Consider the following 144,179-nt stretch of genomic DNA (forward strand, 5'->3'; position numbering starts at 1 on the left):
CATACGCAATGCAGCCAAACACTTTCAAGTGTGAGACATCATGCTTCTTACCTGTAAAACATTCTTCGAGGGTCATACCATGAACTGCAGCTGTGGGAGTTTTGTTCATTATATAAACAGCAGTATGAACAGCCTCAGACCAAAAATGCTTAGGCATATTCTTTTCAGCCATCAAGGCACGTGCAACTTCTGCAATATGCATGTTTTTCCTTTCTGCAACCCCATTTTGCTGTGGGATATACCTGCATGTGAACTGTTTCTTTATCCCATGAGACCTCAAAAAATCACTGAACTCATTCGAGAGATACTCTCCCCCTCCATCTGACCTCAAGTACTTTACTTTCAAGCATGTTTCTCTTTCAACTGCAGCCTTGAAAGTTCTAAAGTGCTCAAACGCTTCACTCTTTTCCTTCATAAGATATACCCACAGCTTTCTAGAGCAATCATCAATGAATGTGACAAAGTATGAACTGCCTCCAAGAGATACATTTTGTGTAGGCCCCCAAATGTCTGTATGCACAACATCAAGGATATTTCTGCTTACATCTCTGTCATGTGAAAAGGGTTGTCTTTCCTGATTACCAAACTGACATGCTTCTCATACCTTATGAAATTCTGCAACTCTAAATGTAGGCAAACCTGTAAACAACCCTTTGGACTGCATTAATTTCAGCCTTTGTACATTTGCATGTCCAATGCGTTTGTGCCAAATTTCAATGTCTGCAACAACACCTTTTCCTTTGGCATACATAGCAGTATTCATAGTAGGAATTCCAGCATCTAGAGTAAACATACGTCCAACTCTACTTCCCTTTGCAACCAACCTGCACTTGTTATTGAAGTCTTCTACAAAGCAGCCATTTGCATTAAATCTGACTTGCAGCCCTTGCTCTACCATTTGACCGACTGACACCAAGTTCTTTGTAATAGATGGCACATATAATACATCTGAAAGACTCTTTGTCTTACCATCATGCAAGGACAAGGAAACTTTTCCAACATGTGAAATTGGGTGGCATGAGTCATCGCCCGTCTGCACATAACTTGCATTTTGCAAATCCTGCATCTCTCCAAACCATTATGCATGGCTGGTCATATGATTGGATGCACCTAAATCAGCATACCAAACATCGTCATGTGTTCCCTTTCCTGTAATAGCATTCAGCATATGCTGCATAACAAACAAACGTTCATTTTTGTCTTCATTCTATCGTGAAGACGATGCATAGTTTCCTTGCTGCAACTTACCACTGCGAATATCATCTTTCTTAGCATAACATTGGGCTGCGATATGACCTGTTTTGCCACAATAGTGACACACAATACCAGAGTTGTTAGAGCCTCTGTTCTGCCATCCACCTCTTCCTCTAAAGCTTCCCCTTCGTCTAAAGTTACCACGACCTCCTGAAACCTACATATCACCAAATTGTTGATTCAATTTGTTTTACTGGTTGTCACTACCACGTCCTGTACCACGGCCTCTTGAAGAGGACCTGCCACGTCCCCTTCTTGAACTGGAGTAGAAAGCTTGGACCTGTTCACCACTTCTTTCAGATGTCTCACTCTGCATGTTGATCTCTTCAGTGATCATAAGGGAGACCAACTCATCGAAATCTGGAAATGGATTTCTAACATATACTGAAGTTACAAAAGATTTCCAAGCCTTTTCATTGTTAAGTCCACACAAGGTAGACGACACCAAATCATCATCATCGGGCATTGCATCAATTGCTGCCAATGCATCTGCAATGCTCCTTACCTTCAGTGCATACTCATTGATAAACATCTTCCCTTTCTGCATTGTATTCAACTCTTGCTTGAGTTGAATCTTTCGTGCCTTTGTATTTACGGAAAACATACTTTCAAGTATGGTCCAAGCTACATATGAATTCTCTGCATTTCTAATATGTCCCACCATATTATTGTCAATTACTGCAGACAGCCAATACATGACCTTCTTGTCCTTTGCATTCCATTCCTTTCGTGCCTTTGTCTCTTCTGCAGTTGGAGGATCACTCACCTCCGGCTCCTTTTCTTCACCTGAAACAAACTCGTAGAGACCTTTTCCAATAAGGAAGTTCGTGACACGGAACTTCCATGATGGGTAGTTGTTCTTATCAAGCTTCTCAATGATAGGGCTTCCACTGTTCTCTGCCATTATCACAAAATTAATACCAAACAGCAAGCAAATCTTCTGCAACCCTCAACCTGTAGTGCACAGCAATACACCAGACAATCTTTTTCACTGTCTGCTCAATAATACATGCAATCTGCAACGAGTTTGCAGATAAACCTTGTGTTTACTCACTTACAGATTTGAAATCTGTAACCTGCGCACCCACTTTCGGTTAATACAGTCGAAGTCACAGTGTACCCTAAAACTGCTGTCTGCAACCTTGCGGCTCTAAAATGGGGCCTGAAACGGCCTCAGATGCCCAAAATAACTATGGATAAGCCCTAAAGGGCTTGTCTATAGAATACACACTAATCTTCGCACACACCAAATCTCATTGCAATCTAAGATTTTTGCTAGACCCTGCTTTCGGTGCCTCCACAGGCACTATCCAAGAGAGAGAGTGGAAGAATGGGAGAGCTTCTTACCCATGGCTTGCTTGCTTGAACCTTGCTTCTTCTCCTTCGCTTTAGCCTTCGAAATCGGCCTCTCTTAGTGGGGTGGCTCTGATACCATGTCAAGAATCGCGTGGTGGGGGGACTTGCTCAAGATGCTGCGCCGAACACACACATAATACACAAGGAGAAGCTCACTTAAGAGACAAGAAGATAGATGGAGGCCAAAAAGTTTTCTTGCTGATTTCTTCTTCTTCTTTCACACACTTTACAATGTACACAAAGTATAGATAAGATACAACATAAAGGAAAGTGGCCTACTAAGTCAAACAATGAATAAACGACTACACTAGTCGACTGGGCTATAACTATGCCAACTGTAAATAGGTGTAACAACCTGAATATAATAAGTAATGAGTCAGTGGCCATGTGAGAGTCATAATGACCACCAACGTGCTAAGTGTAGACATGTGGACCCATCTAACCAGGCGGTCCATCATCAATGTCCGCATGTGTTGAGCTTGTCATCTCAACACTCCCTGCTAGATTCCACGCGGAGCTGGTGATTTGGGAACGGCAAGAAAATGAAAAGGGCCCTTTCACCTTCAGCTTCCTCATGCCTAACAGCCTGCGGAGGGTCCTACCAATTAAGGTAATGGAGGAGGTGATCGCGATTGGCGGCCGACTCTGTGGGGCATAGAGAAAGTAGAGTTTTGGCAAGGCAAGGTATTTAAAATACCACATACTGTTCAGGGCTACAACTGCCAACCCCTTTGGAGGAGGCGAGTGTGCGATATTAGCATACTCGCCTGGATGGCATTTTGCAACACCCTACCCTATGAGAGGAACGAACCCACATTCATGGCATATCCTCATAGGGTAGGTGTGGATTTTTTTACCACCCTCCATGGGCGGCATGATTTTCCCATCATCTACAACTTCAACGCCGTCTCCTTCAAGTATGCCTCCTTTTTTACTTAGGAAGCCTAAATGATTCCATGACATGCTTTCTCGCGAACTTCTCTTCCTGCCCCGATCTAGCCTTTATAACTACCTGTAATTATCTTAGGCTACTTAAGCTATTACTCAAGCAGGACCCAACCCCACAAGAGTGTGGCTTGCCTCCCCTCTTTTTTGACCCCAATGCCATTGACAGCTGCGCCATGGCGTGCCTAATGATGAGAGCTAGCCTCCTTCCCTCCCTTTGCCTAGCTCTCCTAAAGGATATGAATGACAGCCAGTTTACTAGGTGCAACCATCCCTTCCTCTCCACCACCTCTCTCCATGTCCGCATGAACCTCAAAGGGTAGATGCAAAGCCATCAATTTTTGAGCAAGTCCATCCGACCCCCTTCTCCACCTCAATCAGACAAGGAAGATTAGGTATGGGCTATCGTTCTACTAGTGTAATACAAAAAAAAGGAGAAAAAAGAAGCAAAGCACGAGTGGGTCATTACACATGGAATAACCAAAACAACTCACTTACACAAGCACTCAGCACCACATAAAGCACAATCACCGCACCTAGGGGTCCTCAAGTTAGGCGTGCCCGGTGGCTTTGGTCGGCCGGCTCCACTCCTAACCCCCTAGCCCTTTTTGCTTCCCCATTTCATGCTTAGGGCCCATCAAGGGAAGGACATACCTAGGGAGGACACTCGCTTATGGTTAGACCTATCACCCTAAGCTACTCGCACTGCACCTCTGGCACGAATGGGACCCCCAAGTGTGGGATATCACCCAGGCTACCCTGTGGTTAGACCCAACTCCCCATTCCACTAGCAGAGCACAATGCACTACACAATACGATACACACTCCCTCCTTAGGTGGAGCACCACACCCTGTCCTTCCAAGCATCGCCAACACGTCCAACCACTGACTTTGGAGGCCCCCGTCAACCACTTGCTATCCGTTTGACTTCTCCAACCAACCTTATTACCACGCTTCCACGAGCACCCGAGTCTACATGTTGCCCTGCCCTCACATGACTGCACTGCCTCTTAAACACCAACAGTCGACAAGAGTGCCATGGGACTAGCACCCATCTCGGAGGGGGGTAATGTTAACCCCAAGCCCAGAAGGTGGAAGGATGAATGAAAAAGAAGAAAGAAGATGGAAAAGAAGCAAGGACATGCAGGTGGTTTCTAAAGCTAAGCTGAGGCCAAAAGCATAGTTTTAAATAAAAGGCGCCTCAAAAACTCTAAAAACTCTTGTAAAAGAGCGCCAGGCTCCCTCCTGTGCCACCTGTAAAAGAATAGTCGAATATAGACCTAGGGCATGAAGCAAAAATAGGAAATTAGAAAAAGAGACCTTGCCACAATGACCGGTCATGTAAAAAAGGATGGGTGTCCATGGGGTTTTAGGGTTTGTATATATGAAGTTCAAAAAGTGAATGGAAGCTCATTCTTTGGTGTGTGCCCAACAAGAGCTCTTCTCTTCTTCTATTCTTCTCCTCTCCTTACTTGTGTGTGCTCTTGAGAGAGGGAGTGATTGTGAGTGTGAGGGAGTGAGTGAGTGGGAGTGAGGGATCAAGAGGGTGAAGCTCTTCACCATCTCCTCTTCTCTTCTCCTCTTTCCTTCTCTTGCGCGCGCAGCTATGGCGGTTGGAGCTTGGAGAAGGAGGAGGCTTGAGCATACTTGAGCTAGTATCTAGGATCGTGGAGCTACCGGAGTGTGCAAGAGACAAGGCAACTCATATCGGCATCAAGGTAAGCTCACTACACTTGTAGGATCGACGGCATGTCGGCTATGTGAGAGGTAGCCATTAGAGCTCACTTAGAATGCTTGAAACAATAAGCGGTCCGTGGGTCTTGGCGGTTGAGCATGAGCTCCCACAAGTTCCTAGAGACTTGGCTGATAGGAAAAAAACCCTGACTTCAGGTCGATCCTAAGTGGGAATGGCCGGATACTTCTGCTTCGGGGCAGACTTGGAAAGACCTAGATTGCAAACCCTGTGATATTCCTTATGAGTGCCAGGTGGCACTTTCTAGACTCTCTTCCCGATGGGCTACTAAGACCTATCCCACAAGTGGACAAGCAGACACGTTACAAGCTTGAATCCATTTGTCCCGAAAATGGAACCAAAATGTAGAGGCAAGCTCAAACTCTCAACTTCCAAGACCCATGGACCGCTTATTGTTTAAGCGTTTCAAGCAAGCACTAATGGCTACCTCTCACATAGCCAACGTACTATCCCTCTCTACGAGTGTAGTGAGCTTACCTTGATGCCCAATTGAGTTGCTTCCTCCCTCAAGCACTCCGATACCTCTACTATTCATGATGCAAGCTCGAGCATCCTCAAGCCTCTTCCTCCAATCTCCATCCTCCATAGCCACATGCAAGATGAAGAAGAGAAAAGAAGAAGAAGGGAGAAGATGGTAGAGAGCTTCACCTCCAAGATCCCTCACTCTCTCACATGCTCACTCCCTCACTCACTCACACTATCTCCCTCAAGCACTCACAAGAAAGCAAGAGAAGAGAAGAAGAGAAGAAGAAGAAGAGTCCACTTTGCCACACACCAAAGAATGAGCTCTCATTAACTTTTTGAACTTTATATACAAAACTCTAAATCCCTTGTGGGCGGTCATCCCCTTATCCCCTTTTTTACATCGTCGACAGTGGCCTAGGCCCTTTTTCCCATTGTCCCCCTATTTTCCTAGCTTCCTTTATATCGCCCATCTACTTTTACAATTTGTATGGGTGAGAGACCGACACTCTTAAAAAAGATCATGGTGCGCCTTGCGCTCTTTTACCAAAGTATTGACATGTGCTTTTTCCTATGCACCTCTCTCCTTGATTTAGGACTTTTTCACACTTCTTGTGTTTCCCAATTTTTCTTGGCGTGCCTTCTTCTTCCATTCCACTTTTGCTTTGGCCTTGTCTTTTGCTTTAGATTTTCTAGATTTTCCACCTTGTTTGTCTAAGGGTTAACACTATTCAAGTAGAATTATGGAATTGAAGCAATATTACCAATTGATTTCTTCATTCCAAGCTTTAGAATAGTGATCCAAGAGAGATGGGATGGCAGGAAGCATAGATAAATTACCTAGTGGAACTAGAGCACCTATCTGAAACCCAACTTATTGCAACCCATGCTCTAATCTATAAGAAGGCACGGTGACACAAGAGTTGGTTTGACAAGCATGCCAAAAAATGTGACTTTGAGCAAGGTGACTTAGTATTGTTGTACTTTGTAAAGGGTCACAAACAAAATATGAAGTTTAGGGGGTTGGGACCTTTCAAAATCTGTAACATTAGTAAAATAGGCAATGTGGAGCTTGAAACCCTAGAAGGAGAGAAGAGTATAGGCTTTTTTAATGGCACTTGTATCAAGAAGTACTACCCTCCATCACACCCACTACACAAACTTCCAATGTTAACACCACCCATGAATGTGGCGGTACCCAAATACAATGTCCAATACAAGTATTTAAATTATGCGCCTATGCGCATACAAAAATAATAAATAAATATCAAGCGCTTTAATAAATAAGCGCAACAAAATATAGGCGCCATGCCTAAGATACGCGCCCATCAAAACTTGATGATAATTTGAATACACGCTATCCTCCAATGCTTCCCAATGCCACCACTGCTCGCTCCACACATCAACTGAAGCATTCATAATTGTTAGCAAAATAATACAATTAAACCGACAAAAGTGAATACCTAGTAGTCTTCAACTACATAAATAAATTGGTTAGAAATCAATCCTAACCTTAATTTATTACGAGTGTGCACTCTAAACTCATAAAAATTTATTAATTTAAATATATATTTTGTGGAATCACCCACTTACACATTAACAAAACACCCGAAAAGGATAGGTGTCCCCATCGACTTTTCGCACAAGGAATCCACCTTGTGTATGAGCCCCGGTAATAAAATATTACGGAATCCACCGCAAAACCTCACGGAACCCATCGTGGAATATGCCTCCTAGCATCACAAACACACCCCATTCTGTTGCAAATACCATTTTATGCCTATCATCTGGGTACACTTGCACTTTATTATAGCTTGAGAAGCCATCCAAGAAACTATAGGCTTCCTTCCCTGCGCCCACTCTCTCAACAAGTATGTGCTCGATGTACAATAATGGATCATTTTCTCTCTTTGTCACTTTACATTGACCTTTTTGTAATTCATGCACACTCGAATCTTCCCATTCTTCTTTAGGAGAATTACTATGGGTGATACCCAATACATGTGTTCAATCTCATAAATGAATCTAGCATTCAACAGCTCGTCTATTTTTCTCCTTCATAGCATGGGCATGCTTTGGATTCATTATGTATGACCTTTGTTTGACTGGTGTTGCATCAAGGATCATAGGAATATTATGAGTCACAATACTCAAATTGATTTACATATGATCTTCTAAGGACCAAGCAAATATATGTCTACATACTCTAGTAAGAGATTAATGAGATTGGCCTCCTCTTATTCAGCTAAGTCGTTGACCATGTACATGGGCCAAGGCTTATCCCCTTCCCTTGCCAAGTTGACCTCCTTAACTTTAGCAAGTCCTTTAATGGGTTTACTCGCCTATCCTACTCGTTTGGTGCCTAGCAACACCACTATGCACAGTTTCCCTTCTTATACTTAATGAATCGTTTAGGGTAAGTCATTAGGTTTCTTTTATTGTTCAACTTTTGAGGACTTGGATTGTTTCCTTCTTTCTTCCTTAAGCCTCTTGTGCCTTAGATGGAACAAAAGGTCTTCTTTGGTGCATTTGGTCTTAGGTGGTTGTGGGATTTCTAGATCAAACTCAAAGCTTACTTTTGACTTTGAGTTGAACTCATAGCCTTCACTAGAAGGAGTTTCCCCTCGTGGTCATAGCTCTGAGGCTGATTCCACTCTAGGCAGTGGTGTAGTACCTAATTGAACTAATCTAGCTTGCTCATAGTCCACTATGTCCAAGTGCTCTAACCAGGTTGTATGATCATAATTTACCTTGATGACTCCTATTTCCATCCTAAAAGCACATGCCTCTTGGCGTTTAGAGTCTGCTCTTATCTACTCAATCCATCATTTGTCTATGTCGTATTCTATGGTTTTGGCTTCTTTCTCACTTTCCTCACCATTGGAACAATAGTCTTCATACTCATAATATGAATCCTCATACTCAGACTACTCATTGTTCCCATGATTTCCGTTCATAGAATTTTTCTCATCTGCAATGAGGGCCCAATTGTACACAATAAATTTAGGACATGCACCTTAGTCCATTTCCACTCCAGATTCTCCATGAGGTCCTTAAGAGGTTTAAAGTTTGCAGCTAGTTACCACCTAGCTCTCTCATTAGGTACCTAAGAATTCTATAGAGTTCAAGTTTATTAGTTGGTACATTGTAGGTGATAGGTGTTGGTTGACTAATGGAACTTTTGGCCATCATGTATAGAGGCACTGATGATGTGGTTCCATTCTTGGATAACTCATATGTTAACCTTGGTGCAAAGAAAGCAAAAAGAGAGCAAAGAAAATTAAAAAGACACAAGACAAAGTGGAAAAGGTGGCCCAGTGGAAAAACATGAGAAAAAGGGCCAAAAGTGCAAGAAGCAAACTCAAAAGTCCAAGGTAAGTGCAAAAGGGAAAAGGGGCATTTTAAATATAAAAGCACACCCTAAATCCTTGTAGAAGAGCACTAGGCTCCCTCATGGAATTTGTAATGTAGATGAGCATAGGTGAAGGAACAATGTAACTAGGAAGGGAATAGGAAAAGAGGACCTAGACTAAAATGGTTGGTCATGTAAAAAAGGAATGGGCACCCAAGAGGAGTAGGGCATGTATAAAAAGGCAAAAAGTGAATAAAGAAGCTCATTCTTGTGTGCCCAAAACTAGCTTTCTTCTTCTTTTTCTTCTTGCTCTTGCTTGTGCTTGTGCTTGAGAGAGGGAGTGTAAGGGGGTGAGGGACTGAGTGTGTGAGGGTGAGGGACCATGGTGGAGAAGCTCTCCATCTTTTCCTCTCTCCTTCTTCTCCTCTTTTCTCTTTTCTTGTCTCGCACACAGCAGTGGAGCTTGGAGCTTGGAGCTTGAGGATCGAGCTTGCTTGATCTTGCACCTTAGATCATGGAGCTACTAGAGAGCTTGAAGGAGGAGGTAACTCGATCAGGCATGAAGGTAAGCTCACTACACTCATAGGTGTGAGAATGTGCACCATATGTGAGAGGTAGCCATTGCACTTGGCTTGAAATGCTCAAAATAATAAGTGTTTTGTGGGTCTTAGCGATTGAGGGAGAGCTCCCACACATTTTGGTTCCGTTGCTTGAACCAAGAGATTCAAGTTTCAATGTTTGCGCACTTTAAATAGAGCATTGGAGTAGGCCTTGCCCAAACTGATGCTTGAGATAGGTAGGATGCAAGTCAAGGGGCATTTGATCCCTTTCACAAATAATTTTTTTGGTTTTAAGGGTTTAGGTGAGTAGGTTGGATTAGCTTGAGTGTTTATTTTTTATTTGGGTGCATATAGAGAAACAAATAGTAGGATTGTTGCTGCAAAACAGGGTAAAACAAGGAGGAAAAGGGGATTCAATGCATTGAGAGAGGAAAGAGAGAAGAAGGGGAATGGAAGACTAAAGAACAAGGGGTGTAAGAGATAGAGAGAGCAAAGGGGAGCAAGAAGGCAAGGAGAGCTTTGATTCCTGCGACCGGATGCATTCTAGGCTACAGGTGAGTTGTTTTGATCTCACTGACACCTGCTCTTTGATCCTACGGCTTGCCACGGACTAGGAGGAGGCATCATGAGCATTACATTGGATTTTTTCCAAGTCTATGCCCATTTTTGCCATCACAATCAAACCGTTTGACTACCCTAAAGTAATCCGATTTTCATAATCAGACTCATCAGATCATCCAATCTGACAAACCTTGATTAGTCCAAAAATCAAACAATTTGACCATCTGATTCAAACCAATTAGACTTGGATAGTCCAAAATTGGATAACCCAAAATCGAATATTCGACCCAAAATCGAATATTCGATTTTGGGAATCGGACCAAAAACCTACAAATCAAACATGAAAGCAGAACATTAGTTTATAGCAAATTCTCACCTTCCTAGACCTTGTAGGGGCCAAGCCCTAGTTGTAGGACGCCCCAGTAGATTCCCATGTGAGTGAATAGGAAAATAGAGCTGATTAACTTGAGAGCTGAGACATGACAATCTAGGAGCAATTGGGTTACTGACCATACCACAAAAGAGGCCTAGACTGACAACTTGAACCTACTATCTTCTAGACCACGCATCAATCGTGCAACAGGGACCTAGGGTGGATTGCTATGAGGGGCCACCACTTGTATGGGAGAGCTAACATTAGCTAAAATTAATTGAAGGGAGTGTGATTTGCATTGATTATGATTAAACTCACACACTTCATCATATAACCACTTGAAGTGCACAAGGGAAGAAAGCTTGATTTTGCACAAGTCCACTCCAACACACATGCATCCAATTTATGTAACGTTGCAAATAGATTTGTATAACAAGGAACACACTAACGAGGCCTAAGTAAGCAACAAACCTACTAATAGGATTAAACCCCAAGAAGCTGGCTATAATCTGAGGACCAAAACCTGAGGCGAACAACTACAAACTATCAAGTGATGGAGAAGGGAGAGAGAACCAACACAATTAGGGATGTAGCTTTACCCATCCTGATCAATCTGATCGTCAATACACTACTTTCTCAGGAAACCGCCAACATGTCGGGAGCCAGAACCACCCCTATAGATAAGGAGCTTGACTTGGGGAATCCCCAATTGACATTTAGAGAATGGTAAACCAGTATGACCTGCAAACCAAAATGGTGCACCATGGTAGACCAACCAAGGAGATCATAGCCAATCTTGAGGAAGAGAGAAGGTTAGCAAGAAAAGCATTGCAAAGTATACATGCCTACAACCAAGAGCGGCAAACTTAGAAATTGACACAAGACAGAAATAAACAAGGTCCAACATGTCTTAACTGGTGCACAGATCGGACGTCGTATGTGTGCGTAGTGAGCGTCAGAAGGTCCCCAAGAATAAAAGAACTCTACTTTTTGCACAAAAAACAATGAAGAAGCTTGCACGACATGAACAAGAGACCAATGGGTGCAATCTCCCCCCATGCCTTGTGTGAGCGCTCCATAAAGCATGTATTTTTTTATATTATTCATCTTCAAGCTCAAGAAATAGCCCAATTTACAATTAGCATGCTTTTGCTTTTGTGTTTGCTTTTGTGCCACTAAAGAATTAAAGCTATTGGGCACCCAAGAAGTCAGGCAGTACCCAAATACAATGTCCAATACAAGTATTTAAATCGTGCACCCATGCACATACAAAAATAATAAATAAATATCAAGCGCTTTAATAAATAAGCGTGACAAAATATAGGCGCCATGCCTAAAATACACGCCCATCAAAAATTGATGATAATTTGATACACGCTATCCTCCAATGCTTCCCACTACCACCGCTACTTGCTCTACACATCAACTAAAGCATTCACAATTGTTAGAAAAATAATACAATTAAACTGACAAAAGTGAATACCTAGCAGTCTTCAGCTACAAAATAAATTGGTTAGAAATCAATCCTAACCTTAATTTATTATGAGTGTGCACTCTATACTCATAAACGTTTATTAATTTAAATATGTATTTTGCGAAATCACCCACTTACACATTAAATTAATAAAACGCCCGAAAAGGATAGGTGTCCCCATCGACTTTTCGCACAAAGAATCCACCTTGTGTATGAGCCCCGGAAATAAAATTTTACGGAATCCACCACAAAACCTCATGGAATCCACCATGGAATATGCCTCCTGGTATCATACCCCAGGGGTGCGAAAAGTCGATGGGGACGCCTATCCTTTTCGGGCGTTTTGTTAATTTAATGTGTAAGTGGGTGATTCCATAGCAGGTGATTCCGCAAAATATATATTTAAATTAATAAACGTTGATGAGTATAGAGTGCACACTCGTAATAAATTAAAGTTAGGATTGATTTCTAACCAATTTATTTTTGTAGGTGAAGACTGCTAGGTATTCACTTTTGTCAGTTTAATTGTATTATTTTTCTAACAATTGTGAATGCTTTAGTTGATGTGTAGAGCAAGCAGCGGTGGCAGTGGGAAACATTGGAGGATAGCGTGTATTCAAATTATCATCAATTTTTTATGGGCGCGTATCTTAGGCATGGCGCCTATATTTTGTCGCGCTTATTTATTAAAGCACTTGATATTTATTTATTATTTTTGTATGCGCATGGGCGTACGATTTAAAGACTTGTATTGGACATTGTATTTGGGTACCGCCTGACTTCTTGGGTGCCCAATAGCTTTAATTCTTTAGTGGCACAAAAGCAAACACAAAAGCAAAAGCGTGCTAATTGTAAATTGTGCTATTTCTTGAGCTTGAAGATGAATAATATAAAAAAATACATGCTTTGTGGAGCGCTCACACAAGGCATGGGGGGAGATTGCACCCAATTGGTCTCTTGTTCATGTCGTGCAAGCTTCTTTATTGTTTTTTGTGCAAAAAGTAGAGTTCTTTTGTTCTTGGGGACCTTCTGACGCTCACAACGCGCGCATGCGGCGTCCGAACTGTGCACCCAAATATGCCTCCTGGCATCATTAACTCTCGCCTATAGAACTAGAGTAGGACCAAATGTTGAGAGAGAGAGAGCATTAAAGGCTGACCTTACACTGAGCGAGTTTCTCACAAAGCGACTCTTAAACAATACAACTGCATAATGGAGCAGAGTAGCCCTAGTGACTATGTTGCTAGCAAGGACTAGGAATCACATCAAACTCTAAGAGCCAGACCAAAATACATGCAGTTACTAAGAAACTCGACAAGTATTAGCCTAATACTGACCCATATAGCTTCGTGGAGTTCAAGCAAGTATATGAGGTGAATGGCCTCACAAACTTGCTCAATGAGCACAAGCTTTTGGACTTTGCCTAGGAAACAAAGGGTGGACGTGGTTTACTAGCCTAGACGAACAAAATAATTTTAATAATCTCAAGAGTCTCTTCATCAAGAGGTTCTCTGAAGGGGGATACTCCGATAACATCATTGTCAGGATGATGAATGTCAACCAAAAGGACAAGGAGGATATCTGAGATTACATCACCCATATGAGGGGTCTCTTTAAGAGAATCCCAATGGTAGAATGACCTAATAAACGAGCAGTCTCCATTATATTTATAAACAAAATCCAAAGTGAGGATCTCTACAAGCCCTTGGTGGGCAACTCAAACTTGCAAAGGGACGTGCTATCAAGGATCTTTGAAGAATCCATACGCATGGATGACTTGCTCAAGGAGAGAAGCTCCAAAACCATGACCTGAGATGACACTGCCACTAGATCCTCTCGCAGAGCTATGAGCATTAGCAAGAGATCCAATGCTTGAACACACAAGACAAGGGAAAGGGTGTTGACTAGATCCAAGAGTTGATGGATGTAAAACTAGAGTTGGCTAAGCTTCAAGAGATGATGAGAAGGCCCACATGACCTCACATGCAATGCATGCATTGTGGAGGTATCACCTCCCAGCCAAGTGCTTGGATCCTAGGTCAAGACCATGCACTAATTGTGGTAGGTATGGACACAACACAATGCATTGCAAATTGCCAATATGATTTTTATACCCACAATCATACAATCAGTCATACTACCTAGGGATAGGCCACCAAACTTCGGGAAGGGAGCTTCATTAGCTCTCCTAGCACCCAATAACTTAAAGCTAGTTGTCTTTAGAATGGACATCAACCCTACACGGATACCTAGACCACTTGGACCCATCATGACCCATCCACCCACGAGAGTGACACTCTGCGATACATTATGCAGAGGAGCTGAATGAGGACCAAGCATATGTGAACCCTTACATCTCATATGATGAAAAGGGTAACTCCATCTTGATGGATTTCAGACTAGTGCTGATGATGGTGTTAGGAAGGGGAAGAGATAGAGGTCTGGGAGGACAACACCAAGAACCTATCGCATGGTGGACTTTTAATAACCTAGGGCATATCTTATCTCGCTAGCCTAAAAGGAAGTAAGCCAATCGAGACAAAGTGCACCTGAGATGTCTAGAGTGTAGGATCACACACTTATATACCAACTGCCCTAGGTGGAAATCTTCATTAGTTTAGCAATCATGACATATGTACCCTTATGTTTGGATTCAAGACACTTGATGTTGAGGCCACATCGATCCCATTAAATGTCATGACCCAAGCACAAATGAATTAGGCTTGTATCTCATTACCCAAACCTAGCAACCTTGACACAGCTTCAATAGGAAAGAAGAGCCATAGGAGAAGGAGAAAGAGGGATGAGACAAAGGTAATGCTTAAGACAAATAGTGCCACCACACTACCCAAGGGGAAGCAAGTCACAGATACAAAAGTAAAAACATCTGCCTCTAAGATGACAAAAAAGGGGAGTACCTCGACCCAAGACACCAATTGGAAGTAGTGGACAAGGTCAAGGAGTGGGTGAGAGAACCTCAAGAGCACCTCAAAGCTGAACCGATCATGGAAGACGAGATCGATGAGCTATCTAGCATGAGCACACCAGTCTTACCTATGTGATTAAGATCAAGGGATGTATTTGCACCCCATGTAGCATCTCATGGACAAATCCTAGGCACCATATACTGGTAGGCCATCGATCGAGATCACTGGTAAAAGAGTGTAGAGTAGCCTAATGGAAAGCAAGTCGTTGGCAACTTGCTCACGACATTGGTATCAGCCCCCATGACTCTACATTTTGGGAGAACTGCTTAGGAAGAACCCAACACTATGACAAGGGTTGAAGTAGTGGGTAGAAGGACCTGATGAGCTTGGAGCAACTAACTTCCTTGACCACAATGCAGTAATGCATATATTGAGCTTAATCCTAAACTCAGTGTCTAAGTCTTTAAAAGTAAATACTCTTTGGGAAGGCACAAAGATGCACATAATCTTACCTGTCGATGCATTAGGAGATGCTACAAGGAAGAGGATTGTAGATACAGGAGTGGGACTCAGTGTGCTCAGCCATATAGTCCTATAAGTTTGGGATAACCCACTTATGGAGACCGCAAAGTTTAACATCACACTAGCTAATGGAATGAAGGTTAGACCATTTGGAGTACTAAAAGACTGGCCCTTGAGAATAGCAAGAGTCCAGTTCTCAATGAACCTCATAGTCATGAAGGAAGTGGACTACAACATCCTACTAGGCCGACCGTGGATGTGAAATGCATGAGTGATAGAAGATTGGGCAATGGTCTAATATTCTTAGGTAATAGATTGAAAGTTGTAAGAGTCAAGATGGATACCTAGAAAACTACACCAATTGACCTAGGTGCCATCTTTGCTATATTGAAAGAAGACTCACAAGTCAGCAATTCCTACACGCCACTAACAAAGTATATCCCTTGCCTCAAGGTGAGCGGGATTGGATACATGTGCTAGCCACCATCAATCTACCATTCTCTGATGACAAGGAGGATTATAAGTGAGCTGCAAGGGCAGTTGGTGAGTCCCACAAAGTTCCACCATCTCAATTGCCAAGGATTGGGACCCCACCATTAGTACCACTCTGAATGATGGCCACGAGCTTTGGCATTCAACCAACACTTGTCCCCTTCCGCATCCCATCTAACAGACTCAAACTTTAGGGTATTCTTGAATACTTGATGAGAGAGCGAGTCGGTAACCCAACTCCCAATGTTAAACCTCTCATAGGACCTCATGGACGAGCTGAAGTAGCAATGGACCAAAGTGCATGACTTGAACCTATTGTACAATTGGACGCTAATAACAGATGAGAAGAAGGTTGAGATCAGAAGCCTAAGAGATGAGAAGCAGTCAAAATACGATCATTCAAAAAATGAGTACGAAGATTTCTATTCTATAAATGAGGAAAGTGAGGAAGAGGCTAATAGAATAGAATACAATACAGATGCCCAAGTGATCAAACAGATACGAGTCGACTCCAAGCCATGGAAAGCTAACGTCTCTAGGATTGAAAGAGGAATCATCATGACAAAATGTGACCACTTAGGCATAAGAATGGACTGTGAGCCAACTAGATTAGTTCAACCAAGCACTGCAGCACTACTTAGAACTGAACCAGCCTCAAAGTTGTGACAAAGATGACCATCAGGGGAAATTCCTTCTTCTAGTGAGGGTTGTGAGTTTAACTCCGAATCAGAAGAATGAGCTCCCAGAGCGATCCAAAGATGCCCCAATCATGGAGACCCAAGAGAGACACCAAGGAAAGGGGGATTCCACTGCAAGAAAATCTATCTTGTAACATCAAAAAGCTTTTATTTCATTCTTTTGATGACCAAAACAAAGAAAATAGCAATTCTTCATGTAGCATCATAGTAGATATCTCCCACGGATTTGATAGAATCAACCATAATCTTCAACGTCCTCACAAAATCCATCAATAGAACAAGGAACATAAAAGAATACACCATTTTTGAATGGAAATCAATCACATAGTACAATAATACATCATCTCCTTATTACAATACTCAATAATGGCACTCAATAATCCCTCTTAGATTGTAGATGCACCTCTCAAGAGGTATGGGAGATATGAAAGGGCACCAGAGCCACTACAGTGTCTCTTCATAGCTCACTACTGTCACTATCACTTCAGTCTTCTCTTCAGTCTTCAGCAACTACTTCTTCCATTTGTTTTAGCTCTTTTGAACTTAGATTCATGCTTTCCAAAAGTTAGAAAACTTTTTCCAAAGTCACACATACATTCTAAAGAACACTTGCAGAAGATCTACAAAACAGAACAGAACATGAACAAAGCAAAGACAAAGGCTCTACAGAAGGTTTACAGAGGGTTACAAAAGGTCATCAGAGAAGAGCAGATCATCCTAACTCATACTAAAACCATTCCAAACTATCAAAAACTATTCAATAAGCTTTCAAAATATTTCAACCTTCATCAATCATCAATCCATGCTTCATACAGAAGAAAATCAGAACAAAACAAAAGCTATATAGAAGGTATTAGAACCAATCAGAACCTCAACAGAACCTATCAAAACATCACAGAGCCTCATATTTCTACTAAGAATCATCACGAACTTCCAAAATATAATCAATATCATCCAAAAAACTCCCATTAACAACCATACATCACTCAAAATCCATCAAAAATCAACCATTCAGACCTCAAAAATAACAAAAATCAGTCAAAAATTCAGTCTTTTTCCACTCTCAACATATCCCCACACTTAGAAAGGAAACGTCCTCGCGACCTAAGGAAAAGAATAATGTAAGTTCAGTAAAGATCTCAATTTGATCTTCTGTAGTATCTTCAACAATCACTCCACCAAGACCTCAACTTATCACTTGTATCTAGAAAAAAAAATACTACTAAAGGAAAACTTCGTTATTCATTAATACATTTGATAAACAATAGAAAGTCATAACAAATTTGTAAAGGATATAAGAGGTTCTTCGTCTTTGCATCGTAGGCTTGCCATCCACCATCAGTATCAATAGTTGAAAAGAGAGCTCTCGAACAAATTATTCAACCAGCATGAACTCATCACATACAAATTATTATAGCACAAACACAAACACAACCATCTGAATGGCACCTCCAAAAGACGTCTCATTAAGAAGCATAGAAGATACATTCAGGGGTATCAATGAAGATGATCCCTCTTAAAAGCTTGGTGATTACAAAAGCGTTCTAGGGATAAAGACTCATCTACAAAAGATTTTGGAGGATTCTGAAAGAATTGAAGGCAGCACATCCGTTCTAGCAAAACAAGGTATCTGCTAGGTAGACAAAGGGCATAAAAATATAGAACATCCAATTGTTGGGAATCAATGTTCACATTGACATTCATACAAATATTTCGAATGGCCTTTTGATCCTTAAGGGAATGCCTATGCATATATGCTAGGTACCAAGCAAAATGGGCTGTCAATCTCACTGAAGGATCTAGAGATTGTGAATATTATTGGGAAAAATGGAGGTAATTTTAGTATGCTTGACTAGCAGTTGTCCATTCCCCTAGAATTAATGGTCAATTAATCTGTGGTCCCGTGAGAGAATCAGTTGAGCTCCATCCTCTTCTTCTCAAAATCTGCTTATCAAATCCTTCGTACCCACTAACCAACTGAGGGGGTTGAGAAATAAAAGTGGCAGAAGATGGAAGAGGAATGAGTAAAAGAGGATGAAGAGATGGGTAGGCAAAATCGTAAAATGAGGAATAAGCTAAAGAAGGAGTGGCTGAAAATTTAAGCTAATCAGTTAGAAAAGGTATCAATTGATAAGCAAGAAAAGTAGAAGGTATATGGATAGATGGGGAAGGACATGGCGGAGAAGCGGAAAAGACTCGATCTTCAATGAAAGAACAATAGGTAAAGATTGGAATTTGAGGAAAACCCTGAGGTTGGAAAAGGAGAGGTAAGATAGCTACTGAGTTGGATTGATAAAGGAAAAAATAAGCATCATAGCGATGGGCAGTACAATAAGCTAGGAACAGAGGGACCTAAAACAGATCGTCGATGGTAGGCATCAAAGAAGGATGAATCAAATGGATGGTTCTTGGAAAGATAAGCTAGGAGATCCACCCTCAGTTGGTTAGTACTCTGCACATAAGTAGAAGCTATATTCTGACGTTGGTTCAGGACTACAGAATCAATCATTGAAAGCCATAAAGTGTTAGGGCAAGTAGCCACTTTAGAAGAATAGCACTGGAACATGTCATCTATCCTCAACTCCAAATGGTTGACATACAAGGCAACTTGTAAGACCACATCCCCCACATACCAAGCCAAATCTACATCATCGAAAATTAACAGATCACCTCGTAGATACATATAAGACAGCAACATGGTATCTGTTGTCACAGAATCTTCAAAGACCGTACGGACAACTTCTGTTAGCAAATCAGAAGACCAAGCCCCACTCCAACCATTCTCTGGAAGAGGGAGATCCATCGTTGAGAGCTTAATATAGAATGCCAACTTCTGCAGCAGCTGATAATGGACAAAAAAAGAATGGTCGGGAGAAACATACTCCTGAAATTGCTCAAATGTAGACCATAATAAATCCATCCTGGACTGCAATCTTTCCACTTTATCTTGAAACAATGGACATAATGTGGCGTGTCTCTGGAGAACTGCCAAGTCCTGTTGAGATATAGAAGGAATCGTGGGGACACTGGGACTTGGAGGAATGGACCGTGACTGCGCCAGTTGGTCCTTCAATTGTTTAATCTGGGAAACTTGGGATTCCACTGTGTTGTGAGCAATCTGCAAAGCTGATAGTTTCGTATCCAAAAGAGTCTTAAACTCTTAAGCTTCTTTGGAAATTTTCTCTTTCTCTCTAGTGACCTCTGATTGAGCCTTTGCTAACTGAGTTTTTCAAAGAAGATATTTCTTCTCTCTGGGTCTCAAACATTTATGTCTGCTGCTCCATCTGCTTAAATAGATTGGCAAGAGTGTCTTTAGTAGAGGCTAACTATGTGGTTGCCTTATGCAGCTGGTCTTTGAATTGCATCAATTCTTCATAGAAAGAAGCATATAATTGTTGAGCACAAGCTATCACTGAGAGTTCAATAGAACTCTGGATGTCATTACAAAGGAAAGGAATGGCATCCCCTGACACTAAACTGTTCAGCAAAGGAACTGATATTTCCAAAGAACCCTCTCAATGTGCCCGAATAAGTTGTTACATGTGAGGTAGGCAGGGAGGTCACTTCCAAAGGTGGAAGGAATTGACACTGAAGGAATGCATGTGGAATTTTCTCTGCTACACGCTTCAAGCACGTCCACTGAATAACCAATGGAGGAGGGGAATCAATATCCTCTATGTCAATGGGTTTTGAATCTTCTGAAGGTGGAGGGGGAGGGACTGGATCATATGGAAGAGGAGGTAGCACACCCTTCTTAAGGCCTGAATATATCAAGAAAGCATATAAATATGAACCATTGGTTACATTGGTAACATTCTCTCAAGTCACTTTGACAAAATGCTGGTCCATCTTCGTAAGAAGGTAAGTACTCCAGTTAATGGCAACCCCTTTTAAAACCATCCTGGAAGCTGTGAAGAGCTCCTTGGACAAATAGTGAGATGGTGTCTTGGCAAGCATGTCTTGGAGAAATTGACAGACTAGCTTCCAAAGAGGATCAATGATCATTGAGAAAGACACTCCTGAAGTGTTAATCACCTTCTTGACATTGAGGACCTCTTTAGTCTGCTTCTGTAACAGCTTGAGAATCTCGTCATTTGAGAATAAATGTATGGCTATAACAAAGGGTTCTCCTTTGTAGGGAAGAGACAAAACCTTCCCTAACCCTCTAGGTGTCGGGACCATGGAAATACCATGCACTTAGCTTGATTCCTTACTGTATGATGCAAGAAACTCATCACAAAGGGCTGGATCGTCTAGAATCAAAGGGAGTGAAGCAGCCACAATAGATGCAAGGCCAGCTTTCGCAATAGGCTCAAAAATCAGTAGGGAAGAATAATCCCTACTGATCAATGGGACATATTGAACAAGAGGAGGAGCTTGAGGCGCCATTCAGATGGAATATACACACACACCATAAACACAAACAATCACAGTGAATGCCTGGTAGGGGTGTGTATGCAAGAGACTGAGTGCGCACTGAGTAGTCCCAAATGCAAGGAATCCAACAAAAAAGTAAAAACCACTAATCGGCTTCGTATGAATAGCTGCGTGTGCTCGAGGACTGCACGCACCACCACATGGATAAGACCAAACGTGTGTCCTCCTCGGAACACCCGCTGGCAACTCACGTACGCATAGGCACACCTCGAGGCCCGCGCGAACATAGGCACACACAGGACCACCGGGCAGCAAGGGGGCCTGTGTGTGGGGGGGTTGTTATAGATTTATTTTTCTTTCGTAAGAAATGGGAGAGCTATGTGTTTGCTGCGAGTGGGGGGGGATGAGGAAGGGGGCTGTGAGGGGGGTAATTAGGTAGGGGTGGAAAAGGGGGCTAGGGTAGGGGTAACTGGGGTTAGGGGGTTAGGTTTGGAGGCAGGGTTGGTGGGGGAGGAATGGGAGGAGGAGGAGCGGAAGGAGGCGTGGAAGGAGGAGGAGGAGGCGGAGGAGATGGCCGACAAGGAGGGAGGGGGCGGAAGAGGAGGCAGCGCAAGAGGCGAAGACGAGGAGGGAGGGTGGAGGCGGAAGAGGAGGCGGCACAGGGAGAGGGAGGAGGCGTAGAGGAGGTGGAGCGGGAGGCGCTCGCAGGCAGGAGGATGAAGGCAGAAGAGAAGGCGGCGCAGGAGGCGAAGACGAGGAGGGAGGGTGGATGCGGTGTGGGGAGAGGGAGGAGGCGTAGAGGAGGGAGGCGCTGCGCGGGAGGAAGGAGGTGGAGCGGGAGGTGCTCGCGGGCAAGAGGATGAGACGACAAGGCACAGGAAGGGGAGGAGGGAGTGGAGCAAAGGAAGGGGAGGAGGGCCGCGCGATGCGACAGGTAGGTAAGGCAGTTTTTTTTTTCATTTGTTTGTTTTTTAGTTTTCCTTTTTTGTTTGATTTGTATTGGTTCTTTTTTTGTTTTTTCGTTTTGTTTGTTTTTTTCTTTTTTTTCTTGTTTTTCTTTTTTGGTTTTTTCCCTTTATTTGTTTTTTTCCTTTTTTTATTTTTTATTTTTGTTATTTTTTTCCTTTTTTTGTTTTTGGTTTGTTTCTTGTGTGTTTTTTTTCTTTTGTTTTTTTTTTTGTCTTTTGGAAGTTTTGGTTTTTGGTTGTTTTTGTCTTTTTGGTTTTTTTCTTTTTCTTTTGGTTTGTTCTCTTTTTTAGTATTATCATTGTATTTTTGTATGTGTGTGTGTGTGTGTTTTTTTTGTTGTTGTGGTTTTTTTTTGTGTAAAAAATGTTTGTGGGTGTGGTTTCTTTTTTTCTTATATTTTATTTTGTTGTTTTATTTTTAATGTATGGTGTGTTTGGTTTTTGTTGGTTTTTTTGGGTTTGTTGTGTGTTGTTTTGGTGGTAGGGGTGAATTGTTGGGGGGTTTTTTTGGGTTTTTTTTTGTGGAAATCCATTAAAAGATGAATGCACCCGCGAGTAAAAAATGTTGCATTGGCGAGATCAGACGAGGCGGGGATGGCAACAACACATGAGGCGCAGAGGCCATGGGGGCTTCCCGAGGTGCTTAAAACCAAAAACATAGGCATTCACGCACGACACAAGAGACGCATCCACACATCAAGAGGAAGAAGAATTAATAAAACCCAAATCATGCACCTAATCGAAAGACTGTAAAAAGGAAAAATGTGTCCGGAGATGAAAAAAACACGAAAACGGCTCCAAAATACGAAAAAAACACGAAAACGGCTCCAAAAAATACATATGAGGATTAATATGGAAAAATCCACTCACCAGAACGCAAGGCGAAAAGAAGGAAAAATATGCCAAATAATGTTCCCGACAATCCGATCATGTCAACACACGGTTTTAACTGAGAGAGGATGCATTCACATGGAAAAAACCCAAAAAATGGACCCAAAAATGGGCTCAAAAATGAATGCAGAAATAACCGAGCAGCGAAATGAAGGGCAGTAAAAAGGAAAAATGTGGGCAGAAAGGGGATGCACAGGGATGTCACATCAAAACTCACTTCCGATGGAGTGAGAAGGGTTCACATGCGAAAAACACAAAAACTAGAATCGAAAATATAGGAAAATTTTAATAACAAAAAATACAGCTGTCGAAATAGGGTGGAGAAAAAAGGAAAAATGTAGGGAAAGGCTGGCGAGGCATATCAGTCAAATGAAATTGGACTGGTGAAAATAGGGCATGTTCACATGGAAAAATGTTAAAAATATGTACGAAAATTGTCTGAAAACGCGCAAAAAATAATATCGAATGAATCATGCATCGGAAGGATACGGAGAAAAAAGGAAAAATGTCAAGAGGAAGATGGAGGATAGGGCTGTCATGTCAGATTGTTGTTTGGAAGCAATAAAGGTGTGTTCATATGGAAAATCAGCTAATTTACGAGAAATGCTTCAAAATTAATAACTCAAGAACCGATGGTCAGAACAAGGGTTGGTAAAAAGGAAAAGTGTACCATGAAAAGGGACAAACAGGGATGTAAGGTTGGATGGGGGTCACAGTGAATGTAGGATACGTTCTCATAAAAAATCGTCACAATAAGGGATAAAGGGAAAAAGAGAAGAAATGGCCCCAAGGGTGGGTTGAACATGGACGAGTGGGTGGGAAAGGGACCTCATCAGGGTAAAATCAGGTTAGGGCATACATACATGATTAAAGTGAGGCATATGCAAGGGGGTATGCATCATAGATGCGCAAGGGCTCGTCTCCACACTTAAAACCTTAATGGACAGGGGTAGATGCAGCAACATGGCCTAGGACTCATCAACCGACTGGACTCTGGCATCCCCACACTTAAAACATAATGTACACTTACAATCATAAGGAAAACGTTAGAATGACTTGGCCCGTTTCGCGTATGGTCGAAGGAACCGTCATTGCTACAGAAGGATTGGAGTCAGCTGCAGGAGGTACCACGGCTCGCTCCAGCGTTCAGCCAGCATGGCAAGGACCATGCAGTAGCACCCAGGGAGGTAGCTGATTAATGAAGCCCGTCGGGGTAGGTGTCATTCATGAAGGATAGTCACTCAACTCAGGGCACTCAAATGGAATGAGAGAATAGTCACTCACCCCATAACGCACATCGCTCAATGAATAAGCATGAAATCCCATTACTCACGGCCGGTGTAGAATTGAACAAGAGAAAACTAATTTGGAGGGAGTATGCCAGTGTGCGCAATTGATGGTGTATTCATGTGTTCCACCCATCTAGCATAGGTGCAATGAGGAAGGTCAGGGAGCCTTATAGTGTAGTGCATAGAACAGAGTGGTGTGTCTTGTGACAATAGCAAAGACCCATCCCGTGGGTGCATAATAGGGAAACAGAAACATACTTGACGCCAATTGTCGTAATGTCCCTCAAGTCTCACCGCTCAATAATTGATTGAAGAAACACTAGTCACACTCAGCCCACCCTTTGTCTCACTCTCTGTTGAAAGATCTAGGACGGCAACCCATTCGTGAAACCCATTGATGTAATATTCACTATCACTTGTGCAGAGGTTGTATGCCTTATACACATTTGACGGTGCAACTATGCATCCCGCCCTATGTCGGCATACAGTGCAAGAAGGAAGGCCAGGGAACCTTATGGTGCAATGCACAGGAACAGATCGTGCATTGTGCATTGAGAGGCCCATCCCGTGCATGCAACACTCAAGTCACACATCTCACCTCTCATTTGATTTGAAGGGAAAGACTAGTCACTCATCCCACCCTCTGTCTCACGCTCACTGAAAGATACAGAGGGCAGCCCATACTCACGTCCCCATCCTGTTAGGATGAAAGCTCACATCACTCAGGGGGTTGATGATGAAGATCGTGTCGGCTATTGTTGTCATAAGGATATTGAAGATGAGGCGTACCAAGGGAGATAGCCAACAAGTCTGGTACTTCAATGATTTGTAAGAAAAGTCATATGTTAAAAAGGGCAAATGGACTGATATTGCAGAGACAATGCACCAAGGGAGGTGGCTTCAAATTACTAACTGGAAAGGTTCTGTTGGTCAGTCAGCTATCCTGAATTGCATGGTCTTACCACCTTTTCCAGAGTCAGCTTCCCGCCTAAGGGTGTTTCCACCCTTTCTTGGAACGAGGCCTTTTATGACAGGGAATTTCTTCCTTTTCTCCCATAACAGTTTGGTCTGTCTTGTTTTTTTCTCTTTTCTCTTTTTTTTTCTTTTTCTTTTTCGTTAATATATTTCATGTGTCAAGACCAACCTCGCCACCATTGTTGGATCAGACGAGAAGAGAACAAGGTAGGGTTGAGAGGTATCTATGAGGGGTTAGTAGAACGAGAATGCCTCATGAGGAAAACCATAAGGACTATCAGAAGCATGAAGAGAATGACAGTGCGATGCCCAAAAGGGAGAGGGTAGGTCGACTGTGAATATCAAGATCCCCAAGGAGGGAAGTACTGCTTCAGACGATAGCCATTGATAAAAAATGGATCATCAGAGGCATCAACGGTCTGCACATGAATGGAGCCATTAGGATTGACAGCAAGTACCTTGTACAGGCCCATCCACCATTGTTGAAGCTTGCTAGGAAACTTGCCAAATCTCGAATCATAGTCCAGGACAAGATCACCTTCTTTGAACTCCTTGTGCTTGATGAAACTATCATGATAGGCCTTGCATCGCACTTGAGTGGTTTCCATACACTGTAGGGCCATCCGTCGTATCTCATCCAAATATTCCAAGTGTAGAAGGTGGTGTTGCAATGACTCATCATCTTCCAAGCATTCTTTAACTGCCACTCACAAAGAGGGAAATTCCAACTCAACAGAGAAGATGGCTTCTATACCATACACCAGTTAGAAAGGGGTCTGTCCTGTAGCTGCCTTATAGGTGGTTCTGTATGCCCAGAGGGCCTTTGTAAGTCAATCATCCCAGTCACGACAATGTGTGGCAATCATCCTTGTCAGAATCGAGCAAAGGATGCGATTGATCACTTCAACTTGGCCGTTGGCTCTGGGGTAGTAAGGAGTGGACTTGCAATGGGGGATCTTATACAACTCCGTCAGCTCCTCCATGATTTTGTTAAGGAAATGAGTATCTCTGTCACTTACCAACTCGAGGGGACTGCCAAAACAAGTGATAATATTTTTGTACATGAACAAAGCTACGTTATTACCATCATCCCGCTTCACAGCTTTAGCTTCACACCACTTTGTGACATAATCCATACATACTAAGATGTATGTGTTCTGCTTCCGTCTGGTGGGTGGATCAATGGGTCCCACAAAATCAATCCCCCACTTCTTGAATTGCTTTAGGGGAAGAATGGGTTGCAGTGGCATGGCACTTATTTTGGTGGGTTTCACCATTCGCTAGCAAGCATCACATCTCTTGCAGTAGTCATGTGCATCCTTGTGGAGGGTCGACCACCAGTGTCTCGCCAACAAAGCCTTCATGGCTGTCGCTTCTCTTGCAAAGTGTCCACCACATGGTTTTTCATGGCATGCTTTCAATACTATGCCGATTTCATCCCCTGCAACACATCATCTCAGCACTTCATCTTTGCCTCTCTTGTACAGTGCACCGCCTAGCAAAGTGTAGGGGGTTGATTCTAACATAAGCTTCTTCTTCTCACAGCTTGAGATGCCAGGAGGATAATGTTGATTTTCCAGGAGGTTGGCTATGTCTGCATACCAAGGAGTAACTGTTTCAACTAGAAACAAGGATGCATCAGGAAGGTCTGGATCATCCTGTTCCTCTTCTGTAATTTGAGGGATCTATGATAGATGATCGGCTAGGACATGGGAACGGCCAAGCTTAGTGACCACTTCAAAATCGAACTCTTGGAATAGGAGCAACCATCTCATCAGTCATCCTTTGACATTTGCTTTGTTTATTAGGAAGGATAGGGCTTCATGATCCATGTAGAACTTGAAATGAGTTGACAATAGATAGTGTCGAAACTTCTCCAATGCAAACACCATTACTAAGCACTCAAGCTCTGTCACTATGTAGTTCCGTTCCTCCCTATCAGTGACCTTTCGGCTTGCATAATATATTGGTTGATCTAATTTAGAGGGGCCCTTTTGACGTAGGACAGCACCTATCCCTTCAACTGAAGCATCTGTGTGCACATGAAACTCCTTCATCCAGTCAGGAGGCTACAAGTTAGATGCTTGGATAAGGCACTGTTTTAGGGTATTAAAGGCTTCTTTGCAGTCATCAGTCCAAAGGAAATCTGCATCTTTCCTTAGGAGCTTGTGCAGAGGGGGTGCCTTGGTTGCAAAATGTGCAATAAATCTTCTGTAGTAGCCCACATGGCCAAGAAATCCTCTCAGTTGCTTGAGGTTTGTTGGTGCGGTCAAGGTGGCAATCTTCTCAATCTTCGTCGAGTCTGTTTTGCTGTCAAGGAGAGAGACTAGGAGAGAGAAAGAAGAGAGAGAAGACTACAGAGAAGAAGAAGAAGAAGAGTAGAAGAGAGAGAAAGACAGGTACGAGGAGAGAGAAATACTAGAAATGGAGAGAGAAAGACAGGAAGAGAGAGAGAGAGAGAAGACATGGAAGCTTGGAGAGCAAGGTGAAGGAGAAAGAAGACTTGTATTAATTATCTGATAATGAAAAATTAAGTCTCTCTTACCTTATATACCAGCCAGTGTAGCTAGTATTTCCCCATTATTAAGTCCCCCTATCTTACACTCCATCCCCACCCAAAGGTTTTTGCCCTCAAAAATAATTTGGGCACGTGTGATAACTGGGAGGGGCCAATCAGAGTACTACTCTATTGCATTATTACAAGGGTATACGGATGAATGAAGAGGTATTATTGTGTATGATAGGTCATGGGATATGTACGATATATGGACCTTATTGGGGAGTTATAAACATGAGTTTTGACCCAAATATCTGGAGTAAATGTGGGCTGCAGACAGTAGACAACAAGATGTTTACTACAGGACCCTGTTGTAGTGAATCTGTCATAACTTTCTGTGGGAGGCTTTAAACGGGGTGTGCTATACATCAAAACAAAGCTCTCAAGAAGTACTTTCAGTCCATGTATGGTGTGCATTGTTTTCCATAGTACAGAATAAAATCTTCTTTAAAACAAAGTGTTGTCTACAATCAGTCTGGGAGAAAACAGGGCCATAGTTAGCTAGATTTCAGCCAAATCTGCTTCTAAAAAGTATGGGAACTCTTCCAAAACTGAAGCTGGCCTCCAAGAAGCTTCCTTGAGTAGTAAACCTTGCCACTTAATCAAGTATTCCATGATCGAGCGAGAGCGAAGCCTCTTTTCCCTTTGTCCTATGACTTTTTTGGGTATGTATTGAATGATGCCTTCTTCATCTATCAGTGGGGGAGTTCCTCAACATAGTCCACTACTGAGCCAATGAAGGGCTTCAACTAACTCACATGGAATACATTATGGATCTTTGTAGATGGGGGTAATGCCAATCGATATGCCAAGTATTCCACTCTCTTGATAATCCGGTATGGTCCATAGAACTTGTGTGCCAACCCCATCTTTAAGGGAGGCATATCTAGACTTAAGCACTTTCAAGAGCACCAAATCCCCTTCTTGGAACTCCACATCCCATCTTTTGTTATCAGCATAAAGCTTCATTTGATCTTGAGCTCTCTTAAAGTTAGCTTTACACTGGTGAAGTAAGGCCTGCATTCTATCCAATTCTTCCTTGCTTTGTGGATTTATTTTATCATTGAAGATAACCACAAGAAGGGGCACCTTGTAGCCATACAGGGCCTCAAAAGGTGAAACTCCAATGCTAACATGTGTGGAGTTATTATAGGCAAACTCAGCCAAATGCAACCATGAGTCCCAAGCATGTGTGGAGTTATTATAGGAAAACTCAGCCAAATGCAACCATGAGTCCCAAGCATGCTGCACATCATGACAGAAATGCCTCAAGTAAGTTTCCAGCCATTTGTTAACCCTTTCTGTCTAACCATCTATCTGTGTAAGCAGTGGAAGGGGCTAAGTGAGTGCTCATAGAGCTGAAAACTGCCCACCAAAAGTTACTCATAAACTTATCATCTTGGTCATGCACAATGACCTGTGGTAAGCCATGTAATTTGAAAACATATTCCATGAATTGACTGGCTACTTGAGAAGCATTATACTGAGTCTTTGTGGGATTGAAATGGATTGCCTTTGTGAGTCTGTCCACAACTACATAGATGCTATCCCAACCTTTCTTGGTCACCGGTAGGCCGGTAATGAAGTCCATAGTGGTGTGTCTCCATTGCCTTCAGGCATAGGCAATGGCTGAAGTAAACTAGCTAGTTTTAAGGTGATGTCCTTGTTTTGCTGACAAGGCATGCAACCCAAGACAAAGTCTTTCACATCTCTCCAAAGGCCCTTCCAGTAAAAGCTTTTAGCAATTTTGTCATAGGCCTTAAAGACTCCCAAATGACCAGCTATAGGGGCTGAATGCATCTCCTGCATGATTTTATGCTTGAATGGGGAAGGATGAGGGATGGCAATTTGGCCATTATACCATAAAAGCCCATTTTTCAACTGATACAAAGAGTTTTCCACACATTGTCCTTGCTGTAATTTTTGAAATACATTGTTGAAATCAGCGTCTAACAGGTAAGCCTCCTAAAGCTCATGTATCCAATCACTGTGTAACTCCATGATAGCAAAGACTTTACATGTCCACATCCTAGACAAGGAATCAGCCACTACATTGTCCTTCCCATGAGTGTAGGTGATGTCAAAGTCATAGTTCTGTAAGGTGGCTACCCATCTCCTCTGCTTCGGAGTCAGATTTGACTGAAACAAGAAGTACTTGAGTACTCTATGGTTGTTTTTCACTCTAAACCGACTGCCATACAAATAATGATGCCATTTCTTGATGGCATGAAGGATGGCCAGCATTTCCTAATCATAGACATTCATAACCCTCTCATTTTCAGCCAGCTTTCGGCTCTCAAAAGCTATGACCCCATGTTCTTGCAGTAAGACTGCACCAATTCCTCTCCCACTGGCATCACAATGAATGGTGAATTCCCTAGAAAAATCAGGGCATACCAAGATAGGGGCTGAAGCAAGCAAATCTTTCATTTGATTAAAGCTTCTATCTGCCAATGCATCCCAGAAAAATGCTTCTTTCTTCAGCCTATCAATGAGAGGGGCTGCAATAGTGGCATAGTGCCGAATGAATCTATGGTAAAATGAGGAGAGACCCAAGAATCCTCTCAAAGAGGTAGTATTTGAAGGTATTGGCCAATCTCTGACACACTGCACTTTCTTTGGGTCGGCTCTAATGTCTGCCTCAATGACAATGTGTCCCAAGTACTCAACCTCAGTCTACATGAACGAACACTTTGTCTCCTTAGCAAAGAGTCTATGCTATCTAAGTATATCAAATATCTGCCTCATGTGCATAAGGTGAGCTTCCTTTGAGCGACTATAAATGAGGATGTCATCAAAAAATACCAATACAAATTTGAATAAGTAAGGCTAGAGTATTTTGTTCATGAGGCTCTGAAACATGGCTGGTGCATTAGTCAAGCCAAAGGGTATGACCAAGAAGTGATAGAGCCCACAATCAGCCCTGAATGCAGTCTTTATCTCATCCCCTTCATGCATGCATATCTGATGGTAGCCGGATCTCAAATCAATCTTTGTGAAATACTTAGCTCCCTTCAACTCATCTAACAGGTCGTCCACCCTAGGAATAGGGTATCTATTCTTGATATTGATCTTATTCAGATCTCTCTAATCTATGCACATCCTGAAAATGCCATCTTTCTTTTTGACCAGCAAGATTGGTGATGCAAAAGGGGATGAGCTAGGCTCAATGAATCCCATATCTACTAAATCCTTGACCTGCTTGGCCACTTCTTCTCTTTCACATTTGGAGAACCTGTAAGGGGATTTATTGACCAGCTTGGAGTGGGGCTCCAAATCAATGGGATGATCAACTGCTCTCTTGGGAGGTAATGCTATAGGTAACTGAAACAAGTCACCATACTCCGCAAGTAGAGCCTTAAGGGTTGAATTATCATGTATTTTTCGGGACTGATTTGCATTTTCCTTGTTTAATTACAACACAAAAATCTGGGGATATTTCTTGAACTCTTTCTTGAGCCGTTTAGCTATAATAAGCTAAAATTCACTGATGTTTTTAATTCCCTGTAGGTGAACAAGCTGTCTAGCCCTGAAAAACTACATGTACAGCAATGAAAAATCCATGGAAATGGTGCCCAAAGTTTTCAACCAGTCGCAGCCCAACACAATGTCTATCGGCCCCATATTGAGTGCAATCAAATCCACTTTCTACTCATAATTTTCAGCAAGCTTAATAGGTACAGCTGGGCATACATGAGTACTAATTTCCTCACTCCCATTGGCCACTTGCACCCTCGTTGGTTGCTGTGAATTAGAGACAAAACATTTCAACCTGTCCATGACTGTTCTATTTATGAAACTGTTTGTGCTACCACTATCTACCAAGACAAATACATCTTTCCCGTGAATCTTGCCTTGAAGAGGAAGAGTGTTGGGGCTCTTAGATCCTATCCAAGCATCCAGGGAGATAGTACAAACAGTGGCAGCAGCATGTGAACCATTCTTATCACCCATATTTACATCTACATGACCGCCGGGGTCAAATGGAAAGGTGTCAGCCGGGTCAAAGAATTCTTCTTGCCCACATTCCTCTTCAACCTCATCATTTTTGGCAGTGATTGCAAAGGCACTTGCATCCTCATGATCCTCATCAAATTCATCAAAGACTAACATGCTATGTACCCTTGTTTTTGCATTCCTATAAGCACATTTAGATGCATGCTCGGCTGTATACTTTTCCTCACATTTAAAGCAAAGTCCTTTTTCTTTCCTCTCTTTGTAGAGGTCCATCAGGATAGAGCGCTAACCACCAAAAGCTGAAGCATTTTTACCCATGATGTCCCCTTGTCTATTTTCAGCTCTTCCTTGATTTCCAGTCCTAAAATTACTGTTTTGCCTAGAGGCATTAAAGGTGGGGTATGTGGGGATCTTTGGGGTGCTGAATGGCATATTTCCACCACCATAACCTGCCCCAAACTGCCCGGGCCTTACAACACTTCTTTGCTACCCAAAATGTGACTGCATAGGTCCTTTTTCTGCCCAAACAGTGGCTGAGATGCCCCTCTTTGCTATCCATGTTGAAATGAAGCATCTCGACAGTACTTACGAGAGTACCTCTCAGGTAACTCAATAGCTTTGAACAGATCTGATGGACTTTGGGCTGAAACATCAGCCGAGTTGGGGATCCAAACCATAAATGTACTTGTGAAGCTTTGCATCATCACTAATGGACTCAAGATACATTGTGAGATTGAGGAATTGGTTTGTGTAGTCATGCACCATCATTCCACGTTGCTCTAAGCCATACCATTGCCTTGCAAGCTTCTCCTTCTCAACCGGAGATACAAAGACTTGAATCATAAGAGCTTTGAATGCATCCCAAGTTTCAACAAGCTATTGATTTTCCCTCTTTATGTACCACCACCACGTGTGGGCAAAGCTCTCTAAGTGTATCGTGGCAAAGTGTATCTTTTGATCGTCATTTCTTGGCATTATGTCAAAGTAGTCTTCAAGCTTCGAGAGCCATTCTTCTAATTCAATTGGCGGAGGACGACTGGCCGTTGAACTTTGAGAAAATGATTTTTTCTCTCAACTCCCTTTCATGGTTGGGGGGCTATCCCATACACCCAAAGTGGGGCTAATCCATTGGGCTGCCAAGAAATGACCTATTGTTTGAGTGATTCCTTCCAAAAGATGATTGAGCACGCATAGGTGGCATGGGCATGGGGGATGGCTGAGAGTTACTCCTCATCCCATTGTTTATGGTCTCCTCATGCCTTTGTGAGGGCTCTCCTTGCTCAAAGCTGATGTTGGGAATGCCCATTCTTCCCAAAATACCTTGGGTACTTACATAGGCTGCATTCACGGATGGGATGGTCACTCTTTCAGCTTGCATGCTTGGTCTATCCTCTTTTTCCTTGCCTTTCATTTGGGAATCAATCCACATTGAGAACTTGGCTGCAAGTACTTCCATGGTAGAGGTTATTTGGCGCATCTCCATCACCATTTGCGCTTGACCTTCCATTACTTCCCTATGCCTCTCTGCATGTCTAGTCTCGTGTGAACTGAGGGTATGATTGAGTGCACTAAAACTTCCCATGGAGTAAGAGAGGTCTTCCTCTTTAACCTCAAAGTTGGTGTCATCCCTTAGGCTGTGCGCATCCCTTATCTGTTGTTGAACATCTTCATTTGCTTTGTTTTTTCCCCTGTTACCCGCCATGTCTAGGTGCAGTCCCGTGAGACCACCTGTCACTATTTTGGCTATAACTAGAGTTAGACAACTCTAATTGGCCTACTTTTTAGATCAAAACGGCGATGGAAATGCCCTCTTTGAGATGAGCATAGGCACGCATTCCAAGGTTTTATACAGAAATTTTTGTAATTAGAAATGTGGGATTGTTCTGTGCAGTCCAACACCCTATCTACACCTAAGAAAGGCATGTTTTGGGCTATAGGTATTTGGTATGCTCCAAGTGGGTATCCAAAATTGAGTGGGATTCTTGGCAAGGCCTAAGGGTACTCTCCAAGGTCAACACCTCAATTCTTGGGAGTGGCAACACCTCTAGAAATGCAAGCAATTCCTCTACAGCACCCTGAAATAGTCACAAGAGGGCTAAAATTGGGTTCCCCTTCTATTGCACTATGGGATTCATTGTTTGCTTGGCATCATACATCACTTTAGCATCCCTTAGCATGTTTGGCATCACTTTAGCATTACTAAGCATAAGAGTAAGCATTCCCATGACCATATCCAACAAGATAGGCTCTCATACATGCATAACCACTACCCTTACTGCATATATGACTGCATAGGTGTATCCCATGATACATATATCCATCTTCAATCCAAGTGAAGCAATACATTCCCATAAATCACTGCATACATAGCTGCATGTGTATCTAAATATACATTTGCTGATACATTTTTTGAAGTACAATCATACATCCCATGCACACAAGAGTGTGTCATGCCATAGTCATCAAAATTCCCATCATGCCAAGTCAATTTCTCAATTTCCCAAGAAATACTTGCACCTGCAAACGAGTTTTGGGCTCCGGATCACTAGCAGGTGGGCAAAGTCCCCCCCGAGCCAGGTTGTGCACCCCTTCAAGGTCTTTGATGGCAAGGGGGGCCTCTTTTGTCTTGCCACCTCGCCTGGCATCGGGCTTTTCCTCACCTAGAATATACATGGTAGACATTTATTAATTAAACACCGAGCATGAGATGCATTTTAGGAATGGAAATTTTGGCTTTTCATGAAGTGCATAGAATTGGAATTGGGAATAGGGATAGAGAGCTTATCGGCAGCAGTGACTCACTGCCAACTCACCCTTATACAATGGATTTATTAATCAATTTTTGGCTCAACCAATTCACAAGAAGCCAAACTAGTTATGGGTAAGCAAAAGTATAATCTCAATGAAGCTTCAGTATGAATAAAATCCATTCCAATGCCATAGGATCAAATGAGAATGATTGAGATTAATATTCAGCATGCATACAATGTTTGGGACTCCTATTACCTACTTGGACTCATGCATCCTCTCAAACAAGTGAATAGGATTCAACAAGAGGCTTAATGGGAGAGAATGAGAGCCAAGAATTGGTTACCTTGTGTTTTTTGATGAAGATTGCAGCCACTAATTCTACTTCAGTCCTTCATGAGAGCTCCAATTTGATCACGCATGCTCCATAGCTCCAAAATGGTTGTGCTCCGTCAAGAAGAGATGAATTCAAGCTTGGGGAAGAATGATTCTTCAATGGGGGAAGGGCATTGCTTGCATAGACTGGTCAAGAGAAGGATTCCTTCCAAATGAGCACTCTATAATGCCTTCTTGCTTCCAAGAAGCCTTCAAATCTTGAGAATGAGCTCCAATGTGGATGTAGCTTGGAGATAGGATGGCTCACGACCTTCCCATGAAGAGCTCTTGCTAAAATTGAAGCTCTACTTCCATAGCCATGGGTGCCCACAAATGCATGTCTTCAAATCTTGCTTCTAATCTTCTTCCCGTGATTCTTGATGGCCAAATCTTGAGCTAGGATTGAAGAGTGAACCCCCGGGACCAAGAAGAGACCAAACTCTTCAAGATTCTTGAGCTCGGTGCCAAGCTTTCATGGCTGCCATGGACTGCATATGATTAGGGTTTCTGAGACGGAAGAGAAGTCCAAGAAGATGAGAAAGGAGGCTTCAATCTTGCCCCAATGACCTGCAAGAAGCTGGGAATGAGATCCAAGAAGGAGAGGAGGCTTGTGGTGTTGTCATTCTGGCCTAGAATCAGCCCGCATTTTGCACCGTGAATTGCGGGGGCTGCCTAGAGGGGAGAGGAGGTCTCACTCAACACTTCCACCACTTGTCCTGTAGCTCAAAGGCTTAAGGAGCCCCTAGGAAGGAGGGCAAACTCCATGGAAGAGGAAGAGCAAGGTTTGGGGCTAATTACCTCCATGGGAGCTTGCAAGAAGCTTGAGAAAGGGGGAGAGAGAAGAGTCTCCCTGAAAAGGAACCCCAACTAGACTTTCTTATAACTCCTATGACCACGGTTACTAAGACTTTACCTTCAAAATGGGCCAAAAATGACCAACGAGCTGCCAAAGTCGGTCTTTCTTCCTCCAAACTTGGTCCAAGCCGCCATTAATGCTCTTGCCTACAATCCTTGTGGTCCAAAAATCTTTGGGAACTCCCCTACTACACCCTGTACCTATGTACCTGTGACTCAAAAGTCCATGTGACTAGAAAGTTTTAACTTGGTAAAATGAAGGACTAACTGGGACCAAGAATCTATGCTCTGATACCAATTGTCAAGGAGAGGGACTAGGAGAGAGAAAGAAGAGAGAGAAGACTGCAGAGAAGAAGAAGAAGAAGATTAGAAGAGAGAGAAAGACAGGTACGAGGAGAGAGAAATACTAGAATTGGAGAGAGAAAGACAAGAAGAGAGAGAGAGAAGACATGGAAGCTTGGAGAGCAAGGTGAAGGAGAAAGAATGTTGAGATGACAAGCTCAACACATGTGGACATTGATGATGGACCGCCTGGTTAGATGGGTCCACACATCTACACTTAGCACGTCGGTGGTCATTATGACTCTCACATGGCCACTGACTCATTACTTATTATATTCAGATTGTTACACCTATTTACAGCTGGCATAGTTATAGCGCCAGTCGACTAGTGTAGTCGATTATGCATTGTTTGACTTAGTAGGCCACTTTCCTTTTATCTTGTATCTTATCTATACTTTGTGTACATTGTAAAGAGTGTGGAAGAAGAAGAAGAAATTAGCAAGAAAACGTTTTGGCCTCCATCTCTCTTCTTGTCTCTTGAGTGAGCTTCTCCTTGTGCATTCTGTGTGTGTTCGGCGCAGCATCTTGAGCAATCCCCTCCACCACGCGATTCTTGACATGGTATCAGAGCTGCACCACTGAGAGAGGCTGATTTCGAAGGTTGAAGCAAAGGGGAAGAAGCAAGGTTCGAGCAAGCAAGCCACGGGTAAGAAGCTCTCCCATCCTTCCACTCTTTCTCTTGGATAGTGCCTGTGGAGGCACCGGAAGCAGGGCAGAGCAAAAATCTCAGATTGTAGTGAGATTTGGTGTGCGCGAAGAGCACTGTATATTCTACAGATAGGACCTTTAGGGCTTTCCTGCAGTTATTTTGGGCATTTGAGGCCGTTTCAGGGCCCGTTTTAGAGCCGCAAGTTGCGGACAGCAATTTCAGGGTACGCTGTGACTTCAACTGTATCGACCGACAGTGGGTGCGCAAGTTACAGATTTCAGATCTATAAGATTAAAGGTGTTTACCAGTGAGTAAACACGAGGTTTATCTGCAAACAGGTTGCAGATTGCACGTATTGTTGAGCAGACAGTGAAAAAGGTTGTCTAGTGTATTGCTGTGCACTACAGGTAGAGGATGCAGAAGATTTGCTTGCTGTTTGGTATTATTCTTGTGATAATGGCAGAGAACAGTGGAAGCCCCATCATTGAGAAGCTTGACAAGAACAACTACCCTTCATGGAAGTTCCGTGTCACGAACTTTCTTATTGGAAAAGGCCTCTACGAGTTCGTTTCAGGTGAAGAAAAGGAGCCGAAGGTGAGTGATCCTCCAACTGGAGAAGAGATAAAGGCACGAAAGGACTGGAATACAAAAGACAAGAAGGTCATGTATTGGTTGTCTGCAGTAATTGACAATAATATGTTGGGACACATTAGAAATTCAGAGAATGCATATGCAGCTTGGACCATACTTGAAAGTATGTTTTCTGTAAATACAAAGGCACGAAAGATTCAACTCAAGCAAGAGTTGAATGCATTGAAGAAAGGGAAGATGTCTATCAATGAGTATGCATTGAAGGTAAGGAGCATTGCAGATGCATTGGCAGCGATTGATGCAATGCCCGATGTGATGATTTGGTGTCGTCTACCTTGGGTGGACTTAACAATGAAAAGGCTTGGAAGTCTTTTGTAACTTCCGTATATGTCAGAAAGCCATTTCCAAATTTTGATGAGTTGGTCTCTCTAATGATCACTGAAGAAATCAACATGCAGAGTGAGACATCTGAAAGAAGTGGTGAACAGGTCCAGGCTTTCTACTCCAGTTCAGGAAGGGGACGTGGTAGGTTCTCTTCAAGAGGCCGTGGTACAGGACGTGGTAGTGATAACCAGCAAAATAGATTGAATCAGCAATTTGGCGATATGCAGGTTTCAGGAGGTCGTGGTAACTTTAGAGGCAGGGGGAGCTTTAGAGGAAGAGGTGGATGGCAGAACAGAGGTTCTAACAACTCAGGTATCGTGTGCCACTACTGTGGCAAAACAGGTCATATTGCAGCCCAATGTTATGCCAAGAAAGATGATATTCGGAGTGGTAAGTTGCAGCAAGGAAACTATGCATCGTCTTCACGACAGAATGAAGACAAAAATGAACGTTTGTTTGTTATGCAGCATATGCTGAATGCTGTTATAGGAAAGGGAACACATGAAGATGTTTGGTATGTCGATTCACGTGCATCCAATCATATGACCAGCCATGCAGAATGGTTTGGAGAGATGCAGGATTTGCAGAATGCAGGTTATGTGCAGACGGGTGATGACTCATGCCACCCAATTTCACACATTGGAAAAGTTCCCTTGTCCTTGCATGATGGTAAGACAAAGAGTCTTTCAGATGTATTACATGTGCCATCTATTACAAAGAATTTGGTGTCAGTCGGTCAAATGGTAGAGCAAGGGCTGCAAGTCAGATTTAATGCAAAGGGCTGCTTTGTAGAAGACTTCAATGACAAGTGCAGGTTGGTAGCAAAGGGAAGTAGAGTTGGACGTATGTTCACTCTAGATGCCGGAATCCCTACTATGAATGCTGCTATGTATGCCAAAGGAAAAGGTGTTGTTGCAGACATTGAAATTTGGCACAAACGCATTGGACATGCAAATGTACAAAGGCTGAAACTAATACAGTCCAAAGGGTTGGTTACAGGTTTGCCTACATTTAGAGTTGTAGAATTTCAGAAGGTATGTGAAGCATGTCAGTTTGGTAAGCAGGCAAGGCAACCTTTTTCACATGATAGAGATGTAAGCAGAAATATTCTTGATGTTGTACATACAGACATTTGGGGGCCTACACAAAATGTATCTCTTGGAGGCAGTTCATACTTTGTCACATTCATTGATGATTGTTCTAGAAAGCTGTGGGTATATTTTATGAAGGAAAAGAGTGAAGCGTTTGAGCACTTTAGAACTTTCAAGGCTGCAGTTGAAAGAGAAACAGGCTTGAAAGTAAAGTGTCTGAGGTCAGATGGAGGGGGAGAGTACCTCTCAAATGAGTTCGGTGATTTTCTGAAGTCTCATGGGATAAAGAGACAGTTCACATGCAGGTATACCCCACAGCAAAATGGGGTTGCAGAAAGGAAAAACAGGCATATTGCAGAAGTTACACACGCCTTGATGGCTGAAAAGAATATGCCTAAGCATTTTTGGTCTGAGGCTGTTCATACTGCTGTTTATATTATAAACAGAACTCCCACAGCTGCAGTTCATGGTATGACCCCCGAAGAATGTTTTATAGGTAAGAAGCCTGATGTTTCACACTTGAAAGTATTTGGCTGCATTGCGTATGTTCATGTGCCAGATGAGTTGCGGAAGAAACTGGATCCAAAGGCTGAAAAGTGTGTCTTTATTGGATACTCTTTAGAGCAGAAAGGGTATCGCTGTTACAACCCTGTCACATGTAAGTTCAGAGTGAGCAGGGATGTCATCTTTGATGAAATGAGCAGCTGGTATGCATCTAGTGGTGATGCATTGGATGTTGATGATGATCATGACACTCATGTGCAGGCTAAAAAGCAAGAATCACGGACTCTTAGTGGACCAGAGACATCATCTAGTAGTCCTTGGTCTGGGAGACTAAGGAGTACCTCTACATCTTCAGGTGCATCTAGTAGCACTACAGGTAAAGACAAAGGAAAGAATAAAGTGTCAGAAGGTATTGATGCAGTACTTGATGGAGACTCCAGTGGCTCAGGGAGCTTAGATGATGAGCTTGTCATTCCTTCAGTGAGAACTCCAGGTGTGCAGAGAGCACGGGCTGATGCAAAGACTCCATTGAGTGATCCAGTGGTACGTAGGTCTAGCAGGGTGAGATACCCTGTTAAAAGATTTGGTTTTGAAGGTTATGCAGCTCACCATTATGCTTATATGGTGAAACTAGTTGAGGATGTTGAGCCTACATGTTTTGAGGAGGCTATTGGTCATGCTCATTGGGATGCAGCAATGGATGAGGAGATGGCTGCATTAGAGGCTAATAAGACTTGGGATCTAGTATCATTGCCGAAGGGAAAGAAAGCTATTGGATGTAAGTGGGTTTATAAGATTAAGCACAATGCAGATGGTTCTATTAGCAGGTACAAAGCTAGGCTGGTTGCAAAAGGCTATGCCCAGACATATGGCATAGATTATGATGAAACCTTCAGTCCAGTTGCTAGGATGGCAACTGTCAGATGTGTGATTGCTTTGGCAGCAGCCAAAGGTTGGAGGTTGCAACAAATGGATGTAAAGAATGCCTTCTTGCATGGTGATTTGCAGGAAGAAGTGTATATGGATCAGCCAGCAGATTATGAAGATTTAGAGCATCCCACGTATGTGTGCAGATTGAAGAAGGCACTCTATGGGCTCAAGCAAGCACCTAGAGCATGGTCTGACAAGATTAGAGAGTATCTTGTCAATATTGGTTTTTATGTTTCTGATGCTGATCACTCACTTTATGTGAGAAAAGGAGATGCAAGTTTGGTCATCATAGCCATCTATGTGGATGACTTGATTATTACAGGTGATAGTGATAGTGGGATTGCTGAAGTCAAGGGTTGTTTGAAGATGAAGTTTGAGATGAAGGATCTAGATGAGCTAAGGTACTTCCTTGGCATTGAGGTGGTCCGATGTGATGATGGTATATGGCTGTCCCAAAGACAGTATGGCTTGGATATGTTGTCCAAGTATGGTATGACAGCATGCAAACCACTTTCAGTCCCGTTGGAGCAGAATGTAAAGCTGAGTGCTGATGTTGGGGATGAGATAGAAGACCCTACTATGTTCAGGAGGATAGTGGGGAGTTTGATTTACATGACTATCACAAGGCCAGACTTGAGCTACGCTGTTGGTCTTGTGAGTCAATTTATGCAAGTACCTAAAAAACCACACTTGGATGCAGTGAGACGCATATTGAGATATGTCAAGTCCACATTACATTATGGACTTTTCTATGAGGCAGGTACAGACGTACATGTGTTTGGATACACAGATGCAGATTGGGCTGGTAGTATGTCGGATAGAAGATCTACCAGCGGATACATGTTCTCTCTTGGTAGTGCAGCAGTTGCTTGGAGCAGCAAAAAGCAATCTACAGTTGCTTTGTCGAGTACAGAGGCTGAGTATAGAGGTGCTGCTGTTGCAGCATGTGAGGTAGTATGGCTGCAAAAGTTATTGGCTGATTTGGATGTGCAGGTGGAAGGTCCAGTTGTCATTTATTGTGACAACATGAGCAGTATACAGTTGGCTAGGAACCCTGTGTTCCATGCCAGGACAAAACATATTGAGGTACACTGCCACTTTGTGAGAGAGAAGGTACTAGCAGGTGAGATTGACTTGGTGTATGTCAGCACACAGGATCAGATAGCTGACATCTTCACGAAGGCATTGGGTACAGAGAAGCTTCAAAAGTTTCGAAGCTTACTTGGAGTTGCAGAGATGCAGTTGAGCTTGAGGGGGAGTGTTGAGATGACAAGCTCAACACATGTGGACATTGATGATGGACCGCCTGGTTAGATGGGTCCACACGTCTACACTTAGCACGTCGGTGGTCATTATGACTCTCACATGGCCACTAACTCATTACTTATTATATTTAGATTGTTACACCTATTTACAGCTGGCATAGTTATAGCACCAGTCGACTAGTGTAGTCGGTTATGCATTGTTTGACTTAGTAGGCCACTTTCCTTTTATCTTGTATCTTATCTATACTTTGTGTACATTGTAAAGAGTGTGGAAGAAGAAGAAGAAATCAGCAAGAAAACGTTTTGGCCTCCATCTCTCTTCTTGTCTCTTGAGTGAGCTTCTCCTTGTGCATTCTGTGTGTGTTCGGCGCAGCATCTTGAGCAATCCCCTCCACCACGCGATTCTTGACAAAGAAGACTTGTATTAATTATCTGATAATGAAAAATTAAGTCTCTCTCACCTTATATACCAGGAGCCAGTGTAGCTAGTATTTCCCCGTTATTAAGTCCCCCTCTCTTACAGTTGCAATCCCTTGTGCAAAGACAATATGGCCCAAAAGAACTCCTGATGAAACGCCAAAGAAACATTTGTCGGGGTTGAGAGAAATCCCATACTCTCAACATCTATCAAAACACTGCTCTAGGTGTCCCCAGTGCTCAGGACTAAGTTATAGACGCAGAAGTCATCAAGATACACCTCAATGAAATCATGCAAATGATTCTAGAAGGCAACCATCATTACTCATTGGAAGGTAGCAGGAGCATTATAAAGCCCAAATGGTATCACTCTATAGGCATAGGTCCCCCATTCTATGGTGAAGGTTATTTTGGATTGGTCCTCCTCTGTAATTTGGACTTGGGTATATCCGTTGAACCCATCCAAGAGGGAATACAGCTCATGGCCTGCCACTATGTCCAACAGTTGGTCTATAAAAGGGATGGGAAAATGATTCTTCTTCGTCTTCAAGTTCAGCTTTTGAAAGTATACACCTATTCGAAGTTTCCCGTTCTTCTTGGATACAACCACAATGGGCAAAACCCATTCACTATTAGCCACGAGATAAATGAAATCGGCTTTAAGAAGTTTCAATAATTCGGCCTTCACTAGAGCATAATAATTAGGATTCATATGCCTTTGTCTTTGCCTTAACAGGTTTGGCATCAGGTTCTAGGTCAACATGATGTTGGCATACTATGGGATCAATCCCCTTTAGGTCTTTGTACGACCAAGCAAACACATCTAAGTTCTCCTTTACTAGATCTCGCATGACCACTAGTTTTTCTTCTAAAAGATTGAGACCCACTTTCAGGTGACGTTAAGTATCGTCAGTATCCAAGAACGTCACTTGACTTTCACCTTCCACTTCGTGAATAAATGTCCCATGAATTGCTTTTAAATAGAGGTCTGACTCTTTCAAGGGAGTAGTGGCATCATCTGATGTTCCACTAGAACTAGTGTTCTCCTTCCGAACAGATGACTCATTTGTCTGTTGAGATTCATGGAAGGGTATCAGAGCTTTATTTGCTTTTGTGTGAGTAATGATTTCTTCTAGACTTAGGGATTCTTCTCCAAAGGATGCATCTAGGAATGTCACATAGCATGGACCTTCTAGAAGCCATGGCTCTAATAGCTCCGACTTCTGTTGACAAGGGGCATCATCATCATCTTTTCTCTAGAATGAATGGTCAAGTGAGAGCGGAATTTTGGTGCCGAAAAGTGCTTAAAAATAGCTAAAATTTATAAATATCAAGGGAAAAATATTCAATGTCAAAGGCGGCGGCTCGACCTAGGACGATTTTAAGCGTCAAAGTGCTCTAAGGACGCCCGGGCAACACTTGCGGATTTTTAGTAATTTTTCCATGCGCCTGTGCCTGTCAGTGGAGCTGGCAATCAGTGCGGGATGCCAAGACGAGCTCACAGAAATTTTCAGATCGATCGGACGCGTATGCGAGAGGAGCCGGGAAAAATGCCAAAAGGCCGGTCAAGAATTGGGAGGTGCCCAAAAAGGAGAAATGAGGGGCTGCCTTTGTGAAGGGGCACCCCCCCCATGGAAAAAAACGTGATTTAGGAGGGGGGCGGCGGCTGATCAGCGCCGCGAAAAAAACGCCCCCCCCCAAAAAATCGATGTGTTGGCTGTAGAGTAAGCCATGAAACCAATCACAGAAGGCAACCACACTCAGTCTCCGCTCCGCGCGAGGAATGACAGCCTGTAGAGGGAGAGAGAAAATGGTGGAGGCTTGTCCGGCATGGATCGGATTGCTCCACGGGCTGGAAATGGTGACTTGTGATCGTGCTGAGCATGAAGTGCTACTGATTTTCAGATTTGCAGCCATGGACATGAAACTCGAAACACACAAATAAGCGGTAATTCAATTTTTTCAAAGGAAATTTGAGATTTCATGGCTTTTGATTGATAAAATGTTGTTCATGTGGGCTAAATATTGTTTATGTTACTGTTTTCCATGAGTACTTGTTGATCATAATCAGAAAATCAGAAAAATATGCATCTTGTGGCTCAAAATAATACACTAAAACACGTAAAATATGGAAAATCAAGGGAAAATGATATTTTTGGGCATAAAAATGGAGGAATAAATAGGAACACCAACTAAATTTTCATTTTTTCTGCAAGAAGGAACTAAGGGCCACAGCCCATAACCTATTTTGAATTTTCATTAATTAAATAGTGCAGAAAATAAGGGAAAATACAAGGAAAATAGAGAAAAATCACTAAAATAGGGGAAAAATGCATTTTGGGTGCGGAAAATTAATGAAAATTAAGAACAATATTTGTGAATGTTTGTGGGGACTGAAGCATGAGGATTTGCCTCAATTCATCCCCACCTTCTTGTTCTAGTGTGTTTTTTCCGCTTTTTACACATAAAATGATGGCAAAATGCCCTATAAATCCATACAACAATGCAACATTTGATCGATGGGAGGGTAGAGTGGTTAAAATGTGTCTAAATGCGGAGTAAAATGATGAAAATATTTCTTTTTTTTTTGCATGCCATATAGGTCGGTGAATAATTATAAAATAAGACCCTAGTAGCACGAGGGTTTCCTCGGTGCTAGGTTCGTGCAACGCTGCATAAGAACGGTAGTTGAAAATCATTGAAGGGATGTTTTCCACATGTGCACAATATTGATTTTATAATTGTTTGAGCACTTAGCATCCACAACATGCATAAATCATGGAAATGTTTAAAGGTATCAGAAATCCTGGATGCACAGCAATTGCTTTCATTAGGATCTTGACCCACGTTGAGTGAGAGACAGGACACCCTAAGCCATAAGCTAGTCGTGGGGTCTAGTGAAAAGAGAAGTAAGGACAATGGTACATTCTTGTATACGATTAAATGGTACCTTGAGTGGATTTTGTGCGACATGTTTATATGTTGAGCGACGCATCGAGGGGCCAATCCCCAAGGTGTAGGAGAGTCGTAGAGGGGTGGCGGCATTCAGCCATTGGAGGACCCCCTATGTCTGTGCTTCGTGCCATTAGGCAATGTGTAAGGGACTCCCTCTAAGGAGTAGTGGGTGAGAGAAGAGTGGACTACAAACGACGTAATACAAACGCAAGATGTCTAGGAAGGCAATGTATGTGTCATCAACGTTCCTGGCCGCGAGGCCGTGGGGTTGTTGAGCGCGTGTGATAGAGGTCCGGCTAGTACACGAGCCAATGCCAGCCCGTTCTAGGTTCCATCAGTGGTGCGTCTGCCGGGAGCCGCTTAAAAGTGGCGGTCCTCGAATCCTCGTTGTCTAGGGACCAACCAGCAGTTTATGCCAAAAGACACTGTGATTGATCCGTTATTTAGCGATAAGCATCATCTAGTAGAAATCCAAAAGCAAGAGAGAGACGAAAGAGCTAGGCGACGTGCTAAAATTTTTAGGAGATATTCTCCTAAGCGGAGCGGTGCTGAACCCTTACAGGGGAGTGGATCTAGTGGTCTTTATGCCACAAGCAGTAAGTTAGGATAAGGTGGAAGCTCTAGTGCTCCCCTTTCTTCCATAAGCCAATCTACATCAAGTGCGGGAGGTGTAACCCCACCGTCCCCTATTCCTAGTGCAAATCCAATCCTCATCATGGCGCAGCCTATTGCAATTCCAGCAGGAACGACGGATTTGCTGGCTCTAGGTTACCCGCTACCCATTTTTAATGGGCTAGTTGAGGAAGATGCGGAACTCGACATTAGGGAGTTTCAAAAGCTGATGTTTAACTGTCACATCTAAGAACAAGGACATTTAATGATGTTCTTCAATATGACTCTCAAAGGAAGAGCTGCCATATGGTATCATGGTTTAGAAGCCGGAACCATATTGAATATTGATGCATTTTATGGAGCTTTTCGAAGGGAGTTTTCCCCTGAAAGGGGTGGGCAATATTGGTTGCGTGTACTCAACGTGACCCGCCAAGAACCACATGAGGATATTCGGGCTTATGCGAAGAAGATAAAAGAGGTTTTCCATAAGTTGGACACCTCTATTCCTATCCCCGCAACTGCCCAATTGCAATATTTCCTACATGGTTTGGACTTTAACATCCAATTGCAGTTGAGTAGTGTCCCCTTGGGGGATATAGATACTACCATTACACGAGCACAAGAGGTGGACTCCCGACTACAAGCAACCTATGCTTCTCAAGGTAATTCGAATATGGGTTTAGTATTGGGAAACAATGTGGCGATGGCCAATGGTAGTAGTGGCCAAGGGATAGCGATGGCTAACCCTAATGGGAGAGGGAACATGATGCAGAATGTCCCTTTATTACCAGCTCCCCCTAGCATATCGATGCCTACGGGTAGTCAAATGGCTCCAAATGGTGGAGGCCAGGCGGTCAATTCTGATACCATGCATATGGCTCAACAACCAGTGCCTAATCGAATTGTTAGGCCGATGGAACGACACGGTAATGACCAAGGCTATGAGTCGAGTGCTTCCAATGTTCTTGGCGAGGTTAAGGACATGATGAAGCATTATACCGACATGATTACGGAGCAGTATCGGCAAATAGCCTTTAATGTCAACTTCCTTAAAAAACAACAAAATTTGATAGGAAGTAGATACCCAGATGAGGGCGCACCTTCGAGGTTTAGTTGCAAATGGTGTGGTGGGCAGCACTATCCAAGAAATTGCCCAAATGTTAAGTGCGACATTTGTGGAAAATTCGGCCATTAAGCAGCTACTTGCTGGAGCAATATCAGTTCCCTCCAGCGAGGTAGTCGGCAACAACCACGGCCTGTTAATCATCGTGCGCAAGGAAATGATTCCCAGCGAGAAGATGGGCCTAAACAAATACTTCAACGACCAAAGACTACAGTGGAGGAGCTACCAAGTGGTAGTGGGGTTAGTTTGATTGAGGCTGTACGCATTAACGATGCTAAAACCTCTAATCTGCGAGCTGTTCTTACAAGAGGTCAAAAGGGTAGAGAAGCCGACAAGGATAAGCCTGTCGACGAAAACCCTAAACAAGGCGACAAAGGAATGCAAGTTTTGGATCCTGCCATGGAAGGGGGACCTTTGAAGCCCGTGGAGAGTAAAGCCGATAAAGAACCACCAAAGAAGAAGGTGAAAGTTAAAAAAGAGGCAATAAAGCCGGTTCAGCGACCTAAAGAGCGGATGGTTTGGCGTGAAAAGCGAACTCTATCGAACTATCATGAATTCGATTTGGCAAGCTCTCTTTGCGAAGTCAAGCCGGATGTGAATCTTTTACAGCTTATTAAGCTTTCCCCAGGAGTACGCAAGGAATTTAGAAAGATCCTACGTACCGGGTATATAGTAGAACCTTTGGGTATTGCGCGAGTTGGTGATGATTGGTTCGAGCATGCTGAGAAGCATTGCCCAAGGGTTGCAGCCTATGTCGATGGGATATTAGTAGATTATGTCATTGTCGACACGGGATCATCTGTTAACATTATGAGTTCTGAACTGATGGAAAGGTTGGGTCTTGCGATCCAAAAAGATACCTCCTCAATTCTCAAATGGCAGATGATAGTTTGAGACAGCCGGAAGGTTGCATTACTAAGGTCCATGTCACTGTTGCAAATGTAGAATGCATGTTGGACTTTAGGGTGATTCGTTTTGCAGGCCGTCCAAGTTACCAAGTATTACTCGGATGACCTTGGATCTTGCAAGCGGACTGCCAAGTGGATATACCCGTCGGTCGACTAATATTCAGTAGAGATGCCCAGCGTGTGGTGGTTGATGCTTATCCTGAGTCCCCGCAGAGTGAGAGAGCTCCTCTATCTTCTACAGAATTGGAGACATTAGAAGATTTATCTGCCAGTGAGACATCATCGAGTGATGAGTCCAAAGAGGGATCCACCACAGAAGACATCTATCAGATTACTTTGAACGAGCCGATAGAGGGCCAAGATCATATAAGAGATGCAAATGTTATCGAGCTAGACCTTGGTACGCCTGATGATTCACGGCCAATCAAATTAGGTTCTATGCTCAGCACAGCAGAAAGGGAGGACTATGTGGCCTTGATTCAGGAATTCCGTGATATCTTTGCCTAGAGTTATGATGAGCTGAGAGGCATTCCTCCTAGTCTTGCTGTTCATACAATTCCGTTGAAAGAGGGCAGTCGTCCTGTACGGCAGAAAGTAAGGCGTATGCCTTTCGAACTAAGGGACGGGCTGTTTGAAGAGTTACAGAAGCTTCAAAAAGCGGGTTTGATTTTTCCTGTGCAACACACGGAATGGTGTTCGCCAGTTGTGATCAGAAAGAAGAAGAATAATCAAATCCGATTATGTGTAGACTTTAGGGAGCTGAATAAGCAGACAGTTAAGGACTACTACCCGTTGCCATTTATTGACCAGATTTTGGATCAATTAGCGGGTAGGGAAATATATTCGTTTATGGATTACTTTGCAAGATACAATCAGATGGCAATTACAGAAGAGGACAAGTTGAAAACAACTTTTATTACTGTATTTGGTACTTTTGCGTACCATGTGATGGCCTTTGGTTTATGCAATGCGCCTGGTTCGTGGCAACGAAGAGCAGATAAGACATTTGGTGACATATCCCCTGAAGAGTTGAAGGTGTTTATTGATGACTTAGGGCCGCCACCGTGAGAGAAAGGCAGTTGATCATTTTAAGAAAATGTTTTGAGCGCTGTAGACAATATTGCATCGCCCTAAACCCACGGAAGTGTGTTTTTGGAGTACCTTATGGGCTATTACTGGGTCATGTGGTCAGTTCGGTAGGAATTGCGACAGACCTCGAGAAGGTCAAAGTTATAGTTGCCATGGGTCCACCACGCACTCTGAAGGAAGTTCATAGCTTTCTGTCTTCGGTTGGTTATTACCGTAGATTCATAAACGCCTTGGCAGAAAGAACGTTGCCGCTTACAAATTTATTGTCCTTTCGCTATTTGTTTGTATGGGGTGACCCTTGTAAGGTAGCATTCGAGGATGTGAAACAAGAGCTAGCAAGAGCTCCCGTTTTAAAAGCACCTAAAAGAGGTGAGGTGTTCTATATATTCTCAGCAGCCACCATGTATAGTATCAGCTGCTGCTGTTTAGCCCAAATTTGGGAAGAGAAGTGGTACCACCCGATTGCTTTTGCTAGCCGGAAGTTGGGGGTATCCGAAATCAATTATACCTACATGGAGAAATTGTGTCTAGCGATGGTCTTTGGGACCAAGAAATTCAGGCATTCTATTCTCTATGAGAAAGTCGTGCTTTATACGAAGGCGGAGGGACTTCGATTATTGATGAATAAGCTATAGCCGCCTGATCATCTAGCAAAGTGGTTGATCACTTTGCAGGAATTTGATTATGAACTCAGGAGTAAGCCACCAAGGTTGCAAGGCATTGTGGAATGTCTAGTGGACTTTGGGGAGCCGAAGGAATCTGTGGCTGAAGGTAGTGATATGGAGTTGTTATTTAAAATAGATACGGCATCTATTCCCTCCTGGTATGCTGCAATAACGCATTATTTATCGACGGGAGAGGCAGGATCCGAATTATCTAAAGCTGAGAAACGAAAAATTAAGCAGCAAGCATTAAAGTTTTCCTTGATCGCAGGTACATTATATCGGAAAGGGGTTGATGACATCTATCGCCGATGTGTGATACCTGATGAGGTGCCATTCATTTTGGAAGAGTGCCATGATTCTGCTTGCAGAGGCCATTTTGCAGGACGGCTTACAACACAAAAGGCTTTAAGAGCAGGTTATTGGTGGCCTACCATCTTCCAGGATGTGTTTGCGTATGTTAAGAGATGTGATATTTGTCAACGACATGATAGTCGAGAGAATAGGAAACGACCACTTACCCCTATTATGGCGATACTTCCATTTGAGAAGTGGGGAATAGACTTTGTGGGTCCTATTACTCTGTTGTCGACTACGCAAAAGAGGTACATCATTGTAGCAACTGACTACTTCACAAAGTGGTCAGAAGCACGTGCAACAAGGAAAGGTGATGCTAAAGAAACTGCTAGTTTCCTTTTAGAGCAGATAATATGCCGTTTTGGTCCATCAAAAGAATTAGTGTCGGACCGCGGAACCCATTTCCTAAATAAGGTGATCAAAAGCTTGACAAAGACTTGGCAAATCAAGCACAACAAGACAACCCCATATAACCCGCAAGCCAATGGGCAAGTTGAAAGCACCAACAAGCAGCTTGTAGGCATCCTGTCCAAAATTGTGTCGGAAAAGAAACGGGATTGGGATAAAAAGTTATACGTGGCAGTGTGGGCCTATAATACGACCTTCAAACGAGCCACTGGCCATACCCCGTTCAAGTTAGTATATGGGGAGGAGTGTGTCTTGCCTTTAGAGATTGAGCTGCCGACTATTCGGTTTGCCATCAATCATTCTTTGAGTGATGAAGACGCACTTTTTGAGCGCTTGACGACACTGGCACATTTAGATGAGCTTAAGCTGCAGAGCTTATTGCACCAAGAAGTGGCAAAGCACCGAATGAAGCAACTACATGACCTCAAAGCCAAGAAATACACCTTCAAGAAAGGACAGCTTGTTCTGTATTATGGCACATGACGTGAATTATTTCCAGGCAAGCTAGAGCCCAAATGGGATGGGCCCTATAGGATCGTTAGAATAGGAAAGAATAAATCCACAGTCTTGTTAGCTGACCTTGAGGGGATAGAATTTAAAAATAAGGTTAATCTTAATAAGATTAAACCTTATTATTTCTGATTGCACTAATACTATGACTGCCTTGCAGGTCTAGGAGAGATCGATCAAACATCTGCAAGGAAATCGTGATAGAGGTTGATGGGTCGTCTGATCCCTTATTTAGAACACCCATATTTAGAATAGAGGTATCATCAGGGAAAGCTCATTTGGTGGAGCAAAGGATACAAGGTGATTGAGCAAGAAGGCGGGACATTTATTTGGGAGATCAAGGTCTTCTGCCATCACTATCTATAAATTTTGGTGAGCATCCATGTTGAATTCAATGATGATGGAGGGATGGAGCCTACAGTCCACCCGTTGAATATGCTGAATTTCGATTACCATAATTACGAGTAGAGTTCCGGATGGCGGGATATGTAAACCCTTTATGGACGTACACCTTGTACTTTGATGGGGCGTCCAGGGGTGCATGCAAAAAAGGAAGTGTAGGAGTTGTCATCCGGGACCCCCGATGACGCATTGTCATGAAGTTAGCTGCTTATCTCGGGGTGAATTTTACCAATAACATGGCCGAATACAAAGCCCTGATTATGGGTTTGAATATTGCAAAGAAGGGTGGTATCCGCCAGTTATTGGTGAAAGGGGACTCTCAGTTGGTTTCAAATCAACTCAATGGGACGTATATGGTACGAAACCCCATCCTTTGCATGTACCATCATACTACCATAGCCCTACTAGACGAATTTGATAGAGTGTCTTTTCAGCTGATTCCACGAAACTGGAATCAGTTTGCCGATTCATTGGCTAATTTTGCGTATGAAGAAGACCTCTTCTTTAATTGTGGCCCTTATCCTGATCTATCTATTGATGGTGAGACAGGACCTGGTCGTTTGTGGGGTATGCTTTCTAAACATGCCCTCTCTGGCAGACGATGGTTGATCTGGGTGATGCAGAGGGTAGGCGAGACTCATCTGCCTTTATTATCTTGGACCCACAGACTGATTAGACAACATGTGATGCGAACACCTCTTGCGATATACGCAGGAGGGATGGGTCATAATTTAATGCACCTAGTTTAGGGCTACGAGCCTCTGTTCCCCTGGGAATGGTATGCTTTGATGTCTATCATAGTGGTTTCCAGGAGGATGTTATGCATAGTCATGTTTTATTTCATTAGGCCAAGAGGGCCGATTCAGTTTTGTAGCAAAGTCATGTTTGATTTCATTAGGCCAAGAGGGCTATTTCCCTGTCTAGTGCGGGTGCGTTTAATCGGGTTTTTGTTTTAAGTGTTGTGCTGGACAAGTTTCGTGTTCGTGAATGTTGGTGGAGCCTGGAGGAGCCTTTGCTACGATGGAAGCTTCTTGTGGCCAATCTAGGTGATACCTCTCCTTTACGAGTACCTTTCTTTCCTGTTATATGTGTATTTGTACTTGTCGAGGGGATATATTTTTGTTGGGGACCGGGAGCCAAGGCATGAAGTCCCAGGTTTAGGCTAAGTATGTTTGAGGGAGGTCGGAGTAGTCACTTCCTCCTGTAAAGACATTGTCAGGCATCGGAAGACCTATTTTAGAAGGAAGTCCGAGTGGCCCTGTTCTGCTAGCCTGCTAGGCAGCCGTTCTAGGAGTTCTTGTTAGTAGTGAGGCAGTTAGAGAAGCCTGCCAGAAGATAATAATGATGATGCCAAGAAACCCTGAACATCCTACAAGATGAATATAAATACGAAGGTGTGTAAAAAGGGGTTCTAACCCCTATCAAAGAAAAGAAAAAAAAATGAAAATATATAAGCAGTTGATCATTGCCTTGCGAAGGCCTGGTAGGTTCCTGGGGACGAGTCAGACCCGGGGCCGATACCTTGTCTTCCTAGGGGTGGCTTCTTGCTGGAAGAAGAAATAACAAAACAAGGAAGGTTGGAGCGAAAATAAAAGTGAGCGTTAGAAAAGGATTAAGTGTCGCCTTGCGAGGGCTTGGTAGGTTCTTGGGTGCCGAGCCAGGTCCTGAGGCCGATGCCCTGTTTTCCTTGGGTCACTACACTCAGCTCCCTCCTTTTTACATGCCCAAGTATGTTCATAAAATAAAAACCCTAAAAGAAGAAATGTAATAAAAGGAAATACTCCTTGATCAGGCTATAGGAGTCCTCGCCTTGTAGGAGCTCCTAGTTGTGTTGTTTTTAGTTGGTAAGTAGTTTAGACTACCACTAGGGCAACCTCTTTGATAGGTTTTTTAGTTTGGCTGTGTTGGAGCAGTTGGTTAGTGACTCGCTTCAGACCTTCTATTAGATTATGCTAGGCCTACTCCTTGTGGATGTCATGCCTTGGTTCTGTCCAGGGGTAGGGGGAGCATTGTGCTGAGTTTTATTATATATTTATTTCGTATCAGCTTGATGCTTCTTTGGTTGTTTATGTGCAGATATGTTCGTGGATTCGACGGGCTGAGTCGCCCTATCCCGTGGTCGCCAATGAGAGCGGAATTTTGGTGCCGAGAAGTGCTTAAAAATAGCTAAAAATTATGAATATCAAGGGAAAAATATTCAATGTCAAAGGCGGCAACTCGACCTAGGACGATTTTAAGCGTCAAAGTGCTCTAAGGACGCCCGGGTAACACTTGCGGATTTTTAGTAATTTTTCCATGCTCCTGTGCCGGTCAGTGGAGCTGGCAATCAGTGCGGGATGCCAAGACGAGCTCAGAGAAATTTTCAGATCGAGATTCGGACGCCGTATGCGAGAGGAGCCGGGAAAAAGTTCAAAAGGCCGGTCAAGAATTGGGAGGTGCCCAAAAAGGAGAAATGAGGGGGTGCCTTTGTGAAGGGGCACCCCCCCATGGAAAAAAACGTGATTTAGGAGGGGGGGCGGCTTATCAGCGCCGCGAAAGAAACGCCCCCCCCCCCCCCCCCACCCCCAAAAATCGATGTGTTGGCTGTAGAGTAAGCCATGAAACCAGTCACAGAAGGCAACCACACTCAGTCTCCGCTCCGTATCGCTCTGCTCCACGCGAGGAATGACAGCCTGTAGAGGGAGAGAGAAAATCAGTCTTTCTCTCTCCTCCCTCTCTCTCTTCTAAAGGCAAGTTCATGTGGGAAGAGGAAGGAAGAAGAAAGAATGGTGGAGGCTTGTCCGGCATGGATCGGATTGCTCCACGGGCTGGAAATGGTGACTTGTGATCGTGCTGAGCATGAAGTGCTCCTGATTTTCAGATTTGCAGCCATGGACATGAAACCCGAAACACGCAAATAAGCGGTAATTCAATTTTTTCAAAGGAAATTTGAGATTTCATGGCTTTTGATTGATAAAATGTTGTTCATGTGGGCTAAAAATTGTTTATGTTGCTGTTTTCCATGAGTAGTTGTTGATCATAATCAGAAAATCAGAAAAATATGCATCTTGTGGCTCAAAATAATACACTAAAACACGTAAAATATGGAAAATCAAGGGAAAATGATGTTTTTGGGCATAAAAATGGAGGAATAAATAGGAACACCAACTAAATTTTCATTTTTGCTGCAAGAAGGAACTAAGGGCCACAGCCCATAACCTATTTTGAATTTTTATTAATTAAATAATGCAATAAATAAGGGAAAATACAAGGAAAATAGAGAAAAATCACTAAAAATAGGGGAAAAATGCATTTTGGGTGCGGAAAATTAATGAACATTAAGAACAATATTTGTGAATGTTTGTGGGGACTGAAGCATGAGGATTTGCCTCAGTTAATCCCCACCTTCTTGTTCTAGTGTGTTTTTCCCGCTTTTTACACATAAAATGATGGCAAAATGCCCTATAAATCCATACAACAATGCAACACTTGATCGATGGGAGGGTAGAGTGGTTAAAATGTGTCTAAATGCGGAGTAAAATGATGAAAAGATTGCTGTTTTTTTTTTCATGCCATATAGGTCGGTGAATAATTATAAAATAAGAGCCTAGTAGCACGAGGGTTTCCTCGGTGCTAGGTTCGTGCAACGCCGCATAAGAACGGTAGTTGAAAATCATTGAAGGGATGTTTTTCACATGTGCAAATTATTGATTTTATAATTGTTTAAGCACTTAGCATCCACAACATGCATAAATTATGGAAATGTTTAAAGGTATCAGAAATCCTGGATGCACAGCAATTGCTTTCATTAGGATCTTGACCCACGTTGAGTGAGAGACAGGACACCCTAAGCCATAAGCTAGTCGTGGGGTCTAGGGAAAAGAGAAGTAAGGAAAATGGTACATTCTTGTATACGATTAAATGGTACCTTGAGTGGATTTTGTGCAACATGTTTATATGTTGAGCGACGCATCGAGGGGCCAATCCCCAAGGTGTAGGAGAGTCACAGAGGGGTGGCAGCATTCAGCCATTGGAGGACCTCCTATGTCTATGCTTCGTGCCATTAGGCAATGTGTAAGGGACTCCCTCTGAGGAGTATTGGGTGAGAGAAGAGTGGACTACAAACAACGTAATACAAACGCAAGATGTCTAGGAAGGCAATGTATGTGTCATCAACGCTCCTGGCCGCGAGGCTGTGGGGTTGTTGAGCGCGTGTGATAGAGGTCCGGCTAGTGCACGAGCCAGTGCCGGCCCGTTCTAGGTTCCATCATCAAGGCAACAAGAGCCACTGATGAACTTAATCTCAACTTAATTTTTATGCCTTTGATCCATTGCTTATGCAGATTCTGCATACTTTGTGGTCCATTGGTCAACCCAAATGGAACCATGGTCATTCCATCTAACACCCCGAGATCTTCGGCCTCTGAGGTCTCTGTAGGGACATCAACAAGATCATCCGCTATTAGAGGATCTTCTTCGACTGCACTTTCATAACTTGCTTCATTTTCTTCCTCATCATGTTCATCCTCTTCCTCTGGAGGCTCTATCTCTACTTCTGTAGAGGCTCTATAGGAGAATAACGGGTCCTCCATCTATGTGTCTGTTTCTAATTCTGCTTCTATCTCTGGCTCTGTCTCTGTTAACATCTCTACGACTGACATGTAACAGGGAGAACAATACATCCATGCTTCTATCTCGCTGTCAGAGATAATTTCAAAAGTTAATTCTAGTTGAGGTAGGAGGTATTCTCCCATGGACAAAGACTTTGCTTCCTTTGGTAGTTGGCTTACAGCACCCACTGTTAGAGATTGTGCCTCTATTTTCTTGGGAAAGATTTGTTTAACAACCTCTTCATCTCCTGATGTACCATCTGTTATTTCGTTGGAGGAGTCAGTTATGACTTCGATGGATGTGGATCCATTGCCTTTTTGCGATCCATACAATTTCAACACCACTTTCCAAGGTCTTTCCAATAGCATAGGATATGAGGTCCCATGATAGGTCAGGCAGTAATCTTTTCCTGCAAGGGTTGTTTTTACGTATGGGAGGATTCCCAACGGTTTAATTCTGCTTTGATCTGCCAATCTGATAAGCCACTGTGTAGGTTGAATTCCTTGCAACCCTAAGTCCTTCATTGTCACATCCATCATTATGTTTACTAATGAGTCTCCATCAATCAATGCATCTAAAATAAAGCATCCTTCTATCCATACACTAATCTCTGGGGTTCTAGGATCTAGGAAGGCATTAGCCACATCTACTTCCTTTACAGGCTCCGGGGCCTTATTGGTCTTTGTCACTGTTGAAGGAGCAATCCTTAGTCCACGTCTTCTTGTCAAGATGCTTTTGAATTTCTTTCCACAGCTGGGAGACAACATCAACAAACTGTCGGAATGTTAAGTTTGGTTTAAAAGTGTCTATATCTTTTACCCAGTCATATTCTTTGATAGGATCCACAGGCTTTTCCAACATGTTGGGGAATGGGACTACACGCATTTTCATCTTTCCCTTTGCTTCTAGCAATGGCAGCATCGACACTTCCTCTGTTTTTGGAGGTGCTTCTGTATCGTCTATCTCCTAGACCTCTGGTCCTATTTTTGGGACTGTCTCTGTGACTCTCTGTGGCACTAGAGTGCTCTGCACTGCACTGTTATGTCCTGTACTGCTCTGTCCCTCTATTGTTTGGTAGGTTGAACTTCACAGTCTTGGCAGGGGAGTTGTTCTCTTCCTGGACAACTGGTTCCTTCTTCTTGGTGCGCGTGATAGCGGCAACTTCCAACTCCACCAAATTGGAGGCAAGCTCTTGTTCCTTCTGTTGGCTATCAGTGGCATTGGCCTTGATAGGGACTAGACTTGGATAGCTGTCCTTTGCAGTGTGGCCTTCTCCTTTACATCGACTGCATAAGGGCTTGTAATCCACAGATCTTCTGGGGTTTGGACAATTTGGTGAGACATGACCCTTTTCTCCACATCTGTAACATTCCACCTCGGATCTCGTCGTCCTCTGTAACTTTGAGAGAAAAACCTCCTTGGACCAAAATTAGGACCAAACTCCCTAGGCTTTGGTCCAATATCCTGTGTCATCATTTTGTATTCTAGCAAGTTGAATCTTGCCTTTTCATCTTTTTGTCTTCGTTCATGCATCTCTTTCAAAGAGCAAATATCCTTTGTATGGTTCTTCTGCAAACAATAGGAACAAAAGGCTCCATGAATGGTTGGGTTTTCGGATACATTTAGTGGCTAAATATCTCGCTTGATGACACTTTCCGCACCATGTATTAGAACGCATCACATCTCTCCCAGCTTCCCGTAGGAGTAGTTATATTGGCGGTATTTACCTTCAGCATCAGTAGATGCTCTATAATCACATCCATAAGCTCTTTCTTGATACTTGCACAACTGAGTTGGATAAGTAGTCCTTCAAATTTTCACCTCCTGAAGTACTTGTAGTAGGGTTTTGGGAAGCTTTAGTAATTACTGCATACACTGGTTGGGTTGATCCAGAGGGTCCTCTATTCTGGTTCTGATTCAAAACTCCTATTTTGGGGTGGTTGATTCCAGTTGGTAGGGTTCCACTATTGTTGAGTCGCCATTGGAGGAACTGTTTGAGGCCATTGTTGTTGTGGTTGAACCATCATTTGAGGCACTGTCATCTGTGGCGACCATAGTGGATTAGGTGGTGCATTATACTACGGCACTGTTTGCATCTAGGGATAGGGATAGGGAACTATCCTTGGGACTGCATTTGGTGGGTATACCATTCCTGGCATGGGAGGAGGTAAGACTCCTCTTCCTGGAGTCATTGACAACCTTACTTCAACTTCATCATACAATCTTGCACCTTCCACTGCAGCTTGCAGGTTGACCGGCTAGTCTTCTTAATTCCACGAATTTGCAAAGTTCTGGTTGTAGGCCTCTTAGGAATACTCCTTTCTGGATACCTTCGTCCAAATGATGGTTAGTCCATCTCTTCAGGATGGATTCCATTTGCGAGACATAAGCTTCTACTCTTTCTCCAGAGGACTGACATGAACTCCTCTCGCATCCACTCTTCAGAACCTTTACACCTGAATTGAGTAAGGAAGGCCAACTTCAAGTCGTCCCATGTGCCAAAAGTTCCTACTGCTTGTCTCTCATACCACTGAAATGCCGCGCCTTTGAAAGTGGCGGGGAATATAGCTAGCCAATGCTCAGGGATTCTAGCATTGTTAGCCACACATGCTACCATAAACTCTGCTACATGAAGATCAAGGTCTTCATTATACTCTCCCTTAAAAATTGGCAATCAGACTACATTTGATGGCTTGTCATCAATATTTCCAGGACAAATTTGACTAGGAAGGGGACCTTGAGTTGCCATGGGGAATTCTGTAAAGAGTACTTTTAGGGCTTCAAAAGAGGCTTCTGTTGCGAGCTCATTCTCAGCCTTGATTCTTGCCTTCTCTCTTCTCACTTACCTCTGGACTCGTTCTAACGCTTGCCTCTTGATTGCGTCACATTCATTAGGGGCTTAGCTCCAACCAGTTGTTCAGTACTCAACAGAATAGAATTAGACAGGGCTTCAGTCTCTGGGGGATTCTCTGGCCAACATCTCTTCTACTTCCTTCTTTTCAACATCTCTGAATTTGGCTTTTGAACCACTATAGGGGGGGAGATATTCTATTCTGAAAGTATCAAAACTCATTCTTCTTAGGATCGTTGTTGTACTATCATTATAATGATGCCAACTTCTGAGGGTTTCAATAGTGTATGTAGTGAAAAACACTTTGTCTACCAACTTCCAGTGGGTTGCTAATTGGACAAACAAAAGATTGTTAGTGCACCAAGCATCCCACATATCTTGCTATTGAGTATCCACGAACAAATTCCAACTCTTTTCCTTCTTGTTTTCGTGAACCTCCACAGACCACGACTCCTGAAGCTTCTTCACAATCTCCCACTTGATGATGTCTGGAAACTTGTCAATAAATGTCAAATATTCCATGGATAGTCATTCTCTCTGCTTCTACTCTTCAGTTTGTTTCCAAACAATTTGCCACCAAGATGCACATCTATGTTGCCTCAATAGGAAGAGGAAATAGTCCACCGCATAGAGCTTGCATCATGATTTTAATATGTTTCTGCTATTGTGGGATGAACTTCTTGTGGAAAGTGGCTTTGATAATGAGAATCTCTAACTCTTCAGTGGAAGAATGAACTTTGCAAACATCCATTGAATTCTTTTCTTCTTGGCAATGCCATTTCTTTCATTTTCAGCCTCTTCTGATGCTTGCTGATGGCAAGTTTCCCTGGGTGGCTGCGCACCAAAAACATGGAGCCCCAAGAGAGACACCAAGGAAAGGGGGATTCTACTACAAGAAAATCTATCTTGTAACATCAACAAGCTTTTATTTCATTCTTTTGATGACTAAAACAAAGAAAACAACAATTCTTCACGCAGCATCATAGTAGATATATCTCCCACGGATTTGATAGAATCAACCATAATCTTCAATATCCTCACAAAATCCATCAATATAACAAGGAACATAAAATAATACACCATTTTTTAATGGAAATCAATCACATAGTATTCCTCTTCAATGTCTTCATAGTTTTCTCTCTCAATCTCTCATGTACAGATACACTGTTTTGATAGAATTGGCTCTCTCTCTCTCTCTCTCTCTCTCTCTCTCTCTCTCTCTCTCTCTCTCTCTCTCTCTCTCTCTCTCTCTCTCTCTCTCTCTCTCTCTCTCTCTCACAATAATACATCATCTCCTTACTACAGTACTCAATAATGGCACTTAATAATCCCTCTTAGGTCGTGGATGCACCTCCCAAGAGGTATGGGAGGTATGAAAGAGCACCAGAGCCACTACAGTGTCTCTTCATAGCTCACTATTGTCACTATCACTTCAGTCTTCAGCAACTACTTCTTCCATTTGTTTAAGCTCTTTTCAACTTTGATTCATCCTTTCCAAAAGCTAGAAAACTTTTTCCAAAGTCATACATACATTCTAAAGAACACTTGCAGAAGATCTACAGAGAACAGAACAGAATAGGAACAGAGCTAAGACAGAGGCTCTACAAAAGGTTTACAGAGGGTTACAAAAGGTCATCAGAGAGCAGCAGATCCTTCTAACTCATACTAAAACCATTCCAAACTATCAAAAAACTATTCAATAAGCTTGCAAAATATTTCAACCTTCATCAATCATCAATCCATGCTTCATACAGAAGAAAATTAGAACAAAACAAAAGCTATACAAAAGGTATTAGAACAAATCAGAACCTCAATAGAACCTATCAGAACATCACATAGCCTCATATTTCTATTGAGAATCATCATGAACTTCAAAAAAATAATCAATATCATCCAAAACACTCCCATTAACAACCATACATCACTCAAAATCCATCAAAAATCAACCATTTAGACCTCAAAAACAACAAAAATCAGTCAAAATTTTAATCTTTTTCCACTCTCAATAAATCACCTAAGACCAAATGCACCAAAGGGGACCTACTAGTCCACCTAAGGCACATGCAATTGAGGGAAGAAAAGAAGTAGTCAAAGGAGTCAGAAGCTGAAGAGCAAAGGAAGCCCCAAGATCTACTGAAGTGCTTCACAAAGTTCAAAAAGGGCAATAGAGTGGGGATCTTGTTAGGAGCTAAGAGGCAAGGACATGCAAGCAAACCAATAGAGGGCCCCGCCAAGGTCATAGAAGCCAACTTAGCAAGGAAATGTGAAAAGCCTTGACCCATATTCATAGCCAAGGACCTAGCTGAAAAAGAGGAGGCTAATCTTGTCGCTCTCTTACAAGAGTACATAGATGTGTTTGCTTGGTCCTTAGACAAACTAAAAGGAGTATATCCGAGGGTTATGACTCATAACATCCCCTAAATTGATGAGAATATGAATATCTGAATGACCCTTGGCATAAGACGTAATGAGACATTGCTTGCATGCTTGTTTGCATGAAATCTTAGTGTCTATGAGTTTCTCAACTACCTAGGGAGCCTTGATGATACAAATTCTGATTCTTTCCATGAGCAAGGCATTGTGCATACCTCTGTTACTAAAGGCTCATCTAAGAGACCTAGTTCTAATTGGTCATAGCTTTTAGCAACTGTGGTAAAGATGGCATCCAAATGCCGAAGGCAACCAACTAAGTCATCCCTTGTATTTTTAGCTAAGTCTGCGGCAAAGGTAAGAATTGAATGTCATTCATAAGAAGGTTTAAGGCCTGCTAGGGGGCTGGGGACTCGAAAGCTCAGCGGCAGCTGATGTCTGTGATTGCGGTTGTTCCAAAGTGTGTGGTTTGGCCTCTCATGTGCTAGGCTTGGTTTGGGATTTTGTGCCAAATGTCTATGAGGTTTAGTAGCACTTTTTCCTTCTAGGCCTTGAGTATGAGTTCCTAGACTTACGAGGTCATGATTACGAGTCATAAAAGACTGGGGTAACAGTTTGATCTTCCTAGCCAATCAAACAAAAGTAATAAGAGTGGATATGGATACTTGGAAGACTATACCAGTCGCCATCTTAGCTATGCTCAAGGGCGATTCTTAGATCAGGAAATCTTACTAGCCACTGACTAAGTATATCCCTTGCCCTGAGGATAAGCAAGACTAGATGCATGTGCTAGCCACAATCGATCTGCCATTCTCAAATAATGAGGAATATGAGCAAACTACTAAGGCATTTAGTAAGCCCAGAGACACGCACTCAATAACAATCTGCATGATGGCTAGGAGCTTGCATGTATGACCCACCTCTATCACATTTTATGTCCCAAACAACAAACGAGACCTCCACGAGATCTTAGAGCACTTGACGACAGACAAATTATTTGGTAACCCAACCGTGGATCTTAAACCACTCAAGGATGTCTTGGATGAACCCAAGTAGCAATGGACCAAGGTGCACGACATAAACTTGATGTACAATTGGGCCTTAGCCACCGATGATAAGGAACCACACTTAGGAGATGACAAGCAGTCAGATGAGGATAGTTCAAATGATGAGTACGAAGGACTACTATTCCATGAACAAAGATTGTACATAGGAGGATTGTAAAGAGGAGACCAACAATATGGAGTTCGAGACCCTCGACAATGGAGAGGGCATAGGCTTCTTCAATGGGAGCTGCATAAAGAAGTACTACCCTCCCATGCATCCATTGCATGAGCCTCTCATGCTGCTAGAGTCCCTTGTGAAAGTCTGAGTCGCCACAATAATAGAAATTGAGGAAGATGAGGAGGTAGTGGCACCCGCTTACCTGCGCATAACGGTCACTGCCCAACAGACACATACCTTTGATGCATTGATCGATGAGGGAGCTAATTTCAATATCTTAACTCATGATCATTGGACTCAAATTGGCCGCCCACAACTACAACCTACCAATGCCAAACTCAATCCATTTGGGGGTCAATCATATGCTCTTCTAGGAAGGTGCAAAGTAGCAGCCTCTATCGAGTCTGAAAGCATATCCATAATCCTTTATGTGTTGCCAAATGCGAAGGATGCTAGTCAAGAATCATTGTTAGGACGCTCATTTAAAAAGCAAGCACATTGTAATGTCAACTATGACTCATAGTGTATTCACCTTACTATCGGCGATGTACGAATAGTCACGGCTTCAAAAAGGGCAGCACGACTCCATCAAAGCTTGCGAGGCCACTGGTAGAGAAACCCACCACCAAGTCTAAGGAGGGGGGTCGAGACTTGTCACAACCCACTATGCCACACCATCAACACACCACTGATATCAAAGCTAAGGCCCCTAAACCATAGTTTAAGTGGGTGCCTAAACATCAAGGGCTGCCGCCTAGGAGATGCGGTGTTACACATCTAGGATCGGCCTAACAAGATATCATAGTCCACGTCTTTCATGACTTTAAAGTCCACAAACAACCAGACTCCTATGATCTTCAATGGCCGATTTCTTAGCACTCTAGATGACTTCACTTTCATTTTGTTAGCCAATGTGACATTGAACCTCTCATCCTTAACAAGTGGGTTACCCCAAGTCTAGAGTACTGCATGGCTAAGTAGACTAACTCTCCTACCCCCATCTCTACAATCCCTTTCCTTGTGGTATCACCTAGAATTAGGACTGGCAATACCATGTGCATTTCAGTGCCTTGACTGGCAATACCATGTGCATTTCAGTGCCTTCCCAGAAAGCATTAACATGCAAAGACTTGGGTATTGAGTGCAGTGTCAGGCTCGGTATTTGTGTTACTACATCATGGTCTTGCAAGTCAGTGTGAGCAGCTTGCTCCATCGATCCTTCCACCCATTGCTTTAGCTCCTACCATAGAATCGGATGCTACCTAAGCAGATCTCCTAGGCTTAGAGTTACAAGGGTGGTCACTAGCATTGTGAGAAGATTGCTAGCTGCTTACTTGTCTCCTAATTCTATGCTTCTTGGCCAATGGCCTCGATTAGTTTGCTGGCCCATGGCATTCAAGCTCTGTCTCGATAGCACGATTTGAGGTGTGGATGTGTCTCTCAGTCATGTGAGAGAGACTACTGTGCTCATGCTAGAGAGATCATTGATCTCATCCTCCAAAATGGTCTCAACATCCTTTAGGTATTCCTGGGCTTCTCTCACCCACTCATTGACCTTTTCAATGGCTTCAAGTCGGCACTTCGGGTTGGGGTACTCCTCTAACTTGGCACTCCCTTTTTTAATCGTCTTTGGAGCAGATGTTTCGGCCTCAGCATCCATGACTTTCTTTCCAGCAAAAGTAGTGTTGTTGTACTCTCGCTTTTCAACATGATCTTTGATTTTCTTTTCTTCTTTCTTTGCTTATGACTTTTCTTTCCGATTGAGACTACATCCAGGTTACTAGGCCCTAGCAATGATATGCCAACGTGCTCCATCTCTGTGTGTGGGTGATAACATGCAATGGGATAGGTGTGGCCTCCCCATCGAGTATCTCGATGCCAAACAGCCCCAATGGAACTTTTGGTACCATTGCCAAACTAAAGGATGGTCTTTGCCTAGGGCAATCGGCAAATAGGTGGGTGATTCCACACTCAGTGCATCTAAGATTAGCCTTGTCTCGATTGGCTTGCTTCCTCTTGAGGCAATGCAAAGAGATGTGTCTTGGGTGACCACAAGTCCAACAAGAAATCGGCTCTTGGGTCTACCCTCCTAAGCCTCCACCTCTCCCTCTTCCTAATGCCATCACCGACACTGGTTGATAGTCCATGAGAACTAGATTTTCCTCTTCGTTGTACAAGACGTACAAATTCACATAGGGCTCCTCATCATTTGGTTCCTCCACGTAGTGGACTGGAGCGTCGTTTGGTGGATGGGTTACGCAAGGTCCAAGAGGCCTAATATGCCTATGGGATTGATCTTTGTCCTAGGGATGGCTAGTTTTGCATCGTTCGGTGCTGGAAGGGCCAATGTGCTCCTCTCTTGAAGAAATTCAGAGGTCTATTCTCTAGGTAAGGCTTGTTGTAAGGCTATGAGTATGGGAGTCTCCATGTGGTAATATTTAGTGCATGGCATCGTGGCTGAACCTTCTACAATTGGTGCAAGGTTAGGACCTAGGGTCATGACACTCATCTAAAAGGTGGTATCCGCCATAATACACGCATCGGACATGTGACTGTGTAGGTCTACTCATCATTTTGTGTAGTCTGTCTACCTCCATTTTTGTCTCTGTTAGCTTCAGGCTTGGGTCAGTGCCCTTCCCTTTACTTGGTCGCTTGGGCCTAGCCGTTCGCTAGATGTCATTGCCCTTTTTGGGGTTCTAGAGTTGGCATTGTCTCAATTTGAGGTCTTGAAACTTCTCTCCTTAAGTTGATCATCCACTCATATGGCCTCTTCAAAGACCCTAGCTAGTGCATCTCTTTGCAAGCTTGAGTTGCTTGCCAAGCCCTTTTAGAGTTCCTCACTGCATCTTCTATTGATGAACACTACAGACACTGCTCTCTCGGTGGGTCGCTCGTTAGTGGGGATTCTCTTATAGAGACTCCGCATGTGAGTAACATAGTCTGTGATGTCCTCTTTGTCCCCTTACTTGACATTCATCAGTCGCGTGTGATAAGATTATCTGAGTACCCAACCTCCGAGAATCTCTTAATGAAGAGACTCTTGATATCATTGAAATTATTACACTCCACAATGTCTAGGCTTGTGTACCACGTCCAACCCTTATCGTCGCCTAAGCATAGGTCAAAAGCTTATGAGCGCGCTGGGTGAGATCTGTGAGGCCATTAGCCATGCAAACCTACTCGAACGACTCTACAAAACTGTATGGGTCGACTAGTACTTGTCTAGTTGTTTTGCAACTACATAGATTCTCGACTGGCTCTTAGAGCCCTAGGTAACTCCTAATACTGCAAGCAACGATGTTGCTAGTGTTGTCGTGCTTTACTCTACCAACATGTTATCTATTAATTTCTTCATGAGAAACTCACTTAGTGTTAAGTCCGCCTCTAGCACTCTTTCTCTCTCTGCATTTGGTCTTATTAAGTTTTTATTTGCTAGGGCTACCACACGCTAGAGCTCTCGCATTTCAATATCCTGCTGTAATCTCCTAGTCTGTTGCTTCTAGTTATATGCCACTACGCTCTGCAAGGCCTTCTGTGCTAGCTTTCTTTCCTCCTTGAGGTCTGCTATGATGTCTTCTGACGGTCTGCCATGGTGATCTAGCCTGGTTTGTGCATTCTATTTGTTCACCATTCGTTGGATTTTGACGGGGAAAACTCCCAAGTCGATCTCATCATTTTCATGGTTTACATTAGGGTCTACCATATCTATAGTCTCCTACTTCACTAAATTATCAATAAGGTTGATCAAGTCCAACAGCATCGCGCTCCCAATGGTGTTGCTCCCTCGATGCGTCTCGCCTTCCATGTTGTGTCTATCGCTTAATCCTACCAATTGGGGTTGCTTGATCCCCTATCTAAGATTAAGGGTCCTCTCTTATTGATGGGTTCCTTCTACTAATTAAGTCTAAGTGTGTTTTTTTTTTTACAGACAATCCTCAATTTATGTCCACTCAGTGTGTGCATGGTGCTCTTTTCCGTGCATTGTGCAAAATCAAGTTTTCAGTTTTTCCAAGTGCACCTCAAGTGTTGAAAACAATGTGGGTGCAGACACGATATAATGAATGTAGTTTCCACACTCTGGTCTAAGTTCTTGGCCGAATAGAGCTTTATAATTAGTCTCACTAGCCACTCTCTCTGGTCTCTAGGATCTCTACTACTCTACTCAACTCGATCAAGGTCCTATGGGGGCCTGGGGGTCTAGGGGTCTGGGTGTCTGGGGGTCAGTTTACAGCTTTAAAAGAAACTAAAAGGTGACGTGACTTTTAGCAATCATGTCTAGTTGTCCGGCTACAATTTTTAAGATCAATTGTGCCATTAAGGCTTTCAGAACCTTTCCCAATTGCAGGAGGTGTTTTGCCTTGCCCGGGTGCGCTAGATTTGTCAATCTCTCCTATCAAAATTTTGATACGTTTTGACAGTGTCCGATTCTACAACATTCAATCCTCAAAATCAGACATCTATGAGTATCCAATTTCCGTGTGTCTCTGATTCAAACTAGTCTAATTCTGGTATCTGATTGTTCTATGTTTGATTTAGATTAGTCCGAGTAGCCAATTGTCCATCCACGTCCGATTCCCCGGTGGTCTGCTGATTTCGACTGTCCAATTTGCATGAGTCCGATTGTCCGAGTGCCCAATTGTCTGAGAATCAGACAGCCCATGTGTTTGATCGGACAGGTTGGGTGGTGTCTGAGTGATCCAATTTTGAAAATCAGACGGTCTAATTATTCGGAATTGGATAGTTTGAGTTCAATTTTGGGAATCACAGTTGCGTCTCAAGTTGCCGGCCATGTTTCCAGTCGAGGCTAAAATCGAATCGATGGCAACAATTTTGGGGATGCCAAGCCACGCAACCTTCCAGAATGCAAAAATTAGACAAGGGGCAAGGTTTGTATATACCTGGGATGGCCAAAAAACTCCGGCACAAGTCAACAGCACAAGTCGATCGATCTGTTTGTTTGGCCCTAGACTCTCTCTCTCTCTTCTCTCTCTCTCACATCTCTCTCTCTCTCTCTCTCTCTCTCTCTCTCTCTCTCTCTCTCTCTCTCTCTCTCTCTCTCTCTCTCTCTCTCTCTCTCTCTCTCTCTACTTTGCAGAAGCTAAAAATGAGCCTTCCATCCCCTTCCTTGGGTCTTAAACCTTTGTTCTAATGCTCGAGTGCTACCTTTAGTGCTTATGTCTTGTCAATGGATTGCAAGCCCATTTTTTTCCTATTTTTTCCTTATTTTGGGCCTGTCTATAGCAAAAACCCTAGAACGATTCGCTTCGATTTCATGATCCTATCCTACTCCAAATGTAACAAAAATCAAAATCCAAATGCTGAAATGATTTGTCCTACTTGTCTATTCATCAAAAACTCAAAATACTTGTTTTGAAGATTAAAAACCCTAAATCTCCTACCTATATCAAGCACTAGTTTGAGGATGCAACCCTACTTCAATGCTCGATTTGAGGTGCCAAGTGCTCAAGCTTGAATCCGTTGGTCCCAGTAACAAAACTAAAATGTAGTGGGAGCTCACGCTCAACCACCAAGACCCATGGACTGCTTATTGCTTCAAGTGTTTCAAGTGAGCACAAATGGCTATCTCTTACCTAGCTGATGCACCTTTGATCCTACGGGGTAGTAAGCTTACCTAATGCCTGAATGAGTAGCCTCCTCCCTTAAGCAAGCTAGTAGCTCCACGATTCAAGATGCAAGCTTAAGCAACCTCAAGCCTCCTTCGAGCTCCATCTTCCATAGCCACACGTGAGATAAAGGAAAAGAAGAGAGGAGATGGTGGAGAGCTTCTTCTCCAAGATCCCCCGATCCTCACACACTCACTCCCTCTCTCAAGCACACGCAAAGCAAGAAGGAGAGAAGAAGAGAAGAAGAAGATATCACTTTTGCCACACACCAAAGAATGAGCTCCCCATTCACTTTTCAAGTTTATATACAAGCCCTAAATCCCTTGGGCACCCATTCCCTTTTTTACATGACCAGGCATCTTGCCAAGGTCCTATTCCCTTCTAGTTTCCTTATCCCTTCACCTATGTTTGTTTAGATTTTACAACCTACACAAGAGGGAGCTTGGAGCTCTTATAAAATGAATTACATTGCGCCCCATACTTTCCTTGTGAGAGCCCTTGGAGGTTCTCCTTGATCCTTGAGAGAGTATCCCTCATCCTTAAGAGAGCATCCTTCCTCCTTGAAAGGACCTCCTTGATCCTTGAGAGAGCCTTGCAAGAATATTCAATGCTCTCCCACATTTTTTCTGACCTTGCCTTCTCCTCCACTTATCCTGCATAGGCATAATGAGCTTCTTCATTCACTTTTTGAATTGGGCTTCCTTGGTCTTCCTCTACTTCTTTTTGGCTGCATGGTCCATGTCCATGACATGTCTTGTAACATTACCAAGAGACAAGTCACATAGGAACAAAGTGCCTATTTCACAATAATATCATAATTAGAAGGCATCATAACTATTCAATTTTTTAAATTTTATATCTCTTCAAAAGAAACAAGCTCATCCTCACCACATATAATGGAAACTACTAATTAAACATTTTATGCATAAGTGTAATGTTTGCACCAATCATTTTAAAAGACTCCCAAACTTCTTAATGTGTAATTTTCAATCAAGAAGTGCATACTTCACATCTACATAAAAATAGGTTGATTAATTATGGTATTATATTTAATTGTCCACCATTGAAAGAGGGAACAAAGTATCATATGTATATTATGAGCACATGTATGTCTTCTTAGTACATGAAAGTAAAGGTTTCATAGGTTGATTAGTTATGGTATTATATTTAATTGTCCACCATTGAAAGAGGGAACAAAGTATCATATGTATATTATGAGCACATATATGTCTTCTTAGTACATGAAAATAAAGGTTTCATAGCATCTTCTAGAAAGGCTTTTGCTTCCATGGACATATATGTACTTATAATGTTTGCTTTTAGTGCTTCAATCAACAAAAAACATTTCACAACCTTGTCATCAAAATTTTTATGTTTTTGCATTGGTACTAATGCATAATCTAGGTTATCAAAAACATACAAGTGAGCAACATATGACTTTTTGATACAACAAGCATCATATAGAGTGATAGACTGCAATGCTCTAGTGGGACACATCTTAGTACATAAGCTACACATGTAATAGCCTCAAGCTAGAAACTATATGGCAAAGTGTAATATCCCTGCATACGAACCCCCCCCTACAATTTTAATAAAATTAGTTTAATTTTTTTTTACCCCACCCCCTGCTGCCGCTAAACAGGTGGCGAGGGGAAGGAGGATGAGGACGATTCCAAGGAGGGAGGAAAGGAAGCTGGTGATAATGACAAAGAGGAAGGAGACATCGATGAGGGGGAGGCCAAGGGCCTACCACCCCTCCTAGCCCGACAGTACCACTAACATACAAAAGGGACGGGTGGTGGCACCACTCCACCTCCTCCCCACACACTCACCCCCTAATAATACCCCACCCCTTCCCTTATAAAATCCCCCCTAAGCAGAGATACCACCTCTTCCCCCCTTGTTGCCACTGAGAGAGAGAAAGAGAGAGAGAGAGGGAGAGAGAGGGAGAGAGAGAGTGGGAGGGAGAGAAGGAGAGAGTGTGTGTGTGACAAAGAGGAAGAGAGAGGGAGAGAGAGAGAGAGGGAGAGATAAAGAGAACCCTCCAAAGGGTCTCCTTCTCTTCCCCTCCCTAGAGGGTGGCCACATTCATATTCTCCTTTTCCTTTTCCCCGAGCTCATCCCCTAACCCGTGGGCTGATCTTCCCCAATTGGCCCTGCTAATCAAGTACAAGGTGCGAAAGTCTTGTACGACTTGTGTCTAAGGGAAACAAAGATCAAGAATGGCCCCCAAGTAGAAAATGTCACGCGGGGCCCACAACGAGTAACAAAGCCTCGGGCAAGGGCACCACTACCAATCCAACTGCAATATTGGTCGAAAGTAATGACTTTCCAAGTTAATAAGATGATTGCTTTGATTCCCGCATGAGATACGTTAGGCTTCATACTATGCCACGCTAGAATAGGTCATTGAGAAGGATAAATCTCATCTCAAATATTCGAAGATGAGATTTGCAAAGTGCTTATATCAAGGGAAGTTAATTGCACCTAGTTGCTATGTGACAAATCCATGCATAGCATAAGCAGCATATAAGACTCTAACGTATTAAGTAATGACAAGTTGCCAGTTAGTCCTCGCCTAGGACAATATTGTTTGGGGTTTGCAAGGTTACCCTAAGGGTTGTACACATAGATGGTACATGCATGGGAAAGATTATATGAAACTTACATCGATGGTACATGAATTGATCTTGCATTAAAGTCTTACATCCATCCTATGAAAGTTTTGCATTAAACAACAGTTAAATAGTTTACCTTGTGCTACCAAACCATGAGTTGATTACAACTCGCACAATAATTTAGGGATTATTTTACATTGGAAGATAGTCTTGCATCGTTATAAATTTGTCTCGCATTCTTTGCCTTAGGGGAAAAGAAGATAAAGTCAAGTTAAAATGTTGCTTATAAGTATCACTCTTTGATCCCAAGGAGAGAGCGAATATGCGATGGAATTGTTATCGCATCTATTCCTGCATTGTTTAGAAAAATACAATTGGTTTTGTTGGTTGATCAAGCAATGTCCTAAATGCTTTTACATTCAATTGTTTGTTGCATTGTGGTTGGATGTTTATTCCAAGTGCTTGTGGTTGATGGTAAATTCATGGCCGGGGTCTGTGATGACAAGTTGCCATGGGAATAAAGGAATGTTTTCTTGGAAGATGATATTAGGCTAATGGCCTTGATTGTGCTTGATTCTTAAGTGGATTAATTAAGGAAATGATATTTTGCACGGGTGGATCATCTCCAAGGTCACATCACGCTTCAACCCAAGAGGGCACTACTAGATTCACGAGCCGAAGGTTGAGTGGTGAAAAGGCCAACCACAAAAATTGTGTCTCACTCCTAGGCCGCTTGTGGGTCAGGTGGAGCTCTGGGCACCCCTTGCCTAGTCCGGAATGGAGTTGAGACTGTCATGAGAACAACGTCTATGGCATTGGAAGATCCTATTCTAGATAAAGGATGGAAATTATGGTGCCATGTGATTTGGACCGGGAACTTCTGTAGGGCAGAAGGGAAATATAATTTCTCTTGTATGGGCAAGAGACAAAGATTAACTCAAAAATAAGTTAAGGAACTTGTTTGTCAAAAGGACTATTTGCTCTGTTTTCATGTCAGTGCTATAAATTATGCGAATAATCCATGTTCCCTAATAGGCTTAATTAAGGAAGCTGATTTTAAGTGTCGCACATAAATGTGGTAGGACCTAAGTAGAAAACTAAAGCTATCAAGGGAAGCGGGTGGGTGAAAACCCCGACGGGTCTGTCCCATGATAGGGTGGTCCCAGAGAATTGGGAGGCTTCTCACAAGGTTTTACTGATGTCTCCCTTAGGAACTATTACATTAGAACCCCGATTCATGCCATTTTAGGGGACCGGAATGGGATTATGCCCTATGGGTAGAGAGGTTGAGCAATGCATCCCTCTCGTTTCCCATTCTCTTTGAACCAAGTGCAGTATGGGTTTGCTTTGGCTTGGGTATCACTATGTAAAGTAGGATATCCAAGACCTGACTAGAATGTTGTCAGAAGACCTTGACCACTAGGAACCTAGATATCAGGTCGATCCTAGTGGGTTTGCAAACGTTCTGTTGTGAAGCAGACTCGAGAAACCCTAGGTGACAAACCCCATGGCATTCCATGGGAGTGCCAGGTGGCGTCGCTTAGACTCATCTCTCGATGGACAGCTAAAAATGTGCTTGGACAGGCGGGTACATTACACAAAGTTTGACTTTTTTCATACATAGCCCCAAGTATATGTGTGTACTTTAGATTGGTATTTTATTCCACATTCAATTGAAAATGCACTAAACTCTTTAGACATATAGTTCCCTGCTAACCTCAGTTCAGGATGACGGAAAAATAAAGCAAAAAGCAGAAAAAGAACAAAAAAAGAGCAAGGGAGCAAAGGCGGCTCTTAAAAGCATGAGCTAAGGCAAAAGCGCAATTTTAAAGAGAAGATACCTCAAAAAACTCTAAAAACTCATGTAAAAGAGTGTCGGGCTCCCTCCTATTCCATTTGTAAAGGAATCGATGGGTATAGGTTTAAGGCATGAGGCAAGAAAAGGGAAATAGGAGAAAGGACCTTGCAACAAAGGCCTGTCATATAAAAAGGCCCATCATATAAAAAGGATGGGTGCACATGGAATTTTAGGGCTTGTATATATAAAGTTCAAAAAGGATAGGCGCCCATGGAATTTTAGGGCTTGTATATATAAAGTTCAAAAAGTGAATGGAAGCTCATTCTTTGGTATGTGGCTAACAAGAGACCTCTCTTCTTCCTTTCTTCCCTTCTCTTTGCTTGTGTGTGTGCTCTTGAGGGGGGAGTGTGAGAGTGTGAGGGAGTGAGTGTGTGGGAGTGAGGGATCAAGAGGATGAAGCTCTTCACCATCTCCACTTCTCTTCTTCTCCTCTCTTCTCTTCTCTTTGCTCGCACATGCATGGCTATGGTGGATGGAGCTTGATGGAGGAGACTTGAGGGTGCTTGAGCTAGCAACAAGGATCGTGGAGCTACCGGTGTGTGCAAAGGAGGAGGCAACTCATTTCGGCATTGAGGTAAGCTCACTACATTTGTAGGTTTGAAGGTGCGTTGGCTATGTGAGAGGTAGCCATTAGAGCTCGCTTGGAACACTTGAAGCAATAAGCGATCCATGGGTCTTGGTGGTTGAGCGATAGCTCACACATTTTGGTTCCGTTTGCCAAGACAAACAGATTTAAGCTTGAGCACTTGCGCACCTCATATCGAGCGTCAAAGTAAGGGATCCATCCCTGAACTAGAGCTTCAGATAGGTAGGAAGTTGGGGCTTTTGATCTTCGATAAGTATTCTGGTTATTTTGGTTGTTTAATGATTGAGAAAGAAGGGGAGATCATTTTAGTCATTTAAGGGGAGATCATTTCAGTCATTTTCTTTTGATTCTAGTTGCATTTAGCATAGGATAGGATTACAAAATCAATTTGGAGAAGCATAGGGTTACCACTGTAAAACAAGGCAAAACAGGCACAAATCGGGGTAAATGGGAAAAAAGAGTGGTTGGAACGATTAATGCCAGCAAGTGAGTGATCTGGGATGGAAAAACCCTGCTCAATAAAAGGGGATTAAGGGCCAAGGAATTATAGAGGAGCTCATTTTTCACCCTAGCAGTGAGCGAGAGAGAGAGAGAGACAGAGAGAGAGAGAGAGTGTGTGTGTGTGTGTGTGTGTGTGTGTGTGTTTTTCTAGCATTGATTCGATTTGACCTTGCCATTGGGGAGTTCTTCCATGATTCACGTACATCAGAACCTTCGTGTTGTGTATTTGTTGTGATCTGGAAGTCGGCGTGCTTGGTGCTTGCGTGGATCGTTGGATTCAACGAGATCATCCCTAGCGCGGCTGTCCTCACGCACGACTCGGCCCATCTGAGTGGATTAGGTTTGGGCCGAGTCCCAGAATCGGACCATTCGGCACTCGGACCACCCAATCCATTTGGCCCTTGGATGACTAGGATAACTGGGACCGCTCTACCCAGACTTGTACCGCTCAACCCATCCGAGTCAACTCCTCGTGCCACTCGGCCCCCTCGGCCCTTTTTCGACTCGGTTCTTTTTTGACTCGGTCATTTTCTGACTTGGCCCTTTTCCAACTCAGTCCTTTTTTGACTCGGCCCACTTTTTTGACTCGGTCCTTTTCTGACTCGGCCCACTTTTGCCACTCGGTCCACTTTTTTCATTTGGCCAGAGGCCCGCTCAACCCTCGTACATCTCTGTTCAGTTGTCCGAGTTGCAAGCTCGACTGGTGCCCTTATTCAACTATTCGGCATGTTTGAGTCTACCACTCGGTCCCTGCAACTCGAATGAGTTGGGCCAAGTCAGACTATTGCACATTTTATGGAAGTTTACACTAGACCTAGCTAGATCTCAATAGCGCTAACCTTGGAGAGCCACCCCGACGGTCGGGACTCGATTCTGGCACAAGGAATAGGCAATTTCGCAAGATGCGACTACTTAGCAGCTAGAGTAGGTCATTGAGAGAGTCAGCACCTTAACAACAGCTAGTGGAGACATAGACATACAATTGGAGCCCAGTGTAGGACTAAGCGAATAGTAACAGGATACTTGGCTCTACCCGACCTCCTTGGCCTTATCAATAGCTTAGTAGAGCAAGAGAACCCAACCATGTCGGAGGAAAGCTCTGACCGCAGGGAGAACGAGGAATTCGGCTTAGGAGCCTTTCCAGAAGTGATCTAGCAGTTGGTGAGTAGCTATGACTCTCACGCTCGGTGTAAGCACCATGGTAGAGCGGCAGAAGCCATTATAGCTGACCTAGAGGAGGAAAGAAAACTAGCCCACAAAGCACTGCGAGGCATAATGGAATACAACCAAGACCAGCAGATTAGGAGCCTGAGGTAGAACGCAGAGATGCAAGAGATCCAATGAGTGATGAACCTAGCAGGTAGAAATCAAATTGACCATGAGAGAGTGCTAGAAGGAGACTTGATGCTAAGTGAGATTCTCACGAAGCAATTGCTAAACAACACAACAACAGAGCAGATTGTTGCAGCATTGGCCACGTCACTACTAACGGGGTTGGGGGTGAACCAAGGCTCCAAGAGCCAGCCTAAGATACCAGTTGTCGCAAAGCAGCTCGATAAGTACCAGATCCATACAGCTTTATAGAATAGTTCAAGCAGGTCTGTGAGGCCAATGACTTAACTCAATGCTCTCAAGCATTCGAGCTTTTCTTGGGAGATAAGGGTCGGACTTGGTACACGAGTCTAGATGCCGCGAAGTGAGTAAACTTCAATGGATTGAAGAAACTCTTCATTAAGAGATTTTTCAAGCAGGGATACTTGGATAACCTACTAGTATGACTTCTTATGAACGTCAAGCAGAAGGAAAAAGAGGACATCCATGACTATGTGACCCATGTAAGGAGTCTCTTCAAGAGAATCTCGATGGGCAAACGGCCGACCAAAAGAACAGTGTCGATGGTATTTATCAATGGGATACAAAATGAGGAGCTATATAAAGCCTTAGTGGGCAACTTGAGCTTGCAATGAGACACGCCAGCAAGGGTGTTCGAAGAGGCCATTTGTGTCAATGATCGATTGAAGGAGAGAAGCTCTAGGAACTTGAACCAAGACAAGACCCACTCGAGAAGTTCGGAGAGAGCTTCAACATCCAACAAGATCAAGCACAAGCACCCAAGATAAGGGAAAGGCTACAGACACCAACCAAGAATTGGATGACATGAAAATGGAAATAGCCAAGATGCAAGAAATGCTAAGACAACCAATGCGACCACATGTCCAATGCGTGTACTGTGGCAAGACCACTTGCTGGCTGAGTGTCAAGACCCCAGATCACGGCCTTGTGCTAACTGCAGTAGGTTTGGTCACAATAGTGCACATTGTAGATTGCCTAGAAGACTTCTGTACTCACAACCGTACAATCAACCATACCTAGCAAGCATGTCACAACAATTCTTCGGAAGGGGGGTGCCGTTGGCCCTTCCCGCACCAACAATGCTAAGCCGGCTGTTCCTAGAATGGATATAAATCCTACTAGAATACCCAGACCACCGGGCCCCTATGTGAAACATCCACCAAGCAACACTCCAATCCACTATGTGGAAGAGCCAAACAAGGAGGAGCCTTACCTATACCCTTATGTCTCACATGACAATGAGGGCAATGCAGTCCTTATGGACTATCGACCAGTACCGGTGATAACATTAGGTAGGGGACGAGATAGAGGCCTAGGAGGGCAGACCCAGGAACTAATCATGTGTTGGACTTGCATCCACCCATGACACATCTCATCACATTGTCCCGAAAGAGAGCAACAAAATAGAGACAAGGCTGATCTAAGGTGTCCCGAGTGCAGAATCACTCATCTCTTTGTTGATTGTCCAAAGCGAAAAACACCCTCAAACTTAGCTAATATGCCATCCATCCCATTGGGGTTGTTTGGTGTCGAGAATTCGGATGGTGAAGCTACACCTATACCATTGCATGTCATGACTCGTGCACAAACAAAGCAGGATTGCTAGGTCCTAGCAATCTTGACACAGCCTCGATAGGGAAGAAGAGCCATAGGCAGAGGAAGAAGAGACCCAAAGCTAAAATCGCACTGAAAACTGAGAGTGCCACAACACTGCCTGCTGGAAAGAAAGTCACTAATGCTAAAGTAGAGACATTAGCCCCGAAGACTGTTGAAAAGGGAAGTGCTAAGGTGGGGGAGTACCCCGACCTGAAGCGCCAACTAGAGACCATTGGGAAGGTGGAGGAGTGGGTAAAGGAGGCTCAGGAACACCTGAAGGATGCAGAGCCCATCTTGGAGGATGAGATCGAGGATCTCTCTAGCATGAGCATGCCACTCTCACCCCCTCTGCCAAAACTGAGAGATGCGACGGTGCCACAAGAAATACCACTTAGGCAAGGCCTTGAATCTACGGGCCAGCAACCCAGCCAGGGGCGTTGGCTAGGACAATCCGAAACAGGAGAAAGACAAGCAGATAATGACCTCCTTACCATTCTAGTGACCACCCGGTGATGATAAACCTGGGAGATCTACTTAGGCAGCATCCGACTCTATGGCAGGACTTGAAGCAAGGGTCACAAGAGCAAGCTGCTGCAAACCTACAAGAACATGATTCAGAGACACAAATACCGAGTTTGACGTTACATTGCATGCCCAAATCCTTGCACATTAATTCTTTTTGGGAAGGCACCGAGAAGCACATAGTCTTGCCGATCTCAACCATGGGCGACATAACAAGGAAAGGGATTGTAGACACAGGGATGGGAGTCAATGTACTGAGCCATGCAGTGCACCTCACTAGTAGTTTTCTAGATGGCTTCTCTGGATACAATCATGTGCATGTGCATCCCGATGATAGGCATAAGACTGCATTCGCTATTGAGTGGGGTGTCTTTGCCTACATGGTCGTGCCCTTCGGATTGACAAATGCTCCAGCCACCTTTTAATGCCTTATGTGCACTATATTTAAAGGCATGCTCAGGAAAGGGTTGGAGGTCTTCGTAGATGACTTGTGTGTTTACTCGTCTTGGAGAGAACATTTAGATAGACTCCAAGTGGTCTTTGAACAGTGTCGCCTATATTGCCTCTCTATGAACCCTTTAGAGTGTCAGTTCTAAGTAAAGCACGGATGTATCCTAGGGCATGTGGTGTCGAAAATGGCATCGCCATAAACTTTTCAAAAGTTAGGGTCATTATTGATATTCCACCCCTGACCAACTATAAGGGAGTGCAATGCTTCTTAGGCCATATGGGGTATTATTGATGGTTTGTGCTGAATTATGCATTGATTGCTAGACCTTTGTACAAGCTATTGATTGTATTCGAATGGACTGAAGAGTGCCAACACGCGTATGAGGAACTAAAAATTTCTTTGACCATAGCACCAATTCTACGAGCCCCAAATTGGACCATTACCTTCCACGCGCATATTGATGCTTCGAAATTCGTTGTAGGGGCAATGTTGTGCCAACTGGGTGAACACAATCTCGACTATCCAATAAGCTTTGCTAGCAAACAACTTATGGAGACTGAGATGAACTCTTTGAAAATAGAAAGAGAAGGTCTGGTCATGGTGTTTACCATGAAGAAATTTCGGCATTATTTGTTGGCCACTCCTTTCACCTTCTTTGTGGATCATCAAGCCTTGCTATATTTAGTAAACAAACCTTGTGCTACAGGTCGCATAGCTTGATGGTTGCTTCCACTTTTAGAATTTGACTTCTTCGTGGTTGTACAAAAGGAGAAACAACACTACATGGCCGACCACATGTCACGTATCCCCACCGGAGAGGTCGTTGGACAAGGCATCATAGATGATTTGCCAGACATACACTTGTTTAGCCTGTTGAGCAAGAGAGAGTTATTTCGAGTCGACTTGATGCCATATTGGGCAAATAACATAGTCCAAGTGCTTGAGAATGGACTACCTGAACGAGCAATGGAGAAAGCCCGACTTAGACGGCTCATCCTTAAGATCCAACCCTATCAATTGATAGCATGTTAGCTATATAGACTAGGGCAAGACAGCTTGTTGTGCAAATGTGTATGTGAATATGAGATGCAAGAAGTGCTCTCAAAAGCACATAGTGGAATTGCAGGAGGACACTTTAACAGAGAGACAACAGCCCACAAGGTGTTATAGTCTCAACTGTGGTGGCCCACACTTTTCTGCGATGCGGCACTGTTCGTTAAGCACTGTGACAAGTGTCAACAGACAAAGGTCCCGATTCGCAAGGATCAAATGGAGCTAACCCCGGTGATTGTACGACAGCCCTTCGAGAAATGGGGAATCGACTTCATAGGACCCATTAGTCCTGCGGCACAATACTCTCAAGTCAAGTATATCATTGTAGCCACCACTAACTATCTAACGAAATGGGTAGAAGCACGGGCTATGTGAAAGAATGATGCGATAACAATTGCCAAGTTCCTATGGAAGCAGGTAATCTCACAATTCGGCTGCCCCATCGAATTGGTTAGTGGCCAAGGCACACACTTCATTAATGAAGTGATCACGCATCTTCTAGCCACCTTTCTAATTATCCATCGAAAATTCTTGCCATACTACCCTTAGGCAAATGGCCAAGTGTAATCCACCAATAAAATTCTAGTAAACGTCTTGAGCAAGGTGATCTCTACTTCGCTCAGCGACTCAGATAACAAGCTGATGGTAGCCTTGTGGGCTTATCGCACAACCTACAAAACGGCTATAGGCCAGACACCTTTTAGGTTGACCTATGGAATTGAAGCAATTCTTTTGTAGATTTCTTTGTTCCTGAGAATCTCACTTCACAAAAGATGGGAAGGAAAGGAAGCACAGACGCAACATCTAACTGAACTCGAACACCTCTCAGAAACTCACCTCCTAGCTACCCATGCGCTCATATGCAAGAAAGCACGACGCAAAAGCTGGTTTGACAAGCATGTCAAGCAGCGCGACTTCGAACAAGGTGACTTAGTGCTCCTATACTCCGTTAAGGGGCATAAACAGAAAATGAAGTTTAAAGGTCTAGGGCCCTTCAAGGTTTCTGTCATCGTCAGCCAAACCGATAATGTCGAACTCGAGACTTTGAAAGGTGAGGGTCTAGGCTTCTTCAATGGCAGTTGCATTAAGAAGTATTATCCCCCCACACACCCCTTGCACGAACCTCCCATGTTAGAACCATTGGTTAGAGTACAAGTAGCCACAATCACAGAGATTAACAAGGAAAATGAGGAAATTGTAGAACGTGCCTACCTCTGCATCACAATCACTACCAAGCAAACCTGCACTATCAATGCTTTAGTTGATGATGGAGTAGACTTCAATGTCTTAATCCATGATAATTGGACCCATATTGGCAAACCACAACTACAACCCACTACCACCAAATTCAGCCCATATGGGGGGCCCTCATACGCACTCCTAGGGAAATGCAGGGTTGTTATTTCTATTGAATCTGTGAGTGTACCAATGACATTTGGAAAATGTAGGCACCGAATCTCTACTAGGTCAAACCTTTAAAAAGCAAGCTCACTACAACATCAATTATGAGTCACAACGTATCCACTTAGCCATTGGCAATGTCTACATAGTGGCGGCTTTCAGTAAGGGTTGCGCGACTCCCACCAGACCCGCAACGCCACTGGTAAACACGCATTTTTCCAAGTCTAAGGAGGAGGGTTGTGATTTGTTATACCCTCCCAAGCCTCTATGCCGGCAATAGACTGAAACCACGGTCGATGCCCATGACCATCACTTAAGGTGGGTGCCTAAACATTAGACCCTACCACCCAAAGGCAATCAGCCATGCCTTCACAAGGCTAACAACACAACCCCAAAACCTAGAAGGACAAAACAAAGCTACACATAGTGACAAGTAGTCAAGCCGCGTTGGGTTCCTAAGACCCTATTGCAAGCACAAGCTTATTATGAGTGTAATGCCAGGATATGGATCTCTAAGTCTAAATCAGCCAAGAGCACCAATCAAGTGCCACCCCCATGAGTAACTATACCTCACCATGCAACGAGTCAAGGCTTAACGCTACGCAAAGGACACAAATCACCAAGCACGTTGACTCACAACTAATTATGCACACGCAGACCAACCAAATCTACCGGCCCAAACTTCAGCATGTTGTTCCCAAACCAGTCTCACGTGACTTAATCAAGATGCAGGAGGCCACACCCCCAAGTAGGGACCTCCCAATCACAATCCATTTGTCTAAGCCCGTCGAGCAAGAGACCCAACCACAATCTTAGGAACAACCGAGCCTGCAACTATCTGCTACCCAACTCTCTAGTTCTGTCAGACCTCAACCACCCACAGGCCTTAGACCCTCCTATGAGCGGAAATCATTCTTTTCATTGGCCGCAAATCTAGCCAAAAACACGGGGGATGATGTCATTGCTTGCCTCAAATGCTTAGATGCCACATTCATGTCGTTGGCTCTGAGTTACAATCGATTGGACTTGGACCTCTTGCAAGAGCCCTTTGTAACAGAAATTCGTACAATGCCTTGTTCATGGGACACATTGGAATTTGCATTCCTCAAAGCATCCCACTCAGCTCTGCTATAGAGTTGCTCCGCACTGAGATATCTACAAAGCAAGCCATCAAACAATGGCTCATCACGTCATAGATAAGCGAGCCTCTTCTACTATCACACTGATCGAGAATTAGAGGAGTTAAAAAGGCTTGTTGAGACCGAATCCCCATTCTTTTGAAGCTGATATGCCCTTCGATTGCAATGGGACTGAATCCCCATTCTTTTGAAGCTGATATGCCCTTCGATTGCAATGGGACTGAATCCCCATTCTTATGGAGCTCGTACGCCCTTCGATTGCAATGGGAACTCAAGGGATGCCAAATAATGACCCAAGACATCAAGACATCGGAATACGACCCAACTTATGTCACTCCAACCTTGTATAGGGTGTTAACCACTATTTGTGACTGACCCCTAGAAGAGCACATCAAAGGACACCCTTACCTTGACTGCCTCTTGATAGAGGAAGAGTTACATATTGCTAGTCGCATTGATTCCGGTGACGTCCTCACAAATGTCCTTACTTACATCACACACATAGGTACCCGACCTTTCGATCTAGACCGCGATGCTTGACTAGATGCTCAACTAGAGTATAATCCAGATGTCTATGCTTGGCTCATGCGAAGATAACACTCGACCATAAGTTGACAGCCCTGGGCCTACTAGCTTTCAACCTAGGAAGGATTCTCCCCAAATACGAAAGGGGAGGGGGGTAAGGTAAGGTGGGTGAGTGTAAGGTGGGGGGTAAGGTAAGGTAGGTGAGTCAAATTGGAACCAATCAAAATCAAGCAAATGCATAAACATGTGAGGAAAATCCACACCGCTGTGAAAACCTCAGTCAACATTTAAATATAGGAAGAAAAGAAACATACTAGTTTGCGAGTGAGGAAAAATGTAACGAAAAAGTTGAATTAAAGTGTGGAAAAGTCTGAAAGGAAAGTTTATGTTGGAGCTTAAATGTTTTCATTCAACAAATACAAAGCCTTTCTTTTCAACAAATAACTCTTTCACAAGCACTAATGGGAATGATGGTTCATGATAGGAACAAAAGATGTCATAGCAAGACCACGCTCACCGACTCCCTTTCAGGGAGGAGGAGCAAACGTAGTATTGCATTTGCCTAGAACATCGGGCTTATAGTCAGCTAAAATTCCGTAGCATTCACGACCTTGAGAAGGTGGTGGCCAAGGAGCATGCCATAAGGAGAATAGTGGAACAGTGTAACCTCCACAAATACCTAGAGAAGTTTGCACAGGAACCTGACCACACGAAGTGTGTAGAATTTTTGAGAACATACAACCCCGACCAAGAATGCAGAATGGTGACTGTGGGAAGAGGGGACAATGCCCAACAGGTGTAGGCGCCATTAAACCGGGCCTTGGTGGAGAAGGCACTAGGGTTGGAACCTATGGTGGAGAAAAAACTTAAGAGAGACGTTTATGCTCTGCTAAAGATGAAGAGGGAAGATGTTCTAACAAACGATGGCATCAGCATATAGGATATCCTTGATGCTAAGATCTGCATGCAGGCAAAGTTGGTGCACTCGCTTTTCTCCAGCCAACGCTATAATTCCCTCATGCATCAAATCAGTGTACCTATGCTAGAGAATGTGGCAGCCCGCACCCTGGATGAGGTGGACTAGAATGGCTACATGCGCAAGACAATAGACCAAGCAGCCAAAGCACTAGCCTTGGGCAATAGACAGGCAAGCGGAGAATCCCCAGCCTCTAAGAATATGGAGAGGAAGAAACCTTCCTTGAAAGCCTCCTTCATCGGGTATGGAAGTGTGCTAACGGCTATCATCCATGAGGCTATAAAAGAAGCAAGGAAACAAAGGAGCGGATGAGACCCCAAATAGGTTGCTGACCCATCAAGAGGACGAGCAATCGAGCGATAGGACAGAAACCGAGACAGAGAAGGAGGAGCGAGAGGCTGAACCCAAAAGAAAAAAAACAAAGGAGTCCACTAAGAAGGCAACTCAGAATAAGAAACAGAAGGGGGGCAGGAAAAAGAAAAAAGAAGATCTGGAGAGAGCCAAAAAGGAATCCCTAAGAGAGGCAGTGGAGAGGAAAAAGAAGGAGAAGGAAGAAGCTAAAAAATTGGCAGAGGAATCAAGGAAAACGGAAGAAGAGAGAGAAAGAAGAGCTATGGAAGAGGATGCAGAGTTGAGGAGACAAGAGGAGGAAGACATGGCTGAAGCAACTCGCCGGTCCATAGAACAACAGAGCCAACTCAATGGCCTAGGGGCTTTAAGTCCGCCTAGGGAAGATAGACCCAGCTCAAGCGCTCAAGTACCCAAAGCCATGCCGCCCATGGTCATCGAAGGCAAGGGTAAGGCTCCCATCCATCCCATCCTGCCCCTCTTGGTGCCCGCTAGCAAAGCAACCACTGTCACCCCAAGCATCTCGGCTAGCACCGATGTGAACAATTTTATGGCATGGATGCAATACTTTATCGATAAGGAACTAGCACAAGAAAAGAGCGGGGAGACCACAACCACCGGGCAGAAAAGGCCAACTACTGATTGGAAGCTTCCACCACCCTAATCCCTACCATTATGATGCCACCCGCAAACCATGACGAGTACATTGATGAATTGCTCTCTCAGTTAGAGAGGGCAAGGGAGGAAAGGAGGATAGCGATGGCCGAGTTGGAAGCGAAAAAGGAGGCGGTACCAACCTTCCAGCTTAAAAGGACAAGGCAAATGGCTATGCAACAAAAGAAAATCCTCAATCAGAAATGGAAACTAAAAACCAAAGAAGAAAATAAGCAAAGCTAGCGGCAACAACTCATAGATGAAAATCAAGAGCTTGAGAAAATGCAGGGAGAGTATAAGCTTCTAATCATGCAACACAAGGATCTAGCAGCAAAAATAGGTTAGATCAAACACGGCATGAAAGAGTTTACCACAGGGGAAGAAGGAAGGAAGCGAGAAGAGGAGCAACACCACCGAGAAATGGAAATCATGACCGAAAGGTTGAGCCTGGAAAGAGAGGAGCAGGAGAGAATGAGCAGGGAATTGGAAGACCTGGAACAGAGGCTCACGGCCTTGGTGCAAAGACAGGGAGAAGGTATGGAGGAAATGAAAAAGAGAGCCAAAGAGTGGGCAGGCCAAAATGAACAAAGAGTAAAGACCTTGGCGCGTCGCCTAGCTCTCGTGGAAAAAGAGAAAGTTCTCGTAGAAGGTTGAGCAAAGGTAGCACAAGTGGCCTTCAATACTCAACAACGAATCTTCCCAAATACCATGATGGATACCACTCATGCAGAGGATGGAGAGTCCTTGGAGGTAGTAAAGAAGAAGCTGAGCATAGTGCACAGAGCTCTGCGAGCCGAGCTACACATGCCCTCCCAACCCATTGCAGTTGGGCTAAGCCCAGAGGAACAATGTAGATACCTGCTACTATCGGCCGGCCTAACCCCCCAGGAGATTGATGCTCTAGGGTTCACAGCAGAGGTACAACAGCAAGAGCGCCCAGGAAGTGAGGTTGAACTACAAATCAACCTAGGCGAATTCGAAGAAGAAGTGATCCCACAACCTCCTTCACCCCATTTTGAAGGGTAGGGGCAGCCAGCAGATGCATTTGTAGAAAGGAAAACCACCCTGAGGGAGAAGAGGAGGAAATTGGTGGAAGAAGCCAGACAAAGATTGAGGGCTAACCCTATGGCACAGCCATCTGCACCCCTCCCACCATGCCCAAATGACCTGTTGGCTAGTTTTCATGCGGAGCTCATAATCTAGGAGAGACAAGAAAAAGAGAAGCAACCCTTCAACTTTAGCTTCCTCATCCCCAATGCCCTACGTAGAGTCCTTTCCCCCTAAAATAGTGGATAAGGTGATCAATGTCGGAAGCCGTCTAAGCCAACAGTGGCTGAAAGAAAGAGAGAAGAATCCCACCCTCTAGGGCACAGAGGATGCGGAATACCGGCAAAATAAAGTTTTTGAAGTGCCTCGGTCCGTGCCCGAATACGAGTGCCAACCATTGTGGCAGAGATGCATCTGCAACGACAATGTGTTCGCATGGATGGCCTTATGTAACACTCTCCCTTCAGAGAGTGTAACACTCTCCCTTCGGAGAGGAACAACCCTACCTACTGTGGTAGAGACGCATCTGCGACGACAACGTGTTCGCATGGATGGCCTTATGTAACACTCTCCCTTCGAAGAGTGTAACACTCCCAGAGAGGAACAACCCTACTTACACGATGTACCCTCGTAGAATAGGAGTAGACTTCGATGCAAACACCCATGGCCATTACGACTTCCCTGTCATATATAACCCCTATACTACCACCTTAGCCTAGGCCCTCACCTTCACCTCCAACAACTTAGATGCCACCATGACACGCTTAATTGCTGATTTCTCCTCCTGCCTAGATCCTGCCTTCATTACCACTTGTAACTATCTTAGGCTCTTAAAAATCCTACTTAGGCAGGACCCCACCTCGGTGGAACGTGGCCTTCCCCCCACTCTTTTTTTATCCTAACGCCATTGATAGTTGCGCGATGACCCGCCTAATGATGCGAGCTAGCCTCCTCCCATCTTTCCACCTCGTTGTTTTGAAGATATGAGTGATAGCTAGTTCACGTGCTACAGCCATCCATTCCTCTCCATCACCCCCCTCTAGATCCGCTTGAACCTTAAGAATTTCATGCATAGCTAGAAATTTTTGAGTCACTCCATTAAATCTCCTTCACCACCACCTTCTAAGGACGAGCACTAACAATTCCCTACTACCAAACCCTGCTATTAAAAAAATAAAAATAAAAACGTATCCGCACGCAAGTCACAGCACATGGCTCATAGTCACTACACCTAGGGGTCCTTAAGTTAGACATGTCTGGTGACCTCGGTCGACCTCGGTCGGCTAGCGCCGTTCCTAACCCCCTAGCCCTTTTTGCCTCCCCACTTCATGCTTAGGGCACCCAAGGGCAGGACACATGTAAGGAGATAACACTCGCCTATGGTTTGACCTATCACCCTAAGCTACACACACCGCACCTCCCCTTACTCGAACAGGGTTCTCAAGTGTGGGACATCACCTAGGATTACCTAGGGTTAGACCCAACTCCCTGTTCCCCTAGTATTAGCACCAAGCACTGCACGGTGAGGTATACACCCCATTAGGTTGAGCACTTTCTCTTTCCAGGTACAACAGGATGCTGCAAACCACCAACTTCGGAGGCCCCCCATCATCCACTCGACACACCTTAATTCTCCACCCAAATCGTTCTCGAAGCTTCCCAATCGCATGAGTCCCCCCAGCCCTGGCCCAGAACCCACCCTTCCACAAGAGAGACCTTAACGTGCCATGGGACTAGCACCCATCTTGGAGGGGGGTAATGTTAACCTCAGTTCAAGATGACGGAAAAATGAAGCAAAAAGCAGAAAAAGAACAAGGGTGCAAAGGTGGCCCTTAAAATCCTCAGTTGAGGCGAAAGCGCAATTTTAAAGAGAAGGCACCTCTAAAAACTCTAAAAACTCTTGTAAAAGAGCGTCGAGCTCCCTCCTGTGCCATTTATAAAGGAATAGATGGGTGTAGGTTTAAGTCATGAGGCAAGAAAAGGGAAATAGGAGAAAGGACCTTGCCACAAAGGCCGGTCATGTAAAAAAGATGGGCGCTCATGGAATTTTAGGGCTTGTATATATAAAGTTCAAAAATTGAATGGAAGCTCATTCTTTGGTGTGTGGCTAACAAGAGACCTCTCTTCTTCCTTTCTTCCCTTCTCTTTGCTTGTGTGTGTGCTCTTGAGGGAGGGAGTGTGAGAGTGTGAAGGAGTGAGTGTGTGGGTGTGAGGGATCAAGAGGGTGAAGCACTTCACCATCTCCACTTCTCTTCTTCTCCTCTCTTCTCTTTACTCGCGCATGCACAGCTATGGTAGATGGAGCTTGATGGAGGAGGCTTGAGGATGCTTGAGCTAGCATCAAGGATCATGGAGCTACTGATGTGCGCGAAGGAGGAGGCAACTCATTTCGGCATTGAGGTAAGCTCACTACATTTGTAGGTTTGAAGGTGCATCAGCTATGTGAGAGGTAGCCATTAGAGCTCGCTTGGAATGCGTTGAAGCAATAAGCGGTCCGTGGGTCTTGGCGGTTGAGCGATAGCTCCCACATTCCCCCTTTGATGAGAATAGAGAGTACCCACTTTAGACTCTGATACATTTTGAACCAATATACAAACTCTTTGAAGTAAATAAAAATTTTGAATTCAGATTTCAAAGGATAAAACCATGGATGCCTAGAGTAATCATCAACAAAAGTCATGAAGCATAGGTAGTTTCCAAAAAGATGGTATTTGCATCGAACCACAAACATCATTATGTGCATGATGCAAGTCGCAACGATTGAACTATCTTTTGAATAGAAAACATTTTACCCAGTATATTACCCTCACAAATATGTTCACAAGCCACTCAAGAGTAGGCAATGAAGACACCATATCGAATTTCTATAGATATAGTAATACAAAAAAATCCAAATGACCGAGACGTGCATACCAAAAATTTTGCATCTATATCAACTTGTAATTCTAAAACTACACATGCCATATCTTCCACACATTTGCCATAATTATTGACCTTGTACAATCCATGACATAGTGCACAATATGAAATAATTGTATCACCACATGAGAGATCATGAATTGTACTAAAAGAAAGACAGACTTGGGGGGCAAGGTGGGGGGGTGGGTTTACTTGACACTTTATATCTCCACATTCCCACATAATTCACAAGGAAGGACAAGAGGAAGATTCAAGGGTGGGGGGTGACCTTAACTACACCTTCCAATTGATAAAGCATTTCTTAAGGTCGATATTCTCAAGTATGGGTGCTTTAAATTGAAGCCTTTTCTTTATTGCACTCACTCACTCGCTCACTCATGTTCACAAGGTACTTGGGGCTCTCATTGGGTTTCTCTCTTTTTTTCTTCTCAACTAGGCACCCACCTTGTTCACAAGGGGGATTGATGGGTAAGAGGAGAAAGGAACAAGGCACTTGTGGTGCATGACTACCATCCCACCATTCATTATAGATACTACACTTAGACCCTACACATATTCCTTGCATACCACTACACATCCATCTCACTTGTGTGCACATGTACTAGACCTTGCACTTCCTTGCACGTGCACCCTCCTAGTTACACTCATGTACACATGCACTTAGACCTTGTTTATGCACCTTTGCACTTGATCTTCACACATAAGCCTCACATGCCATACTCCACTTGAGCCTTGTAATTGTACTTTGAACCTTAGACCCGTGCTTGCACATAGATCCTTATGTGCACTCTTGTGTACTTGTGATTGCACCTTGCACAATGCACTTAACCCACCCTCTTACACATGCACACCCAAAAGCATGTCATACAGTTGTACATTAGTACACAATCTTGCACTCATCTTGCATCTTATACACCATACTGTTGCATGCACTACACATTGCACTAGCACATTATGCATGAGGCACATGTACACTATAGTGCACTCTAGTGCACTTAACCTAGGTCACTGCACAGCATCACCACCCTAGTGCACATACAAGAGCCCCTCCTTCTTTCACAACATTGACACCCATTCTATTTGCAAGGGAGGGTCAATGGGGAGTAAGAGGGGAAGCTAAGGCATTGCATGTGCACTTATTGCATCTTAGTGCACAATCTTGTGTGCTTGTACTCACATGCACTTGTATGCACATGCACTTACACACATAATCACACATGCACTTGTGCGCACCCCAATGCACACATACAAGAATCTTGCATAATGTACTAAACCCACCTTCTTGTACCTTACCCTCACCTTAGCACACATCTACCAACACCCCCACACACCATAGTTCACTAGCCTTACCCTAGTGCATTGCATTAGCACACATGTACTCACTGACTCACCTTGTGTATTATACCCTTGCACATAGCCTTGCAAAGTCACTTGTACCATCCATACATACCATTGTGCAAATAGCTTCACCCTTAGTACACACCCAACTCAATACTCAATCAGCTCTACTACCACACACTATGCACCCACTCTATATAAGCCACATATAAACACCTCCTAGTGCATGCACAAGTGCATATCACTATTCTGCAAAGCCCTTTTGCACTTGTCAGTACCTCTTTCCTCTCATTTTTAACTTTGACACCTGCCCTATTTGAAGGGAGGATCAAAATGAGGAGGAGGGAGGAAGGTGGCACCTTGCAATGCACTTTTGTGTACTTTTGTATGAACTTGCACTTGCATGCACTTCAGCAACCTCACCCTTGCAAGGTGCCACCAATAATCCCTCCATGGTGCTCTAAGTTGTAAGACCCCCATTATGAGGAGAAGCCATGTGTGAGCCCAACAGATGAGGTCTATGTGATCAGATGGCAAAAATGTAACATTTGTGGGTCTAGCCTTTGGGTTAGATAGAGTACTTAAGCTAATAGCTACTCAAGTTACACTACAATGGTAAAGGGAATATTCTATTCTAATTGACTAGGGAAGGTTCACACAAGCTGATAAGACTACCTTCCCAAGAGATAAAAGGAAGACCACTCCAATGTCATCATCAATCTCCAATCAAGGTTCTTCTAGTTAGCCTTAAGCTCTTCATCTATCATCTATTTGGATCGCCATCTAAGTTGTGCAATGGGGAACATGGGTAGACATGCCATTTTTGTATCACTTTATTTGGAATGAAAATAGTTTCTAATCTTTTCATATTTGATGTGTATTCTCTACTCCCTACTCAGATTTTATTCACTGTACTGTGTAATGTTTATATGGTATCAAAGCCCAAGGGACTCTAAGGAGTGAAGAGTACATGAGAGGCAAGGGCTTCAATAACAAAGAGAAGCAATGTCGTTTAGTGCATCAAGTAGTGATATTGTTGTATTGGCAGCTCAAACATGAAGGGAGAAGCCCAAGTGGAAGAATGAGCAAGTGAAAGCAAGAGAGGTATGAGCTATGGCAGATAGAGCAAGAAAGCAATAGAGAGAGACTCAAGATGTGGGAACTCCAACAATCACAATGTGTGATCGACCTTCCCTTTATTCAAATTTAAGTGAAAGAATAAAGAATGAAGTGATAATGATGGACGCACGTGGCCTATAGTATTCAGGTGTGGGTACTATCAGTGTAATAATACATGGGCAGTTAGGCACAGGCACCTTTACCCCCAACAACCTCCCACCTAAAGATGAATATGCCTCGAGTGAAGAGGGAATAAAGGGGGGGACAGTGACAAATTACAATGTGTACATAGAGTACAATAGGATGAAAAATAGAGGTCATCTCATCCAATTCCCATTAACTTTCTAAGGAAGGTAAAACACTCTGCTAAGAGACTTTTTTTGAGTAAATTTGCACGATTTTGGTCAGTTAAGATCTTAACAAGGTCGACAGACTTGTCCTCAATGACCTCTCTAATAAAGTGGTACCGCACCTCAATGTGCTTCATCTTCGCATGGAAGACCATATTCTTGGCTAATTGGATAGCACTCATAGAATCCAAATGCAATGTAGGAACCATGTCAGTCATATCAATATCTACTACTAGATGGCTCAAAGAGCCTCCTTGCAAGCCTCATTGGCTACAACATACTCGACCTCTATGAAAGTGCAATGCATTTTTGCACCTTGGACATCCAAGAAACATCACCCATAGCAAAGATAAATACATAGCTAGAGGTGGATTTTCTACTGTATGCATGTCTTGCATAATTAAAGTCAATGTATCCCAGAACTCCTATATCTTGGCCAGCATAACATATGCACATATCTGGTGTGCACTTTAGGTACCTCATGATACCCTTGACGAAATCCCAATGCCACCTATGCCAGGTGTAGCCATATAGTGTGCCACAACTTCCACTGCAAAAGCTATGTCAAGACAAGTGGGTATCATTGCATACATCAAACTACCCCCACCACGGATGCATAAGGGAACTTGGCCATCTTGGCCTTCTACTCATCAAGCTATAGACAATTGGTCTGGCTCACCTTCACATGAGAAGGAAAAGGATAGCCAATAAGCTTAACATCTTGCATATGAAACTACTCAAGGACCTTTTGGATATACTCCTTTTGTGACAAGTAAAGAAGCCCCTGAGAGCGGTCACAAGGGTAATGTACATCCCGAGAATATGTGAGGCCTGTTCTATGTCTTTCATCTCAAAGCTCTTCTTAAGCTGACTTTTCAAAGAATCCAGCTCATCAGGAGCTCCCTTAGCAATCAATATGTCATCCACATAGAGTGCCAAAATCAAAAGGCTACCATCACAAGCCTTCTTCATGTATAAACACATGGATCTATATCACTTCATGTATAGCCATGTGAATGCATAAAAGCATCAAACTTGTAGCACCATTCCCCATGTTTCTTCTTAAGACCATAAAGGCTCTTTCTCAATGTGCACACTAGGTGTTCTCTACCTTTTTTCTCAAAGCCCTTAGGCTGCTGCATATAAATCTCCTCATGCAAGTCCCCATGTAAGAAAGTTGTCTTAACATCCATCTGATAAAGGTCCAGATCTAAATGAGCAACCAATGCTAGTACCAAGTGTAGGGTAATCATCTTGACTACAAGAGAAAATACTTCCTTGCAATCAGCACCATGCTGCTATTCAAAAACCCTTAGCAACCAATCTAGCCTTATAGGTAGGCTTGGGGCATCCTAGGGGTGATCTTCAACTTGTACACCCACTTGCATGGCAATGCACGCTTTTCACCATGCAAGGAACTAACTCCCATGTATGATTTTTTTGTAAAGAGTCAAAATCTAACTGCATGACCCTCTCCCAAGAGTGACTATCACCATGATCCATGGCCTCATCATAAGTGAGAAGCTCACCTACATCTGTCACCATCACATAATCAACAGAGGGCTCAAACTACTCATGAGGGTGTCTGGCTCTAGCAGAGCATCTCAAGGTAGGCTGAAGAGCTTTAGAGATATACTCACCTCCATTATTTGACCATAGGCATTTCAGTCTATACCCACACTAGTTCTCAACCAATGCAAACCAACATTGAAAGATAGCCAAAACATCAAATTTCAACTTTATAGGATATGCCCAGACCTTATGTGAGTAATCATCAATGAATGTGACAAAGTACTTCACACCTCCTAATGACTAACAAGGCATAGGTCCACAAACATCAGAATGAACAAGAGCCAAAGGCTCACCCATGCACTTATGCATACTACGTGTTTGCCTACCATACAAATAATAATCACATGACTCAAAACACTTATAGTCAAGGGGTGGAAGATACTGCAAATGAGTAAGCATTTTCATTCCCTTTAAGGACATGTGTCCAAGGCGACAATGACAAAGAGATACATGTGGAACTACACAAAACATGATCTACATATCCAGATACAACCAAGGGATATAAAGTGCTAGACTTGGCACACGTGCTAGAACAAGGTTCCCACAGGTGATCTTCTAAGAAGAATCCCCAAAGGAAGCAAAGTAACTCTCATCATCTAGTGTGCAACAGAGATAAGACTCTTCGTGAGAGCCGGTACAAACATTATGCAAAGTAAATATACTACCTAAACCAAACTATAGCTAAATATCACCAATACCAACTATCTACAATGCCAAGTCATTCCCCAAATGGACAAATCTAGTCATACTACGATAGGACTGGAACCACTCTCTATGAGAGGTCACATGAAAGGAAGCCCCTAAATCCATCAACCAACATTGAGTAAAACTAAGCAAGGCATCAAACAATTGTGACTCGTGCAAAGAAGAAGCTACAAGTATGTAATCATCATCAAAGTTAGGTTGCTATACTACATTGATCTCTTTAATCTTAATACTAGACTTAGTAGGAAAAATGCTACAATCATCAGGCTTGTCATGTGTTTTCCCTTTTCCTTTGCTTGTCATTGCACATTTTATGGAATTGTGGCCTAATATGTTCTACTTTCCCACAATAATGGCATGTCAAATCAGACTTAGGTCCATAGGACTTACTGTGAGACTATTCACGAGACTTAGAATGAGACTTCTATGAGTCTCTACCACAATGATCATTCCTGCTCTTACCATCATGTCAACCCCGAATAGTCAAAGCATGAGAAGTACGAGAAGCATCCACATTCTTCCTATTGATCTCCTTTGTTAGGAGTTCACCCTCTACGTCAAATAATTTTAGCCCATTCTCGAGCATATTTGCACACAACGGTATGGAATGTGTTGCAAGACTCATATAGTATGACCAACAAGAACAAAGGTGGAAAATTGTCCTTAAAGTCAATACCCTAAGATGATAGCTAGCCAATTGTTAGCCCTCAAACAAACAAGGTGGAAAATCCAAAAAATCTAAAGTAGAAGACAGGGCCAAGGCAAAAGCTAAATGGAGAATGAAGGCACACCAAGAAAAATCAGAAAACACAAGAAGTGTGAAAAAGTCCTAAATTAAGGAGAGGCGCTCAAGATAAAGTGCAAGTCAATACTTTTGTAAAAGAGCGCAAGGCGCACCATGATTTATTTTAAGAGCGTCGAGCTTTGACCTGTGCAAATTACAAATGTAGATGGGCGTGTTGAGATATCGAGCTCCACTCGTGATACGCCAGGGTGATCGTTGTGTATTTATGTCACCGACTTGTCAGTTGCAGACGCGGTTGGTACACCGCCCATGAATAATAGCTACATGATAGCTATCCTTATCTACTCTAGTTCGTGGCTTAGTTAGTATGCCACCTTAGTTAGTTGAGTTTGGTTTGAGACCCATATAGTGGGTTCTTCTATTTCTTTGTACTTGAGTTCTTTTGGCTTACACAACTAAGAAGAGGAAAACTGTTTTCAGCCTCCACCCTTGTGTGTCTTCCCCCATTGTGCAAGCAAGAAAGCTTCAAGCGAGACTCCTTCCTTCTCTCCCACAATCTTGACATGGTATCAGAGCCTTGTTCGTGGTAAGGAGCTCAAGAAAGCAAGCCAAGCTCGCGGTGTTCTGGTAAGAGGAGCAGTGTTGCTTTCATTTTCTGTTTTGGGAGCAGATCTCTGCAGGTAGCACAGCCGGAAAGTGCAGGAGTGTATTGTCTCTGGTTGAGACGCCCTTCGCAGTGAAGCAAGAGGGCAGTATATGCTGTGGGAAAGGGCTTTAGCCCGTGGCGACCTTGTTTTTTTCATTTGAGGCCATTTTGGGGCCTGTTTTGGAGGCAGAAGTTTTCTGCACGCACTCAAAAAAAGGCCCAGTTTTATGCTGTGCAGCCACTGTTCTACAGGTCGGTGAAAAGTTACTGTAGAAATTGCATCGTATGCTTGTGCACAGAGACATTGGGAGTTACAGAATCATCCCTGTTGCCTGTTGATGCAAAATCGTCACTAGGAAGTGACTGTGTGGTCAAATACCACTTTCGCCAGTTTTGCAGATTTTCCCTTGTGAGGGTGAAGCTGTGTTTTTTGCAGTGACAGAATTTATTGCAGTGTTCTGTAATGGCATCTAATTCTCTTTCACAGATTGTCACTGAAAAGCTTGACAAGAACAACTTCCAAGCATGGAAGTTTAGAATGACGAATTTCCTTATGGGAAAAGGATATTGGGAATTTGTTGCACGAAATGAAGAAGAACCAGTTCTTCCTGATGTTCCCAATCAACAGCAAATGCAGGCATTTAAAACATGGCATGAGAGAGCCAGGAAAGTTATGTACTAGCTGTCTATCAGCATTTCGGACTCTATGATTGTGCATATTCAGGATGCAAGTACGCCAAAGGAGGCATGGGATACTTTGTCAAAAATGTATAGCACAAATACGCAAGCCAGGAAAATGCAGCTCAAGCAAGAGTTGCATAATGTGCAAAGAGAAAATATGAGCATCAATGACTACCACATGAAGGTGAAGAAGATTGCAAATGCACTTGGTTCCATCGGGTCACCAGTGGAAGATGATGATTTAGTTTCTGTGACCTTGAATGGTCTAGGAAAGGATTATGCACAGTTTCGGACATACATTTCAGTTCATGAAAGATTTCCTGATTTTGAGGAGCTGATTGCTCTTCTAATTTCTGAGGAGCAAAGAAATGGTGGTGCATCTTCTTCAGGAGGAACTTCAAAAGAAGCTGTCTTCTACTCAAATGCTGGAAGAGGTAGAGGCAGAGGTAGAGGAGGCCGTGGTAGAAATCAGAATATGCAGCAAACTCAAGAAAACCAGTCCTATGGAGGAGGACGTGGTAACTCTAGAGGCAGGGGGAGCCAAAGAGGTCGTGGTGGATGGCAAAGAGGTCAAAATGCAAACAGTAATGTTGAATGCTACTACTGTGGTAAAATGGGTCATATGGCTAAAGACTGCTATAAAAATCAGAATGACATCATGAATGGAAAACTGCAACAAGGGAATTATGCATCTTCTAGCAGACAGGGTGATGACAGAAATGAGCATTTGTTCATGGTGCAGCACATGAACAATTCTGTGACAAGTGCAGAAGAAAGCAATGATGTATGGTATGTTGACTCAGGTGCATCAAACCACATGACAGGTCATGCAGAATGGATGGAGGATGCAAGAAAAATGGAAAAACCAGGATTTGTGGAGACTGGTGATGATACTGCACATCCTATTGTGCAGATTGGAAAAATTCATTTGTCTATGCAGGATGGGAAAAAGAAATACCTCTCCGATGTATTTCATGTCCCGAATATCACCAAGAATCTGGTTTCTGTTGGTCAAATGGTTGAACAGGGCTTGCAGGTCAGATTTAATCCTCATGGATGCTTTGTTGAGGATATGAAAAATAAAGGTCGCTTGATAGCAAAAGGAAAGAAGAAGGACAGAATGTTTACATTGGATGCAGACATGTCTGAATTGAGTGCAGCAATGTTTGCACATGGGACCAGTGTAGTTGCAGATATTGATATCTGGCATAAACGCATTGGTCATGTTAATGTACAGCGACTTAAATCAATGCAGGCCCAAAATATTGTTGCAGGTTTGCCGAAATTCAAGGTTGCAGAAATGTATAAGGTATGTGAAGCCTGTCAATTTGGAAAGCAGGCAAGGAAACCATTTCCTAGACATGTTCAAGAGAGTAAGAAGCCATTGGAATTAATCCACTCTGATGTGTGGACAACTAAAGCTGCATCTCTTGGAGGCTGTCATTATTTTGTCAGTTTTATTGATGACTATAGCAGAAAAGTTTGGGTGTATTTTATGAAAAAGAAAAGTGAAGTTTTTGGGCATTTCAAAACTCTTAAAGCGATGGTTGAAAAAGAAACAGGCCTGCAGATAAAATGCCTAAGGTCAGATGGAGGGGGAGAGTACTCACCTCTCAAATGAGTTTGCAAGGTTCCTGCAGGAGCATGGCATAAAGCAGCAATATTCATGCAGTCATACCCCACAACAAAATGGAATTGCAGAAAGGAAAAACAGGCATATTGGAGAGGTATCTCGTGCCATGCTCAATGAAAAAGACTTGCCAGATTTTTATTGGGCTGAAGCAGTTGCTACAGCAGTCTACATAATGAACAGGACTCCCACTGCAGCAATACATGGAATGACTCCAAAGGAGAGGTATACTGGTAGGAAACCAGATATTTCTCATTTGAAAATTTTTCGGTTGCATTGCCTATGTACATGTGCCAGATAAGTTGAGATCCAAGTTGGATCCAAAAGCTGAGAAGTGCATCTTTATTGGTTACTCTCTGCAGCAAAAAAGGTATAGATGCTATAACCCTTCTACTCGTAAGTTTACAATGAGCAGGGATGTTGTTTTTTATGAGATGAGTAGCTGGTATAAACCAATAAATGTGATTGATGATGTAGATGCACAAAATGGTAATGCTGCACAGGATTCACAGCAGCAGTCACAAAATATTAGTGGACCTGGAGCGTCCTCTAGCAGTGGTTCACATTCTTCGCCATGGACAGGGAGATTGAGATTAGGAGAATCTTCTCAAAGTAATGCAAATAGTGGTATGCATGTATCGTGAAAAGGAAAAGAGAAGGTTGATCAGCCCATGTTTGATGTGAATGCAGGTCACTCTTATGTGGATGGTGAATCCAGTGGCTCAGAACAGAGCATTGATGATGAATTGGTAATTCCTTCTATTGTTACACCCGGATTAAGGAAGACCAGGGATGTTTTGAGAACATCTGGGAGTGAACCTACTTTGCGCAGGTCTACGAGAGCTAGGTATCCTATGGATAGGCTGAAATATGATGGATTTACAGCCATTCACTATGCATATATGGTCAAAGTGATACAGGAACCAGAACCCATTTCTTTTGAGGAAGCCATGGGAAAAGAAAAATGGGAGAAAGCCATGGATGAAGAAATGGATGCCTTGGAAGCTAATGCTACATGGGAATTGGTACCTTTGCCTAAAGGTAAAAATGCAATTGGCTGTAAGTGGGTTTATAAGGTGAAGCACAATGCAGATGGTTCTGTGAACAGATACAAGGCAAGATTAGTAGTCAAGGGGTATGCACAAACATATGGTATTGACTATGAAGAAACATTCAGTCTGGTTGCAAGGATGGCAACCGTAAGAGCAGTCATTGCTATGGCTGCATCAAAGGGATGGTCTTTACATCAGATGGATGTAAAGAATGCCTTCTTGCATGGTGATTTGCAAGAAGAGGTCTATATGGAGCAGCCACCAGGTTATGTGCATGCTGTTCATCCTGAGTTTGTTTGCAGGTTGAAGAAAGCCTTGTATGGCTTGAAGCAAGCACCTAGAGCATGGTCTGACAAGATAGGACAGTATCTTGTCACTATTGGCTTTCAGATTTCCAAGGCAGATTTCTCACTTTATGTGAGAAAAACAAAGAAAGGTATTATGCTACTGGTCATTTATGTTGATGATTTGATTATGACAGGTGACAGTGATGAAGATATCCTTCATGTGAAAATGCTATTGAAGCAGAAGTTTGAGATGAAGGATTTGGGAGAGCTGCGTTATTTCTTGGGCATTGAGGTGATTAGATCACCAAGTGGGATACAGCTCTTGCAGAGGCAGTATGGATTGGACATGCTGTCCAAATATGGGATGACAGGCTGTAAGCCTATTTCAGTTCCTTTGGAGCAGAATGTGAAGCTGAGCACAGATGCAGGTGAGCTTCTGGAAGACCCTACTATGTACAGACGCATAGTAGGAAGTTTGATTTATATGACTATTACCAGGCCAGATTTGAGCTATGCTGTTGGATTGGTAAGTCAGTTTATGTAGGCTCCAAGGAAACCGCATTTGGATGCGTCTAGACGCATACTCAGGTATGTGAAGTCCACATTACAGTATGGACTATTTTATGAGACTGGGGTTCAGATACAGTTGCATAGATACACTGATGCTGATTGGGCTGGTAGCATTTCTGATAGAGGATCTACCAGTGGATATGTGTTCTCTTTTGGGAGTGCTGCAGTCACTTGGAGCAGCAAGAAACAGCCTACAGTTGCCTTGTCGAGCACAGAGGCTGAGTACAGGGGTGCAGTAATGGCTGCATGTGAGGTAGCTTGGTTGCATAAGCTACTTTATGATATGCATCAGTCTACATATGGACCAGTTGTCATTTATTGTGACAACATGAGTAGTATACACTTGGCAAATAACCCAGTCTATCATGCTAGAACAAAGCACATTGAGGTGCATTATCACTATGTGCGAGAGAGGGTTTTACTAGGTCTTATTGATCTAGTTTATGTCAGCACAGAGGATCAGGTAGCTGACATATTCACGAAGGCATTGGGCGCAGAGAAGCTACGCAAGTTCAGAGACCTGCTTGGTGTGCAGGAATTGGGATTGAGCTCGAGGGGGAGTGTTGAGATATCGAGCTCCACTCGTGATATGCCAGGGTGACCGTTGTGTATTTATGTCACCGACTTGTCAGTTGCAGACGCGGTTGGTACACCGCCCATGAATAATAGCTAGATGATAGCTATCCTTATCTACTCTAGTTCGTGGCTCAGTTAGTATGCCACCTTAGTTAGTTGAGTTTGGTTTGAGACCCATATAGTGGGTTCTTCTATTTCTTTGTACTTGAGTTCTTTTGGCTTACACAACTAAGAAGAGGAAAACTATTTTCAGCCTCCACCCTTGTGTGTCTTCCCCCATTGTGCAAGCAAGAAAGCTTCAAGCGAGACTCCTTCCTTCTCTCCCACAATCTTGACAGGGCGGTAGGAAGGAAGCTAGGAAGATAGGAGAACAACGGAAAAAAGGGCCTATCGGCCATGTAAAAAGGAGATGGCTGCCCAAATAGGATTTAGGGCTTTGTATATAAAGTCCAAAATATGAATGAGAGCTCATTCTTGGGTGCATGGCAAAGTGGACTCTCTCTTCTCTTTTCCTTCTCTTCTCTTACTTGCTTGTGAGTGAGTGAGTGAGGGAGTGTGAGTGAGTGAGGGAGGGAGTGTGTGAGGGTGAGTAACCTTGGAGGTGAAGCCTCCTCCATCTCCTCTCTTCTTATTCTCTTCTCTTCTCTTATCTTCTCTTCTCTCATCTCACGCGTGGCTATGGAGGATGGAGCTTGAAGGTGGGGGTTTGAGGATGCTTGAGCTTGCATCAAGAATCGTGGAGCTATCAGAGTGCTTGAGAGAGGAAGCAACTCGATTGGGCATCAAGGTAAGCTCACTACACTCGTAGAGAGGGATCGCATGTCAGCTATGTGAGAGGTAGCCATTAGTACACACTCAATCCATGGGCCTTAGCAGTTGAGCTAGTGCTTGCCTCTACACCAATGATAGCATGAAACATGCTCAAATATTGAGAAACACCGGTACCTTTCTTACAAAGGCCCATAAGCTACTTTAGCCAATAGACATGCGTGAAAGTGCAACTGTGGATATTACTATCATTTGTGAGGGCCATGAGCCCCAAGTGTTGCAAATGCATCTAAGAAGTAGGGCTCTACTTATCATCATAGAGATTATGGATTTTCTCCCAAAGATCCTATGCAGACTTCCCATCTATGACAACATTATAATAAACCTACTTGTTGAGGGATAGGATAATTGTGGACTTACAAAGCTCATCTATGTCATCTCATACATCCTGATTGTGACCTTCAAATGTTTTTACATTTGATTGACCTAATCTGAGATTTCTACACCAAAACATGCCGAATTTGGGTCTACTAATAGCCATAATTGCTACCATCTAACTTTTCAATGTTGAAGATGGCATTGTCATTTGAATGACGAGCCATACTACGAGAAAAAAGAGGCACAATACAGACTAAACATGTTGTTGTAATACCTGCAAATAGTCCCAAAACCACTGCCAAAACAAGTTGAAAATAAGAGGTACAGACCAGATAATGAGCTATCCACAAATTATGAGCAAAATAGCATCAAATGGAGGACTGCTCTCATAAATAATATAATAAGTTGTAAGTACATCATGCCAAAAATGAGGTACAACATACTCAAGCTCACTGCAAATAAAATCCAAAGCTCAATGTAACATCCAAGTGTTAAGTAAGCAACTCTCACTAGAACAAAAGTTAGATACCAAATGAGCAAACAAAGCTCAAATCCTCATGTGAGTGGCATCCAAGCATCCAAGATACATCAAATACATGGCCGAGAGCATAAGACCCAATAAAAGCTTCAAGCATGTAAGGTCATAAACCTCTAAAGCATCCAATGAAGTAACTAACAATAGATGTTAAATGTTGTAAGATCAAATCAAAGCTCAAATGCATTCAATAGCATAACCAAGCATAGAGCTTCAATGTCATGCACCAATACATATGATAGAATGCCCGAATAGCATGAAAGAGAATTAGGCATAGACTATCCCTATTAAAAGCTTGCTATCCATTGTATATACAGTAGTAAAATGACAATCAAGAGTGAGTAAAAGTGAGCTAAATCGAAGCCCAAAAGCATTCTGGGAGCATGTCTAAGCATGTGGCATCAAGCATAGACATCAATGTATCATCCCAAGTAGTCAAAAAGTAAAAGTGGGCTAAATATGGGCTCAAATAAATCCAATAGTATCTCAAACCAATGACATATGTTCCCCCAAGTATCCGACAATAAAACATAGGTATACGAGTATCCCAACAAGCATATACAAGCTCCAAACATTGAAGATATGGTTGTCCCTATTTTATGATAGTGTGTTGCCCTATTTGCATAGTTAATAGCTGAAGCTAAATGACTCAAACCAATGCTCAATGTTAATGGTCAATGCTAGGAGGAGTGGTAAACAATGGCAAATCCTTTGTCCAATGCTCAGGGAGTGCTTGAGCAAGCACCATAAGTGGCCACAACTGAAAAAACATGTTTGCATTTCTAGCCCTAAATATTGAGCTGAATACACCCTAAAATAAGCTTAGTGTAGGCTCGAGATGGCCCTAATAGTCCATGAGAAGTCCTAGAGCAATGAGAGCTCAATATGAACCTCAAGAGGTGGGGCTATGGCTACCAATGGTAAAACCATGATGTAGGTAGCTCAAAGGAGAGTTGAAGCAATGTCCGATGATTGAGCTCAAGCTCACGGAGAACATGGCTCTCATACTAGTTGAAGGGAGAAGCCCAAGTGGAAGCATGAGTAAGTGGAAGCAAGAGAGGTGTGAGCTAGGGCGGATGGAGCAAGAGAACGAGAGAGAGAGAGAGAGAGAGAGAGACACTCAAGATGTGGGAACTCCAATAGTCACAACGTGTGATCGGCCTTTCCTTTATTCAAATGTCATTGAAAGAATAAAGAATGAAGTGACAGTGATGGGGCCCATAGTGTGCAGGTGTGGGTACTATCTCATTGTAGTAATACATGGGCGGCTAGACAGAGGCACCTTTACCCCCAACAAAATAGTAAGGATTTGTCCACCAACTTTTAGTGAAGGCAAGTTATATGATGCAGACTACACTTTGTGAAAGTTTAAAATTACAACTATCCTTGATTCTTATGAGCTTTCAAAGACAGTGTTGGAAACTGATCAAGAACCACAACCCACCTTAATCTATCAAATTCAAGTATTATGACTCCTCCAACTACCAATTCTCTACAAACACAAAAATGAATAAAAGAAAATGCATTGTACCTTAGTTACAACCTATTTTGATAGTGTTTTGACCTTGAGTTAGTATAGAATCAAGACATCATTGGCATGGAATGTATTGAGGAGTTAGTAAGAAATGTGAAACCAAATAAGGATTCTAAAGCTATAGAATCAACTAGTAGCAAATAAGTTTGTTAATAAAGGAGAGATAGCTAAAGTATTCATTACTCAGATCAAGAATCTATGTGACCAAATGACTGGTGTTGGGATACAAAAGACTAGTGAGGAGCTAGCTCCAAGGTGTCTTTGGATTTGTCCATCAAAGTTTGATGTATTGGTTACTACACGAAACACTCAAGTGAGACATTTAAGAAATTTTATGTAGTACTAATGGAGAAGGAGTTGCATCTTAAAGCCTGAGAAGATAGTAGCTATGGAGATGTGGCATTCTCTATCAATGCAAAAGGAAAAGGTAGTTTCACTACCAATGTAGCAATAAAAAGGAAAACAGTGGGAGTAAGAAAAAGTTTCAAAGAAAGGGCTTCTACTACAATAAGACAAATGTCCTTAAGGAGAAGACTCCTCACAAGGCCTATACTAGTAAGAAACTATTTTTCTCACACTTTTTTGGATGTGAATGTTATGCACATGTTTTAAAGAATAAAAGAAACGAGTTAAACCAAAAAGCACAAGACATTTCTTAGATTATAGTGATGAGTAAACGGCTTATAAATTATATGATTAAGAGTCAAATAAGATCATAGCAAGCAATGATGTGGTGTTCAAGGAGCAACCATATATAGTGGAGGAGGAAAAGGCAAGTTCATCCACTTTATCATCAAGTAAAGAAGTAGCCCACTATGAACTATCCCAAGAGTGAACCCTATCCTCGAGGAGGAGAAGGAGGCAGCATCATCTTTGGATGATGAGGAGAAAGTTTACCAACCTATAGTCATGCTACCAAAAAAGCCATTACTAGCATAGATGAAGCACATTATTGGGGATTGAAGTTTGGTAAGAGCCTAGCAAAATCTTCATCTCCCAAAAATAGTATGCATGGGAGGTCTTGAAAGTATTTTGCATGATTGAGTGCAAGGAGATAGCTACATCTATAGAGATCAATGGGAAGTTACCCATTGAGGATATATAAGAACTAGTAGACATTAGGAGGTAGAGAAGGTTGGTTGGTAATCTTGTCTACTTGTGCAGTACTAGGCTAATTTCAATTTTATTATTGGTGTTTTGAGCAAGTTCTCAAAAAAACTATGAGAAAGTCTTTGAAAAGTTAGGATGCAAATGCTCATATACTTGAAGAAAACTCTTGATTATGGTATCACGTATAATTTTGAAAGTTCTCATGTGGAGAGTTATGACTCAGACACTACGTAGATGATAATGATTCCAAGAAGTTAGTTTCTAGGTATTATTCTCTTTGGGTTTAGGAATCTTCTCTTGCATTAGTACGAAGCAACTAATAGTTACATTGTCTTTTGTCAAAACAAAGTACAAGACAGGTTGTTTTGTTGCATATGAATCAGTATGAATAAGAAAGATCCTATGGCATATGGGAGTGCAAGATAAAGATCCAAGAGTACTAAGATGTGTCTATCAGAATTATATCACCATTTCCAAAAAACTAGTGTTTCATGTATACACCGAACACATTGAAGTCCAATATCACTATGTGCATGATTTGATTAAAGACGTGATAGTACAACTTGTCTACAATGGACCTGATTCGAGTTCATATTTAGAGACTTCGAGGATGTAGTTCACTTGTAGGTGGATATCAAGGAGGGTATTAAATATGCTCAATAACCTATCCTTGTAAGGTACCACCAATCATCAATGGTGCTCTAAGATGTAAGGTCCCCATTATGAAGAGAAGCCATGCATGAACCCAATATTGGTTAGCTCTTGACTTGTATATCAAATGATGTCTATGTGGCTAGATGGCAAAAAGATGATATTTGTGGGTCTAACTTTGGGTTGGATAGAGTGCCTAAGCTAGTAGCAACTCAAGGCACACTAGAATGGTAAAGAGAATATTCCTTAGCCAGCTAGAAAATGTTCATAATATAGTTAGATATGCTGACTATACTACCTTCTCATGCAATAAAAGGAAGACCACTCCAAAGCTATCATCAATCTATTCAATCAGAGTTCTTGTAGCTAGCCTTAAGCTCTTTGCCTATCATCTATTTGGATCGCCATCTAAGCTTTACAATGGGAGCACATTGTGTCAAGATTGTGGGAGAGAAGGAAGGAGTCTCACTTGTAGCTTTCTTACTTGAACAATGGGGGAATACACACAGAGGTGGAGGCTGAAAACAGTTTTCCTCTTCTTAGTTGTGTAAGCCAAAAAGAACTCTCATACAAAGAAATAGAAGAACCCTATATATGGGTCTCAAACCAAACTCAAATAACTAAGGTGGCATACTAACTGAGCCACGAACTAGAGTAGATAAGGATAGCTGTCATCTAGCTATTATTCATGGGCGGTGTACCAACCGCATCTAACTGGCACGTCGGTGACATAAATGCACAACGGTCACCCTAGCATATCACGAGTGGAGCTCGATATCTCAACACTCCCCCTCAAGCTCAATCCCAATTCCTGCACAGCAAGCAGGTCTCTGAACTTGCACAGCTTCTCTGCGCCCAATGCCTTCGTAAATATGTCAACTACCTGATCCTCTGTGCTGACATAAACTAGATCAATAAGACCTAGTAAAACCCTCTCCCACACATAGTGATAATGCACCTCAATGTGCTTTGTTCTAGCATGATAGACTGGGTTATTTGCCAAGTGTATACTACTCATGTTGTCACAATAAATGACAACTGGCCCATATGTAGACTGATGCATATCATAAAGTAGCTTATGCAACCAAGCTACCTCACATGCAGCCATTGCTGCACCCCTGTACTCAGCCTCTATGCTCGACAAGGCAACTGTAGGCTGTTTCTTGCTGCTCCAAGTGACTGCAGCACTCCCAAAAGAGAACACATATCCACTGGTAGATCCTCTATCAGAAATGCTACCAGCCCAATCAGCATCAGTGTATCTATGCAACTGTATCTGAACCCCAGTCTCATAAAATAGTCCATACTGTAATGTGGACTTCACATACCTGAGTATGCGTCTAGACGCATCCAAATGCGGTTTCCTTGGAGCCTGCATAAACTGACTTACCAATCCAACAGCATAGCTCAAATCTGGCCTGGTAATAGTCATATAAATCAAACTTCCTACTATGCGTCTGTACATAGTAGGGTCTTCCAGAAGCTCACCTGCATCTGTGCTCAGCTTCACATTCTGCTCCAAAGGAACTGAAATAGGCTTACAGCCTGTCATCCCATATTTGGACAGCATGTCCAATCCATACTGCCTCTGCAAGAGCTGTATCCCACTTGGTGATCTAATCACCTCAATGCCCAAGAAATAACGCAGCTCTCCCAAATCCTTCATCTCAAACTTCTCCTTCAATAGCATTGTCACATGAAGGATATCTTCATCACTGTCACCTGTCATAATCAAATCATCAACATAAATGACAAGTAGCATAATACCTTTCTCTGTTTTTCTCACATAAAGTGAGAAATCTGCCTTGGAAATCTGAAAGCCAATAGTGACAAGATACTGTCCTATCTTGTCAGACCATGCTCTAGGTGCTTGCTTCAAGCCATACAAGGCTTTCTTCAACCTGCAAACAAACTCAGGATGAACAGCATGCACATAACCTGGTGGCTGCTCCATATAGACCTCTTCTTGCAAATCACCATGCAAGAAGGCATTCTTTACATCCATCTGATGTAAAGACCATCCCTTTGATGCAGCCATAGCAATGACTGCTCTTACGGTTGCCATCCTTGCAACCAGACTGAATGTTTCTTCATAGTCAATACCATATGTTTGTGCATACCCCTTGACTACTAATCTTGCCTTGTATCTGTTCACAGAACCATCTGCATTGTGCTTCACCTTATAAACCCACTTACAGCCAATTGCATTTTTACCTTTAGGCAAAGGTACCAATTCCCATGTAGCATTAGCTTCCAAGGCATCCATTTCTTCATCCATGGCTTTCTCCCATTTTTCTTTTCCCATGGCTTCCTCAAAAGAAATGGGTTCTGGTTCCTGTATCACTTTGACCATATATGCATAGTGAATGGCTGTAAATCCATCATATTTCAGCCTATCCACAGGATACCTAGCTCTCGTAGACCTGCGCAAAGTAGGTTCACTCCCAGATGCTCTCAAAACATCCCTGGTCTTCCTTAATCCGGGTGTAACAATAGAAGGAATTACCAATTCATCATCAATGCTCTGTTCTGAGCCACTGGATTCACCATCCACATAAGAGTGACCTGCATTCACATCAAACATGGGCTGATCAACCTTCTCTTTTCCTTTTCACGATACATGCATACCACTATCTGCATTACTTTGAGAAGATTCTCCTAATCTCAATCTCCCTGTCCATGGCGAAGAATGTGAACCACTGCTAGAGGACGCTCCATGTCCACTAATATTTTGTGACTGCTGCTGTGAATCCTGTGCAGCATTACCATTTTGTGCATCTACATCATCAATCACATTTATTGGTTTATACCAGCTACTCATCTCATAAAAAACAACATCTCTGCTCATTGTAAACTTACGAGTAGAAGGGTTATAGCATCTATACCTTTTTTGCTGCAGAGAGTAACCAATAAAGATGCACTTCTCAGCTTTTGGATCCAACTTGGATCTCAACTTATCTGGCACATGTACATAGGCAATGCAACCGAAAAATTTTCAAATGAGAAATATCTGGTTTCCTACCAGTATACCTCTCCTTTGGAGTCATTCCATGTATTGCTGCAGTGGGAGTCCTGTTCATTATGTAGACTGCTGTAGCAACTGCTTCAGCCCAATAAAAATCTGGCAAGTCTTTTTCATTGAGCATGGCACGAGATACCTCTCCAATATGCCTGTTTTTCCTTTCTGCAATTCCATTTTGTTGTGGGGTATGACTGCATGAATATTGCTGCTTTATGCCATGCTCCTGCAGGAACCTTGCAAACTCATTTGAGAGGTACTCTCCCCCTCCATCTGACCTTAGGCATTTTATCTGCAGGCCTGTTTCTTTTTCAACCATCGCTTTAAGAGTTTTGAAATGCCCAAAAACTTCACTTTTCTTTTTCATAAAATACACCCAAACTTTTCTGCTATAGTCATCAATAAAACTGACAAAATAATGACAGCCTCCAAGAGATGCAGCTTTAGTTGTCCACACATCAGAGTGGATTAATTCCAATGGCTTCTTACTCTCTTGAACATGTCTAGGAAATGGTTTCCTTGCCTGTTTTCCAAATTGACAGGCTTCACATACCTTATACATTTCTGCAACCTTGAATTTCGGCAAACCTGCAACAATATTTTGGGCATGCATTGATTTAAGTCGCTGTACATTAACATGACCAATGCGTTTATGCCAGATAACAATATCTGCAACTACATCGGTCCCATGTGCAAACATTGCTACACTCAATTCAGACATGTATGCATCCAACGTAAACATTCTGCCCTTCTTCTTTCCTTTTGCTATCAAGCGAGCTTTATTTTTCATATCCTCAACAAAGCATCCATGAGGATTAAATCTGACCTGCAAGCCCTGCTCAGCCATTTGACCAACAGAAACCAGATTCTTGGTGATATTCGGGACATGAAATACATCGAACAGGTATTTCTTTTTCCCATCCTACATAGACAAATGAATTTTTCCAATCTGCACAATAGGATGTGCAGTATCATCACCAGTCTCCACAAATCCTGGTTTTTCCATTTTCCTTGCATCCTCCATCCATTCTACATGACCTGTCATGTGGTTTGATGCACCTGAGTCAACATACCATACATCATTGCTTTCTTCTGCACTTGTCACAGAATTGTTCATGTGCTGCACCATAAATAAATGCTCATTTCTGTCATCACCCTGTCTGCTAGAAGATGCATAATTCCCTTGTTGCAGTTTTCCATTCATGATGTCATTCTGATTTTTATAGCAGTCTTTAGCCATATGACCCATTTTACCACAGTAGTAGCATTCAACATTACTGTTTGCATTTTGGCCTATTTGCCATCCACCACGACCTCTTTAGCTCCCCCTACCTCTAGAGTTATCACGTCCTCCTCCATAGGACTGGTTTTCTTGAGTTTGCTGCATATTCTGATTTCTACCACGGCCTCCAAATCGGCCTCCTCTACCTCTGCCTCTACCTCTTCCAGCATTTGAGTAGAAGACAGCTTCTTTTGAAGTTCCTCCTGAAGAAGATACACCACCATTTCTCTGCTCCTCAGAAATTAGAAGAGCAATCAACTCCTCAAAATCAGGAAATCTTTCACGGACGGAAATGGATGTTCAGAACTGTGCATAATCCTTTCCTAGACCATTCAAGGTCACAGAAACTAAATCATCATCTTCCACTGGCGACCCAATGGAAGCAAGTACATCTGCAATCTTCTTCACCTTCATGTGGTAGTCATTGATGCTCGTACTTTCTCTTTGCACATTATTCAACTCTTGCTTGAGCTGCATTTTCCTGGCTTGCGTATTTGTGCTATACATTTTTGACAAAGTATCCCATGCCTCCTTTGGCGTACTTGCATCCTGAATATGCACAATCATAGAGTCTGAAATATTGATAGACAACCAGTACATAACTTTCCTGGCTCTCTCATGCCATGCTTTGAATGCCTGCATTTGCTGTTGATTGGGAACATCAGGAAGAACTGGTTCTTCTTCATTTCCTGCAAAAATTCCCAATATCCTTTTCCCATAAGGAAATTCGTCATTCTAAACTTCCATGCTTGAAAGTTGTTCTTGTCAAGCTTTTCAATTACAATCTTTGAAAGAGAATCAGATGCCATTACAGAATACTGCAAAAAATTCTGTCACTGCAAAAAACACAGCTTCACCCTCACAAGGGCAAATCTGCAAAACTGGCGAAAGTGGTATTTGACCACACAGTCACTTCCTAGTGACGATTTTGCATAAACAGGAACCAAGGATGATTCTGTAACTCCCAATGTCTCTGCACACAAGCATACGATGCAATTTCTGTGGTAACTTTTCACAGACCTGTAGAACAATGGTCGCACAGCATAAAACAGGGCCTTTTCCTGAGTGCTTGCAGAAAACTTTCGCCTCCAAAATAGGCCCCGAAATGGCCTCAAATCAAAAAAACAAGGTCGCCTGGGGCTAAAGCCCTTTCCCGCAACATATACTTCCCTCTTACTTCACCGCGAAGGGCGTCTCAACCTGAGACAATGCACTCTTGCAATTTCCGGCTGTGCTACCTACAGAGATCTGCTCCCAAAACAGAAAATGAAAGCAACACTGCTCCTCTTACTAGAACACCATGAGCTTGGCTTGCTTTCTTGAGCTCCTTACCACGAACAAGGCTCTGATACCATGTCAAGATTGTGGGAGAGAAGGAAGGAGTCTCACTTGTAGCTTTCTTGCTTGCACAATGGGGGAATACACACAGAGGTGGAGGCTGAAAACAGTTTTCCTCTTCTTAGTTGTGTAAGCCAAAAAGAACTCTCATACAAAGAAATAGAAGAACCCTATATATGGATCTCAAACCAAACTCAAATAACTAAGGTGGTATACTAAGTGAGCCATGAACTAGAGTAGATAAGGATAGCTGTCATCTAGCTATTATTCATGGGCGGTGTACCAACCGCATCTGCAACTGACACGTCGGTGACATAAATGCACAACGGTCACCCTGGCATATCACGACTGGAGCTCGATATCTCAACACATTGATGGATAGAGCCATCTTTGTATTAGTTTATTTGGAATTAAAGAACTTTCTAGCCTTCTCATATTTGCTATGTATTCTACACTCCTTGCTTACATTTTATTTGCTACATTGTGTAATTTTTACATACTTATATCCTTAGTCATCTAAGCACTAAGCCTAGTGCACTGCACTAGCATTTTATCGCTTGCATTCCACTTTCTACTCTAGTGCACTACATAGTGCACTAACCTTAACCTTACGTACACCCTAATGCACTATCCCTCTATTGCACCAAGGATAAGTACAATACACACAACCTTGTACACTAGTACACACACACTCTCTCTCTCTCATGTACTATCTCACCTTGTGTACTTTACTCTCATATATGTACACAATACACAATGTATACCATGCACAACACATAAGAGCATACATAAGAGATACATAAGGACTTGCATCTAGAAGTACTTGGCCCTATGCGTGACATCTATGCATATTACACAAGGCACACTTGCATGATGCATGCTACATAGCATACATAGGTACACAATACACACATCCATCATGCATAGTATGCAAACCCATTAGATACTCTCACTTACACCCATCATCCTCACTTAAAATACACATAGTACACCTCACCATGCACTGCACACTTCCACAACCCTATAGGACACCCAATATACACATGCGTAATGCATGACACATGATGCATAGTGCATGACACATAGTGCACATGCATCCATCCACATAGTAACTAGATTAATTCAATTGCAGTGCATATGGGTTAATACATCCAACCTCAGGATATCTTGCATTTGCATCTTCATAGTGGATTACACAATGCACTGATTAGTGCATAGCACACAAAGCATAATGTACAATGCATAGCACATGTTGCACACATGCACACATGTGTACATACACTTCATCCCTAGCTCACCTAGTCCACACCCTATTCTACCACCCATCCATACAACCTAGAGCACTAACACATCACCTCAGGGTAGAGTGCATATTGCACAGTGCATGGCATACATTGCATGTCACACACATGCACACAAACTAGCACATGATGCATAGTGCACGGTGTACATGTACAACACATCAAACCTAGATCCACCTACCTATTACACACCTCCCTAGCCAACCTAGGAAAGCCTTAGGACACAATCACATGTATAATATTTTGCATGATATCACTTAGGTTCATCTAATGTATGTGCACATGCGCACATTGCACAATGCACATCACAAATGTGTACAATATAGATACACCTAGTGCACATGCATTGTCATTTCACTTGCACATTTTGAATACACTCACACTTCACACAATTGCACAAACATTAGACTCATCTAAGTTAGCACATGCATTTAATTTAGTAACCTTTTCATTCACAATGCATGTAACTTATAGCAATTAAATTAAGGTGCATCTCTATGAATGCATGCACTTCATAATGTCACTCATCGCACAAAAATGGCACACAATACTAGACCATGAATATGCACACATTTAGTCAAAAGATTAAACACAAAACTAAGCAACACAAAACAAACAAACATAAGGAAACTGAAAGGGGGCTATACAATAGAAAACAAATAGGGAACACAATTTAAATAGGAATTAAAACTCTCAAACTCAAGTGGGGAACAACAAATTAATCAAGCAACGTTGAGAGTTTCAAATGCATCACCATACAGTGTTTTGGAAAGTCTATTTACAAACAATGCACCAAAAATTTATAAAAATTCAAACAAGAAATTGTACTTTCTACTAATTTGAGATATCATCAAAACCAAATGAGTAGGATAAGCCAAAAGAAGAAAGCCTAAGATCTACAACCACGATGTGGATGCATGTGCCTATGTAATGTACATAATCTCCTGACCCCCACAACTAGTCAATCGAGACCCTAGTCCTAATTGCTCTCTTGACATAGAGCGTACACGTGTCCCTAATCTAATTGACCACATAATTTGATTAGTTAGTCAAGAAACCATGGGGACTATACCTAGCACATTCGAACGAGCCTTAGATAAAATTTAAGCTTCCATCAAAAGCTTCCAACAAGGTCCTAACTTTGACATTTCGACCATGACTCCCAAAGCTATGGGATAGAAACCGATAGAGCTATAGGAATAGGTAGCTAGCACTCTAAACTGGTTGCTTGACATCAACAATGATACTAACCATGAAAGTAGAAATGGAGCTTGCAACCATGAAAGCAGAATTTGATAGCATTAGTATTGTTGAATGCTAGAGCTATAAGATCCTCATCACAAGATTCGCTATTCAATCTAGTGCAGTGATGCCTATTTGACCATGTTAATATGCTACAAGTAGGCACACACATTGTCGAGACACTCATAACAATGATGGGAAATATGCTTGGACGTAAAGATTGAGCTAATTTTTTGTTAGTGACTAAACAACTAGATAAATATGGAGTTGGGGATGACCCTTATAGCTTCTTAAGCAATTCAAGCAAATTTGTGAGGTGAATAACCTCACTAGCAACATGAAAATGGTGTAAGCCTTTGGACTATGCCTTGGAGAGAAGAGACAAACCTAGTTCATGGAGTTGGATGCCATCGAGAAATCCTCATTCATCCTATTTAAGGACCTCACATAAATAGTTATGGTGATAATCTCTTAACATTGAGCATAGGAAGAGGACAAGAGCATGTAAAAGTATGTCTCTAAAGTAAGAAGCCTTTCTAAATACATACCAATTTGGTTGAGAGACCCACTACTAAGGTTGTAACTAAAGCATTCATCAAATAAATCTATGATAAAAATATTTATGAAACCATGGTAGGTAACTTGAGTCTCAATTGCTCTAGCATCAATGATGTGCTTGATGAAGCAATCTGCATTGATGGCCCACACCATGAAAGAAGCAAAGAGAAGAAAGTTGTAGGAGACTGTCAAGAACCTCAACTAAGCCATGCATGGTTGATGTGAAGAAATAATAGCATGAGCTCTTAAAAATAAAAGAGAAAAGCTATAGGAAACTATCAAGAACATCGACTAAGCATTGATAATAGGCATAACTATTTGATAGGGCACAACTCTTGCATCAAGTATAGAAAGCACAACAAACACACCACAAATAGAGAAAGCTAGGATAGTGAAGGTAGGAGAATATCCTAACCCTAAGCAGTAATTGGCTACAATGAGTAAGGTTAGGGAATGGGTGGAAGCATTGTACAAAATAAATACTAGCAGAGGCAACCATGGAAACCATCAATTTGCCCAACCTCTCTAACTCTACACATAACTCTCTACCTGCTTAGTCCCCAAACCTTGGAAACTCCACAATTGATCCACTCCATTTGGCCAATAATCACATGATCAAGAAACTAAAACAAATCTCTACAATGTAAAACAATGCAGAGTTCATCATAAGAGATAAAACCTTGTGTAATTTCAACCCTTCAATCCACTAATGTCTCCATTCCACTTGGAATCCTAATGGAAGGAACCCCCTCCATAGGATACACATTCAAAAGCTACATGGATGGCATAGACTCTCTATCATTACCCTTAATTCACATCCCAGCTATCTAGATACACCTACCCTAAGAGCATTGGGGGTTAACACCTTTTGTGAAGGGGCAAAACAATATGCAATACTTTTAGTAGAAGCCTTGGGGACTCCACTAGAAAGGGAATTATTGACATTGGTGCTAGAGCTAGTACTGTTAACAAGAACATGCTTAACACTTAGGGGAATCATCTAACTAAACATGTTCACTTCAATGTGATTGTCATGATGGATTCAAGGCTAGCCCCACAAAGTATATTAAAAGATTGGCTAGTTAAAATAGCCAAAGTATAATTTTTTGTTAACTTTGTCATCATGAAAAGGGTTGATTGTGAAACGATTTGATTTATATGTGTAATAGAAGGGAGATGGCACAAGTTGTAAAGGATCAAACCATCTTCTTCATCTTCATCTTCATTCTTCTCTTCTCCATATCTCCCAAAGTAGATAGATAATTTGACTTTAGGACACTAGACACACAACCTCTTTTTCACTTTAATACAACCATAAGATATGACCTATTACCCTATCTTCTATTTCTCAATGCTCCCCCTCAAGCTTAGAATGAGCTTGTAGATATAATACCTCAAGTGCACTTCTAAAGTCCTCAAACTTATACTTGTAAGTATACTCGCAACTTGGTCATTGGTTTTCACAAATGATAGTGTACTTCAATATGCTTTGTTCTTGCATGATAGACTAGGTTCTTTGCAAGCATGATGTTATTGATGTTATCGTAATACATGATAACTCCACCATCTATCTCACTCCCCATGAAGCAAGTCTCCCACGCTCAACATCACAGGGGTGGTCACTAGCATGGTAAGGAGGTCATTGGCTGCTCACCTTTCTCCTATTCCGGATTGTCCTAGCCAATGGCCATGACTGATTTGCTGGCCTGTAGCATCAAGGCTTTACCTAAGCAGTACCGCTTGCAGCGTAGTCGCATCTCTCCATTTTGGTCAAGGAGGTGGGACTGGCATGCTTATGCTAGAGAGATCTTCGATCTCGTCCTCTAGGATAAGCTTAGCATCTTTTAGGTGCTCTTGGGCCTCTTTTACCCATTCCTTTACTTTCTCAATAGCATCTAGTTGGCACTTCAGATGTGGGTATTCCCCTACCTTAGCACTTCCCTTTTTTGCCGTCTTACGAGCTGAGGTTTGTGCCTCCGCATCAATGACCTTCTTTCCAACTAGCAGAGTCATGGCACTCTCAGTTTTTAGCATGATCTTAGCTTCGGGTTTCTTCTTTCTCCGTCTACGACTCTTCTTTCCAATTGAGGCTGCATCGAGGTTTCTAGGGCCTGGCAATGATATGCCGGCCTACTTCGTCTATACTGGGGTCATGACACGCAATAATGGGATAGGTGGGGCCTCCCCATCGAGGTTCTCGACGCTGAACAACCCCAATGGACGAATGGCACGTTGGCCGAACTTGAGGATGGTTTTCACTTGGGACAATCAATGAAGAGATGAGTGATTCCGCACTCAGGGAACCTTAGTTCTGCCTTGTCTCTATTTGGTTACTCCCTTTCAGGACAACGCTATGAGACGTTCCCTGGATGACCGCAAGTCCAACACATGATTGGATACTGTGTCTGCCCTCCTAGGCCTCTACCTCGGCCTCTTCCTAATGCCATCACCAGTACTGGTCGATAGTCCATAAGGACTGTGTTTCCCTCGTCGTCGTGCGAGATATACGGGTATACGTAAGTCTCTTCCTCATTTGGCTCCTCCATGTAGTGGACTGGAGTGTCACTCGGTGGATGGATCACGTAGAGACTAGGCGGTCTAGGTATGCCTGTAGGGTTTATGTCCATTCTAAGAACAGCCGGTTTAACGTCGTTAGGCACAAGGACGGCCAATGGGGCTCCCCTTTGGAAGAATTATTGGGGTGTGCTCACTAGATATGGCTGGATGTATGGTTGTGAGTACGGAAGTCTTCTCGGTAATCTGCAATGCGCGACGTCGTGACCGAATCTACCGCAATTAGCACAAGGTCATGACCTAGGGTCTTGAGACTCGACTGGCAAGTGGTTTCTGCCACAGTACACACATTGGACATGTGGGTGCATTGGTTGTCTCAACATATCCTGCAGTTTGGCTATCTCCATTTTCACCTCAGCCAAGTCTTGGTTTGTCTCAGTGGGGCTTTCCCTTTGTCCTGGCCCATTGGACCTGATCGTTCACTAGAGGCTGACACTCTCTTTGAACTCCGCGAGTTGGTCTCTTCTGAATTTGAGCTCTTGGAGCTTCGCTCTTTTAGCTAGTCGTCTACTCACATGGCCTCTTCAAATACCCTAGCCAGCAAGTCTCACTGCAAGCCCGAGTTGCCTACCAAGGCCTTATACAGCTCCTTACTCTGTATTCCACCGATAAACACGGTGGACACCGCTCTTTCGGTACGTCATTCGCCCATGTGGATTCTCTTGAAAAGGCTCCTCGCATGGGTGACATAGTCGCGGATGTCCTCTTTCTCTTTCTGCTTGACATTCATCAATCTTACTAGCAGATTGTCAGAGTATCCGGGCTTAGAGAATCTCTTGATGAAGAGGTTTTTGAGGTCGTTAAAGTCTACTCGTTCTACAGTATCTAGACTCTTGTACCAAGTCCTACCTTTGTCACCTAAGCAAAGCCCGAACGCTTGAGAGCCTTGAGTCAAGTCAGTGAGGCCGTTGGCCACGCAGACTTGCTCAAATTGCTCTACAAAGCTGTATGGATCATCATGTGATGGGACCTAAAATGGGCCGGCACTGGCTATGGACCTCATGCTCATGACACACAAACACCCTCACGGCCTCGCGGACCAGGAGCGTCAATCTAATGCTAAAGGACAAATTGCCCTAAAGCTTAATTCATGCATTCATAGTTTATAGTCCAACGTTTCCCTTAAACTCCTTGGAGGGAGATCCCAAAATACATAGGCATAATGTCTCATCACACACACATAGGAGGCACTCCACCAACTAATAGTCGGAGCCCCACTGCAGCTCTCCTACATCGCAGGGATTGCCCCTTTGATGCGTTGCTAAACATATAACACAAACGAGCACAAACTCCTCTCTTTTATATTTCTCGTATTTCTAAGAGATATACCATGCTTCCTCACTACACTTTCCCCTTAGGACCAAATGACTAACCTACAGCTTAGGCCATCCTCTCACTCTCATCGTTGGTCACAACCTAAAGAAGACATGTGCCATGCATCCAAGAGGTTTTTCTAATACCTTTTAATTATTATGCTTAATGCAAATCGTGTATGGCTATGTGCTCAGACAAAAGAAAAATCAGCATCATGCATGGTGCATAAAGCATTCTTTTCCATGAATTTTACTAGCGCGTACTGCATTGAAAGGAGGCACCGAGCCATATGCTCATGCTACCATCCTCTTTATTTAAACCGGTTCCTATATGCCAAGTGCAATGCATAAATCAAATCTTTTCTTTATCTTTCAGCGTTTCAGCCCCTCTTCATCCAACTCTTAGCATTTTGTATCATTGATCGATTAGATAGGGTTTCTATACATTTCTCCCTTTTAAAAGAACGATAAATACACACAAAACATAGAAACGGGGACAAACCGATGCCAACCTCGTGCTTTGCCATCATTATACATTGCACAAACATAGATATAATTTTCCCTAATTTTCCTCAACCCGTTTTTTATTTTTCCCTAATTTTAAACCCATTTTTCCCATTTTCGAGCAATTTTCCCTACTTTTCTTTAATAAATAATGACTGAAAATGAAATTTGATTGTGGGATGTGGTCCTTAGGTTCATTGACAGAAAAAAACTCAAATTTAGTTGGTGTGACATATCATATTTCTCATTTATGTAGCAAAACCCTCAATTTTACCCTTAAAACGCGTGTTTTTCATGTATTTTGACACTAATTCCGGCCATGTAGCATTATATTTTTTGATTTTCAGGTTTCAAACAGTTGAAACTCATGGAAAACAATATTATAATGAACTTTCATCCCATATGAACAAAGTTTCATAAAGCAAATAGCATAAAAAGATCATTTTCCTTTATAAAAATAGTATTACTGCTTATTTTCAGGTCTCAGTTTCTTTGTTCTTTGTTGGGGGACTGATTTCCAGCATGCATTTAATGCTCAACATGACCCCAAGAATCATCATCAGCCTCACGGTTGTCTAGATGCCATCCAGTACATTGCCGGACAATGCATTCTCACCCGAGCTTCTTCTTTCTTCTTCCCGCGTGCACCACCCCTTAGAGGAGAGAGAGGGAGGAGAGAGAAAGACTGATTTCTATCCTCTCTCTACAGTCCATCATTCCATGCATGAGAGGTGGCGATTTGAAGCGAAGGATCAATGTGTTTGCCTGCTGCCTTCATTGCTATGGCTTATTCTCAGCCAGAAATCACATCGTTGGGAGGGGGGGGGGGGGGGGGGGGGGGGGGGGGTTCATTTTTCTGCACTGCCTGCTCTCAGAACAGCGTCCGGTGGCCTTTTCTCTGACCTTTCCCGCGTCCTGTGTCCGAATTGCATTCCGGAAAATTCTGGGCATCCATCTCGGCATCCTGGACTGGCCGGCAGCTTCCCTAACTCGCACAGGCGCACGGAAAATCTACTAAAAATTCGGAAGTGTCGCACAGGCGCCTTTAAAGCACCTGATGCTTAAAATCATCCTAGGTCGAGGCACCGCCTTCGTGATTGAACATTTTTCTGCTAAATTCCACATTTTTTCACAATTTTTAGGCCCATTTTTCACCCTAAAATCCAACTTTCATTGGCGACCGCGGGATAGGGCGACTCAGCCCATCGAATCCCACAATAGATCTGCACAAAACCAACCAAAGGAAGCATCAAGCTGATACAAAATAGATACATACTAAACACAGCACAAAGCTCACCCTACCCCCTGACAGAACCAAGGCATGAAATCCACAAGGAGTAGGCCTAGCATAATCTGATAGAAGATCCGAAGCTAGTCACTAACCTACTGTTCTAACATGGCCAGACTAAAAAGAACTATCAAAGAGGTTGCCCTAAGTGGTGGTCTGAACTACCTACCTAACTAAGGACAACACGACCACGAGCTCCTACCAGGCGAGGACTCCTATAGCCTGATCAAGAAGTATTTTCTTTCAGCACATTTCTTCTTTTAGGGTTTTTTTTATTTATTTTTTCCATACTCGGGCATGTAAAAAGGAGGGAGTTGAGCATAGTGACCCAAGAATAACAGGGCATCGGCCTCAGGTCCTATCTCAGCACCCAAGAACCTACCAATCCCTCGCAAGGCGACGCTTAATCATTTTCTAATGCTCACTTTTATTTTCGCTCCAACCTTCCTTACTTTCTTCTTTTCTAGCAAGAAGCCACCCCTAGGAAGACAAGGCATCGGCCCTGGGTCTGACTCATCCCCAGGAACCTACCAAGCCTTCGCTAGGCGATAATCAACTGCTTATAAATTTTCCTTTCTTTTCTATTCTTTGATAGGGGTTAGAACCCCCTTTTACACACCTTTGTATATATTTATTTTCTTTGAGATATTCAAGGTTTTTCTTCCTTTATCATTTTTCCTTTTGGCAGGCTTCTCTAACTACCTCACAACTAACAAGAACTCCTAGAACGGCTGCCTAGCAGGCTAGCAGACCAGGGTCACTAGGACTGCCTTCTAAAATAGGTCTTTCAATGCTTGACAATGTCTTCACAGGAGGCAACGACTACTCAGACCTCCCTCAAACATACTGAACATAAACCTGGAACTTCATGCCTTGGACACCGGTCCCTAACAAGAAAAGAAAATCCCCTACAAGTACATAGACACATATAGCATAAAATACGGTACTCATAAAGGAGAGATATCACCTGGATAGGGCCATGAGAAGCTTACGTGCAACAAAAGGCTCCTTCCAAGCTCTTCTTCCGAACCTGTCTAGAACAAAACTAAAACAAGAAACCATTAACCGCACCTATACTAAACAGACAACTGGCTCTCTTGGCCCTAATGGAATAAAGTATTTCACTACAAAACTTGATCGGCCCTCTTGGCCTAATGGAATAAAACATTCAAAACCTCGCAAAACTGGCCCTCTTCGCCTAACGAGATAAAACAGAATAGCACCTACACATCCCTCCCCGAAATAGTATAGATATACAATAATAAGCTCCTTTCCAAGGAGAAAAACCAGGGCTCCCAACCCTAAACTAAATGCATAAGGTTATGACCGATCCCTCTTGCATATATAGCAAGAGGCGTACGCATAACATGTTGTCTAATTAACCTATGGGTCTAGGATAATAACGGTAGATTGGTCTCTGCTACTCTTTGCATCACCCATATTAACCATCTTCTGCCATAGATTGCATGCTCTGATAACATTCCCCACAAGCGACCGAGTCATGTGTCATCATTGATAACAATATCCAAACTAGGACCACAATTAAAGAAAATGTCTTCTTCATAAGAAAGATTTGCCAGTGAATCTGCAAACTGATTCCAGTAACGTGGAATTACACTCTCTCAAACTCCTCAAGTAGGGTCATCGTAGTTCGATGATACATACAAAGAATGGGATTCCGCACTGTGTATGTCCCATCTAGCTGATTCAAGATCAACTGGGAATCCCCTTTTACTAACAATAGACGAATACCACCTTGTTTGGCAATATGCAGTCCCATAATCAAGGCTTTATACTCTGCCATATTGTTAGTGAATCCTACCCCGAGATAAGCAACTAACTTCATCGTAACTCTACGTTGGGGATCTCGGATTACCACTCCAACACTCCCTTTTTTAGTAGGGCCCCTAGATGCTCCGTCAAAATATAATGTGTATGTCCACAATGGGTTTACACAGCCTGCCATCACAAACTCCTCTATTCGTAATTATGATAATCAAAGTTCAGCATGTTTAGAGGGTGAACTGACGGCTCCATCCCACCTTCTTTATTGAACTCAACAAGGATACTTGTCAACACTCGTAAGCAGTGATGGCAGAAGACTTTGATCTCCCACACAAAGGTTCCGTCTTCTTGCTCAATCACTTTGTATCCTTTGCTCCACCAAATGAGTTTCCCCTGATGGTATCTCTGCTCCAGATATGGGCACTCCAAATAAGGGATTAACCGCCCCATCAACCAGCTTTTAGCTCATTTGTAGGTCTCAAATCAGCCCCAGCATGGACGTGCAATGCATTTTCCCCGTGTTAGCATACTTAGAAATAATAAGGTTTAATCTTATTAATATTAACCTTATTTTTAAACTCTACTCCCTATAGATCAGTTAGCAGAGCCGTAGACCTATTTTTCCCTAGCCTCACAATCTTGTAGAGGCCATCCCATTTAGGTTCCAACTTCCCTGAAGTAGCTCCCTACGCGCATCGTAATATAGGACTAATTGTCCTTTTTTAAAGGTATACTTCTTTGCTCTAAGGTCATGCAACTGCTTCATCCGACGTTTAGGTACCTCCTGGTGCAATAAGCTCTACAACTTCAGTTCATCCAGGTGGGCTGTGGTCGTGAAATGTTCAAAGAGTGAATCCTCATCTCCCAAAGAGTGGTTAATTGCAAACCGTATGGTTGGCAACTCGATTTCGAGGGGTAACACACACTCTTCCCTATAAACCAATTTAAATGGAGTATGGCTGGTAGCTCACTTGAACGTGGTATTGTACGCCCATACTGCCACATACAACTTCATGTCCCAGTCTCGTTTCTTCTCAGAGACTATTTTAGACAAGATACCCACAAGATGCTTATTAGTACTTTCGACTTGACCATTTGCTTGCGAATTATAGGGGGTCATTTTATTATGCTTGATTTTCCAAGCCTCAATCAAGCTTTTGATCACTTTATTCAAAAAATGGGTTCCACGGTCCGATACTAATTCTTTCGGTGGACCAAAACGGCAAATAATCTGCTCTAAAAGGAAGCTTGCAGTCTCTTTTGCATTGTCCTACCTTGTCGCCCGCACTTCTAACCATTTTGTGAAATAATCAGTTGCTACTATAATGTATCTCTTCTGAGTAGTAGATGACCGGGTAATAGGGCCCACAAAGTCGATGCCCCACTTCTCAAATGGAAGGATAGCCATGATAGGCGTAAGTGGACGTTTCCTATTCTCTCTACTGTCATGTCTTTGACAAGTATCACATTTCTTTACATACTCAAAAGAATCTTGGAAGATGGATGGCCACCAATATCCAGCTCGTAAAGCTTTCTGCACCGTCAACCATCCCGCGAAGTGCCCTCCACATGTAGAGTCATGGCACTCTTCCAAGATGAAAGGAACTTAGTCAGGCATCACACATTGACTGTAAATATCATCAATACCTTGCCGATATAGCGTCCCTGCGATCAAGGAAAACTTCAAAGCCTGTTGTTTGATTTTCCTCTTTTCAGACTTTGATAAACCAGCTCCAGTCTCTCCTGTTGATAGATAATGCGTAATAGCAGCATACCAAGATGGAATAGAAGCTGTATTAATTTTAAACGTTTCTGCAATGTCACTTCCTTCAGCCAAAGTCTCTTTTGGCTCTCAGAAATCCACAAGGCATTCCACAATACCCTGCAGCCTCAGTGGCTTACTCTTAATCTCATAATCAAACTCCTGCAAAGTGATTAACCACTTTGCCAAACGATCAAGCGGCTGTAGATTGTTCATAAGCAATCTAAGCCCTTTCGCCTTCGTATAGAAAACTACCTTCTCATAGAGGATGTAGTGCCTGAACTTCTTAGTCCCAAAGACCATCGCAAGACACAACTTCTCCATGTAGGTGTAGTTAATTTTTGATATGCCTAATTTTCGACTAGCAAAAGCTATTGGATGATACCACTTTTCCTCCCAAATTTGGGCTAAACAGCAAATGATACTATGCATAGTGGCTGAAAATATATAGAACACCTCGCCTCTTTTAGGTGCTTTTAAAACGGGTACTTTTACTAGCTCCTGGTTCACATCCTCAAAATCTACCTTACAAGGGTTGCTTCACTCAAATAGACAGCTAAATGATAATAAGTTCGTTAATGGCAACGTCCTTTCTGCCAAGGCATTTATAAACCTTCGATAGTACCCGATCGATGAAAGCTATGAACCTCTTTTGGAGTGCGTGGTGGACTCATAGCAACTATGACCTTGATCTTTTCAGGGTCAATTGCGATTCCCACTAAACTGACCACATGGCCTAGCAATAGCCCATAAGGCACTCCAAAAACACACTTCTGTGGATTAAGAGCGATACAAAATTATCTGCAGCGCTCAAAACACTTTCTTAAAATAACCAACATCCTTTCTCTTACAGTGGCTGCCCCCAGGTCATTGATAAACACTTTCAGCTCGTCTGGGGAGATGTCACCAAAGGTCTTGTCTGTTGTTCGTTGCCATGATCTAGGTGCATTGCACAAACCAAAGGCCATCACATGGTACGCAAAAGTACCAAAGACAGTAATAAAAGTCCTTTTCAACTTGTCCTCTTCTGCAATCGCCATCTGGTTATATCCTGCAAAGCAATCCATGAATGAATATATTTCCCTACCCGCTAATTGATCTAAAATCTGGTCAATAAACGGCAACGGATAGTAATCCTTAACCGTCTGCTTATTCAACTCTCTAAAATCTACACATAGTCGGATTTGGTTATTTTTCTTCTTCCTGATAACAACTGGTGAATACCATTCTGTGTGCTGTACAGTAAAGATTAAACCAGCTTTTCGTAACTTTTGTAACTCCTCAAACAGCCCGTCTCTTAATTCAAAAGGTATACGCCTTACCTTCTGACGAACAGGACGACTGCCTTCTTTTACAGGAATAGTATGAACAGCCAGGCTGGGAAGAATACCTCTCAGCTCATCATAACTCCAAGCAAAGATGTCACGGAATTCTTGAATCAAGGACACATAGTCCTCCCTTTCTACTGAAATGAGCATGGAACCTAATTTAATTGGCCGCAAATCATTCGACGTGCCAAGGTCTAACTCAATCACATCCACATCTCTTATCCTATCTTGAGGCTCTATCGGCTCATTTCGAGCTATCTGATAGATATCCTCTGTAGTGGACCCCTCTTTAGATTCATCACTGGATGATGTCTCACTACCGGATGGATCATCTGTTGTCTCTAATTCAGTAAAAGACAAAGGAGCTCTCTCACTCTGAGGAGACTCAGGGTAAGCATCGACTATTACTCGATTAGCACCTCTGCCAAGAACCACTCAATCAGCGGGTATATCGACTTGACAGTCGGTTCGTAAGATCCAAGGCCTACCTAGCAAAACTCGATAGCTAGGATGTCCTGCAAATCTGATCACCCTAAAGTCCAAGAAGCATTCTACACTTGCAACTGTAACATGGACTTTAGTAATGCAACCTTCTGGTTGTCTTAGACTATCATCAGCCATTCTAAGAAGGGTGGAGCTGTCTTTTTGGATGCCTAGACCCAACCTCTCCATCAACTCTGAACTCATGATATTGATGGAGGATCCAGTGTCTACAATAGCATGTTCCACTAATATTCCATCCACATAAGCTGGAACCCTAGGGCAATTCTTTTCAGCATGGTCAAACCAATCTTCCCCTACTCGTGCTATGCCCAAAGGTTCTACAATATACCCAATACGCAGGATCTTCTTAAATTCCTTACATACTCCTGGAGATAATTTGATCAACTGTAGAAGGTTTATGTCTGGTTTAACTTTACAAAGAGAAATTGCTAAATCAAACTCATGATAAGTAGCCAAAGCTCTCTTTTCTCGTCACACCATCCTCTCTTTTGGTCTTTGGACCGGTTTTGGTGCTTCTTTCCTAGCTCTTGCCTTCTTTCTTGGCACTTCCTCATCCTTCTTAGGGTCACCTTTCTTGTCAACCGGCCTTAGGGGTCCACCTTCCATGCTAGGACTCTGGACTTGTGTCCCCTTATCCCCTTTTTTAGGGTTTCCCTCAACCAGTTTTGCATGATCTTTATCAACCTCATTAGCCTTTTGGCCTCTTGTCATGGCTCTTAAGTTAGAGGTTTCAGCATCATTGACTCGTACAGCCTCAATAAGGCTGACTCCTTTGCCTTGTGGTAAATCTTCTATAGTTGTTTTTCCCCTCTGCAATATTTGTCTTGGTGCATCATTCTGCTGCAAGTTATTTCATTGCGCTCTATGATTCACTGGGCCCAGCTGTTTACTCCCTTGTTGGAGAGAACTAATCTTACTCCAACAGGTAGCAGCTAAACGGCCCGACTTCCCACAAATCTGGCATTTAACATTTGGACAGTTTCTAGGGAAATGCTGTCCACCACACCACTTACAACTGAATCTTGAGGGTCCACTCTCTTCAGGGCGTCGACTCCCTATCAGATTCTGTTGTTTCTTCAAGAAATTAATATCAACAGCTATTTGTCGATATTGTTCAGAAATCATATCGGTATAATGCTTCATCATGTCCTTAACTTCGCCAAGGACATTAGATGCACTCGACTCATAGCCTCGATCATTGATCCGTCGTTCCATTGGCCTAACAATCTAATTTTGCATTGGATGTTGACCCACATGAACAACATTGGAATTCGCAACTTGGCCTCCAACATTTGGTGGAGCCAACTGACTTGCCATAGGCATAGTCACGCCTGGAGGAGCTGGCAGCAAAGGTACATTCTGAACCACGCTCCCTCTCCCATTAGGGTTAGTCATAGGCATCCCTTGACTTCCATTCATCAATGGTAGATTGCCTCCAAGTACTAAACCCCCATTAACAGAGAGTAGGCCGTTTGTAATCATGCTTCTACTCCCTCTACCCGCGTAATAGCGGTGTCTATATCTGCAAGGCCACACTACTCAATTGTACTTGAATATTAAAATCCAACCCATGCAAAAAGTATTCCAATTGGGCAGCCGGTGGAATGGGAATGTAAGTTTGTAACTTACGGAATACTTCCTTCAGCTTCTTGGCATAAGCTTTCACATTCTCATGAGGGTCTTGGCGCGTTACATTCAAGACCCTCAACCAATACTGGCCACCTCTTTCAGGGGCATACTCTCCTCGAAAAGCTGCATAGAATTGATCAATTGTGGTTATGGTTCCAGACTCTATGCTGTGATGCCATACCGCAGCCCTTCCTTTTAACGTCATATTAAAGAACATCATGAGATGTCCCTCATCTTGGATGCGATAATTGAACATCAATCTTTGGAACTCACAAATGTGAAATTCTGCATCCTCTTCCGCTAACCCATTAAAAATGGGCAAGGGAACTCCTAAAGCTGGTAAATCCGGCATCCCTGCAGGAATTGCAATGGGTTGTGCCATGATGACAATCGGATTAGCAATAGGAGCTTGAACGGGTGAATTCACTCCCCCACTTGAAGTGGGTAGACTCGGTGGAAAAGAGGAAGAACTTACGCTTCCTCCTACACCTAACGGACTATGTGGAGCAGTTGGATGACTGAGACCACTGCCTCTTATACATACCGGGCTACTCCTTTGAGGAGAATAACGACTTACAATCTCCAATCGCTGTCTAGCCCTCTAAGCACGTTCTGCTTTTTGGATTTCGGCTTGACGATCCTTGTCAGAGGACATAAACCAACTTTCTTTTGGTCCCTAGAAACCCTAGGTTCGAAAACCACCACTTATAGGCGGCTCCCGGCAGATGCACCACTGATGGGACCTAAAATGGGTTGGCACTGGCTATGGCACTAGCCGAACCTCATGCTCATGACACACAAACACCCTCACGGCCTCGCGGACCAGGAGCGTCAATCTAATGCTAAAGGACAAATTGCCCTAAAGCTTAATTCATGCATTTATAGTTTATAGTCCAACGTTTCCCTTAAACTCCTTGGAGGGAGATCCCAAAATACATAGGCATAACGCCTCGTCACACACACATAGGAGGCACTCCACCGACTAATAGTCGGAGCCCCACTGCAGCTCTCCTACATCGCAGGGATTGCCCCTTTGATGCGCTGCTAAACATATAACACAAACAAGCACAAACTCCTCTCTTTTATATTTCTCGTATTTCCAGGGGATATACCATGCTTCCTCACTACACTTTCCCCTTAGGACCCAACAACTAACCTACAGCTTAGGACATCCTCTCACTCTCATCGTTGGTCACAACCTAAAGAAGACATGTGCCATGCATCCAAGAGGTTTTTCTAATACCTTTTAATTATTATGCTTAATGCAAATCGTGTATGGCTATGTGCTCAGACAAAAGAAAAATCAGCATCATGCATGGTGCATAAAGCATTCTTTTCCATGAATTTTACTAGCGCGTACTGCATTGAAAGGAGGCACCGAGCCATATGCTCATGCTACCATCCTCTTTATTTAAACCGGTTCCTATATGCCAAGTGCAATGCATAAATCAAATCTTTTCTTTATCTTTCAGCGTTTCAGCCCCTCTTCATCCAACTCTTAGCATTTTGTATCATTGATCGATTAGATAGGGTTTCTATACATTTCTCCCTTTTAAAAGAACGATAAATACACACAAAACATAGAAACGGGGACAAACCGATGCCAACCTCGTGCTTTGCCATCATTATACATTGCACAAACATAGATATAATTTTCCCTAATTTTCCTCAACCCGTTTTTTATTTTTCCCTAATTTTAAACCCATTTTTCCCATTTTCGAGCAATTTTCCCTACTTTTCTTTAATAAATAATGACTGAAAATGAAATTTGATTGTGGGATGTGGTCCTTAGGTTCATTGACAGAAAAAAACTCAAATTTAGTTGGTGTGACATATCATATTTCTCATTTATATAGCAAAACCCTCAATTTTACCCTTAAAACGCGTGTTTTTCATGTATTTTGACACTAATTCCGGCCATGTAGCATTATATTTTTTGATTTTCAGGTTTCAAACAGTTGAAACTCATGGAAAACAATATTATAATGAACTTTCATCCCATATGAACAAAGTTTCATAAAGCAAATAGCATAAAAAGATCATTTTCCTTTATAAAAATAGTATTACTGCTTATTTTCAGGTCTCAGTTTCTTTGTTCTTTGTTGGGGGACTGATTTCCAGCATGCATTTAATGCTCAACATGACCCCAAGAATCATCATCAGCCTCACGGTTGTCTAGATGCCATCCAGTACATTGCCGGACAATGCATTCTCACCCGAGCTTCTTCTTTCTTCTTCCCGCGTGCACCACCCCTTAGAGGAGAGAGAGGGAGGAGAGAGAAAGACTGATTTCTATCCTATCTCTACAGTCCATCATTCCATGCATGAGAGGTGGCGATTCGAAGTGAAGGATCAATGTGTTTGCCTGCTACCTTCATTGCTATGGCTTATTCTCAGCCAGAAATCACATCGTTGTGGGGGGGGGGGGGGGGGTCGTTTTTCTGCGCCGCCTACTCTCAGAACAGCCCACGGCCATTTTTTTCCAAAGAAATGGGGTGGGGGGGTCCCAAGAGGCACCCCTCTTGACCCCTTACATGTCCACCTTTTCATTTCTGGCCTTTTTTCTGGCCTTTCCCGCGTCCGGTGTCCAAATTGCATTTCGAAAAATTTTGGGCATCTGTCTCGGCATCTTTGACTGGCTGGCAGCTTCCCTAACTCAAACAAGTGTATGAAAAATTTACTAAAAATCTGGAAGTGTTGCATGGGTGCCTTTAAAGCACTTGATGCTTAAAATCGAGGCGCCGCCTTCATGATTGATTATTTTTCTGCTAAATTTCACATTTTTTTGCAATTTTTAGGCCCATTTGCCACCCTAAAATCCAGCGTTCATCATGGGGTTAGTACTTGTCGAGTTGCTTTGCAACAATTAGGATTTTAGACTGGCTCTTAGAGCCTTGGTTTGCTCCTAATCCTACTAGTAATGATATCACTAGTGCTGTAGCACTCTGCTCCGTTGTTGTGTTGTCGAGTAGTCGCTTCATGAGAAGGTCACTCAATATCAAGTCTCCTTCCAAGGCTCTCTCATGATCGGTCCAATTCCCACCTGCTAGGTTTAACACCCATTGTACCTCGCACAATTCTGTGTTCTGCCTTAAGCTCCTAGCACGCTGGTCTTGGTTGTATTTCACTATGCCTTGCAGTGCCTTGTGGGCTAGCTTTCGTTCCTCTTTCAAGTCTGTTATGATAGCCTCTGCCATTCTGCCATGGTGCTCATACCGAGCTGCACATCGTAGTTGCTCACTAGCTGCTGAATTGCCTCTGGAAAAACTCCTAAGTTGAGTTTCTCGTTTGGCCTGCGGTCTGAGCTTTCCTCTGTCATGATCACATTCTCGTGCTCCACCAAGCTGTCGATCAAGTTGAGCAAGTTGGTCAAATCCACTTCTCTAGCACCGCTTGCTTGGTCCTACTCTGTGCTTTGGTTGTCCGTCTATGTCTCGGGATCTTCTCCTATTGGTAGGTTCCTTGAGGTGTTTATCTGAGTGAGTTCCTTGACTTATTGCATCCAATCCTCAATTTATCTCTACTCAATGTGTGTGTGTTCTTTCACGTGCACTTGTGCTCAATCAGGCTTTCAACTGTCCTTAAGTGTACTTCAAGTGTGAAAATTCAGGGTGAGTGCAGAAAACAAGTATCTAAGCAGCTTGCACACTTTCGCTTCGTTTTAGGCCTGATAGGCTTGTTGACCCACTTCTAGCCATCTTGTCAAGTTTTAAGGTTTCTCGTTACGTTGTCTTACCCATTTTATGAAAGGTGAGAAGGATCGAAGCTTGCACTTGAGAGCTATGGCAAGAGAGCAAGAGCAAGAAAGAGAGAGATAAGAAATGGTAACTCCAACAATCACAATGTGTGACCGGGCCTTCCTTTATTCAAACTGTCACTAAAAGAATAAAGAATAAAGTGACGATGATGGGAACCTGCCAGCTGCAGTGTGAAGTGGCGGTGACTGTCAGTGTAGTAATACACGGGCGGCTAGGCAGAGGCACCTTTACCCTCAACAACCTCCCACTTAAAGGTGAATTTGCCCTAGTGAGGAGTGAAAAGAAAAAGAAAAAGACAGTACAGCATGTACACATGTACAACAGGATGAGAAAAGACGTCATCTCATCCCACGCCTATCAACCTCTTGAGGAAGGCAAAGCGCTCTATAGAGAGGCTTTTCGTGAAGAGATTTACAGGATTCTGGTCTGTCAAGATCTTGACAAGATCAACAGACTTGTCCTCAACGACCCCACGTATGAAGTGATACCTCACCTCAATGTGTTTCGTCTTCGCATGGAAGACCGGATTCTTGACTAACTGAATAGCACTCATAGAATCTAAATGCAATGTAGGGATAGCATCAATACCAAGGTCAGCAATCAAACAACCCAACCAACTGGCCTCCTTGCAAGCCTCAATGGCTGCAACATACTCGGTCTCTATAGTAGAAAGGGCCGTGCATTTATGCACCCTGGACATCCAAGAAACAGCACCTCCAGCATAGGTGAATACATAGCCGGAAGTGGACTTCCTACTATCTTCATGTCCTACATAATCAGAGTCAATGAACCCCATGACTCTTGTATCTTGGTTGCCATAGCATATGCACATATCTGCAGTGCCCTTCAAGTACCTCATGATACCCTTCACAGCATCCCAATGCTTCTTGCCAGGTGTAACCATATAGCGTGCCACAACACCAACTACAAAGGCAATATCTGGACGAGTGGCTTTCATGGCATACATAAGACTGCCCACTATGGATGCATAGAGAATCTTGGCCATCTCGGCCCTCTGCTCATCTGTTTGCGGACAATCAACCTGTGATACCTTCACATAAGAAGGCAATGGACAACCAATAGGCTTTACGTCTTGCATGCGGAAGCGCTCAAGGACTTTATGAATGTACTCCCTTTGTAACAAGTAGAGGAGTCCCTGATGCCTGTCGCGTCTAATGCACATACCAGGTATGTGAGCAGCCTGTCCCATATCTTTCATCTCAAAGCTCTTCTTGAGCTAAGCCTTAAGAGGATCTAGCTCATCATGAGCTTTCCCTACTATCAGCATATCATCCACATAAGAGTACTAAAATCAATAAAGAACCATCACAAGCTTTCTTCGTAGAAAGACATGGATCCATAGCACTCCTGTTGTAGCCCTGTGACTACATAAAGACTTAAAACTTATGATACCACTCCCTAGGTTCCTGCTTTAAGCCATAAAGACTTTTCTTCAATTTGCACACTAGATGCTCCTTGCCACGTTCGGCAAAGCTCTTAGGCTGCTCCATATAAATCTCATCATGCAAGTCCTCATGTAACATCTGGCATAACTCCAAGTCAACCTGAGCAACCAAAGCCAAGACTAAGCGTAGGGTGGTCATCTTAACCACAGGAGAAAAAACCTCATCAAAGTCTACACCATGCTCCTGCTTAAAACCCTTTGCTACCAATCTAGCCTTGTATGCCGGCTTGGGTTGTCCAGGGGTACTTTTCAGCTTGTGCACCCACTTGCATGGCAAAGCCTTCTTACCCGTAGGCAAGGAAACCAAATCCCAAGAGTCATTCTTTTGCAAGGAGTCTATCTCAGGCTGCATAGCCCTCTCCCAGGAGTGACTGTCACCCCTGCACATAGCCTCATCATCATAGGTGAAAGGCTCTCCTGCATCTGTAACCAAGACATAATGCATCAAGGGCTGAAATCTGTCAGGTGGACGTCTGTCTCTAGTAGACCGTCTCACGGCAAGCTCTGCTACCTGCCCAGCTGCCTATCCAACATCCTGACCATGAGCATCTACTATAGCTGTAGGCTATCCAACTGGCTGTGTGGGAGCTCTCCGCTCCTCGTGAAATATGACATTGCGAATCTCAACAACTCTCTCAGGCTGCCTATGCATCTTGTCTTCATAGAAGACTACATCATGACTATGGATGACTTTCCGCGCCTGCAGATCCCAGAGATGGTAACCCATCTCGCCTACATCCCCATAACCAAGGAAAATGCCTTTGACACTCTTAAGATCCAGCTTACTTCTCTTGTCCCTGGGCACATGGCAAAATGCCTTACATCCAAAGACACGGAGATGCACATAAGAGGGAGGTTTTCTAGTCCATACCTCCTCTGTAACCTCAAAATCCAAACCATTAGAAGGTGATCTGTTTATGATATACATAGTTATACTAACTGCCTCAGTCCAAAAGCTCTATGGTAGGCCTGCATGGCTAAGCATATTGCGTACATGCTCCTGGATGGTTCTATTCATCCGCTCAGCCAAACCATTCTGGGGGGAGGTGTAAGGAATGGTCAACTGATGCTTAATACCCTCTTATCACATAACTGCTCAAAAGCATGTGAGACATACTCACCCCCATTATCTGTTCTTAGGCATTTTTAGCCGGATTTCAGCTTAATGGGATAAGCCCAAACTTTCCATGAAAAATCATCTATGAATGTAACAAAATACTTTGCACCACCCATAGATTGACAAGGCATGGGCCCACAGACATCTGAATGTACCAATGCCAAGGGCTCACTCATGCGTGGCCTACCAAACTTCTTATGCGTAGACCTAGTTTGCCTGCCATAATGAAAAAGCTCACATGAATCAGAATATGCATAATCAAGGGGTGGTAAGTATTGCAAACCAGAAAAAAATTTTGTTCCCTTCAAAGAAACATGGCCCAAGCATGCATGCCAAAGAGATACATGTGGGATAGAATCCACAGACAAAACATGATCAAGGGAAGAAGCGGATACAGTCAAGGAATAGAGGCTGCCAGCCTTGGTACCTCTCGCAATCACAAGTCTGCCATGAGTGATCTTCCGTGCAGAGTCTCCAAAAGATACATGATAACCTGCATCATCAAGTTGTCCAGCTGTTGAGTGTTGAAATAACTAATTTTTTGGCTGATTTTTGTTGTTTTTGAGAGCTGAATGGTTGATTTTATGAGATGATTGATTGGTTTGGAAGTGGTTTGAGAGTGTTTTGGATGATATTGATTGTGTTTTGGAAGTTCATGATGTTTATCAGTGGTTCTGTGATGTTCTGATAGTTTTTTATTGGTTCTGTATACCTTTTGTATAGCTTCTGTTTTGTTCTGATTGTCTTCTGTAAGGAGGGATGGATTATTGATTGATAGGGATTGAGATCTTGTGAAAGCTTATTGAATATTTTTTGAGAGTTTGGAATGGTTTGAGTATGAGTTATGTGGTTTTGATGACCTTTTGTAACCTTCTGAAAGTCTTCTGTAGAGCTTCTGTCTCTGTTATGTTCTGTACTGTAGCTGTTCTTGTACTGTACTGTGACTGTTCTGTATGCTTCTGTATGTGTTCTGATGGATGAGAGTGTAGCTTGGGAAAGTTTTCTAGCCTTGGAAAGAGGTGAATACAAGTGCAAAAGAGCTGAAAGAAGTGAAAGAAGTAGCTGTTGAAGACTCAAGTGAAGACTGGAGCGAAGTGACAGTAGTGAGCTATGAAAGGACACTGTAGTGGCTCTGGTGACTCTTCATATCAGACATACCTCTTGGGAGGGGTATCCACGACCTAAGAAGGATTATTGAGAGTGATTTTGAGAGATTGTAGTGAGGATATGATGTATTATTGATGGTGAAAGAGAGAGAGAGTCAGAGATAGCCAATTCTACTAAAACAGAGTGATTGTATATGAGAGATTGAGAGAGAAGACTATGAAGATATTGAAGATGAATACTATGTGATGTATTTCCATTCAAAGATGGTGCATTCCTTTGCTTTCTTTGTTCTATTGATGGATTTTGTGAAGATATTGAAGAATATGGTTGATTCTATCAAATCCGTGGGAGGTCTACATGATGCTGCATGAAGATTTGTTGTGTCTGGTGTTCTTTTCTTCATTGTGATCATATAAAACATGATAAACAAGCTTGTTGATGTTACAAGATAGATTTTCTTGCAAGAGAATTCCCTTTTCCTTGGTGTTCCTCTTGGGGCTCCATGTTTTTGGTGCGCAGCCGGGGAACCTTGCCATCAACTAGCACCAGAAGAGGCTGAAAATGGAGGAATTGGCATTGCCAAGAAGAGAAGAATTCAATGGATGTTTGTAAAGTTCCTTCTTCCACTGAAGAGTTGGAATTTCTCATAATCAAAACTACTTTCCACAAGAAGTTCATCCCACAATGGCGGAAACACATCACCATCATGATGCATGCTCTATGTGGTGGACAGTTTCCTCTTCCTATTGAAGCAGCAGAAACTTGCATCTTGGTGGCAAACTATTTGGGAATAAACTGAAGAGTAGAAACAGAGAGAATGACCATACATGGAAGATTTGGCATTCATTGAGAAGTTTCCAGACATCATCAAGTGGGAGATTGTGAAGAAGCTTCAGGAGTCTTGGTCTGTGGAGGTTCACAGAGACAAGAAGGAAAAGAGTTGGAATTTGTTCGTGGATGCTCAACAGCAAGATACATGGGATGCTTGGTGTACTGATAATCTTCTGTTTGTTCAATTGGCAACCCACTGGAAGTTGGTAGACAGAGTGTTTTTCACAACATACACTATTGAGACCATCAGAAGCTGGCATTACTATGATGATGGCACCACCACAATGCTCAGACGTATGCATTTTGACACCTTCAGAACCGAATACCTTCCTCTGTGCAGTGGCATGAAAGCAGAATTCAGAGACGTTGAAAAGGAAGAAGTAGAAGAAATGTTGGAAGAGAGTCCTCCAGAGACTGAAGCCTTCTGTTATCCCTCTGTGGAGCACTGACAACAGAGTGGAGCCAACCCCCTGATGAATGACGCAATAAAGAGGCAAGTGTTAGAACGAGTCCACAAGAGCGGATGCGAAAGGAATTTATGAACCTAAGTCAGTCCTTTGGAGAAAGAGTAGAAGCTTATGTCTCACGAATGGAATCCATCCTGAAGAGATGGACTAACCATAATCTAGATGATGGCATTCAGAAGGGGGTGTTTCTCAAAGGATTACAACCAGAAGTCTATAAGTTTGTGGAGCTGCAAAGACCAGCCACACTGCAAGCTGCAACAGAAGATGAAAGACTGTACGATGAAGTGGAAGCTAGATTGGCGATGAATCCAGGAAGAGGAGTCCTACCTCCTCTGATGCCAGGAGTGATGTACCCACCAAATGCAGTCCCAGGGACAGTTCCCTACCCCTACCAACAGATGCCCTCAGTATCACAGTATAATGCACCAAATCCACAGTGGCCACAATCAATGCCTCACATGATGGTTCAACCACAACAACAATGGTCCCACCCAATTTTCCCAATGCTAAATCAGCAGCAACAGTGGAACCCTACCAACTGGAGCCAACAGCCAACAGTTCAAACAGGAGCTCTATATCAGAATCAGAATAGAGATCCCTCTGCACAAGCCCAACCTGTTTATGCAGTGATTATAGAGACTCCTCAAAACCCTAATGCCAATACCTCAGGAGGAGAAAGCTTGAAGGATTATTTATCCAACTCAGTTGCAAATATCAAAAAGGAGTTGATGGATGTGATTACAGAGCAGCTACAGACGCTGAAAGTGAATACTGCTAGCATATCCAATGTTGCAGGAGCAGGAAGAGATGTGATGCGATCAAATACTTGGTGTGGTAAGTGTCATCAAGCAGGTCATTTAGCCACTGAATGCACACGAAAACCCACCATTCCTGGAGCCTTCTGTTCCTACTGTTTGCAGAAGAACCATACAGAGGACATTTGCTCTCTGAAGGAGATGCATGATAGGAGAAGGAAGGAAGAAGATGCAAGATTCAACTTGTTGGAATCCAAAATGACAACATAGGATATTGGACCCAAGCCTAGAGAGTTTGGTCCTAATTTCGGACCTAGAAGATTTCCATCCCAAAGTTACAGAGGAAGACAGTCTGGCGGTGGTCAGAGAACGGAAGTGGAGTGTTACAGATGCGGAGAAAAGGGACATATCTCACCAAATTGTCCAAATCCCAGAAGGTCTGTGGATTACAAGCCCTTATGCAGTCGATGTAAAGGAGAAGGCCACACTGCAAAAGATTGTCCAAGCCCAGCCCTAGTGAAAAACAGTGCTACTGATAGTCCGGCCAAGGCCCAAGAGCCTACCTCCAATTTAGTGGAATTGGAAGTTGCTGCCATCACACGTGCAAAGAAGAAGGAACCACCTATCCAGAAAGAAAATAATCCTCATGCCAGAACCGTGAAGTTCAATCTTCCACCAGAAGAACAGAACAGAACAGAGCGTGACAGTGCCACAGAGAGTTACAGAGACAGTGCCAGAGACAGGACCAGAGATCCAGGAGATAGAAGAGGAGGAAGTGCCACAAGTGGCAGAAGAAGTTCCCATGATTCCTCTGTTGGAAGAAACAAGGAAAATGAAAATGGGTGTTGCCCCATTCCCTAACCGATTAGAGAAGCCAGTGGATCCTATTAAGGAATACGATCTGGTCAGAGATCTAGATACCTTTAAACCAAACCTCACATTCCGACAATTATTGATGTTGTCTCCCAGTTGTCGAAAAAGGTTCAAAAGTATACTAACAAGAAGACGTGGCTTAAGGATTGCTCCCTCAACAGCAACAAAGTCCAACAAAGCTCCAGAACCTATAAAAGAAGTGGACGTGGCTAACGCCTTCCTAGATCTGGGTACCCCAGAGACTGGCGTGTGGATAGAAGGCTGCTTCATTGCAAATGCACTGATTGATGGTGATTCATCAGTAAACATTATAACGAATGTGACAATGAAGGATCTAGGCCTACAAGGTGTGCAACCAACCCAATGGCTCATCAAATTGGCGGATCAGAGCAGAATCAAGCCTTTGGGCATTCTCCCATATGTGAAGACTACAGTGGCTGGAAAAGATTATTGGCTAACCTATCTGGTGGTGAAGCCAAACTCTTATGGTACATCCTACCCTCTGTTATTACTGGGCAGACCATGGCTTTTTGAAGCCAGAGCAAGGACGGATTGGTTCAAAGGAACCTTGACCTTGGGTAGAGGACACAACAAAGTGGTGTTGAAGCTCTATGGTTCTCAAAAAGGACATGGATCCACCTCCTTGGAATTATCTTTTGACTCTCCTAATGAGGCTACAGATGGAACATCAGCGGACGAAGATGCTGTCAAACAGATCCTTCCCAAGAAAACAGTGGCACGTTCCTTAACAGTAGATACTGTAAGCCGACTTCCAAAAGATGCAAAGCTATTATTAATGGGAGAATACTTCCTGCCTGAACCAGGAACGATTTTCGAAATCACTTCTAACAGTGAGATAGAAGCATGGATGTACTGCTCTCCCTGTTACATGGCCATAGTAGAGCCAGAGACAGAGGCAAAAGATGAAACAGAGAACATGTTCTTCTCTTACAGAGCTCCTACAGAGCCAGAGACAGAGCCAGAGACAGAGACAGAAGAGGAAGGAGATGATATGGAAGAAGAAGGTTATGAAAGTGAGATGGAAGAATCTATCCCACCTGAGTAGAGGATACATATGAAAAAGAAGTTCCAGAAGCATCAGAAACAGACGAGCTCATGCTGTGGGACAGAATGGCAATGGTACCATTTGGTCTGGTAAATGGATCTTCTCATATGCAAAATCTTTAAGCAATGGATTAAGAAGACCAAGCCGTCCTTCAGCAGTGGCTCTTGCCGCCCTCATCCACCCTTGCCAAAGAATGATGATGATGATGCACCGTGCCAACAAGCACCAGTCCCACAAACCCAACAGGCATCAGAGGGTCCCTGTTATGTGACGTTCCTGGATGTGTCATCAGAAGATGAGTCTTCAAGCCAAGAGGTAACTAATCATGAAACCAAACTCGAAATGGCTCTAATCCCATTTCAACATCTTAAGGAGCAACCTAAGTCTCCACCAAAAGAATAAGTTGGTTCTAGTGGGACATCAAAAGAGGACATCACTTCCTTGAAGGAGTCGGATCTATACCCATAAGCAGTCCGCGAGACCTTTATCCGTGAAGTAGAAGGTGAAAGGCAGTTAACCTTTGTGGATGCAGATAGCGCTGAATGTCACTTGAAGGTGGGTAGCAGCCTCCCAGAAGAGGAGTTGTCAACCTTGTACAACTTGTTGAAAGAAAATTTGGACGTGTTTGCGTGGTCCTACAAAGACCTAAAGGGGATTGATCCCACAATATGTCAGCATCATATTGACTTGGAGCCTGATGCCAAGCCAGTACGGCAACAACAGAGGCGAATGAACCCGAATTATTCCACATTGGTAAAAGCAGAGCTGTTGAAGCTTCTAGAAGCTGAGTTTATCTATCCAGTGGCAAATAGTGAATGGGTTTCACCCATCGTGGTGGTACCCAAGAAGAATGGCAAGCTTCGAATATGTGTGGATTTCCGAAAGCTCAATTCCAAGACGAAGAAGGATCACTTTCCTATCCCTTTCACAGACCAACTGTTGGACATAGTGGTAGGACATGAGCTTTATTCCCTTCTGGATGGATTCAGTGGATACAACCAAGTGCAGATCGCAGAAGAAGACCAGTCCAAAACAACCTTCACCACAGAATGGGGGACCTACGCTTACCGAGTGATGCCGTTTGGGCTCTGCAATGCCCCTGCTACTTTCCAGCGAGTCATGATGGCGGCATTCCAAAATCATCTGCACGATTTTATTGAGGTATATTTGGATGACTTCTGTGTCTATAGTTTGATCCGTGAACATTGGAGACACCTGGAACAATGCTTTGACCGATGTCGGGAGTATGGGATTTCCCTCAACCCCGACAAATGTATCTTTGGGGTCTCTTCTGGAGTTCTGTTAGGCCACATTGTCTCTGCACAAGGATATCAACAGACCCTACAAAGATCAAAAAGATCGCAGCTTTAACAGCGCCCACCAACCTCAAACAGTTGAGGGGATTTCTAGGCCATGTGGGTTACTACAGAAGGTTCATAGCCCATTTTGCAACAAAGGCAACCTCCTTGCACAAGCTTCTGAGAAAAGATGCAGAGTTTATTTGGACTGAAGAATGTGACAAAGCCTTCAACACTCTAAAGCAGTGTCTGATTGAGGCACCCATTCTACAACCTCCTGATTGGACGAAAGAGTTCCATGTACACATGGATGCATCTATTGAAGGCTTAGGTGTTGTCCTATGCCAAAAGGGCTCCTCAAAGCTGAATCAACCAATCTATTATGCAAGCCAAAAAGTCACTGATAGGGAACGGAACTATACAGTGACAGAGCTGGAGTGCTTGGCAATGGTGTTTGCACTAGAAAAGTTCCGCCACTACCTCCTATCCACCCACTTTAAGTTTTATGTGGATCATGAGGCCCTGTCCTTCCTAATGAACAAAGCAAATGTGAAAGGACGAATGATGAGATGGCTCCTTCTATTCCAGGATTTCGACTTTGAGGTGATTACTAAACCTGGTCGTTCCCATGTTTTGGCTGATCATTTGTCGTATATCCCACAAACTGCAGACGAGGAGCAGGGTGATCCAGATCTCCCTGATGCTTCCCTATTCCTGGTAGAAACTGTAACCCCCTAGTATGCAGACATTGCCAATCTGCTGGCAACCCAACAATACCCTCTTGGCATTTCTAGTCGAGAGAGGAAGAAGCTTATGCTAGAATCAGCCCCCTACACCCTGTTAGGCGGTGCACTGTACAAGAAAGGCAAAGATGAAGTGATCAGAAGATGTGTTGCAGGAGATGAGATTGGGATTGTTCTGAAGGCTTGCCATGACGAGCCATGTGGAGGCCACTTTGCAAGAGAAGCTACGACCAGGAAGGCTCTGCTAGCAGGATACTGGTAGCCTACCATCCACAAGGATGCCTATGATTACTGTAAAAGATGTGATGCTTGTCAGAGAATGGGAAAACCCACGAAGACAAGTGCCATGCCACTGCAGTCTATCCTTCCCTTGAAGCCTTTTGAGAAGTGGGGCATCGACTTCTAGGTCCAATCGATCCTCCCACCAGAAGGAAGCAGAACCGATACATCCTTGTATGTACGGATTATGTCACACAAGTGGTGTGAAGCTAAAGCCCTAAAGCGGGACGATGGTAACAGCGTGGCCATGTTCATGTACGAGAATATCATCACCCGTTTTGGTAGTCCCTTAGAGCTTATAAGTGACAGACGCACTCATTTCATTAATAAAGTCATGGAAGAGTTGACAGAGTTGTATAAGATCCGCCATCGCAAGTCCACTCCTTATTACCCCAGAGCCAACGGCCAAGTCGAAGTCACCAATCACATCCTCTGCTCGATTATGACAAGAACGATTGCCGCATATCGTCATGATTGGGACGACTGACTTACAGAGGCCCTCTGGGTGTACAGAACCTCCCATAACGCAGTAACAGGACAGACACCCTTCCAGCTGGTGTATGGTACAGAAGCTGTTTTCCCTGTTAAACTGGAATTACCCTCTTTAAGAGTGGCTATCAAAGAGCATTTGGGGGACGATGATTCACTGCAACATCGTCTCTTGCACCTGGAATGTTTGGACGAAACTCGCAGGATGGCTTTACAGTGCATGGAAGCCACGCAAGCTCGACGCAAGGCTTACCATGACAGCTTCATCAAGCACAAGGAGTTCAAAGAAGGTGATTTGGTCCTAGCCTATGATTCACGATTTGGCAAGTTTCCTGGCAAGCTCCAACAGTGGTGGATGGGCCCATATAAGATACTTGCCGTCAACCCTAATGGCTCTGTCCAAGTGCAGACCGTTGATGCCTCTAATGATCCCTTCCTGATCAATGGATATCGCCTGAAGAAGTACTTCCCTCCTTGGGGATCTTGACAATCACGGTCACCTGATCCTTTCCCTCGTTGGCGTGGCACTGTACTTCTTATGATGCTACTTCTGATAGCCGTTCTTCAACCACTCCTGATAAGGTGGATGCAACCCTCTGTCCCCTCAATCCCATCTTCCAGCCTTGATCTCTTATCCTCTATTTTCCACTAGCGACAGTGGCGAGGTTGGTTCTGATACATGGTCTTTCTACCATTCCCTTGCTTAATTCGAAGAGAAAGAAAAGAAAAGAAAAAAAAAAGAAAATATATACATATCAGTCATGGGAGAAAAGGACTTAGGTCCCTGTCATGCCGACATATTCTTCGAGAAAAGATGGAAACACCCTCGGGAATAGAAAAAAAAAAGAAAAAAAAAACAAGATAAGAAAAACAAATCTGTTATGGGAGAAAAGGAAGCTATTCCCTGTCATAGCAGGCCTTGTTCCAAGAAAAGATGGCACACACCCTTAGGCGGGAAGCTGGCTATGGAAAAGGTGGCAACACCCAGCAGTCTAGAAAGTGGATTCATTAATGGATATCCCCAGGATCTAATTCTGAAGCTGCCTCCCTTGGTACGCTGTGTCGTGGGTCTCTCTGTAGAGCGTCTAACTGTCCTCTAGCAGACGACATGACCTATCCAACACAACGTTCGATTTGATGGCTACCTCCCTGGGTATGCCTCTTCAACAACTAACGACACGATCTTCATCGACAAACAATCGAGTGATGCGAGCGTTCATCCTAACCGGATGGGAAAGTGAGTATGGGTTGCCCTCTGTAACTATCAACAGAAAGTGAGACAGAGGATGGGCCGAGAGACCAGTCTTTTCCCTTTAAATCAAATGAGAGGTGAGGCGTATGAATGAAGTGTTGCATGCACGGGATGGGCCTCTCAATGCACAAAGCACAATTTGTTTCTGTGCACTGCACCATAAGGCTCCCTGGCCTTCCTTCTCGCACCGTATGCTGGCACAGGGCGGGATGCATAGTTGCACCATCAAATGCGCACAAGGCATACAACCTTTGCACACGTGACTGTGAGGATTACATCAATGGGTTTCAGGACATGGCTGCCCTCCTGTATCTATCACCAGAGCGTGAGACAGAGGGTGGGTGGAGTGTGACTGGAGTTTCTTCAATCAATTACCGAGAGGTGAGATTGAGGGACATTACGACACTTGGAGTCAGGTATGTTCCCGTTTCCCTATGCACCCACAGGATGGGTCTCTGCCATCATCACAGGACACATCACCCTGTTCTGTACATTGCACTGTAAGGCTCCCTTGCCTTCCTCCTTGCACTTATGCCAGATGGGTTGGACACACTAATGCACCATCAACTGTGTACCCTGGCATACTCCCTCTACACCATCCCCTTGTCGATTCCTAAACTGGGTACGAGATATAGGTTTTAATCATTTTTCCTCGAGTGATATTAGTCATGGGGCGAGTGACTGTTCTTTCATTCCATTTGAGTGACTGTGAGTTGAGTGCAATATTCTTTATCAGCGACGCATTTCCTGTGATTCCTTCCATCAACTACCTCCCTAGTTGCTACCGGGTGGTCCCTGCCATGACGGATGTGTACCGAGAAGATGCCTTGGTACCTCCAGCAGTCGACAACGACACAGGACGTGCCATTGACAATCAACCTTGATGCTCTACAACATGGGCCAAGTTTTTCTAACCCTACAACTTCTGTTTCTCAGTGACGTTCATGTCTTAAGTGTGGGGACGTTAGCGGATGGTCTATGATGTGGTCCTAGGTCCATGTTGCTCGGTTAACCCTATCCGTTAAGGTCTTAAGTGTGGGGACGCGTCCCTGCACGTCTACATTGCGTACCCTTCTGCGTATGCCTCAACCTGCTAATGCCTCTATGCCATGACTTGTTTTTACCCTGATGGGGTCCCTTCCCACCCAACCATTCATTTTTCACCCACCCTTGGGGCTGTTCCCTTGCAGTTTTCCTTAATTCCCTGTTTTTATTGTCCTGCCATGTGAATGCACCTTAAGTTCACCGAAGTCTAACTCCAACCTTATAACCATGTTCCTCCCTCTGAACTGACCATTTTTTCTTTTTGCCTACCCCTGTTCCGGTGCACGGTTTTCGAGTTATTAATTTTTGAAGCATTTTGCACTCATTAGCCGGTTTTCCATGTAAACGCACTTTGCTTGCTTCGGAACCATGATCTGATGTCATAGCCTTGACAAGCACTTTTCCCCTGACATTTTTTCTTTTTACTCCGAGTCATTCCGATGCACGGTTTGTCCAATATTAATTTTTCGATTTTTTAAAGACTTTTTCGTGCGTCTTTTTGACATTTTTCCATGTGAACCTGCCCTATTTGCATCAGAATTCCAATTTGATTTGACAACCGTGTCCCCCGTGCCTTCCCCCACATTTTTCCTTTTTCCTCAATCCTCTTTCGACTTCTGGATTTTTAATTATTAATTTTTACATGTGTTTTCGGGTGTATTTTTGGTGTTTTTTGCATGTGAACCCCTCCTCCTTCCACTAAAACTACGTTTTAACGTGACAACCCTGTGCCATCGCTTCCTGCAAACATTTTTTCTTCTTACTGCATGTCATTCCGGTGAACGGTTCGTCCAATATTAATTTCCGATCCCATTTTCGGATTTGTTTTTTGGGTTTTTCCCATGTGAACGCGTCTTATCTCAGTCGGAACTATGTTCTGATGTAATAGGATTGTCAGGAACGTCTTTTTGCACATTTTTCCTTTTTCCTGCACCTCGTTCTGATGCATGGATCTTCCAATATTAATTTTTAATTGCGTTTTTTAGTCCTTTTTTGTGTTTTTTGCACGTGACTGCCATTTACCCCCCTCAGAACCCCCGTTGCACGTTTTCCCTGTCTTTCCCCTGTCGTCGTGCCCACTTTTTGTTTTTTTACTATTTCATTTTGACGATTGGATTGGGGGTTATTAATTTTTCTTTATTTTTATGTGTTTTCGCGCTCCCGTCCCGTGCGTGAACACGCCCGTTTTCGATTTTACGCGTCTTACAGCGCCCTGGTCGCATCTGCGTGCCTTGTCCCAACATCCGGGTGCCCTTTCAATCCCGTCACGACAAATTCTTTTTACCCCCGCCCCGCGCACATGCGCGGGACGGGGGTACGCCTTTCCCCCTTGGGCAACCCCCCTATCCCCCCTACCACATTCCTTGGGCACCCCCCTCCTATGGCCTCTGCCCCTTCTCCTATGCCCTACCCACCCCATGACCCCTGCCCTTCCTAGGGGCACCCCATCCCTTGGCCCCCCCCATGGGCCCTTGCCCATCCCCTCCCACCCTTTCCCACCCCCCCCCCCCCCCCCCCCATGGGCCCCTACCCATCCCCTCCCACCCTTTTCCACCCCCCCCCATGGGCCCCTGCCCATCCCCACACCCTTCCCTATCCCCCCCACCCCTACCCGGACCCCTCCCCACCCTAACCGTCTTCTTCTCCTTCCTTCTTCCCTACGTCCTCCCTTCCATCCCCTCCTCCTCCCTCTCCACCCTCTTCTCCATCCCCTCCTCCTCTGTTCCTCTCCTCTTCCCCTCCTCCACTACCCCTCGCCTATCCTCGCCAGCGGCGCCCCCGCCCTCTCCTCTCCTGCCTCCCGCTAGGTCACCGCCTTCGCCCACCAGCCCGCTGGCCGTTGCCCCGCCGTGCAGCCGCTGACGACGCCCCCGCAGACGCCCGCTGTCACCTCCCTGTGGCGCCGCCCCTCTACAGCGCCCCCGCCGGCCGACTGTGCCTCGTCCTCGACGTCGCCCGCGCCTTGACCGACAGCCCTCGTCCTCGTCAACGCCCGTACCGTCGCCGCCCGCGTCTGCAGCGCCCCTCGCCCTCTCCTCTCCTGCCTTCCGCTGGTCGTCGCCAGCACCCTCGATGGCCGCAGCCCCGCCCGAGCCGCTGTCCTCCACGTCGTTTCCCCGCCAGCACCTCCTGCTTCCCCACCTGTCCCTGCACGCCTTCCCGCCTCCTCCACGTGCCCCCATTACCCTCCCCTAGCCCCCATTCCCCCCACTAACCCCCCCATCACCTACCTTCCCACACCCACTAACACCCCCCCCCCCTCCCCATTCCCCCCACTAACCCCCCCATCACCTACCTTCCCACACCCACTAACACCCCCCCCCCCCCCCCACCCCCAACCTAGCCCCCATTCCCCCCCAGCAAACCCACGCACCCCCCCCCCACCCCCAACCAAGCCCCCCTTCCCCCCCTAGCAAACCCACACAAGCCCCCCTTCCCACCATTACACACTACCCTACCCCCACCCCCAGCACACCAAAATCCCAAGGCCCACACCCCTATCTAAGCCCCCTTCCCCCCACAGGCACCCCCGCAGGAAATAACCCTTCCTAAACCCCTGTTCCTCCCCCACAGCAGAACCCCACCGTACCTCCTTCCTAAACCATTGTCCCCCCCCCCGCAGGAACCCCACCACTGCAACCCCTCCCCAAGTCCTGTTCACACCCCTAGCAGACCCGGAGCACCTTACCCCTCCTTAACCCCCCGTCACGCAGAAACCCGCTGGCATTTCTTTTCCACCCTTGACACCCGCCAAGGGTGTGTACGCACGTGGTTGTTCGTGCGAGTGTGATTGTTCGCGATTGATCGTGCGCGGGTGCAGGACTTTGTTCGTCA

Source organism: Lygodium microphyllum, chromosome 28 (assembly GCF_053477565.2).
Source record: "Lygodium microphyllum isolate KBCC chromosome 28, Lygodium_microphyllum_v1.1.10, whole genome shotgun sequence".
NCBI lineage: Eukaryota > Viridiplantae > Streptophyta > Polypodiopsida > Schizaeales > Lygodiaceae > Lygodium > Lygodium microphyllum.